Raw genomic sequence first — 121896 nt, 5'->3', positions numbered from 1 at the left:
TTGTCACAGTCATGACCCAGCTCACAACCCTGGGGTGCCCCGGTTGTCCCCACAGCCCTGAGGTGTCCTGACAATATGTCCCATAGACACTGCAGGGACACCAGCACAGCCCAGGGACATCCCAGCAGCAGTGATGTGGCCTGGGACAGTGCAGTGGCACCGACCTGGTCCAGGGATGCTCTGGCAACACCAGCACAGCACAGGCACACCCCATCAGCACCCACAGCCCAGGGACACCCCATCAGCACCGGCCTGGGGACACCCCATCAGCACCCACAGCCCAGGGACACCCTGTGGGCACCCATTGCCAAGGTGGGTGTGCTGGAGGACACCGCAGCCGCAGCTCAGCCCAGCTCCACCTTCAGCCTCTCAGCCCCTCCTGACACACTTGTTCACTGCCAGAGGCCAAATAATATTTTCTCAGCTTAAAGCAGTAACTAAATTGCATTTTACCCTGGAAAATTATTTGTAATGCAATTTGCCTCCATTTGTTGTCAAAATTAGCCGTGCTGCGGCAAGAAAAATGGGTGTTTTGGGCACCAGCATGCGGACTTTCTCCTGCTTCTGCTCAGCTCATGTATAGGAGCTGAGCTGATGAAGAGGGGGGTGAAGGGCACTGGGGATGAGATGTCTCCTCTGCACCCGCCATGGCAAAGCTCCCGGGCCCTCTGCTCACCCAGGCTGGGCAGGACGCGGGCTGGGGGACGTCTGTGAGCGTGGGGGACGTCTGTGAGTGTGGGGGACGTCTATGAGCATGGGGGACGTCTATGAGCGTGGGGGACATGTACAGGGTGCTGCCGCTGCTGTGCACCGCGTGGAGCAGCTCCCCTCAATTAGCAGCAAACTGGAAATTCCAGTTTCTGGCCATGGCAGAGGGTGCGACTGACCGTCCCTGGGCTGCTCCACGTTGCGGCCACTCCTGTCTCCAGCCCTGGATTTGTTACTCCTGCTTTTACAGCAATCACCTGGTGTGTTACAGCAGTTCCATGACTCTCTTTGGTGCCCGGGAGGAGCTTTAATAACAAAAACGGCACCCAAAGGGCTGTGAGCACTGGTCCCAGCCGGGTTGTCGCCCCCAGGGCAGCCGGTGGCGGAGGAGCCGGAGGAGCCTCTGAGCTCCTGGGCTGGCTGACAGCCGCTCTGGTCACCCCCACACACCCCCGGGGCTCTGCTGATGAAGAGGCACTTGCAACTCAGGACCCTTGAGCTCTCTGCTCCCCCGAGAGAGGCTGGACCCCCTCAACACCCTCCTCCGGGGGACCCTGGGCTGGGAGGGCACCCTCAGCCCCCCACCAGCCCCAGATCCTGCAGGGATCTCCCCCCGGGCAGGACAGCCGAGGTTTCCCAGCCCTGGGGAAAGGGATGGACCGCTCTGTCCAGCGCCCTCTGCCTCCCTTGTAGGGAAGAAGAAAGCATTAGGCCTCCAAAACCAACCCCAGCAAACCCTCTCTGCTACCGGCCCTGCGTTTTTGGACTGCAGAGAGATTTAAGTATCGCTAATTTCGGTGATTCTTCATAGATCAGTGTGGGACCTGTCCCAACCTTCCCTGGAAGCGACACGGCCAGGAGCAGGAGGCACCCGCTGAAGGTACCGAAGAGGGAACTGGCAGGAAAACCAACATTTGCTTTGCCCTGTTTGAGGTTTCTGGAATGGTTAGTTCAGCGTTTTTTTCCAGCTGACGTGTGGACAGCTCAGAAAGGGTCGAGAGCTGCTGTGAAGCGCCAGGGACGCACAGGACCCCTGCCCGGCACCCGCGAAAGCACCGAGACACACGGACAAGGTCCCGCCAGACCAGGCACCGCAGCCCTGAGCAGGGAGCCCGCATGGAGCTCGGTGGCCGGGGTGGTTCAGCTCACTGGCCGGAGGGCACCGACAAACCCACCCCACTGGCTTTCCTGAACCTTCCCCGATTGGCCTTTGCAGGACACGGGACCCTCCTGTGCTGCTGCCCAGCTCTTCTCCTCCCCTGAGAGAGAAGTCAAAGCCTTTATCCTCTGCACAGAAACCAGAGCTGTCACTGACACCCGCAGGATCCCGCTGCATTTTAACCGCGCGGCTTCACCGCGGCAGCTCTGTGTCCCGCTGGCAGCTGCACCGCGGGGGGACGCGCAGGACCGAGCTCCCCGAGCACCGCAGAACATCGGCGGCGCAGGAGCGCCAGGTCTCCCTTCAACAGCTGCCCACACACCGAGATGCACCGTGGTTCCCTCACACCTGCACTGGAGCGCGGTCGCAGCTGCAAATCACCGCCCGGCCCTTCCCTGGGAAACACCTCTGCTGGCTGACACCTTCAGCCAAAGGCACCGGAAAACACTGAAAACTGACAACAGCAAAGTTACTAGATAAGAATCTTTAAAATTTATTGGACTAACTGTGTTACATTCAATATTTGATGTGTTTCTCCTGGACAAAGAATTGGCATAAATACAAACAAGCCTTTGTGTGCCTTCCCTAGACAAATAAGAGATAAAGTACTAGAGACAAGGGAACATAGTTCACATCTTCATATTTACATTTTGCCTTTACTTTACAACTTAGCGCCAGGAATATTTACAGAAAAATACAATAAGAACAAGAAGACCATGTCTTGGCAACATACAGAAATTCATACAAATTGTGTATGATTTGAAGCATGTGATATCTGGCATTCTCATTTCCAGTTGCTCCTGCTATAACCCATGTGGAAAAGGTCTGTGTTTGCCTTCAAAGACATCACTCGATCACGCAATCATTAAATCACCTCGAATTCGTCTGCTGGATTGGAATTCAGTTCTCTGGGCTTTCTGGGCATGCAGAACCTCACAGGAAGGAACCGCACCTGCCGTGGGGAGCCTGACCCACAGGGAGCCCGACCCACAGAGAGCCCGACCCACAGAGAGCCCGGCCCATGGGGCAGCAGCGGAGCAGCCAGGGCGGCTCTTCCCCGGCTCCCACACCCAGTGCCGGCCACGCAAACACCCTGCGCCCCACGGCACCGTCCTTCCCAGCTCCTGTTTGCTGTAAGGCTCTAATGCCTTTTAAAAAGTACTTTTAAAGCAAAGCGGTTTTTAAAGGAGAGTCTTTACTAAGGTACTTCTATTAAGTTTCTGTCGTTTCCAGACTGTGTGTAACAAGGTGGCGACGGTCCCCCCTCTTTCTGCACTGTTCAAAGGATGCCGTTGTTACAGCCCAACCAAAAACCTGGACAGGAAGGTCTTAGGAAAAGAAAGTCCCTGTTTACTGATTATGTGACATCTGCGGCGCTGTCACCCGCAGAGTCCAGAGCCACGCGACGCACAGAGCGGCCGATCCTCGTCACCTCGGAGAACAGAACGCAAACCCACGGCAGCTGCCAAGCTGGAAACTCAACGTTCTGTGACGGAAAGAACTCTGGATTCCGGTCTAACCCTTCTCGCCATCACAACTGAAGTCACTCTCTAACGCTTTGGGGAAAATCCTCAAGGCTGTGCCCTGGACTAGTGGAAGCCATCAGTTTGGCCACCGGCTTAGACAGGACAAGGATGTCATTCCCAATTGGTGTTTTACACTTCAGGACCAAGTCAGAGGCCTCTCGGTGCACAGGGAGGGACACGGGGCTGCGCGGACACTCGCTGCTGCCGTGGCATCCGAACCGAGCAGGACGGCAGCACGTTTCTGTAACCACAACTTTTCTATACTAAACCACGGCTTTCTCAAAGGTTCACCTTTCCAGATAGCGAACGCCAGCGCTCACGGCCGGGTCATACACGAGCGTGTAACGCGTTAACCGGCCGGTTTGCAAACCCAACTGCCCCGGGATCAGCAGCACCAACGAGCCCCAAAGTCACCGTCTTTCCAGAGCCCCGAGAAGCCGCGTTGCTCTCAGGTTGTTACTGCTCACGGGGGTGTCACATCCATGTTGACGAACATGGAAATGGACCCCAGCCTCATCTTCAGCCCAGCACAGGCCGCCCCTTGGCCATCTTGGGCTCTGCAGAAAACACCCAGGGTTTCCCCAAGTGCACACCGACTGCACCCGAATGCCTGACAGAAGGATCTTCTGCAGCTCGCTGCTATACAGACCAATGACTTTGCAGATAACACAGGCTTAGCTACGGTACGTGGGTTGCGTTACGTTATTGAAGATGTGCAGACGTTGGGTTGCTCAGGATGTTTATTTTTGCACATGCATCGGTCATGCCTTTTAAATCAGCGGACTCAAGTGCGTTTGGCCATTGATTCGATCCAATAGGTACATACAAAACGTGGGTAAATTGAGTGTTCATGCGTTAAGCTGAGTTGGGCAGAGGAGTTCCGCTGTCCCACGCTCCCTTCGCAGCGCCCGCCGTCTGCTGCCCGGCCCAACGCGCTCACGCTGCCGCCGTCTGCTGTATGTGGGTTTGTTTTCCACTTGTGATTCATCTGGATCAAAACCCAGAGCTCACGAGCTGAGAGGCGAGTGTGCTCGTCCCCTGCAACAAGCACGTGTCACCTAGAACCCCTTTGGGTGACATCCGGGAAGTCCTTTCGCGTGTGTTTTTAGGGGCCTGTGTTGCCATTACCTCTCTGTGAAAAACCACACAACAAGACGGGAGCAGGGGTGTCCCTGGCAGGTCAGCTGCAATGGAACGAGGCTGTTTCAGGTCAGAAATGTTGCAAAAAGTAACTGAACTACCAGAATTAAATGACTGTCAGGTATCACCACAACACATACAGAACCACTTCTGGAATAACACGAGGAGCTCCCCACGTCCCTGCTGACGCTGGTTCCTGCCGATGGGTCAGCATCGCAACGCGAGCGCGGCTGCGCCGCACCTGGCACCCGCCAGCGCCCGCTGCAGCTTTTACACTCCCAGTATTGAACCTGCAGCTCTAAACAGCTTTTCCCTGCACGTCCTTCAGGTCCTGAACACACAAAATCCCCAATGTGAATGTGAAAGGCTCCCGAGCTGGGTGAGCGGGATCCACCGCTGCTGAGCGTCAGAACGCACAGCACCTTCAAAACTGTTCTAACTCACCACTCCAAAGGGGCTTTCACGCAACGGCAAGTTAATGGGGAAAAAGAAGAATCCTTGACTTGGCTTTTTGAGTTGTTTTATTCTGTTTAACAGGAGCTTCTGGAAAGTGTTGTAGAAACTGCAAAAACTGCTTAAGCTATAAATACCAGGCAAGAAGCAGCCCCAGAATCTCAGATTTCAATCCAATGGAAGGAAAGCAAGTGATGTTGATGCTTTTGATGGAAACGGTGAGTAGGTGATACAGACACTTCAAAATAAATTAAACAGTCACATAAGTTTTTCTTTAAATAATCAAGCTACTAAAATCAAATGTGACATTTTGCAACAGACCTGAAACTCCTCACCTTATTTTCATATAACCGAGAGCGCTGATCCAGCACCAACTTGTGTCAGAAAGTCAGGTAATCTCAGGTGTTGTTTGCTGCCAGCGGGACAGATCTCGTACGCAGAGGGACCCACTCCCAGCCACGCGGGAGCTGGAAAACACAGCCTCTTGGCTATGAATTCATGGCCTGATGTTTCCAAGCAATTTCCCTCCTCTTGTTTTTGGTTCCAAGCGGTGAAGGATCTTCTGTTGAGCTCTGAAGGGGGCCTGGAGATGTCCTCTGAGGTCCTGCAGGGATGGTCAGCGCTCTGGAACAGGAGATCCTGCTCCCTCTCCTTCCACACAGCACGATGTCTGAAGGCAGGTTTGTTTGTGTTTGGTTTTCCGTCCTCATACGCAGAGATGGCTTTGTTTTGATTGTTTTCCTCTCACAGAATGAGACACTTACAGTTCCTAATTAGCCTGGAGTAGATGACTGGGTGAAGAGATGATGCCGTTGGCATCCAGGAAGCCTGGAATTCAGTCATCTTGTGCGGGTAGGTGACTTAAGTCAATATCCCAGCTGCAATGTTTTGGATTCGTTCCTCATTCCTCCCACACGGTATCTGCTGACTTGCGCTAGAATGGGATTTCCTGAATTCCGGAGGGCTGAGGAGATTTGTTGTTGTTATTTCACTGTTTTCATTACTGTAGCCACCAAGCTCTGATCTAATTGTCCTGGGGGGATAACGACCTAGGGGTTGCAGTTCTTGAGCCCAACCTCCTGGAAAAGCGAGGTATAAAATTCCGGCTCCAGCTGCCTGTTCCGGTATTTATTGACAATGTCTGCTATTTTCTGTTTTCGGCGGACATGCGGGGGGTTGTATGAATCACTTTCCAGCCTCTTTCTGCGACAGATGTTTATTACCGTCTGCCTCACTAAAAAACCTGAAAGAGAAATCACATTTGAATCACGTTTCAATAAACGCAGGTTTGCAGCCCTTTGCTGGCTTCGCAGCTACAGACAATTTTGGGTTCTGTCCCATCCAGAAACCCGGGGTGATGGGCTTTATCCCATCCATTCCAAAATGAAACGCATGTGCCTCTAATGAAGTGCCCGTTAACCCTTTGCTGTTTCACAAGCACTTTCTCACAGGAACAGCATCTTCCTCATTTACAGGACTTGATTCCTGCCTGCACGTAAACCACATCTGCTGAACTTAGAGACTGAGATTCATTATATGAATAGTCCTGATGCAGCTGAAAACCGAGCCTAACTCTAGGAAAACACACCTGATCCATTTTCTCTACAAGCCGTTGCCATCAGCTAAATTCACAAATGTTACCTAAAGGCCCAGTCCAGCTTCAGTTTCCCCACCACCGAATTACATGTGCAAAACCCAGGACTGGAAAGCCACCCCCAACAGACCCCTACGATGTTGGTTTTATGGTTATGTACAAGATCCAAAGCGAACAAATGAACATCAGCTCTGTCCTGTGAATCGCTCGCACTGGAGTGAGATTTCCAGTTCCCGAGGCGCTGGCAGCACAGACACCGACAGGCCCAGGAACCCATCCAGGAGCACAGGCACAGAGCACACCGGACCCTGTCAGCACACGCCTGCATGGCAGGTTCAGTATTTTCATTGAACACAGCAGAAAATCCTCAATTGCTGTGGCTTTTAATTGCTCTCCAAAACACAAGGAACAAGCGTAGCGTGCCAGCACAGTCCAAAAATTCAGCAGTACCCTCTGGCAGGCACCCAGCACCAGCACCTTGGCTCCCAGAGCTAAATGTTAGGGTCACATTTCTGATTTATCTTATGTAAATTAATGGGCATTTACCTTTTTCTTCCACCATTACAAGTTCCAACCCTTCCTACACCTATTGCAATGGACCCTGCCGTGCGGTGCTCAGTGCTGACCACCTGCTCCCTCTGCTGTTCCTGCTACCACTGGAGCTGCAAAAGGCATCTTTTTATTATATTTGTTCTGCCATGCCCAATAGTTTTCCCAGTGAAAGATCCCAGACCGCGTATTTGGCAGATACATTATTGTTATCACTAAAAAAATCAAAGCATGAGTGTTCCTAAAAATCTTCAGCTTACCAAGAGCTCTCCTACTGACTATCATCCCATCCACCAGCGGGATGACCATGTTGAATTTCCCAGTTGCTCCCTGTAGTTTTATTCTGAATAAGCCAGTGTTTAAAGGATGGATGAAGATCACAGGAACTTCCTTCTCAGGAGTGGTGGATCTTAAGAGAAAAAACACAACTGTTAGATCAGTTTTATAGCACTGTTTTAATTAATATATAGGTGAAAAATGACCGCTCTGAGTGTTAAAAGCACATTAAAAAACGTCTTGTGGCTGAACCAGCGGGGCTCCTGTGCGCACCCTCTGGCCGTGTGCAGGGCTATGCCACCTGCTGTTTCTGTGATCTGCCACCTCCCAACGCACGCGGCATCACCCACCTCACAGGGAGCAAACGGGGGGGCGGCCAATCACAGACCGCAGAGAAAAATCACATCCTCTGTGCTTTAATTCATCTTTAAACTGCGGTGATGTGAAAAACCCTTCATTTTTTCAACTAAAAATAGATCTACTGAGGGAGCTCATCTGTCTTTAACAAGACTGCCTGGAGTTTCCAGGGTTGCCTTGAGAGCTGAAGAATGCAAATAATCCCAGTCCTGACCCCTGAAGTGCAGCATAAACTGCTGTCCCCGAGAGCCAAGGGAAGGAACTAAAATAAGAGCGGCCTTACCTTAGGGAAGCGCTGCTATTGGCTGTGGTTTCCACACCAGTGCTCGTCTCAGACACCAGGTCAGGGAGGGGAAAGTTTTCTGTAAGAAGAGGATGCACTGAATAAAGTTGATGTAACCAGGTTTCTGGGGCTCCTTTGTTTGTTTGGTTTGGCACAAAGAAAGGTTATTTATCAGTCAAAACCAAGCGGTCCTCAGGCACTTACACCATGGATGTTCTGGCAGTGCTAGTGATACACAGTGTTTGGTTTTAAGCTTAAGCACTCATGGGGTGCACAGACACCTCAGCCATCCTGCTCTCTACACATGAGGTAACACACCCCAGACCCCAATTCTCTCAATCCCAAAGGTCAAAATCTCCAGAGGAACAGGGAAAGCAGGAAGGAGGTGAAGCACTTCAATCACAAAAAGAGCTTTCAAGTTATTATTTCACAAGCATCCTGGCTATCCACCTGTAACCAGCCCAAGAGCAGTGCTGGGAATGTCAGCTGACACCAGCGCTCACATGGATGGTGCTGAGCCCTGCTCCACCAAACGTGGCACCATTCCTCACATCCAGGCTGGGGAGATCCTCACCATGAACTACAACTCTGCTGCCACGTGCTTGGTAACCAGTGACTGGATCATGAGGGTGCAGGAAGAGAAGAACTCAGCCCCCTGGAGGGGATGTGGCACTTCCCACGACCTTGTCTAGGGGCAGGAACCGAGATGTTGAGGGTCATTCACAAAGTGCAGTTCAGACAGGAGGACGGTGCCAACACCTCTTCCAACAGAAAGAGTATAAGGCCCATAAACACCTTTTGCCGTTGGAGCTGGGATGCCAAGAGCACACAAAAGCTGGAGCTGGCAGAGAGCACGGAGCAGCAGGGGAGTCCCTGGAGATGGAGCGTGGGCAGCTGGACAGGGCGAGAGCCCGGACTGCAGTGACAGCTTTTCCACTGTCCGGATTCACAGATGTTCCAGAAGCATGAGGCAAAAGCCAAGAACATAAAGAGCATAAGGCAAAGCCTCTGGCCTAGGAGCCACTTGCAAGAGCCACCCACCCCCAAACTCAGCTGCTGTGCTTACTGAGGCTCACAAACACATCTCTTTAGCTGCAGGCCCAGAGCTCCGGGAGGTTCCTCTGGCTGCTGAAAGAAGCAGCCAAGCAGAAACACGCATGTGTAGCACAGGTGCTGGCTCCGCAGTGAGCTGCCTTAGCTACCACCCATGAACGAAACGGGTCAGGGACACCAGTTTGGTAGCTGAAGTGGCCGAGGGGCTCCTGGAGCTCAGGAACACCCTCTGGGCCAATGTCAGATACAGAAATGATGCTGCGAAGTCAACATCCACCTCCTGATCCCAGTGAAGCTCTGAGGCATGTGCTTTGGACAAGGTGGTCTTCCTGAGAATTTACACTTCACGGGAGGCTTCCTCTTGATTGCTCCCACTCTGGCGGTTGCTTTCCTCTGGGAAGAGCTAAGGGCTTAATTAAGGTCCACTCTTACTGCCAGACTGGCAACCAGGATGAGAAATCAAAGGTAGAATGAAGTATCGGTTCCTGGTCAGTGTTAGAGACTCTGCTGGGCTTCGGCCATGGCTTGGAACCAGCACATGAGCAGCTCTTGGGGACACAGGGCTCCCCAAGCCCAGCAGGCAGCTGCCGCCACTGTCCATGCCACGGCCGGCAAAGCTGGGTCTCTCAGCTCAGCCAGGACCCAGCGACAGAGGGGAAACACCAAACTACGACACATGAAGCAGCATGAGGAGCAGGACCCAGCCTGGGCAAAGGCGCAGAAGGGAACCTGGACCGCAGAGCACGAAACGGGCACCCCGAGCACAGGATGAACCAGCCCTCCCGCAAGAGAGAACACAAAGAGTTTCAAAGGCTCCATCAAATCCAGTAGGATGACGGGCCCTTCAGCAGAGAAGCAGCAGGTGTCAGAAGTCATTTATTTTAAAGAACAGATCCACTCTGAGGAGACGGCAGCTCAAAACCAGGGGTGCACACCTGGCCTTGTGTGTTAAGCTTAAGGAGGTGAGACATGCTGGCATTTCACATGTACTGCCAGAGCTAAAACAATCCACAGACCTACATGTACACCCCAGGGACCACCCCTCCAACATCAAAGAACTGGTTTAGACCCTTCAAAGCATCGGTTACAGACATCAATAGGATCTCCATTTTACAGAGGAATGGAGCAGAGTTCTTCCTCTGGTTCCTGCCCGGTCGTTACTTTAGCGAACAATGAAAACTTCTACGCACCTATATCATCATAACGTTCCACCCAGACCACATACACTTTGGTTTCAGGTCCCATCGGTGGAATGGTCCGGCCCTGAGGCACCCTCTTGGATCTGGATGTAGGGCTGAGCTGTTTGAACACAAGAGCAGCATTTGCAAACGTCATGAGTGCAGTAACGCAGCCAACGAGCACTTCCACAGCTGCTCCTCAGTCTTTCCGATCTCAGACAGGTACAAGCTCTGCCAGCTCTTGAGACGGGGCAGCTACAGCGGAACTACCCCCTGAGAAACAGGAATCTGGGTCTCCACAATATTTATATTCCACAGAAATTAACATATCCAGTCTTTAAAAGGATAGTTTAAGTTTTTCTTAATGTTCTCAAAGATCTTAAATCAGTATCTAAATACACATTTGGAAGTGAACTCTACACAAGAAATAAGCAGCTGTAAAGCCTTTGCTAACGGTGACGGCAGTTCATGGTTTTCTGCTTTGCTGCCACACAAAAGCAGCTCCACATCGGATACTTCAGGCACAGCTGACATGCACTATTTTCAACTGGGTAGGTATGAAAAGCGGAACCAGTGTCTACCCGTCCTAAATTTCCAAGCACAGATCTGAGTCTGAATTACTTTGTAAACACTGCATATACGTTTTCCTGCATGCACTTCAAGATTCCAGTAGGCAGACTATCACTACTTAGCATTTTTAAGTTTTTTGTTTAATTAAGGTAACCTCGCCAACTCCTGCTGCAGGTGCAAATTCTGGCAGGACCAAAGCAGATGGTAAAGAGATGAATGGTGAGGAACAAGGAGCTCCAAATAGTAGGAAACCAAATCATATACCATCAAGGCCGTTTTTCAGTGCAAGTTTTGCCTTACCCGCTGGGAGGGATTGAGATTGTCTGCGTGACTGGGGAAGAGCTCGAGCGTCAGAGACTGCTGCTTCAGTATTCCTGGCAGGAGATCCATGTTGGAGTCGCTTTCTTGGTCAGAGACATTGCTTTCCAGTGAATCAGCTGTAAGCCAGAAGCACAAAGGTGGGTTTTGTCTTCTGCCAAAATCTTAAGCTGTCACCATATGCAAGGTTTGGAAAGTAAAAAAGGTTGTAAGGGCTTTGAAACCGAACACAGAGATTTATGGCCAAGTCCATACAGCACTCCAAAGCAGGAAGGGGATTCAGCAGCAGAACTGCCAGTTATCCCCGAAACAGACTGCGAGAAAGGGCTGCCTATGGGTTCAGAGCGCCCCATCCATGCCCTACGGAACGCAGTCTCCTCCTTCCTATGGCCATCATTTCCTCACAGCCCTTTTATTCCAGGGAACATCTGCACACTGGTTTGAGTGTGCAAAAGATGTCGTGAAGGATGCTGCTCAGCACACAGCAGCTGTGCACGTGCTGCTCCGTGTGCAAGGCGGGACAGGATGAGCAATGGTGATCCACACGGCCACCCTGACACACTCAGGGTAACGGCAACACCGCTGTGCAAACCCACACAGACACTGCCACTGAGACTGAGAGAAAGGGGCACAGGACAGATCCCACCTTAGGAAGGAGCCTAAGGATCAGCATGTTGTAATTTAAACACCAGTAGCTTTCTGACAAGGGTCTTGCTAAACACATAACTGGTTAGCTTGTTTAGGTTCTGCTGCTGAAAAAGCTCTCCAACACAAAAAATAAAGTTACTTTGGTTTTTGTAAACAGCTTGTACAAAGTGATCTTACTGAGGGACTCCACTGGTGACGGGACAACGAAAGCTATTTCCGTCAGGGCATCCGCATAATACAACACCTTCTTCTGCCCGTTGAAGATGCTGGCCCCGACATCTTCTGAAATAATTAGATCATCTGCAATGAACATAAAAGGAGAGTTTAGTCAAAAGGAAGCTCTACCCCTTTCCACACTGCCTCGGGGGAAGACTTCCATAGACAAGGTGCAATCAATCACACAAATCTCATTGTAAAATCAGAAGATTCACAGTCAAACCTCCTGGTTAACAACCATTCTCAGATAAACTTTGTTATCTGCAAGGAAACAGCATTGTGGCTTGGGAGAAGATTTATGTTGAACATATATCCATTGTGCTGCACACCCTATTTCCCTCGGACTGAGCAGCCTAGTACGCACGTCTGCCGCAAGAATTCATCCAGGAGCTATTTCTAACCATTCCCTCCAGCGGACTTCATTCAGTGAGTCATCGATACCCAGAGGATTCTAACATTTCAGTCGATTCCAGCATCCGAGCCAGTTTCTGCAGACTCTCCTCTATGAATTTACTTCTGCCAAGGACAGTTAGAAAAAGGCTTTTTGAATCCAACCCAAAGTGCCTTGTTCTCACCCTATTCATTCCCTCGGCACAGCTGGTCAGTGCATCAGGCCTTCGCAGTACAGAGGAAAAACAATTATCTGGTGCAGCAATGCTGCAAATAAAGTACAAACACCCCCTCCCCACACACACACACTGTCCTTCCCCAAACCACCGCCGGAAACACGAGCAAGGGCTGTAAGCCAAATGATTTCTCTGATCCAGTTTACAGAAGGGATCCTGGGATGGCTGCCTCAGCAAAGCCAGCGGAGCAGTGAAATCCAGCTCACAGGAGCCCCTGAGCCGTGCGCCACCCCCGGGAGCGCTCTGCACCCAGCCCACGGCTCTCGGGGAGCAGCGCCACGGCCCAACCCGGCTGTTCAAGAACTTCTGTGCTTTTGGAGGCGTGCAGGTGAACAAAACCAAAGTACGTGCCTGTGAATTTATCTTCATCATGTCACACTGAAAGCTACTCTAGAATCATAGAGTTATTCGGGTTGGAAAAGACCTTCAAGATCATTGAGTTCAACCATTAACCCAACAGTGCCAAGTGCACCTCTAATCCCTGTCCCCGAGAACCTCATGTCCGTCTGTCCAGCCCTCCGGGGATGGTGACTCCAGCACTGCCCTGGGGAGCCTGTTCCGATGCCCCACAGCCCTTTGGGGAAGAAATTGTTCCCCACATCCAACCTCAACCTCCCCTGATGCAACTTGAGGCCGTTTCCTCTGCTCCTGGCGCTTGTTCCTGGGGAGCAGAGCCCGACCCCCCTGGCTCCAAGCTCCTTTCAGGCAGTTCAGAGATCAGAAGGTCTCCCCTCAGCTCCTGTTCTCCAGCTGAACCCCCCAGGTCCCTCAGCCGCTCCCATCACACTTGTGCTCCAGCCCCTCACCAGCTCCGTTCCCTTCTCTCCACTCTCTCCAGCACCTCAAGCTCTTTCTTGGCGTGAGGGGCCCACAACTGCCCCCAGGATTCACGGTTTGGCCTCCCCAGGTCCCAGCACAGGGACGGTCACTGCCCTGGGCCCGCTGGCCACACCAGTGCTGGTACCAGCCAGGACACCAGGCTCATGAATAGGTTTTAAATCATCAGAGCCGTCCACAAGGAGAAAACGCATTTAACAAAATAAATAGCTCTAGTCATAGCGAAGATTGGAGGAGAAAACAAAGCCAGCAATCTCCACCAGTTGGTCCAAGCCCACTTCAAATCTACAATTTCAGGTTTTTAGCCATTGCTTGCTAAAGGTACAACCCCACTCATGGATTTTTCCACCAGCAGAACCAGATTAGAAGTAGCCCCCCCATCCCTGAATGCTTCTGTTCTTTCTTCCCCAAACTTGCTGAATTAATTCAACTATTTGGTGGATACAATCTAATCCAAATGGCTAACAAAAAGCCCACATTTAAACAAGTTGCTTCACTAATTCAGAGCACGGCCTTGCACACCGCCGCACGGACACGGCCCGGGAAGGGGAGGGCTCTGCTCCCAGTCTGACCCCGTTCTCACAGGAGAACCAAACCGAGACCTGGCCCGTTCCTAACCTGCCCTGACGTGTTCAGAGAAAGCCCTGGCTCTGTTCTCTTCACCTCCTGCCAGCATTTCCAGTTTTATTCTACACATGAACACAGAAGCCTTCAGCTGGCCACACTGAAGAGCGTTTCTGAAGCACAGGGAAGGGCAAGAGCGAGATCGCTGCTCCAGCAACTGCAGCACGAACGGTGCTGCGCCTGATGCCAGCACCACACCACAGACAATGGAGAAGCTGGACCGGCCTTGTCCAACGCCTCCGTGTGCCCACAGCAGGGGCTCTGAAGCTCACCAAGAAAGGCCTGACCCTTGCAGCAGTGACCACGCACCGCACTGAACCCTCATCTCAGGTAATCCCATTAAGTTGTTCAAGGCAGAAACGCAGCCGAGCTCCAGCTCAGCGCCCTGGGGCAGCGTTCCCTGCCCTGAGGATCATTTTGGTTGACAGAATGGGGAGAGCGCGGGGTACGACAAGCCCGGAGGAGGAGTTGCTCTAGTGGAAAAAAGCAGAGTAAATTAAGCAGGACAGAAGAGTGTGTGTGGGCTCCAAGCACCGTGACCTACAAACAGCAGCTTGTTTTCATTCCTTCCCACCAAGCACGAGCACAAGGTTCACTTATTAGCCAACATCTCATTTCATCTACTTACAGGACACTAAAAATCACACAGTATTTTAAGTCTATTTGCCAATATGCAGCACAATCTGTACCCATTTTCACCTGAATGCTGGTTTTGGATAATATATTAAAGACTCACCAAGTCTGCTAAAAACGTAGCACAGGGGTTTCTTGCTGAGGCTCCTTCCAATAACACACAGACATTAGATTTGCTCGCTTTGACTTGAAGCTTAATATTTACACATTCCTTTCTAGTAAACACTGGCGTTTATCAAAAAAAACCCAAGCAAATGCTTAGAAAGGTAACCAGGAGCAAGAAATTTCAAATTGTCTCCTAAAGGAGCTAAACATTTGAATTTAATATTACACCAGTTACTGTGCCTCACCTTGTTCAGGTCCCCCCTCGTCACCGCAGCTGTTGATGGACCAGCTGGTCGAGACGTGGCCAGTCCAGCCCGGGTGCTTCCCCACGTCAACCGACCAGCCCAGGGACAGCAGGAACTCCAGGAAGTGCGGCTGCACAATTCTGGAAGACTCCATGTTCTTCAGGATCTGAAACAACCAGCAGCACCCCGGTGGGTACAGGAGACTCCAGGAAGCAGCTCTCTTCCTCCCCCACTTTTTTAAATCCAAATTTTGTGGTTTTGCCCAAATACAGCTCATCAACAAGCCTGGAACCCCAGACTTTCTATACGGACGCTCCTCCCTGCCTCCCTGCATCCTCCCATTCTGCCTGGCAATGTCCTATTCGATCACCTTGTCGTTGCCAAAGCCTGTAAAATAGTTATCAAACTGCTAGAAATTAGAAACTAGATTTATCTACTCATCAGGGATAAACCACAGAACCGTTCGGTGCAGCATCTGCATTAGCACCAAACGTAACGTGAGAATTTTATAGGCAATTTTCACTACTAAACTGGGGTGAAATTTTAGGAGAAAGGTATTTTATCACTACTCACCTGTACACGACACGCAGTGATTTAAAGTCAGGTCTCACCACACGTTAAATTACAAAACAGATTTTGCAAAACCACGTCCAGCAGGATTGAGCACGCACTTTAATCAGATGTCACACTGCGCTGTTCACTTTGAACCTTAATCCTACTTCTTATAAAGATCTGGGATGTTTCCACATCCAAAGACGACTTTTATCCCATCGTGGCCAACCTGAGACCTTCACCAAATGGCACGAAGGTGACAGGGATGGTTTGTGATTTGGCCCAGCAGAACCACCGGGACTCGTGGAACAGTCAGTGCTGTGCAACACATCCCTCCTTTCTGGACCACGAGGGAATTTGTTCTGTGGCAGGGGCGTCTTTGCTCTCGGTTTGTGGGGAGCAGGACGCGGGGACGCGGGCTCCAGCGGGGCAGAAACTGCAGCAACACGTGCTGGGAGGAAAAGCTGCCAGACAGGAGGCTCCTCATATCCACGTGGCCCCAGCACCCCGTCCTAATGCCTCGTGCAATATTCAGCAGTGACCAGACATGCTACACTGAAATATTACTATTATCCTCATTACTGAGCACGCAGAAGTCACAGCTGTGCTTCCGAATGGATCGAGTGCAGTTTGGAAGGCAATTTCAGAAAATAGGCAAGCTCAGGCTTTATTCAACTATCTGGTTTTATACCTGAGACCATTCAAAATAAGAATTTATGGTAAAACAAGGACGAGGGGATATTCTCAAAGGACAGTTAATGACGTGAAGTATAATGATGCAAAAAGCGTTTGGGCGGTTTCATTACCCTGTATAAATAAATGCCATGAGACCCTTCTCAAAAGGCGGCCTAACGCAATCCCCAGCAGGCCAGACGCCACTACCATGGGCTGTGCAGCAGCAGATACAGCAGCTGTCACCTCTGCCCGGGACAGGAGCGCGGGGTCACCTCTGCGAGCTGATGTGGCGCGAACCGGCACACGCGGGCACGGCCCTGCCCAGAGCAGAGCCCGTCACAGCTGCGCTTCCATCTCCTCTCCCGTCAATACTGAAGACCAAACAGGACAGAAATGAGCCACCAGTCCTTCCACGGGCGGGAGCACTATCAGTATCTCCCTCAGCTCAGGTCCATGGAGACACGAGCTGAAAGGCTAAAAGATTTTATTAAATCTACACGGCAAAGCCCATGCTAATCGGGTTTCCAAAGGCAAGCAAGTTCTGCAGGACTAAGTAATCTCAGCTGTCTAAATCCATAAGAACATATGAGCATCAGATGGGAAAAAAGCATCCTGCTGGCTCAGCGAGGGCACAGCCCAGCTGGAGGGCAAACTGGTGGATCTTGTTGTGCAGCGACTTTGGAGATGGACGGACCGTGCACCGGCTGCTCTGAACGGCAGCTTGAAGAGTCCAACGGAACGATCCTGGTGTCAAGAACCAGCGAATTCCACGCAGAAGCAGAAGGCGCTGCGGTGTTCTGTCGACTGCACGTTCACAGTGACACCAGGAGATGGGACAATAATTTATTATGGAAGCTACACTTGTGGACTTCGCTATGAGAGTTGTGAATGGAATGAGGAGAAGGTACCATAGAAACAACCTTTGCTAACGAGCCCGCAAGCTGTCTTAGTGAGTTTCTCTCTAGGTCACAGTCTAAAGAAGTCATGATTTAGATTTGCACAAATTAACCTGATTAACCTAACTGCGTTTGAATGTAAGCAGTATCATGTAAAGACTTACAGTGCGATAATACTTTCTTACTTGCTTTCTGCAAGCTCCTTTAACACGTGTTTAATATTAGAATCAAACCAAACGACCTGGAACCAACTGCAACCTTCCCTGCAAGCTCAGTCAACAAAGCTGAACGGCATTTCTGATATGAATCTTTGAGCTCTACAAATAAGAACAATAAGGACAGAACAGATATCTTTAATACATACTCTCTCTCTAAAAATATATATTAAAAAGATGTGATAAAAATCCTAAATGTGGGTAATGTACTTCAACCTACAGAAAAGAGTTTGCGGTGACGTGTTACAGCTCACACTGTGAATGAACACAAAGCCCGGGCCCCCCGGTTCTGACGCTCCACTCATGAGCAACGGTGCTTTATTCACGTGAGGATCACTGAACACAAGACAATACAGGCTGCTTGGCACCCTCCACTCGCACTCACCTCCTGGCTCGTTTTCTGGCCCGCCTTCATGTAGAAAATGAACACGGTATCAAAAGGACGGCACGGCAGTAAATCCAAGTAGCCAAGGTCATCAAAAAACCCAGGAAGAGCAGAGTCAAGTGCAATCAGGTGAGGAGGTAGACGACTGTTAGCAGGTTCCTACGCAATACACAGAGTTCAACAGCTTAAACATCTTTCCTAACTGAAAAGGTCGCTGTAGCTTCAACAATAAGCCATTACAATATAAACAATCTCCCTTTTCTCCTAAGAGCAAAATCACACACAAATTCCTGATGCAATGTAACCCTGTTACTGCAAATGAGTAACAGTGAGCGCAACCGTTTGACAATTTGTTGCATTCTCCTCTCCTCATTAAATAAAAATGGTATTTTGCCAGCAAAACAGACATGACATTTTGCTTAAAAGCAGAGCCAGCTGCCACAACAAAAGCAGCAGCCACTTTCCAAATATCACAGCTATACACAGCCACATGCGTAGTTTCATATTAACTTATATACCAATATTAAGTACTTTTTAGACATCGTTTTTGCAAAAGCTCCATTGTCTTTGTTGATGGTTTTCTGGGAGGAAATGCAACAAATACAAGGAAGAACCCACAGGCAAGACGTCATATTTCAAATTAAGAATATGGATCACCTCTATAAACTGTTGTTATTTTAACTTTAAAAAGTACAACCAATGGCTACTCCTGAGTGTTTATATGTGATTAAACCACTTCAGCACAATCACAGCTGGAGCAAAACTTTTCAGGCAGCCGTGTTTCAGAAACAAAATACCACCCAAAACCTAATTGAAGTTGGGGGAATGATTTCAAGTGTGAACATGTGAATGCGACAGCTCACGTACCCACTGCAAAAATAAAGATACAGCCACCTATTCAGAGCGTGTTCAGCTCCAGGCATGGCCTCTCACAGCCCTGGAAGAGGGGAATCCAGCCCTTCACTTGATTAGACTGCAGCTTAACGGTAGCTGGAATTACACAGGAGATTCGCACAACACTAAGAAGTATCAGGTCACCTTCAATGCCTCTAGTGAGAGAAACCCGAAGTGAGAGAGGAACAGGCGCGCTGTCTGGAACTCCTGTGCCGGCGGCGGGGGCTTGCACTCCGTGACCGGGTCGGGAAAGCTCTTCTTCCGCCACTCCTCTTCACTCTTCTGATCGATGGAGGCCTCGAAAAGGATCTGCTGGGCCATGCCATTCCTCAGCATCTCGTGTCGCTCTTCGAGCTGAAAAACATAGCGTGACGTGCTGATTCCATCGAGATACGCTAAGAGAACAGCTTTGGTGTTTAGGGAAGCTGTAAGTCACATGTGCAGCAGCAGCTGCACCTTCACCATGTCCCCATGGTTTGCTAAAGCACCGGCAACAAGGCCTTGCAACGTTACAGAGCGAACGTCTGAACACCCCGTCTGCACGGGAGAGCTGTTGCCAACTTGTGTATGCAGTATCAGCTGCAGCTTCTCCCTTTAAGTGAACAGAAACTAAACCACACTTGGCACTGTGAAACTTTAAAATATGTTTGAGACACGAACCCCCCTCCTCCCCAGAAGGTCTCAAAAAACCCTTCCCTTCCATTTCCCCAGAAGCAGCAACAAAACGCAAGTCGTTGCTTCCTAGCAACACCAAGATCCCTGACAAAACACGCTGAGCAGCACCTCCCATCAAACACATCCAAGGCATCGTCCTCTTCCAGGAGGAGTGCACAGCTTGCATTAGTCTGCAGAGGTTATTATTGCATTAATATGAAACTAGTAAAGCTGAAGAGTAAAATTATTTACATTAGTGTATGATTCATGGACTGACAAAGACCCCCAGAACAAAATTCAGTCAGAGACTGATAGCTACTTACTTCCTCGTTCACAATTTCATGTAAATCGGGAATGCTCAAGTCAGCTTTCACAAATGGGATCTTGTCCACTTCTTCAGGGAAAGGGCGATGCTTCACACTGTATTTCAGCCCAACGTCATTTTTAGGGGCCGGTCGAGGTTCTGGCACGAAAGTCTGACGAAAAAGAGGGATAGCTTTTAAATTCAAGGCATCACGGCACTAGACAATGACAGACTGAACACACTCCCTCCCCCTTCACCACCAGAAGTACACCAATCCATCATTAAAAAACATTCACTAAGGACTTTAAACTAATAGACTTGTATTAAAAACGTGCCCGTAAATTTTGAGAGAGACACAGTTCTGCCCATTTTGGTGGCTGCACTCCTGAATATATGAACCCTGCTTACCATCGAGGCAGCTGCAAATTGCAATACAATGGCAAGCTAACACGGCTACATCTTATTTTCTGCTCATTCTAATGGTACTGAGCAAAAGCTCCAAGTGCTCGAGAAGCCTCGGTTTTAACCCTGCTGACTACGATGACCACAAGAAGCCAAGGTGAGAAGCCCTGGAACAGAACAGCAGCGATGCCGCGGGTCAGGAGCGAGATGAACCCAGGGAATACAGAAAGGGCTCATGTAATGTATTGTAATGTAATTTGGATGTTGTTACTACATTATGGTCTAAATTGTTAGTCTGTAATTCAACACTTGAAGTTACCAATGAAAGCCACAAAAGATCTAGGTGCATGTTTGCAGGTGCAGAAGGTCCAACCAAGCAAGACCTTTAATGACATCTTGAGTGCTGCTTTATAAATGTCTTTACTAACAATCATGCTTCAAAAGGGCAAATCTGTTAAAGGTATAGAATGCTTTTAAATCGGAGAAGTCCCCATAAAGCTGGTCAGCACGGCTCCCGGGCTGCCCAGAGACCACTTCACCCAGCGGGAGCAGCACAGCTGAGGCTCACGGGCCCTCACTGCAGACACAGGATTATTCCCTTTATTGTACCGAGGGGCACGGGAAGAGTTCAAAGATTTGCAGAAGTTCACAAACAGACAGAAATGTTGATAACACAAGGACATGCTCCACTAGTCAACTGCAATAAGAGATTTCACTATAAAATAGATCGGGATATTTCTCCTCCACTGTTCCTCTCCAGAGCTCACTTAGATAACCATTTTTTCACAGCAGGTTTGCAGCCTTCTTTGCAACGTTGGGCTTTCCAGCTTGAATCGCTGTTCCCTCTGCAGCATCTCACTCTGCACCTCCAGACTGCGCTCCCTCTGCTGCAAGGGCTTTGTCTGACGTCCCAAAATCAGCGTCACCACTCGTGCCTACTCACCAAATGCACCATTCGTGGTCCCTGCACCTCAGAAGATGCTTTCAGAAAAAAAGGAGAATGCCCCCTCCCCTTAAACAAGTCTAGGAGAGAACAGCACTTTCACAGCCTGTATTTCATATTAATCACAAGTTGTAAAGAGTCACCAGAGATGTGTCACATTACCTACAGCTAACGGCCCCGTGGCTCAGCCTTAATGTAAAATCACCAGCTCTGTGGGGCTGTCTCACATGAGTGGAATTTCTGCTGAACATCTCTAAGTTAAAGATTTCTTTACGGGCTTTGATAGAGACCTTTTGATTTGCTTTAGCTCCTCTTGGTAAAAGACAGAGTTGCTGGGCCCATGCAAATCTTCCAGATGTCCCACGGATCAAAACAGTGACCGAGGGGAAAGAGTCATCTGCAAAGCACATGGGTGAAGAGAATAACACATCGTCATAAATTGCAAACAGTTCACTGTGCAATAATTTAACCAGAAAGAACGCAGGCATGATGGCAGAGGTGTTGTTCTCAAGGTTAATTCCTCCCTGACCCCAAAGACAACTCCTGGTGTGGAGCAAGTAGCGCTGCTCTCTGCAGCAGGAGCTGCTGCTCTGGGCTCTGTTCGCTAACCGCCAACTTAGTTTCACCATTAAACGTAACTTTCATCTAAATTCATGCAGTTTCTCTCCAATTTATCTCCAGGAAATAAAAAAAGATCGTCTGGCCACTGCGTGTTCTGGTAAGACCCCATGGGGACACACTTTGCATGATCCTTCCACGACCTTCTGTAAAGGTCCCACACAATAACAGACACAACAGCGGAAGGACAAGAGATAATGGCCAAGCTAAGACAGGGGAAGGTTCTGACTTCATATCGTGGCAAGTTTTTCCCTGCAAGGAGCAGGGACACAGCAGCTGCCCTCACAGGTTTTTGAGGCCTCCTCAGACAATGTCAGGCTGTGCTGTCCTGGTCTGAATTCCGTGCTGACCTTGTTCACACCAGGAGGGTCAGCTGCAGGCTCCTGAGCTGCTTTAACCTGCACAATGAGGGTTTTAACACTGCAGTCTTGAGACTGAAAAGGCCACTGATATCAGCCACCTCAGAAGAGGGATCATCACACCTCTACAGTTCTTCTTTTCAAATCATTTATATTTATCTTTCTAACCAGAGGAAGAAGGAATTGAGAAGTATGAACTTACTCTGCTCATTCCCTAGAGGCTGCTCCAACATCGCCAGGATGACGCTGTTATCCAAAACGAAGTAACGGAAGCTATGCTTGTTTATGGTAGGTAGACGAGAGTATTTAATTAACGTGGTTTCGTTCACCAAGCTGCAAGGAGACGCGGGGCCACTGGGAGAGGGAAATGCTCCAAGCAACTGCATAATACTGCAAGTGAGAAAAACGTTGGAGTTAGGACAGGTTAAGAAGACAAACTGTTCCACCCTAGCACAGACCTTCACTCATGCTCTTCATTTCTGTCTTGATGTAGCAGTTACCCTACCAGCAGTTTGTGTTAAAACCAGTAACTCCAGAATAACAGACATGAAAACCTACAAAGAAGAGCACTCTGTCTACAGAATGATACATAAAGATATATAGATGCTTTAAAGCATGAAAATCTGTACCCTTCCACAGCTTTTTTAATGTTCATTCTTGTAAGATTATGGATGACTGGAGATAATCACCCATAGTTTTAGCCCACTCTTCTATCAGCAAGCAAAGCAGACACGGCAGATGCGCTGGTTATGATTGTCCTTATGTTCTCCAAGCACAGATTACGGTAACTTAAAACCATTTAAGACAGACCCAGGGTCAGAGCAGCGTGACCACCATGGATGGGAACTGGGAGAACTCCAGGGGTGGCCCAACAGCACCAACCTGCTCGGAGCCACGGCCTCGGGGGGCTCCTGCACGTACCGATTTAGATCATCCCACATTGTACGGGATCCACCCAATACTATTAGAAACTGAACTTTTCTATGGCAGGAAACAATGAGACTTGTCCTGTGTCAGAGTGAAGATCACACAATCTAACTCGGGACTTCACCCTAAACACCACCATCCAGATCACAAATAAGGGTTGAAGTCCTCCTCACACACTTTTCCGCTTTACCCTGAGAACAGATAATTTCATCTCTCTAAATGAAAACAGGCACTTTTAGGCAACAAAAAAGGTTTGTCCAAAAGTTCCAACAAGTAGTTGTTTTCACCCTGGAAATCACACAGTTGTTTTTACTAACGGTAAAGATTATAACGATTTTATTGTAAAGCAGAGCAAAAAAGAAAGCAGCTACTGCCTTTTGCAAAACATATTTATCCTGCCCATCCTCAATCTGTCCTGTCTACCACCATGCTGTTCATCTATAAACAGTGCTCTGCAGCTTCTCTGGAGCAAATCTCCATTTTCCTCCCTGTTTCCCCTCCCAACCCACACATTATCTGTTACTGCATTTCCTGCAGAACCTCTCCAATATGTTAAGCAAACCCAACGCTGTGGGCAGAACAACACCCCATCCTGCAGCAGCTTCTCCCTGCTGCACCACACGGGAGACGGCGACTATCGGTCCCCCCAGCAAGGCGGGGATGGGACAACCTGTGGGGCTGAGGATCGGGGGAATGAAGAGACAGGATGAGCAGGTCAAGGGGCAGCGGGAGGGAGCTGCTGTGTGCAGGGGGCTCAGAGCAGAGCAGCGGGGCTGCAGAGCGCTGGGCTGTGCTCCCCAGGGAAGATGCTGGTGGGGGGACAATGCAATCACAGTGGAGCATCTCCCGTGTGAGGAAAGGCTGAGGGAGCTGGGGCTCTGGAGCTGGAGAAGAGGAGACTGAGGGGGGACTCATTCCTGGGGATCAATATGGAAAGGGGCAGTGTCAGGAGGATGGAGCCAGGCTCTTCTGGGTGACAACAGTGACAGGACAAGGGGCAATGGGTGCAAACTGGAACACAGGAGGTTCCACTCAAATTTGAGAAGAACCTTCTTCCTGGTGAGGGTGGCAGAGCCTGGCCCAGGCTGCCCAGGGAGGTTGTGGAGTCTCCTTCTCTGCAGACGTTCAAACCCGCCTGGACCCCTTCCTGTGGAACCTCAGCTGGGTGTTCCTGCTCCATGGGGGGATTGCACTGGATGAGCTTTCCAGGTCCCTTCCAACCCCTGGCACCCTGTGATCTGTGAACACCTGGGACAGCAGGGGGAGGCAGCTCAGGCAGAGCACACAGCAACCCTGCCCAACGGGCACAACGCAGGGAGCCTCTGGCTGACTTTTCAAATGCTCTTGCTACAGCACAGAGATCTCACCAGCTGGGAACCCCTAATTAAAACGCTCAGACAAGGCAATGCCAAGCAGTTAACGCACTCTGACAAATCCCATACCATGTTAGGGTAGCTTCAGCAGCATCCTTCACTCTCATGGATGCAGGGTTGGGCTCCTTATCTCCTTTGTACTTCACCTCCTGTTCGCTGTTCTTGGATTTACTTCCCGAAATGCCCAGCTCCACAATCTCCAGCACCTCTTTCAAACAATCCTAAAACACAAGAGGAACCACCTTAAAGCAGAAGCACTTTGATAAATGTCTTCAAGACCTCAGCTGGAGAGTGATACACCATGGATTGAAACAAAGGACTGCTGGTAATATGAGCTCGGAAATAAATGCAGAAGATCATTCTAATAGACAGTGTTAGAACAAGATCACGTTTGCTGTAGGAGCAATATTTTCTTCATCTACAGATGTCTACTTATGTTTGTATTCTAATGGTCCAAAGTGCTCTGAATAAATACATACAGACTGCATATTCCATTACATATGATTACATATGTACAAAATTGCCAAGAGGACTGAGAATGCAACTGAAAACCAAACATATTTAAAGAGATGGTAAATGCAATTCTGAGACTCTCTGCAGAACTTTTAATTAAGCGCATTAAGAATGAACTCATCTGGAAAATCTCAAGGAATCCTTTTCCAAATCTTTTGCTTGCCAACAGCTGCCAGAAGTAAAATATATCATGGTATCTACTTCATCAAGAGAAACAATAATGGTAATTCTAAAAGCACACAGCAACAGCAGATCTGTTCCAGGAGAGGCCAGCGCTCAGCACAGCTGCAGCTGTGACTCACAAGTGTTGCTCCTCACTAAACCATTTGCTGAAAATATCTGGATTGCAATAGCAAAGGTTCAAATCTTACGCTTGAGCTATAGAAGAACAAGGAAAGCGTTCTCATGAATAAATAACTGGCTAAAATTGGAGCACAAGGGGTTGGTTTTTACCACCAGACACCAGGCAGGGTTCTACACCTTGGCCTGTGTCCTTCCTTATATTCAGAACTGACGCAGAAAATTGGTGAAGAGGAAGATTAAAGTTGAGATGCAAACACCAACTGTGAAGAATTACAGGAGTTCACAGCACTGGCTACTGAAACAGCAGCTGAAATTCAAAGCAAATATAAGGTGACACCCCTGGAAAATTGCAATTCTCATACCTGTGAATGCACTGAAAGGTTCCCAGCTGGCTATCACAACTTGGAATGAGCTACTAAGTGTCCAGTATGCACTACACACAGCGTGCAACACTATCTCGACATGCAGTGATAGTCAAAATAAAAGAAACTAACGGAAGGAAATAAAGCATTATGGAACTGAGTAAAGCCATGCGGTGCCACATCCAGGGAAAGCACCTTGTCCTGGTCACCTGCTGCCACGCCCGCGCCCCAAAGTGCACGCAGAAAGCACCTTTACTGAAAGTCCACACTGAGGGTTTGCAATTTGCGTTTTAAAAAATACACATATTTTTATCTACGCCATCGAAAAGACATAAACAAAATATACAGATATTGAAAACATGTTCTATATAAAACTATGTTAAAATATTCTATAATATATATTAATATGCATTGTATATCAAAATAGGGAAAGATCTCTGAGCTGTCTCCAGGAGGCCAACAATGAAGAGAAGCACTGTGTTCGGGTGTTGAACAGAGCACAGAAGGCTGTTGGAAACACGCATCTCTCACTTCCTGCGCTGTTCAAGCTTCCCGGCAAACTCCATCTTGGGCTCAGCTACTGAACTGAGCCTTGCTCGGTTTCTAGAGCTCTGGTTTCTTGGTGAAACGCTGCGATTATAAAGATATTTGCATCAAAGGAATTCTGTTACGTCTAGGAAATGTTTTAGTCAGGTAAGAGCTGAGGAATAAGAAGAGACATTACTTTTGGCTAACTATAATATACATAGGCCATTAGTTCCCATATTTCTCTTTTCAATTTCTTGGGTTTTTTTTCTGGTTTTCTCCTTTTTCCAGTTTCACAAAGCAAAAAGAAAGATTGAGACATTCTTAGCAGCATGAAAGGCCATTTTAAAGCCAAAAGTGTTCTTGGCGAATAAAGAGTAGAAATCAAAATTCAAAACTACTTTGCATGGAGCCCGGTTTTGAACTTCCTATAAACTTTTGAGAACTAACCAACTGCATCAAGGACAGGTTGGGCACAAAAAGCACCACAATCTATCGGGCAGACGCCGACCTTCTCGTCCAGCATGTCGGGGTGCTCGGTGAGCCAGACGCAGAGGCACTGGAAGGCGGCAACGATCATGGAGTGCAGGTCGCGGGAGTGCAGCGGGGCCGGGCGGCTGCACTGGTACACGATGTAGCTGCACACGGAGCTGATGGCTCTCTTGCGATCCGAGGAGTCCACCACCACCTTCACCTGCGCACAGCAAACAAGAGAGCTCCACAGGAATCTTCCAGAGAAGAAACAGTTTGAAAAAGCATTTTTCAACGCAGTTTTAAGAAATAGGAATAAATGGCTGAGTGCTTTTAGGATTACAGCTTCAAAGCTGTGGGTAAAAGTATTTAACAGTGATGGGTATTGAAACTTTAAGGGAAGAATCACCGCATTGAGGTGCCACTACGTTGCATGGTTTGGTTTCCAAGAGCAAGAGTGGTACCAATATAGTTGGGTAAGAAACTAAGTGCTGAATAAATCAGTATTTGAAACTTATTTTGAGTAAATACCTCTCTCCTTCAGCCCTACCAACCCATTCTGTACCTCTGAGAATCCCTCACTGCTGAGTCTCCATTCCACGGGGCTTCATTCTGCTCACATAACTTTCCACTATGCATATTTCACAGAATCCCAGAATGTCAGGAGTTGGAAGGGACCTGGAAAGCTCATCCGGTGCAATCCCCCCATGGAGCAGGAACACCCAGCTGAGGTTCCACAGGAAGGGGTCCAGGCGGGTTTGAATGTCTGCAGAGAAGGAGACTCCACAACCTCCCTGGGCAGCCTGGGCCAGGCTCTGCCACCCTCACCATCAAGAAGTTTCTTCTCCTCTTTCAGTGGAACCTCCTGTGTTCCAGTTTGCACCCATTGCCCCTTGCCCAGGAATGAGTCCCCCCTCAGTCTCCTCTTCTCCAGCTCCAGAGCCCCAGCTCCCTCAGCCTTTCCTCACACGGGAGATGCTCCACTCCCTTCAGCATCTTTGTTGCCCTATATTTCATCAGCACAGGAACTTTCACCAGTGAAAAAGGGACAGAAAACTCATCCTCAAACAAAAACCAGCAAAAACCCCCATAACCCCCGCCAGGACTCATTGCAAAACCGCCTCAGCTTCTCTCCCAACTCAGGGCTTCAGGGCACCAGGCTCAGAGCAGAGGCCGAGTGAAGAGCCTGGTACAGAGACATGAGGACCTACATTATAAAACTAAAGAACTGAATTTCTCTTCTGTTTTCTTCCCAGCCTGTGACTTTGCACAGGAACAGTCAGTTTTCCTCCTCTGCCCATGCCATATAAAGCTTTACTCATGAGGGTGCACCCTTATCCCAGTATGACAGTGGTTGGTCTTGCTGGTGCCACCAGCAGCTGTTCTCCAAAAAGGGGGGTGAAGGTAGCGTTACCTTCAGAAGCGTAAGATCTACAGCAGAGTCCCCTCCAGATGAGCCTACGAAAAGCAGGTTGGTGAACCAGCACTCTTGCAGGAAACAGGATTTTCCAGTTTACCAAGTCCCACTGGTAAACGGGACTTGGTAAATGCTGGTGCTGAAGCAGGGCAGCCCCTGAGCTGGGAAGGGCTTTGGGACCTGTCACCTCCAAAGGTGAAAGCAGAATCGGTTCTCCACTCACCGCTCTGCAGCAAGAGGTGATCTCTTCCTACCCTCTTTGTTAGGAAGGAAAAAGATATCCAAGATACCCCAGAGGAAGAATTACTTCAGTTGCATGAGAATATACTAAGATGATGATATTTAATATTAACCTAGGTAGGCATTTGAAAAGATAATATATTTTCTCCTTCCTGTCTCATTGCAAGTCAAGAGCAAAAAAACCAACCAACCAAACACAAAAAAGCCACAAAACCCCAACCAACCCACCAACCCCTGGCTTAACCACATAAGCTGCAGGAACCCCTGGTTCCGTACGACATTCTGTAAGATGCAATAACCATACGTTAACTCATCACACAACACTTTCAAACGCCTCCTCCAGTTCATGCTGCTGCAGTAATAAATAAATAAGCGCCCAGCTCAACACGGCTCTGTGCTGACTCAACGCCCTAAAAAATGCCTGAGACACACACGTTTCAGAGAGATCTGTCAAGGTCCTGGGGGAATGTGACGGGAAATGCTCAACGGTCATTCCAGGTCATGGTGGCTGCTGTAAATACACGGGACTTTTGCTTAAGAAAATCATGAAATGCAGCTTGGGGACAAGAGGCCTTAAGCAGAAAAGGGCATTTTATTTCTCAACAAAAAAAGCCCTTCCCCATCTAGTAGCTTTGAGTTCAGCTGCTGAATCAAGATAAGCTCTGAAGAAGTAACGCCTTCATATTAGAAATACACTATGATTTTCTAAGCTCAAAAAGCTATTTCCAATATGAGATGGAAGGGGAAAATCAAGCACAACCCTTGGAAAAAGGGCAATTAAGTAGTTTAATACCCTGGCGTATTTGCAATCTGCCAACTAAGAGCAGGAAAATCTCTTGGTTTTAAGCCTTATTCCACACCAAACAAACCAGCACAGCAAAGCTCTGAGAAATGGTTCACATGGGCTTGAAATCCAACGGCCCAGGCCCCTGCGCTGCCACTGGAAGCTTAGTGCCAAGTTTCTCCTCAACTCTGCAACCTCACATGGCAGATGGATCGCCTGCAGTGCAAAACCAGAAGCCCAGAACAGATGGGAATCCATGAGAAAAGGCAGGAGCCACCTGCCTAGTGCAACAAGAGCAGAGAGAGTTCAGTGCAGCCACCAAGATGCTGAAGGGAGTGGAGCATCTCCCGTGTGAGGAAAGGCTGAGGGAGCTGGGGCTCTGGAGCTGGAGAAGAGGAGACTGAGGGGGGACTCATTCATGGGGATCAATATGGAAAGGGGGAGTGTCAGGAGGATGGAGCCAGGCTCTTCTCAGTGACAACCAGTGACAGGACAAGGGGCAATGGATGCAAACTGGAACACAGGAGGTTCCACTCAAATTTGAGAAGAACCTTCTTCCTGGTGAGGGTGGCAGAGCCTGGCCCAGGCTGCCCAGGGAGGTTGTGGAGTCTCCTTCTCTGCAGACATTCAAACCCGCCTGGACCCCTTCCTGTGGAACCTCAGCTGGGTGTTCCTGCTCCACGGGGGGATTGCACTGGATGAGCTTTCCAGGTCCCTTCCAACCCCTGACATTCTGGGATCCTGTAACAGAGCCACGTGTCTCTGAACAAACCACCCTGAGCTTTATGTGGAGCCAACAGCCAGTGACAGGGCCCATGTCACAGGAGCCACAGAGCATTTACACGAGGATGCTGGAGTATAAAAGTACAAACCCAGATACAGCCACCTGCTCGCTGGCATGACTTTCACCCAACCAGGACTATGACCACCCTTGAAGAAAAGGCCAGAGCACACAAACTGTCACCTCTCACCTTGGCCAGTCCGGACAGAAGCTCCAGCGCGGCCAGAGAGATGCTCATGTCCTGTCTCCACTGCGAGTTGAGTCTCTGGGTGACCAGGTGGATGCTGCGGATCAGCAGCCCGGCAGCTGTATCTGTATGAAGAGCTAGAATATAACCCCACACCGCACCGCAGGGAGGGAAAACAACCACGCGTTAGTGACAAGAGGCAAAGCACAGGCACAAGGCAAAGCAGCCACAATACACACGTTAAATCAAACCATAGACAACCCCGAATCTACAGATTGGGCTGGCTAACTCCCTTATAGACACCACCAGACATCTCACAAATACATTCAGGCTAGCTTATCTTTTTAAAAGACATTTTGGACAATCCCAGCTCTTGCTATTGTACTTCAATTGCTGTTAAGTCTTGTACGCTCAGAAAAACTTCGGCATTGAAAATGTATATTAAACATTAGTACTTGTATATTTAGGCATCAGTAACGAACTAATAGAGCTTGTGTAACTTCAGATATCCATGCCAGAAGTTACTCATCCTTTCTAAATCCACTGTTTATCACAAGTTGTACTAGTTAGGTAAATGTAGATAATTAAAGAATCAGGTCTGGAGAAAAAAAAAGACGCAATTATTTCCAGACCTTTAATTTCTCTGAGCCTCTAGCTCAAAATTACAAACAGAAAGTGTTTTAGTATCAGTTGTTCTCATTTCAAAACACTAGGAACACAAATACTATTCACACTTGTTAAGTAGGCAAATTAATTCCAAAAATGAAAACTGCTAAATGACTGGTTATAGAGCCACGAGAACCATGACAGCTCAGGTATATCCTTCCAAAACTTCAATCTTCATGTTTAACACTCGAGAACTAAGGTCAGTGTTACACTAGTAGCATTCAACTGTCTGCTGCAGTTAAAGAGTAAAAACAGCCCATCTTTTTCCAATTCTTTCTTGTTTGAAGCATCCAGCAGAAACACATGAATTCTTTTCATAAATTTCTTCCAGCCTTACCTTCTGTGCATAGGAAATTTAAAGAATCCAATAAAATTAATACATCACAAAAATACCTTTCAAGTCATGCCATGGTTCAAAGACTCAATACGTCAAATATTTAAAAGATGATTTTTTTAACCTTACAAATGAATATTTTTGCAAGCACTTGTCAATGAAAACTCATATGAATTAAAACAATTCAGATGGTGTGCTTCAACCTAATATTTTAATATTTTCAAACAAACCCTGTAGGGTAACCAACAACATGCTTATGTGAGTCACTAGAATACACTAAAATCTTCCCTGATAATCTCCAGCCTCTCCTTAGTTAAAGAAGTAGAGAAAAAGTCCCCACAGTTTTGGTTGGCGAGAACAGAGTTGTCAACCCAGGCTACAACATGACAAAGGTGACGTGTTCTCATATTCACCTGGCCAAGATCAGTTAAACTGATGAAGGCCAAAGGAGTCAGTAAATTCCAGGATCTCGACATCTGGCTGGTTTCCCACACACAGATTTAGAAGAACACGGATTTTATTACAAAGACACAGTACAAGACATAGCAAACTAAAGTTAATTACTAAATTATCTTGTAGTAACAAATGCCACATCACAAGCATTCTGCTTACTTGCTCTGCAAAACCAGGAATCCCTCAAACGCTCTTTAAATATAGTTTAGGAAAAGGTGCTGCAGAAGTCACGTAAGCATTTGGAATGCTACCAAAATGAATGAAGCAATTAATCCCCACTTAGTGCACATTTATCCCGCTATTGTTCATGAAAACCAAGTGTCTTGAAGACATAAGCTAAAGTAAAGAAGTTTGCAAACACCTTTTACATTCTTATTTTTAAAATGTTAACAGAGTCCTTTAGTAGGATTAAAAACCAACCAATCACCTACAGGGCGTGCGTGAGCACAAAGGCAATGAACAAAGGGGCTACGCACCCCGGGTTCAGACCTCCACACACATTAATTAGCGTGTTAGCCAGAACTGAACAGAAGAAACGCGCAAGACGTCACCCTGGCACATCGTGGGGGTTTTTTCAGAAGCACTGTCCTTACCATAGTCCCTCAGAAGCGCTTGTGCCGGCCTCTCGCTGTCGGGCGTTGTGGGCTCCGTGCTGCCCCCACTCGCGGTGCTGATGCCACTGTTAGTGCGGCTGTGGCTTTTGAACAGGTTATTTTCACCACCGTTCTGCAAATTCAAAGTCAGTTTTGAGCGATGAGACTGTTTTTGTGAGACCTGGACAGGCTGGAGAGTTGGGCAGGGAAAAATTTAATGAAATATAACAAGGGATATAGATACAACCTGGGGTTGTATCTGGGCAGGAACAACCCCAGGTTCCAGTGTAAGTTGGGGAATGACCTATTAGAGAGCAGTGTAGGGGAAAGGGACCTGGGGGTCCTGGGGACAGCAGGGTGACCATGAGCCAGCACTGGGCCCTTGTGGCCAGGAAGGCCAATGGTACCTGGGGTGGGTTAGAAGGGGGTGGTCAGTAGGTCAGAGAGGTTCTCCTGCCCCTCTGCTCTGCCCTGGGGAGACCACACCTGGAATATTGTGTCCAGTTGTGGCCCCTCAGCTCCAAAAGGACAGGGAACTGCTGGAGAGAGTCCAGCGCAGCCACCAAGATGCTGAAGGGAGTGGAGCATCTCCCGTGTGAGGAAAGGCTGAGGGAGCTGGGGCTCTGGAGCTGGAGAAGAGGAGACTGAGGGGGGACTCATTCCTGGGGATCAATATGGAAAGGGGCAGTGTCAGGAGGACGGAGCCAGGCTCTTCTGGGTGACAACCAGTGACAGGACAAGGGGTAATGGGTGCAAACTGGAACACAGGAGGTTCCACTGAAAGAGGAGAAGAAACTTCTTGATGGTGAGGGTGGCAGAGCCTGGCCCAGGCTGCCCAGGGAGGTTGTGGAGTCTCCTTCTGTGCAGACATTCAAACCCGCCTGGACACCTTCCTGTGGAACCTCAGCTGGGTGTTCCTGCTCCATGGGGGGATTGCACTGGATGAGCTTTCCAGGTCCCTTCAACCCCTGACATTCTGGGATTCTGTGAGTTCCCTATACCAGAGGATCTTCTCGGGTACAACGATCAAAGGTCAAGATGCTGACTGAGCACCTCTCTACAGTAGATAATATTAGTAGAGTATTCTTTCTGAAGTGGGAACTTCAGAAACAAAAAACACTTACTGTTTCCATCTGACAGCCGATGGCTTCTAACAGTGCTGAATCTTGAACAATATTTAACATTGCACCTGAAGAATCAGATATAAGAAGGTAACTAAGGACCGTGGTAGAATATTCACCGCTAAAATTTGCAAAGAAGCACTGAAGGTCTAACAGACAGGATCACCATCCTGTTCTACAAAAGCTCTTATAAAATGTGTTATAAAACAGGATTTGCTTCGGGTTTAGCCATGTGAAGCAGATGAGAGCCGAGAGAGTGCGTTTTCAGCTATTTTCAAAATGCTTTGAACATAGTTTTTTAATATTCCCCAGTTCATAAGGATTTTGGTTTCACAGAAGGCCTGGAATCGTTCCTTGTCTCCCATCAGACTGTGCTCATTTACAAAGTCAGGCTACATTTTTGATATCTACTGATTCTGCGTATAAAATAACGGTATTTGTTAGACAGCTGCGTAGTCCAGATCCATCTCAAGGGTTACACAGTGCTGGCCTTGGCCCCTTCTCCACTTTGGCCATTAGAAGCCAAAAGGCAGCTGGTGACTAGAAACAAAACCATATTTTCAAGTCTTAATGAACTATCAGTACATAGAACAACCCGGTGGAAGATCAAGTGAATAACGTCTGGTCCATTCAGCCCTTAAGACACCAGCGCAAGGGACCGCGCTTGCTCTCATACTGACGTGGCCAGTGAAAAGAACACCCAAACCATGGTAACATGAGGAGTTTTACTTTTATAAAGATATTTCTGCCTGCCCCTGCCCCACAAAAAAAAAAAAAAAAAAGGGCTAATTTTTGTATAATAATCTGTAGGTTTACAGAGCAAATTAAAAATTGTTTTCATTTTAATGCGGCTAAAACATAAAACCAATTTTCTAAGAGAGGAGGCCAAATCCTAACGTGAGGTGAAATTGTTTCCCCCTGGAAGTCACCCCCAGCCTCTCGCCGTCTGTGCTTTGTTTTCCAGCAGCGCCCAAAACACTGTAAAGAAAAAGCTGAGGCTCCAAGGGCAGGAGGAGCCAACCCTATGGCCCCAGCCCAGGCAGCACGCAGGGAACTCTTCTGTCTCAGGAGAGACAACGACACCCAAGTGTAAGACACCGTTAATTAAAATTGCAGGTTCATTCTGGGTGCTGCAGTGAACCAGTGTCACCCCAGGAAAGTAGCAGCAAGGACACAGTGCCAGGAATTCAAACTTTCAGCTGCCCTCCCTTGCCCAGCAAGGAATGTTTGGGAAAACACCACTTGCTATATGAAGGCAAACGCACCTCTCGCTGCCAAACATTTAGCGAACAGCTAGGAACCGGGATTTGGTTGAGAAGCTGGTGGCACGTGTGAGAATCTCTGGTTAACTGGAGACTTGTGAATCCTCTCCAGCCAAAACGTCACATATGGAAAAGGGGTTTAGCAACAGGAATATGGGGAGATGGTCTGGTACGGACCATCATGGAAACAGGAATGGGAAACAGCATCTTCCCAGCTCGCCGAGGAGGGTGCAGGATGCTTGGGTGGGATTAACCGCCTGTCACCCTGCGGCCACACTTGGAAACCTGGATATCCGCACCCCTTCACCAGCACTGCCTGCAAATAATCCTTCCTTCACATCATCCTCTAGTCTTCCACTGGTCAGGGAATTATTTCAGCCCCTGCAAGGAAACTCCCCGAATTCTGCAGCCTGGATTGGTTTCCCTGCACGTTCTCCCAGCGCCAGCGTGTCTGTGTCCTCTTAAACACACACAAGGCCAGTGCTATTGTAATTACTGAAGGACAAGAACACCATAATGTGGAAAAAGGCACTTCTAAAGACAGAAAAATAAGGGAGAATAAAAGCCAAGCACATTTTTTACTTGTCTAAAAAGATATTTTACTTGACAGATTATGCACTATTCAGGTTATTGGCTTCCACTTACTGAGTATTCAGAATAATCTTAACACACTCATCACCTCAAAGAACAGCTTGTTACCGAAGTACGAGGCATCTCCAGACTCTATTCCGAAGCCTTTGTCTGAGGATTTACACAGTGCTAAACAAATGTCAGCCGTATTTAGCCCGTGCTGGACCACTGGTCAGCCAGTATCTGTCTCTAGGCTATGCCAGAAACTAAAATGCTGCCTGAACCTCATTACTCAAAAATCCTTCCTAATATTAAATCTCTTTTTTTTCCTGTTTCCATCCCTACTTACAACTGACCTTTCCTGCTACAATGTACTTTACTTTCCTAGTACTACTCCACATTCATAAAAAGAGAGATTACTTTAACAAAAAAGTGAGATTTTCAAGATGCTTTTGTAACATGATTATACAAATGATAACCTGCCAGGAACTTGCAATCAACACTTTCCTAATAACTCATATTATTCCAGGACAGATTAAGACAGACAATTCTATAACACAGTTCATAAATTAAAAAGTTGAACTAACCTAGTATCATTTGAGTGTTGTTGGGATCTGTTTCCGTCTGCAGAGCTCCTATAAGTATATTCACAAGCCTCAGCTTCAAGGAGAGGAAGGTTACTGGTTTATCATACGTTGAGCTGTCATCATTGCTGAATTTCCCTTCCAGGACAACCTGAAGGAAAATCACATTTACTTCAGTATCAGAGAGCACAGCAGCGCGGTTTCAGAGCCGATAGCCACAGCACACATTGCTCCCACAGGCTTTGCTATGAGAGACAAACACAACGCCAAAGCCAAACCACAGGTCACCAAATCCCACTCCCAACCAACCAGGAACACAAAAACGGAAACCCGAAACAAGCGGTGAGTTTACTACCTCAGACTTTATGGTTCCAAAATGATGAGGGAGAGGTAACAAGGACAGTAAGATGTGAATCGAAGCTCTTCTTAGCTCTGTGGGGTTTACATAGATTTTAAACTTTGAGAGTTCTCTGCAAATCAAAGCGTCATACAGTTAATCAACTTTTCACGGGAATTTGGAGTCAAATTTAGTTAAATATACAGCTACCCAGAGGTCTTAAACAATTTGTGGTATACAATGTAGCTGTTCTTCTGGGCTCAGGAATCTTCTTCTTTTCTTTCCTTTTTAACAGCAGCAATAACACAACGACTTAGGGCACAAACCATCACTTGCTAAGGATTCTGTACCCCATACAAAAGCAATGAGCTGATGAAAGCATTATTAATATACTGCACCTTCAAAGCAGGAAGTTTCGGTCTCAAACCCACCCAGGATTATCAGAGATCCCCAGAACACGCTCGTGCACGCGTTACACACAACACCAGCTGCTTAGCTAACAGATCCAACTGTTTTTCTGTAGCCACCAGCAAATTCTGCTTACAAGATCTATCCAAAAGAAGCAGCGGCTCAGACCAAAGCCCAGAAGATAAACACCTTATGCATAACTTTAAAATTAAATGGAGCACCAAGGCATAAAACATATGTTGAAGGCAGCAGTAGTGTTAAGTTCATTAACAAAATGTCCAGAAATCTATAAAGCTCTGACAAGTGAGGTCACATCCTCTGGTTTAAGAACTAAAGTATTGATTTTTCTATTTAACGACGTGTAAGATTACTCTCTTAATGAAGTCATTAATGGCTGTTGCTGTGGTGAATATCCTGTGAAATTTTACTTAAAAATCAGTAGGTGTTCAACATATTTGAGCTAAATCACTCCTTCTCCCTATTCTTATAAATACTGCTTTCCATCAGTGAATATGTAGATAAGACAACTCACATATTTAATTTAAAATAAAAGCACCATTGCTTTAAAAAAATGGCATTAAATTAAATTGAAAATTAGAGCTTCTGAGGTGCCGCTGTTATCACCATCAAATACATACACACTATGGGGTCCACACCGCAGATTTTCTTCAGCGAAATTACTCAGGAATGACAGAAACCCCACAAGATAAACACCTCCCCACACTTCTGACAATGTTTATATGGAAATAGCAATTTACCTGTCCGGTAAAATGGTTTCAAGAGCCGAAATGAAATAAGGAACCACGACATCAATCCCTTTCAGGTCACAGCAGAACAACGGGGGGGAGTTGAGAATAACGCTGGCAAGAACGGGGTGGCAAACGAAATCCGCTATCTGCAAACCCTGAATTAAAAGCATGTAAAATCTGACAAAGAAAGATGAGGTTAAATTATTTGCACACAAAAAGCATCAGCATCCCACATGAATAAGAATGTGCAGACACTATTTGACCTTTCCTATATAACACAGAGGAAGTTTCAAAATCGGAGCTAGGGTATGTTTAAGGAACATCCTCTTGCCAATTACTTTAGCACCCAAGCAGCTGAACAAAGCCCCTCACAAACCACGGGTATTGCACGTGAGAAGCCGGTGCAGCAGTTCTGGACGGCTCCGGTGGGCCCAGCAGGGCCTGCACCACAGGGCTCCCAGCGAGACTGGGCCCAGACTTCGATTTGAACTCCCCAACACCAGGCTTGCAAACACAGGAATCTCACTGCCTGGGTAAGGGAAACACAAACTATCCACAGAGAAAACACCGCAACATGCAAGAAATTAAAATAGTTCTGTCTTCTGGAAGTTTTGATGCCACCTGAGACAAATGGACCTGGGCAGTTTGAGAGGGTCAGGGCCTCAAGCTGGGTCTCTGCCTCTGGCCTTTGCTATTTCACTTTTTAACACTAATTTGATGATAGGCAAGACTGCCTTTTCATTAGAAACAAAACTGAAACCAGAGGTCATTCAGAACACAACTGTTTTAAATAAAACAGTTCCATTTGTGGATTTCTAAATTTAAAGGGGGGGAAAAGAACCCCACACCACAAACACAATCCATCCCAGTGTTGTGGTGTATGACAATGTAAGACCCTTCATGGTCTAATAAAGTGTACATAGTCTTACGTCTGCACACTTATTTTTTTCATCTGAACAATATTCAGTGACAAATAAAATAAAACAAACCAACCAGCACGCAAGAGGCAAGGAAGCACCAACAAGACACCTTTCCTTCCAGCCGGGAGGCACTTTAAGTGATTTCCCCTCAGCTGGAACGTGAAGAACACCCGATGAAAACCAGCGCTGCGAGGGGACACAAGGAAACCCCGCTCGGTTTAGCGGGAACCCCACCTGCAGGCCAACGCGGTTGTTCTGAACCGGCAGCACAACGCAACAGCACCCAGCTGCCGCCTGAACCCCGCACCGCCGCTGCAAAACCGAGAATCAACGCGCACCACACAGTCACACCAATAAAGCAACTGGAAGATGGGTCAGTACCGGGATAGGTAAGCTGGTAATATTTCCTCCCCAGTCTTCTTGCTACAAAATATCCTACACAGTGTCCCGCACGCCTCTGCCCTTCCCGCTTCATAGTTGTCCGGGAATTCGCTGGCATCGAAGGTGGGGTTGGAAGCCATGGTGTCCGTGGACATTTGCGATCCCTTCCGGCGGAACTCCACACTGGCTTGAGTTGCTATAGCTGGGAAGAGAACAGAAAAACAGCGTTTCACGGTGTTTGTTAACGTACGTCATAGGCTCATGGGATCCTGGACACAAAGATCAAGTCAAATTTAGTAGTCATCATAAAGCTGTTAGTTCACTATATTTAAGTCAGTGCCTCTGTTTAGAAAGTCTTTGTGGGTGTAACTAACTTTTTTCTTTGTAAGGACAACAAATGACCTTCACATTCTCGAGCCTGCCCCAATTGTCTGCTGGGAGGAGTTCACTTATATCCAATATTAGAATCATTTAATAGAATCATTTCAGTTGGCAGAGACCTTCAGGATCATCGAGTCCAACCATAACCTAACCTAACTCTGGCACTAACCCATGTCCCAAGAACCTCATCTAAACGCCTTTTAAACCCCTCCAGGGATGGTGACTCCACCACTGCCCTGGGCAGCCTGTTCAATGCCCCACAGCCCTTTGGGGAAGAAATTGTTCCCCACATCCAACCTCAACCTCCCCTGGCGCAACTTGAGGCCGTTTCCTCTGCTCCTGGTGCTTGTTCCTGGGGAGCAGAGCCCGACGCCCCTGGCTCCAAGCTCCTTTCAGGCAGTTCAGAGATCAGAAGGTCTCCCCTCAGCTCCTGTTCTCCAGCTGAACCCCCCAGATCCCTCAGCCGCTCCCATCACACTTGTGCTCCAGCCTCTCCTCACTCCATTCCCTCTCTGGAGGACAAGGATCTCCCCTCATCTAGTTCTCATCTCCAGAAAAACAAAGTACCACCTTGCCTTGCTGCCTTAAAATACCAAAATAACATTTAGACAGTGCCACTACTGTGACTTCCAAGCAAGTCCTTCATTTTCAGCTGGTCAACTAACCTGTGACGCTGCTCTGAACACCAAACCACTTTGATCCAATTTTGTTGTATAAACGTACTTATTAAAAAAATAATCGTAAAAGTCTAAGACCTCATTTCAGAAAGAGAAGTCTGCTGAAACCCACTCTCCTGATCTGGTCCCTCTCTCCTCCTGCGACACTGAAATTGCCCAATAAATGCAAGGCCAGGCCGGCCTGTCCTGCCCGCCCGCAGGAGGCTCCAGGGCGCCCGGTGTCACCTGAAGAGGACGGGACCCTGCCCAGCTTTGTGCTCCTGGCCCATGCAGCTGAATTCACGTCTTTCTAGAGAGTTTCTGGTCCCCCTTTTGCACATCAGTGTGATGTGCACACGACGCGGGAGGCCGCTCGCTTTGCTGGCTTCGGCCTTCCTTCCGCGATGGCACCAAAAAAAGGATACATTGCTCTCAATGTGATTTGGTTGGTTGGTTTTTTTCCTTGGGCAACCTCACTCTTGGATAAGTAACAGCAGAAAGATCAGGTTCCCTCTTATTTTTAGCTAAGACTTACAAAACCAAAGAGCAGATAACGTGTGCTCCTAACAGAATCATACCAGAGAACCTCCGCTACCTCAAGGCTGGGACGCTGGGGAACATCAGGTTCACAGTCTTGCAAACAAAAGCCCATTAATGCTTCAATAGTTAACGCTTGTTAATTTATGGATAGGGTTTTTTTTTGTTTGTTTCATTTTTTTAAACAAATCTTCAAATATCTACTCTTAATTTTTTGTCTTTGAATTTGTAGTTTAACCCACTGTTACCTTGCAAATTTTCATGACATAAGTAGCAAATAAGCACAAATCTTTATGCATCTTCCCATGAGCCCTTTTTTTGGCCTAAATAAGCTAGCCAGCAATATATTGTAGTTGGAAAAAAACACTACATGCACAATGCATACAAATCAAACACTAGGTCTGTAAAATAAGCTTTAAGTAAAAAAAACATGGTTAGTGCAAAGTCCTGAAACTCATGACATGATCACAGACTAAAGTACAGAAAAGATGGGACTGATTCAGGCAGATTAATTTGCTTTTGCCAACAATCCTCCCCATTCAAAAACACACACAAAAAAAATCACTTGTCTTTTTCAAGGAAAAGTGCAAAAGCTACAAAAGACAATGAGAATGAGTTTACAAATAAAAGATGGGATTATGGAAAAAGAAAAGCATGACCGCAATTAAGGAAAAGCTACTGGTTCCTACTTACAAGACTTATAAGAAAGAAGAATTTGGATAAAAGATGCTGCAAGATAATAGAAATAAAATGGAAACAAATCAAAGGACAGCAGTAATTATAAAATACTTTTAAGATGGTGAAATCGTAATATAAGTTAAGAAGCTTTTAGCTTTTTTAAAAATAGATTAAAAGCTTTATGATACAGCAAGCTCATTAAACACACAGGAAATTGGCATTCAGGTCCAAAATTATGGTTCTGAAAATACCATGCAAAACAACGAACAAAAAGTTACAAAATACTATTAAGATTTAGAGCTGGTCATATCAATGCACGTCATTTCTTTCAATAGATGTATTAACCCTTCCCAGCTCAAGTACCTGCCCCACGCTGCACTGTGCTGGATGGTGACTGGGGTGTCTCAAAGGGGACGGTCACTGACCCGTGGGGCTGTCCCAGCCGTGACCGGGATGTCTCACAGAGGATGGTCACTCACCCATGGTCTTCCCACAGCAAAGCCAAACCCCCAGCTCCTGAGGGTACCGCAGCTCTATCATCCCTGCCCCACAGTGCTCCCGCCTGCAACCCCGGGCACAGCCCTGACCGCCAGCTCCACCAACAGCCTCCCAAAGCAGAAATGAAAGGCAGAACACTCCCCAAAACACCAACATCTGAAAAACAGTCTCCAGAGAGCAGAGGGGAGACTCCAGCAGGCAGGTTCCAGGCGGGAACACCACCACCCGCAGAGCTGCTGAACGTGCAGGGCCTGTGACCGAGCTGCTCACCATGTCCCAGTTTGCATTCACAGAAACTTTATTTGGGACCTCAAGTTGCCAACGGGAAAAGCTCCGCGGCAGATCTTGGCACATGGGGGTTTTCCTGAGGCAAGGAAAGGCCAGGACAGAGCTGGGCTGCAGGGGAGGGGGCTGCTGAGGAGAAGCTGGATCCAGGTGAAGTCTGCAGAGGACCCAGAGCCAAACAGCCAAAAACTCCCCCACCTGCATTCACAGAGGTGAAGGGGGGCAATGCAGAATGGAACCTCACAAGGAGAAGGACCAGCAGGACGAGGAGACTTTCCCCCAAAGCTCTTTCCCCAGGCTCTTTAGGAAGGACAGGATGGGCTGTCACCCTCTATGACCAGCTGGAGCGTGCAGAGCTCCCCGTGGGGACGGGTGGGGAACCTTCCATACCCAAAGGGGACCTACAAGAAAGCTGGAGAGGGACTTTTTACAAGGGTGTGTAGCAATAGGACATAGGGTAAGGGCTTTAAACTGAAGAAGTTCTTCCTCATGAGGTGTGAGCCCTGGCACAGGGTGCCCAGAGCAGCTCTGGATCCCCAGTCCTGAGTGTCCAGGGCAGGGCTGGACAGGCTCTGAGCAACCTGGGCTGCTGGAAGGTGTCCCTGCCCAAACCATTCTATAATGATTCTATGATTAATATCAATGACAGTAGAGCCAGAAGAGATTGGGTAAAACTAAGTCCCAAGACCCTCCCACTGCCAAGAGCACGTGGGTGACACCAGTCACACTCCTCAGCTCTACAGCACAGACGGCTGGCGGGCTTGCATCAGCTTAGATTCAGTTGCTGAAATGCTGGCCCAAGGTATGAATGAGTTTCTCCCAAGTCTCCCAAGCAGCAGCAGCACGCACCAGCGGCCAGGCTTGTCTAACGGAAACACGTCCTGTCGAGGAAATTAGCACATGAGCACACCCCCCAGAGCTCTCATATTCAGAGCTAACTTCATCAAAGCTTCATAACAAAGCTCTTATGAAGGTGTTTTCTCAAGTACCAATCACAAGGAGCTATTTATGCCACACTAACAGCTGAATAAATACCATGCAGCCATCTAATTCTAAAGACTGCATGAGCAGGATCCAGCTCCTTTCAAGCCAACTATGCGATTATGAACAGATAATTTTTCCTCTCTCACCACAATACAGAGTAAATGTTCATTAGCTGCCTGCTATAAAGCCATAAAAGCTTCATCATTCAGGTCTCAGTGCAGAAACTAAAACCTGATACAGGACACTCGAGGCAAAAAAGCATTACACCAATGATGGTAAGATCGCTGTTTTGCTTCAGAATCCAAACAACACAAGACAGTCTCGAAGGATGGGGCTCAAGGGGCAAACAGGAACACTCTTTCCAGGTGACAAACCCCAGCAGTACCTGGCCGTACACAGATGACCTCCAGCTAGTCTTGTGGGAGAGAACAATTGTCTCTTTCCAAAGAGAGATGGATGCAACCAGAGCAACCACAACTGCTGAAATACCACTACCCTGAATCGCCCAAGGGCTGGTACAAGAAGTTTACCAAAAATAAGAGAAAATTTAACAACAGTGGGGCAGCAGTTGTAGTGAGAGAACCAGAGAAGAGCTGAGACTGGATGGGACCTCCGGAGATTACACAGTCAGCGCCAGTGCCACCAAAGCAGGGTCCACCCACCCAGATGTTTCATCTCAGAACCTACAAAGACCTGCACATCTTTTCCAACAGTCATTTTTCTTGACTTCCTTCTTGAAGGTTCAAGAGTTCAAGACGACATGTGGGGCTCCAAGACAAGAAGAAAAGCAAGGGTAGATAGACACTCATCCACATCAGCCTTGATCAACTGCACTTCACTTCCGCAAGCTCAGGGGAGAAGGACAATGCACTCGTCCATGTGAATCCACAGCGTTCAAGAACTGAACTAAATTCTCAACTAGAACTTGAGACCACAGGGTTTACCTGTTAGGCACTTGCATTTAGCACATGATACCTCTTTAGAAATCATGTCATATGGGTTTTCATGGAGAACGTGTCACGTGGCAGAAGAGGAATAAGAAACACGTGCTAGAAAACGCGGTGGTCTGGAAAGGTGCTGCAGGGCAGCAGATCTCTCTGCAGGACCAAGGAGCATTCTTTATCAAGATATTTCACCTCTTTCTTTTGAAAAGCAGTCCTCAGGCCTCCCGCCAGCAACAAAACAGATATATCACACAACTAAGGGAGAAGAAATTCTTAACTGCACGGCACTGAAACAAACCCGAAAGAATAACAGTGTGTGGGGGCCACTGGAAGACAATACTACATAGCAAAGGTGTTTTAAGTGCAGACGGTTCCCAATCATGAAATATTTAAAGCATCCATGACAATAACAGTGTTTCCTGAAGCTAATGCAAAGGTTATCAACAGCAGTGTCAAACCTGGTAAGAAAACTCAAGCTAGTGGCAAAAGCGTTACTGCACCAGGCTGCAGAGGAATGAGACGGACTGTGATATACAGGCACAGCCAAGCTGCAGCCAAAAAGAAGCGGATTTACTGTCTTTGCGATGGGCAGGGATCGTGGCAGTTCACTGCCCCTGCTCCGCTGCCCTCTTTCTTTAAGCCCCATCTATAGTGGCCGTGTGAGCAGAGGCAGGTGGATGGGCACAACGTGCAGATCTGATTATAACTGATGGGCCCTGCTTGTGTGATGGAGGGGACCGCGGCGCACAACCCTCCTGGCCCACCTCACCAGCACCGCACCTCTCGCATGGTCTGAGGCAGAAAATCCTTCACCTGGAGGCATCAAGCTTCACAGATTAGACTCCAAGAACAGGCACTTTTCAATGTGGACTTAAACCCGATTTAAAAGACAGCAATGCTTCGAATCGGAGACCACAGGACCTGGCCTTTTACTACTTACTACATCCTCCCACCCAAAGCGGAGGCTGAGAAAAAGGACTTATGCAAAAGGATAAATCAGGCAATGAGGTTTTGGTGCCTCTCTGCAGAGTTCCAGCAGCACGGGCCCGTCTTCAGCTCGCTCTCCTTGCGACACCTGCCACGGCTTCGCTGTGACCGGTACTTCACACAGCGGTGACGCTCACAGCATCCTGGAAGGGCAGCAAACGCTTGACTACATTCCCTAAGTTAATTTTGTCTTCCAAATCGCTAGAAAAGCAGGACATAACACAGCCAGTTTCCTGGGTCTCCACCACCATCAGATCCACTGCTGCTATTAAACAGCAGAGTGTGTGACATGCAAAGACCGGTCTCACCACGGGCAGCTCTGAGGAGCACAGAGAAGGAACAGAATCAAGCGATTTCCAAATAGTTGTATCTGGTTTTTGGGAGCTAGGAAGTCCCTCTGTAAGGCTCACACTATGACCATCTTCTGACTGCTGTTATGTGACTCCAGACATTGCAGATACGAATAGAAGGCCCTGGAACCCCTTCAAGTCAATAATTTTGACTTTGGATGTGTGTACTGTGCTGGAATCACAACAGCTCTGTTTGCAGCTGACACTGTTGCATAAGCAGCATCTCAGCTGACACCCTTTTCAGGCTAAACGCTTCATTAAAATTGTTCAAGATATAGGTTATGTCAAAACTAAAACAATCCCATCAATCTAACAAGCATTAAATACAGAAACACGTTAGGTGCATACACAGCTGAACACACCCTCAAATTACACCTTACTCCTTCCCAAGCTCAGCCCTTCCTCTAGCAAGGTGCTGGGCCTCTTACAGAGGACTTGAACCTCCTACCACAGAAATCCCAATGCTTTCAAAAGCCACGTGCTGCACACCTAAAAATACCTTTGACAGACTCCAAATGCCAAAGCCACCACCTCCACACAGGGATTTGTGACACAACAAACAAGGAAGATCCTCAGTTCAACTGCTGCTGCCACAACTCACTGCAACAAACCTCTTCCTCCTGTTTCTCTTACTTAGGCCAGTGAGCTCCCGATCTCTTGGAAGATTTCATCAGACACTCAAAATACTACATGAAGAACAAGAAAAATGCAAGGAGGGAGAAAATTTATTATTTTCTGAATATTATCACCAAAAGGAAGAAAAGCGCTAAAAAGCCTCTCTGAGCAGAGCACTAATACTGCTCTCGTGTCTCAAAACAGCAAACCTTTAACGCTGAACAAACTGGAGGAAACAAAATAAATCCAGCAGTTATGGACTGATGGTCAGTCCAGGGTACCAGCCAAACATGGAAACACGTAGCTACCACCACTGAAAGGCAGTAACTTCTAAGCACTTCTGTTTTCATAACACTCTCCAAAAGCACGGAGAAGCCCCACTTTGTGCAGTATCTGGAATGACGTCTGATGATTTTTCAAATATTAAAAAGTCACTATAAAAAGTCGCTATTACTCAGAGATACTCAAGCAGATTTCAAACTAGGAAGCGGACTCTATCACATTATTTCTTTCACTGAGTAACATTTTCCCCAGTAGCATAATTGGGACTGTGATGCTTGTCAGAGTAAGGCAGTGCTTATTAGTAAAAAGTGATCTTTTTAATTTTGGAGCCCCCAAACACCTGCTTGGATAATAACAGGTGCTGGCTCAGCTGGGAGGGGTTAACCACAACACAGCACTCCAGAATTTATTTTTCTGATTATGCATATGTTAATCTTGCAGGTAGGAAACATCAATAAAACAAGGAAAAAAGTGTACGTGTATTTTTCAGTAATATTTACCAGTCATGCTGCTGTCTCTGTTTATCCCGTTATGAAGTTTACAGTGAACAAATGCTGCGTCAAATAACCACGATCCAAAGAGGTTCAAGATGCTGTTAACCTTTGGCCTGCGAGGGGCTGGTAGTGGCCGTGGCTCGGAGCTTGTCTGGTTTGGGCTAGAGAGCGGGGAAGTGGAGGAGGGTTGGTGCTGCACCTTTGATGCGTGCGCAGTCGCTACCTGTTGGAACAGAAGAACAGATAACAGATCAGCTCCTGTGTCCTGGGTTTGTTAGAAACAAGTTTCTCTTTTAGTGAATTTGCCTGTCAGAGAAGCTTCATATCACCTGCATTTTCCTGGAGAACCAGATCCATGTTTTGGTAAACATAGCAATGGAATGCGAAGTTATTGATGACAAATTGATGCACCTCTAGCGAGAGGGGCAACGAGAAACAGGTAACCAAAAACTGACCAACTGACTATAACATCCCATTCATGTGAATACTTCATATAAAAGTGGGAGATCATGAGGATCTTGTTCCTTTTGCTTATGGCTGACATTAGGAGAGGACCTTGTGAGTCGTCCTTGCGAACTGAGGACAGTGAGAGACTGAATCCAGCTCCGGTTGGCTGCAGAGTCCAGTCCAGGACTTTGGGTGCTGGCTCTGCAGTTGCTGAGACTTTCAAGATTGGTTTTGTATATTTTGTATTATTTTTTCTATTCTTATCAGTAGCATCAGTAAAACATTTTTAATTTTTCCAACTCTCTTCTCTCTGTCCTTCTTTCCCTCCCGATCGCCTGTGCTGAGTGGGAAGGGGGGACAGGGAGGGGCTGAAGGGGGAAGGAGGGGGAGAGCAGGTTAACAATACATCTGCCAGGGTTTATTGTCACCCTGCAATCGAAACCCTCGACATCCTAGAAGCAAGGAAATTGCATCCTCTAACCAAGGAAACTCCCCAACTGGCTGACTGCTCAACTGCGGAATATGGAACCTTACAGTGCTGGTTTTCATGGTTGCTTTATTCACAGTCACTGCCCGATGCCGTCGGTTGTGGGGCGGGGTGGTGTTGATCACGGTGTTCTGGGGCATGCTGAGCCGGTTGACCGGCGTGGGCGGCGCGCTGTCCGAGCGGGGCCGGGAAATGCCTGCAGGTGAACAGCGAGAACTCAGCGTGAAATCCACGGGCTCGGACCCAGCAGTCCTGTCACTGAGAGCCTTCTGTACACGGCCCGGCCTTCCCCCCCACCCCCAAAACAGCAGCAGTAACACAAATATCTCTGAGTAGAAATAAACGTACAAACAAAAGAAAACTCCGCTTATATTAGCTAAGCAAATATGAAAACCCACCAAAGAACCCCACACCTTAAGAATGTGGGTCACTGCACCACGTGCAGGGGCAGGCAGAGGGAAAGGGTCAAGGCTCATTTGCCAAAGCCAATTAACAGCTCACTCTTGCTAAAACTCGGATGCCTCTCACCTTTGCCTTTCCCGACCATACCTCCTGGCCCTGCTCCGAAACATCTCAGATGCCTGACCCTTCAAAGCCAACTTAGCTCACTCACTGAATTCAGATGAAACTCAAACGCCACACAGTTTTTTGCTGGTTTTGTGATCTGAATTGTGTCCTGAACAGTCAAATACTAAGTCAGTACAGGAGATGGGGTAAGAAAGCAGAGCAAGCTACAATTTTCCTGGCAGCAGCAGGACGTTAGTTCAGTCTTCACTCAGCTTCAGGGAAATACTCGTGGTGTACAAAGCTACTTTTCCCAGTCAGAATCAGAAGTAACGAGCCACCTGCAAAGCTTGAAGTGACAAACACCACTTCTTCCCATCCCAATGAATTCCACCAGCCTTGCACCCCGTTGGAAAAATTAAGAGAGGAATTGCAGTGTGGTTGAGGATGTGCGGGTAGGACCAGAGGAAACGGCCCCAAGTTGCGCCAGGGGAGGTTGAGGTTGGATCTGGGAACAATTTCTTCCCCAAAGGGCTGTGGGGCATTGGAACAGGCTGCCCAGGGCAGTGCTGGAGTCACCATCCCTGGAGGGCTGGACAGACGGACATGAGGTTCTCAGGACATGGTTTGGTGGACTTGGCACTGTTGGGTCAATCGTTAGACTTGATCTTAAAGGTCTTTTCCAACCAAGCGATTCTACGATTTGACACAGAACCTTTTTTTAACCACTGTAATTAAAGCACACAAGCACTTTCTGTAACACACCACAAAACCAACTCCAGCTACAGCGTTAGTGCTGCACCCCGTGCGAAGGGCAGAGTGTGTACCATGAAATGTACTGGTTTGGTGCACTGTTTTGGCAAAGAGGATGTGGCATTTTGCCAAATGCACACATAAAGCAGGTGCGTATCAGGGAGGTCAAGATAAAATCCACGGGCTTTGGCACTTGGGGTAGAAGACAATGAGATTTCCTGTTAGCCTCAGCTGAGCGGGTCCGGCTACAGTCACAGCCCAACCCCGGCTACAGTCACAGCCCAACCCCGGCTACAGTCACAGCCCAACCAGAGGCACCATCACAGCCCAGTCGCACCCAGGGAAGGGGCACGGGGATGCCTGCTGCCTATGTGGTCTCAAAAAACAGACACAGAGCACAGAAAGGTCCAGCACACCACTACTGGGTTGAAAGTCCCCGATAAATCCCCAGAGCACCCGTGGGGCCCAGGACTCGCTCCTTCCCCCCGCTCAGCGTCTCCTCTGCAACACGTCCCCTCGCAAATCGGACATCGCAAACTACCTGCTTCACCGGAAATTAACTACTACCTACACTTTCACAAAAACCTGGCATATAGTACGTTTTGCTTCAATACATACAATATTTAATATTTGGTGGTTTTCAATGTTTGTTTGGGGTTTTTTGTTTGTTGGTTGTTTTTTTTTTTAAATTAATTCAGCTTAGACAGTCATTAAAAGGCACTTCAGAGAACACCTACCAATGACCAGCTAGATTTAATTATTGTTGCAGTGCAGACTGCCATATCCTGTTATCATCAGTAGGAAGAGAGAGTTTGACAGAGTAACACAAGGAGATTGGTTTTGTAAGGTTAGGCCATACATTGCCTACATACAATCCTCCTTTAACAAATTATGATCTTATTTGACAGCCTACTGAATATTTTAAATCTCACATCTGGCATGAGTAAAACACAATCATCAAAGTTCCTTAAAATCAGTAGCAAGACACTTGGAAGAACACGGTGGACACAACAGGTTTCAAGGTTCAATATCACAGCTTAAGAAAAATGACCATTTGGTCTTTTGTATCACTTCCTAACTTTTTAAACAAAGCTATTTCTACAAAAGTGAAATCTATAGTAACAAAAGCTTGTTTGCGGGGGGGATACAGTACCAACAAACCTTCTCCTTGAAGTATTTTTTACAGAAACACAGAACGTATTTCTAGTAAAAATGACAAGTCAGAAAAATGGGAGGATCTTAAGGTGCTTAAAGGGACTAAGCCGTTCAGGTTATTCCAAAAAACAACATGTAAAAGCTGACGGTCTCTATCCACATGTGTTTCTGAACACGCTTTATGGATCGTCCTGGTTTTGTTAAAAACAAGTTTCTCTTTTAGTGAATTCGCCTGTCAGCTAAAGCTTCATATCAGCTGCATTTTCCTGGAGAACCAGACACATGTTTTGGTAAACATAGCAATGGAATGCAAAGTTATTGATAAGCACGGACGGACATCTCGCAAGAGGGGGAACGAGAAACAGGGGACCAAGGAACTGACCAACTGAGTGTAACATCCCATTCACGTGAATACTTCATATAAAAGTGGGAGATTACAAGGTTCTCGTCACTTTTTCCTTATGGCGACATTAGGAGAGGACCTTGCACGTCATCCCCGTGAACTGAGGCCAGTGACAGACTGAATCCAGCTCCGGTTGGCTGCAGAGTCCAGTCCGGGACTTTGGGTGCCAGCTCTGCAGTTGCTGGGACTTTCAAGATTGGTTTTGTATATTTTGTATTATTTTCTCTATTTTATCAGTAGCATTAGTAAAACATTTTTAATTTTTCCAACTCTCTTCTCTCTGTCCTTCTTTCCCTCCTGATCGCCCGTGCTGAGTGGGAAGGGGGAGAGCAGGTTAACAATACATCTGCCAGGGTTTGATTGTCACCCCACAATCGAAATCCTCAACATGCATGTGCTCATGTCTCCTGCAGTCTCATATCAGCTCACACTTCTGGCCCATGACAACGTTTGTTTGCAAACACCTAAGCAAAAAAGCAGTAGGAGACCCGCAGCTCTAGGAGTTCACAACAGCACATTCTCCCTGAAGCATAACTGATAATAGTGCTTTAGATTTCAGGTGCTGGTACTTGAAACGAGCCAGTGCTCCCATCTACTGAACCTCAGCCAAATTTGAGCCACTGGGTTCCCAGCAGACCCTAAGAAACGCAGCTTTTCTCCTCCGCAGCACCATCACCCACCTACTACACAACAAGTGAAACCGGTGCTCATGGCGAGAGCTGACGACAGTCAAACTCAGACCCCTACCAAAACAGGCACTGCAGGCGGGTGCTGCCACAAACTCACAGCCAGAGCGGGCCCTGCTCACAACACACTGAAGCGAAACACCCGCGGTGTCCATCGGACACAGAGAAGGAAGCTTTGTTTGGGGAAGAGATGGCTGGGTTTATTTTAGACTTCAGATTGATTTATTTGCTTTGCATTTGAAACTGAGGCCATCTGCAACCTTGGGCATTTAAAACCTTTGTGTTTAAAATGTGGAGAAAAAGACTGTGCAGCAGAGAGACTTTAGCTGGGGGTAACCGTGTTGGAGGCCAAAGGGAATGGAATTGAGAAGCAGGGCTATTCAGGACTAAAGTGCTTACATGGAACATGAAAAACCAGGTTATTGATGTGTCATAACATTCCTGTGTGACCTTAGCAATACACAAGCCCAGTTTTGTAAAGAATGTGAGGCAGATAACTCCTAATTTTCATATATAATTAGTTATAAAACTAATATAGTGTGTGGCTACTGCTATATGCTTAATTATCTTCATTCATGACTGCTTTTCAAGTATGAGTTTCAAGTGTTAGCATTAAATACACCTTAAGTCCCAATCCTGCAAAGATTCATTAGCTCTTGCTGTCACGAATAAGTCATTGCCTAGAAGAAAACATTAACTTCAGTGGAGTTACTAATGGTACTGAGTGCTATCCTAGAAGGAAATGTTTTTGGAGTTTTTACTTTAGTTCTTATTGTGTATGCAGATGGTCATTTAAAACCAACCCAAGGTCCCTTTCCTATCCATTCCAGGATATACTTGCAAGTGATAAATTGTTATCGCTGTATTTCTTGAGGGGACAGATTTAAGAGAATAAAATAATGATTAAGTTACTATTCCCAGCTACCCACAGGTTAGACAAAAGCATTACCTAGGAATGCATCCACTAAACAGCTGATCCCACGCATGGCACGGAAGAATATCTGAGGCAGATGTTTAAGGCAGGGATACTGATTCAGTTCTTGAGTCATCCCACTCACATTCAGAAACTGCTCCTGAAATTTGGGGGTAGAGCTAATAATGGCTGGGTTACTCAAATCCACAGGATTACTGCACACAAAAAGAGCAAAATCGGGTTTAGTCAGTGCAAGAACAGCCGTTCGGATTTTCAAAATACTCACAGACACAACGGTTTAAAGCATTTCAATAACACCACAAAACAGCATTCGATCTCAATATAATTTTAGCTGTTACTCCATCACAAGAAGTCAATTGTCACTTCCTGAGTTGGCAGTACTTAATTGTCTTCATTTCAAACATCACCCACATACAACCAATAATTTTATTAAGATCCTATGAACTAGAGCATACGTTTAATAATCTTACCATCGCAGTAATATCAATTTCTAACTAGGTCTTCTGAACTAAGTTTAAGGGGTCCTTACATTGTTAAAATTATCCCCCAAAGGTAAGAAATTAATTAAAAACTGCCAGCAAACAGTGAAAGGGAGTGCAGGACAACATTTTAAGTAATTTTTCCCCACTGATACAAAGCCTGTGACAGCAATCCTGGGTTTGAAGAGCACAGTAACCTGTGACATTACTTGTGACATTTTGGAAGAGTACCATGGACATTAAAATTAACTGTACAGCTTTGTCCATAACAACAAGAACATACACCCATTTTAAAAATAATCTTCTGTAGACACCCTGGAGAATAAATGGAAGCCACATACATCTCTCAGAGCTATTGTTCTGCCCTTCCTGTTTGCTGTCTCAGAGAAAGAAAATTACATTGAAGTCTTGTTTTTCAGATCCTCCAAAATGCCAAACAGCTAAAAGCTTTGTAATTAAATGAACTGGTTTGTGGTCTGAAAGAGTCAGAGAGTTCAAAGTTGAACAGCCCCTGAACTGCTGCCGGCACTGCTACAATGAGACTCTGCGTTTGCATCTATTCAGGTGCTGAATTTGAGCAATCTCCACTGAAATTGTACATTTGTCATGCAAATTTATAGAAATGATGCAAGGATACGAGCAATGCATGGTTGTAATTACAATACCTCAGCATATGTAAAAAGCGAAACCAAGTTTGTGCAACGCACTCATTATCCATTTCAGGAGGAATCAGACCAGCGTCTTCATCGGGGATTTTAAATGGAGGAAATGAAGGTCCATATGTAAAACGCAGCAATCTAGAAAGCAAGCCAGACAGATCTGTCATTCAGTTAATACTCCTCAGAGATCTAACAGCGCTTTAGAGCCTCAGCAGACCACAGGCAAACACACCGGCAACGTGTTTTCCCAGACATCTCCATTTCGGACAGTCGTCGAGCCCTCTGAAAGCTTCGAAGGGCCCAACAGGCCTTGGAGCCCACCCAGAGCTCCCACCACAGCCCAGAGCTGCTGAGGCTCAACACCCCCCAGCAGCTCCAGCTGTTCAGCGGCAGGGGTGGGGGGAGCACCAATTAACACCAGCACACACCTGACACAGGATCATAGACTCATAGAATCATTTCAGTTGGAAAATACCCTCAGGATCAATGTCCAACCATAACCTAACTCTAATACTAACCCATGTCCCCAAGAACCTCATCTAAACCTTTTAAACTGCTCCAGGGATGGTGACTCCACCACTGCCCTGGGCAGCCTGTTCCAATGCCCCATAGCCCTTTCTGGGAAGAACTTTTTCCTAATATCCAATCTAGACCTTCTTTGGCACAACTTGAGGCCGTTTCCTCTGCTCCTGGTGCTTGTTCCTGGGGAGCAGAGCCCGACCCCCCTGGCTCCAAGCTCCTTTCAGGCAGTTCAGAGATCAGAAGGTCTCCCCTCAGCTCCTGTTCTCCAGCTGAACCCCCCAGGTCCCTCAGCCGCTCCCATCACACTTGTGCTCCAGCCCCTCACCACCCATCTCCCGTGTGAGGAAAGGCTGAGGGAGTTGGGGCTCTGGAGCTGGAGAAGAGGAGACTGAGGGGGGACTCATTCATGGGGATCAATACAGAAAGGGGGAGTGTCAGGAGGATGGAGCCAGGCTCTTCTGGGTGACAACCAGTGACAGGACAAGGGGCAATGGGTGCAAACTGGAACACAGGAGGTTCCACTTAAATATGAGAAGAAACTTCTTGATGGTGAGGGTGGCAGAGCCTGGCCCAGGCTGCCCAGGGAGGTTGTGGAGTCTCCTTCTCTGCAGACATTCAAACCCGCCTGGACACCTTCCTGTGGAACCTCAGCTGGGTGTTCCTGCTCCATGGGGGGATTGCACTGGATGAGCTTTCCAGGTCCCTTCCAGTCCCTGACATTCTGGGATTCTGTGATTCCGTGATCCCTGCTCCGCAGCAGACTGCACCGCGGCACAGCTCTGCCGTTATGGGCTGCAAGAAATGAGAATTGCAAGGAACGTGGCTCAATCTGGACTGAAATCTGGGACATTTTCAAGAACAACTGAAAAACAGAAAGAAATTGTAATCCACACATCCGAGGCAGTTCAAATCGACTTCAAGCACCTCAGATGGGTAGAAGCAGTATGTATTGGTGGGGCAACCCTTCTTTCAACCTGCTATGGAGTCATAGCCATGGATACAGATTAACACTGCATTTGTGTACAGATTTCCAAACATAACTCTCTCCATACACTTTTAAGTTGAGATGTCCACTTTCAGCTTATTGCTAATAACCCAGTTGAGAAAACTGTTGACTAAAACAACACTAAGTGTTAAGCTGGAGCTTCAATGAAGTGCAGCTTAAAATACCACTGAACTTAAAGCCAGCCCCAGAGGACTCCAGCTTTCTACGTATTAGGCATCAACCAACGTTATTGAACATTGACTACAACATTACAGAAGACCTGTAGATCACTACACATCACCACAACTGTTAGTCAACAGTGGAAGGTGAAGCGTGGGCATTGTGCATGGAGCACAACACCAACGTGCATTTTGAGGCAGAGCTGTTCTTTTCAGATCAGTGAATCATAAAATCTTTTCCGTTATGCAATGCTGCATCTACTGAACTAAAAATAGCTAAAGAAATAGCGTGGGAAATAGGCAGAACTTGTATTGCAGCTTTACTTCCCACAGGTTTAACAAGTAGCTGCGTAACCTGCAAAAATCTATCCCGCTTGGAATTTCGACAGGTAATTCAAAAGCAGAAGTTTTCCAAGTGAAAACAAACCCTTGCAGAACAGCCTACTCTTGAATTTTCCACAGTGCAGCAATTTGAATATGGCTTTGAACTGTCATCAAAACAGTTACTGACGTCTCAGGAGAGCCAGACCCCTGCTCCTCACCAATTAACTGACTTATTTCCTCCGAGAGGCTGAGATCTGTCCTGAAAGACTTCACAGAGCCCACAGAATCACAGAAGCCCAGAATGTCAGGGACTGGAAGGGACCTGGAAAGCTCATCCAGTGCAATCCCCCCATGGAGCAGGAACACCCAGCTGAGGTTCCACAGGAAGGTGTCCAGGCGGGTTTGAATGTCTGCAGAGAAGGAGACTCCACAACCTCCCTGGGCAGCCTGGGCCAGGCTCTGACACCCTCACCCCCAACAAGTTTCTTCTTCTCTTTCAGTGGAACCTCCTGTGTTCCAGTTTGCACCCATTACCCCTTGTCGTGTCACTGGTTGTCACCGAGAAGAGCCTGGCTCCATCCTCCTGACACTCCCCCTTTCCATATTGGTCCCCATGAATGAGTCAGCCCTCAGTGTCCTCTTCTCCAGCTCCCTCAGCCTTTCCTCACACAGGAGATGCTCCACTCCCTTCAGCATCTTGGTGGCTGCGCTGGACTCTCTCCAGCAGTTCCCTGTCCTTCTGGAACTGAGGGGCCACAACTGGACACAATATTCCAGGTGTGGTCTCACCAGGGCAGAGCAGAGGGGCAGGAGAACCTCTCTGACCTACTGACCACCCCCTTCTAACCCACCCCAGGTCCCATTGGCTTCCTGGCCACAAGGGCCCAGTGCTGGCTCATGCTCACCCTGCTGTCCCCAGGACCCCCAGCTCCCTTTCCCCTACACTGCTCTCTAATAGGTCATTCCCCAACTTACACTGGAACCTGGGGTTGTTCCTGCCCAGATTCAAGAATCTACACTTGCTCTTGTTCTATTTCATTAAATTTCTCCCCACCCAGCTCTCCAGCCTGTCCAGGTCTCTGGATGGCAGCACAGCTTCCAGTGTCACCACTGCTCCCAGCTTGGTGTCAGCAGCAAACTTGCTGACAGTCACTCTATTCCCTCGTCCAAATAATTAACGAATATATTGAAGAATATATGCCCCAGTACTGACCCCTGAAGCACTGCACTGGATCCAGGCCTCAACTGGACTCCGCCCCATTGACCACGACTCTCTCCCCCAGCGCTGGGGGATCGAGACTCCCTGCACTGCACACAGCAGCACGACAGCAACAAGCACCTGGGAATTGCGGCGGCGACTGTCATTAAGTGCACAGAATATAACGCCACATTAAGACGTGTGACTCGTTCCTAACGGGACATGAAGAGTCACAGTGCTGGAGATCAATACACACGCACTGCAAAGTGCTGAATATCAGAGAGGTGCTGAGGTGACACCACAGCAGAGACGATCCCATTCAGATCTTCGCTTGCACACACAAACAGTAAAAGCCAAGGACAGAGCAAGGTCTCTGGCTTTGCTTTGCTTTTCACTTTTAGATTACTGTGCATTCCATACATAAGCAACTCCAGAGAAAAACACACAGAACCACGATCACCCCCACACACGTGTGTTTATCTCCGCGGGATTTCTCCTACCTGGAGGTAAGGGCGCAGATGACCTTGCTCCACTGCTCCACCACCGCGGGGTGATGTCGCCAGTTGGCCACCATCTCTTTGGCAGTTTTCCAGTACGGTGGTGTTGGGAAGCACCGCGTGCAAGCCAGTAACCACACCTCAAACAGCACGCCGATCAGTTTTTCAGCCAGATTCTCTGCAATGCCACCTGACAACGGAAACAAAGCATGACTTCGGTGAGCGTTTTATCTAAATAACTTCAAATATCTCCACAAAGAGTATCCAGTTTAAGCATGTAAAGATATGTAAGTTCATTTTTTTCATTTGAATGATTCCTGAGTGCTTCCTACGACCAATTAGCCTTTTTACAAGACCAAACATAATACATAAAGCCCAGCCACATAAGTGTGCTGCTAAGGGATACTGAAAATTCACTCATCTTTGGCAACCTTCTATTGCACTCTATCCATCTATTGATGCCTTTTCTTTCAATAGGTATAAACTGACACCACTATTTTCCAGCAGGAGGCCAAACAGTGAGACACGGAGGGGTTTCGGTGAAACAAATAAGGAACAACACTGTCTGAAACGGTTCACCTGTTCCTGTACAGTCAGTGTTCTGCAGAAACACAGTTTGGAAAACTCGGCTCCAAATCATTCTGTCTTTTGGGACAACGCTTTATTCCAGAGCACTGCAGCAGAATCAGGAGTGAGCTCTCGTGCTCTGGTGGCCATTAAGAGCTTTTAAGCGGCCTCCCTCCCGCCCCCCTCGCAGCTCAACATCGCGCAGAGCCAAAGTCTTTCCAGTAATTGCACCAAATGGAAGCTGAACACGAACCTTGCACAGTGGGAGCTGCCAGAAGAGTGTCATTGATCTGGAGAAGAAATAATAACAGAACTTCCCAGGTTTCTCTTGCCATAGTCGTTGATTCGCGAGCCAGTTTCTGGACAGCTTTCAAAACCTGCAAGCACAACCTAATCTGACTAGATCCTGGGTCTGGCCTGCAAGGGAAGACAACAGAACTTGAGTCTCTAGAAAAGAACTATAAAGTGATGAGTACAATAATCTGAACTCCGAGCAATTACCAGAGGAAACATCAGTATTATTGAACGAGAGCCAAGAACACAAGCTAATATGCTTCTCTGCACCCTCACTCCGTCTCTAAGCATCCCAACTCTGCCCTAGTGAGGACAAGACGTCCCGTAACACTCTTCTCTACATAACACAGAACACACTGCCACAGAGCAAGCACAGGCCATTATCCCAGTGGAACATATCTTAGACAAAACAATGAGAACGTAGTTGAGACATCACTAATTGCTACGTAAGTCATCCAGAAGGAAAGTGGCAAAATTGGGAGAAAATATTGATGGCAAACTAATTTAAACTCTTCCTACTTCTCCTCTTGCTTCCAAATGTAGAACCAACTCTTACCCCCAATTAATTAGATTTAGAAAAAACAAATAAAACACCACAACCTAGAAAAGTGTCATTAAATAGGAAAATTGGACTAAAGGAAGAGGATAAGTAGGGAAGGGAACAAGTTGATATCATCAGGATTTTCCGTGTACCAATAAGCAGTTCCATGCTCACTGCTGAGTCCCTCAACAGGAGGTGCTGCAGAAGCAGCACAAAGCAGCGTGTTCTCCTCCCATCAGCCAGTTTGGATGGGGCAGAACAGCTACAAAATAGTACTGGGAAATGTTCTGGACAGGATCTGAGGACACCAGTCCGCAGAAGTTTAAAGGGTGAAAGAGGAGATCACCTAGTAGAGCACACAACACATGCAGACCGTATTTCAACTTGTACGTTGTTTCCTCATCCCTCCTACCACTTACTGAAGGAATGCCAAAAAACAAACCTACCTTCCACAGGACTACTAAATAGTATTACCAGGTTCCTACCGAACACTTTCAATGTGGTATAACCCACAAGTCACGTTGCACGGGAAGCATCTCAGGAACACGCTGATAAACTTTTTGTAGAGATCACTTATTGAGAGACATGCTTTAAAAATACTATCAACTCTTATCCTGCTAGAATAAATGTTATGTTACAGTACTGGAAACAACACTACAAAGAGACAAGATAATATCTAATGCACAATTGCAGCCTCCTAGTTACAGTTCCAGAGGTCAGCGCCCAGCCCTGGCTATAGCGCTGTTCTTTCCCTGAGCCACAGCAGAGCAGATATTTTAATCAAAAGATATTCTTAATCCTGTCAGGTTTGAAGTCTCAAAGCCTGTTTCAAGGTTTGTTTCCCTAATCCTTTAGGGAACCCACAAAAAGGGGGCTGACATGCAGGAGCACCACGTGCAAGGTGACTAACAGGACGTTGCTGAGCTCATCCTGTAACAGCAACTCCAAAGTCCCCGTCCATCCGTCGGTTCCTCTTGTCCACAGAGTCAACTGAGTGGCACACGATGGCTGCAGCATCTTGCAGACTCATGTTGTGATTTCTACAAACATGGCCTTTTGCTTCCCACGCTCATTTGCAACAAGAATTGTTCTCGTGATTTCACACAAGACTGGACAGCCACATGTTCCACGGTCTCAAGCAATTCCAGACATGTGAGTTGCACAGAAGACCCCAGTACGTACACCTTAGTATGTACACCTCAGTCTCCTGGGCAGCGGAGGTAGGGGGAGAGAGTTCTCATATTTTCTTTCTGTGCTTCCAACAAGGGTTTGCGGCACTGAAACTTTATCCGACAGCAGTAACTACTGCTACTGCTTGGGTAATCTGCAAAGCTTCCTGAATACCGTGGGGGTGCTAGAGATGGAAAGCCTGGGGGCTGCTCCAATACATCGGGAAGTGTTCATTTCATCGGGGTGGACAGGAGGTGAGTGCTGGGGGGAAGGATGCGAGCACCCCCCGTCAGCCCAGCACACAGAGGAACGGGAACTCGCCTCACTCAGCTTCCCCTGCTCTTAGTTTTCAGCACCGGACTATTTCAAGGATTGTGCATGCAAACATTTGATTAAGCTGAGCACTCCAACTGGAATGATCTATACACACCTGCTTGGAATTTGGTGTACACGTGTTCCTGAGATGCTATTTAAGTTGAACTGCTCACTTAAGGCTGCTCCACTCCACACCTCCACGATACGTCCTCCTCAGGGTCTGAAAGCCTCACCACAACTCCGGGCCACCACTGAGTAGCCAAACCAACAGCTGCACCATTTCCAGGAAACCAGGATGAGGAAGAACGCTCTTTTAATCACAGCGCTCCATGGGACACGGGCTTATAATAAAGGCTTAGGATTTACAACACAAGAACTGCAGATTTCTCCAGGAGATGGTTCAGTGCAGGTTGCGGCAAGAGCTGCTGGGTAAGCCTTCGACTGGACCCCAGCAGCACCAGTAACCTGCATCATCCAGGTAAAACCAGAAATTATCCTCCTCTTCCCCCGCACAGGCACATAAGAACGTGACCCTTTGCTTCCACTCAAGCAAGGTGTGCACAGCTCAGCTCTGCACTGAGTTTCCATCACAGAATGCCTTCCTGTTGCTGGAGTGAATTCTGAACGCAGCTCCCCGGAGGATAAACCTTGAACTTTAAGTTCTTTTTCCTGACAACAGAGCAGAGATTCCAACAGCAAGTGTTGACAGCAGCAGCCATGAAATTACAGTGTTTCAGATACATCTCTGAGGCTTTTGAAAGGAAAACAATAGAATCGTTATACTGGTGGGGAGGGGGAGAGAGAAATGTTTAAAATGATGATTTTCGAGCCCTCCCACTCTCTGGATGTTAATTATTTTGTTCGCCAGCCATCAGGTGCAGTCTCTCACCCTGCATCGAGCATCGATGGACAATGAAGCTGGGAGACAAAGGTGGAGCGGCAGCTTGTGCCAACAGCGCGCAGGAACCGGGACGGCTGGAGCAGGCGAGGAAGCAGAGCAACAACTGTTTAATGCACTACTGAAGAATTCAGCCTCTACTGTGCCAATGGAGCACAGGTCGCCTGACAGCAGACTCTGTTCTGCGTGTAGTAAAGCTTACAGACAACCTTCTACAGAAGTCTAATCCAGAAGCGTGCTTTCCTCAGATTTGTGCCATTGGCCCGACCATCCTTTAATGGGAATTAAAATGCCTTTTTCACTACAAGTTACGAGCAAGGACAATTACGGTTAGATGGTAGATGTTGAAGTAATCAATTAATACCAATGAACTTCCTGTCTGAATTTGTATGAGTTTCTATTCAAAGCTCTTTATTAACAAAGCCATCAGGTAACGTTAAGGGATCCAAGCACAGCAGAGCACTTTGAGGGTCACGTGCCTCGATACATGACGAATACTGATAGAAGCAGATGATCTGGTACTTACATACTAAGCATTGCTTTGAAGTGATTGCAGGCAGCTAATATTTAAGTGCTGTTGCACAGGGCACCATTAAATAATCTCCTCTGACTCATCCAACACGTGTGTTCAACAGCAGCAGGTAAACTTGTCATGAATGACAAACAAAGGATGATGTTTGAGCACTCTGACAATATAACTTTGGCCATGATGCGCTCTTAGTTCTCTCAGTTCTACACAATACCAAGCACGCGGTCACGCTCTGATGCTTTTTAACCTGCCCCCCCGCCCGCCAGTCCAACAGAGACGGTTCTTGAAGTTCTTAGAACAGTAACCGTTCAAGTCTAGAAATGACCTGTAATTCTAATTATCTAAAGACAGTAGCAACAACTCAGTTTGCTACTGGAAATTACAAAACCAGGTTTGGAGCAGCACCTTCTTCCCAAGGTTGGAACGACAGCGGTCGTGTTTTAATCACGAGCCCCCATGGCTCAGCAGGTCCCTTTGACAGGTCACCTGTGGGCTGTGGTTTCAAACAATGGAGCCTCCCGAGCACCCAAGTCCTGACACTCACCTTGGTACAAAGAGGTTTTGGAGATGTTTGAGAATGCTTTGAACGTAAAGGTTTGGTTCCTTAATCACTGGTAAAGGAATGGAGTCCTTAGGTAACACAAGAGCCATAATCCAATCTGTGTACACATCGACACAGTATTTCACAGTATCGCCATCCAGAGGGAGGGTCAGTCCATAGCAAACCACCTCCATAGTCCATTTTACCTGACCGAACACAAGGCAGGAGTTATTCAAAACAAATATGAGCAAGTAAGCAGTCGTCAGAACACAGCAGTTCTAACTCAGTGAGATAACTGGAGCTATATGGTACAGGCTGTTCTACTTAACACGTACTACAAGAAAACACCACGTCATGCATTTGTATATCATGACATCACGAAGATTATGAATAAATGGCAAAACACTCTAAATCCTGAATCTCTAGTCCAACCCGTACAGAGAACTCTTTAGAACACACAAGAGCCATAATAGGGTAATGGAAGATCTTCAAACGCTAGTAAATACTTGCACTATAGAAAGCCTTTTTTAAAAAGTGACATACTGTTGCTTCAATAACGGGGGTAATTAGAAAGGTTTTCTCTGTTAACTGCTAAATAGCCTTTTTTTTTCCTTTTGCCTGAACTTCCTGGTACAGTAGCTCAAATAAACACCTACTAGGTCGTGAAGCACACTGTTCTATGAGCTAGCTGTTAATAGAAGCCTTATGTAGATTATTAACATAAAAATACAGCACACTTCATAAAGCTTGGACTATTAAAGAGAGAAAAATAAAAGAGACTGCAGAAAATCTTTGTCACTCTAGCAAGAGGGAAACTATGATCTCTAAGGAAATGCACTTACTTCTTTGTCTGTTTTTAATAAACTCTCACTTCCAACGGATGATGCGATTAAAGCTTGTCCAAGAGGACGCACCACTGCGTTCGCCACTTCTCTCCCCACATTCTCAGGATAGCTGTGAAGCACACTGGTGTTACCCTGATCATTCTGAATGACGAGATGCAAGGACCTCCACTCCGAGTACATAGTGCCTCTATGCTACAGTCCATACAACACCTGGGGGCAAGGAAGAACAAATGAAAGACACATCATTAGTACAAATGTCCATGACAAGTCTGAGGCTGCGTCTGTGTCGTACATTTGAGGACCTAAAAACAGCCCAACATCTGGTTGGTTTTTGTTTTGGTTTGTCGTTTTGAGACACTTCAACTTGAGAAGTGACTCCACCTCACACTTGTGCTTGCACCACGTCGTAGGAAAGACGCTCTTCCTTACACGACACCTTTGGCTAAAAAGATGAACAAAATCCTCATAGAGATGTTCTATTTGAAACCGCAATGCACCCCATTCCTCCCCGTCTGATGCCAGTGCCAGCAGAGGCGCAGGGCCCGCAGCAGGACCCGGGTCGGCAGGAGCAGCACAAAGCAATTCCAGCCACTCCAGCCAGCGCCTCCGCTGCTTCGGGGCCCAGCATCAGTGCCTCTGTGCAAACACACATAGCACGGGGAACAAAGCAGAGGAGCTGGAGATGTGCACACACCTGCGGGGCTCTGACCTTCCTGGCATGGTGGAGACACGGTGGGATGGCTCCGGTGCCTGGAGGGTCGGAATGGAAGGATTCCAGCTCTTTAGGAAGGACAGGTAGGGGAGACAAGAAGGGGGTGTCACCCTCTATGACCAGCTGGAGCACACAGAGCTCCCCATAGGGACAGGTGAGGAACCTTCCAGTACCCAAAGAGGACCTACAAGAAAGCTGGAGAGGGGCTTTTTACAAGGGTGTGTAGCAACAGGACAAAGGGAAGGGCTTTAAGCTGAAAGAGGGGAGATTTTGGTCAGACATTAGGAAGAAGTTCTTCCCCATGAGGTGTGAGCCCTGGCACAGGCTACCCAGAGCAGTTCTGGATCCCCAGCCCTGAGTGTCCAGGGTCGGGCTGGACAGGCTCTGAGCAACCTGGCTGCTGGAAGGTGTCCGTGCACATGGAGGACGGTGGAACTAGATGGGCTTTGAGGTCCTCTCCAACCCAAACCATTCAGTGATTCTAGGATATAAGCAATGGCTCCAATTCACACCTTGTTCCCTAATGCATTTCAAACCCTTGTAAAGTCAACACACACACATCACTCCCCAATCTTGATTTGTCCCAAAGATTCAGGATCGAAAAGCCACCAGAAAGTTTCTCGGGCAGCTCCCTCAGAACAAGGCAGGGGAAAGAGCTCTCCCTTCAACAGCACTCCCAGCACCACTGCAGGTGTGCGTTTTCCCTGTCTGCACACTGAGCCGGCTCAGGGAGCCAAGCGGACAGTGAACTGACCAGAGTTTTGCAGTGGCGGTTTTTTGCTTGTTCATGTTGTAGTTGGTTTGGGGGGTTTTGTTTGTTTGGGGTTTTGTTTGGGTTTTTGTCTGGTGGTGGCGGTTCTGTCTGGCTGGCAATTTTGGGGAGTGTTTTTGTTTTGCTGGTTGGCCTTTTTTTGGCATTTTTGTGAAAGCACAACCAAAAAAGGTAGATTAGAAGCAACAAAAGTTAAGCCGTGCTTCACAGTCACTCTCAGACAGCCCTCGGCCAGCAGCACGCAGAGATGCCCCTCTGCACAGAGACCAGCAGCTCGTGCTGCCCCGTCAGCACACGCACCACAGCGACCTGTGGGGCAGAGCCGAGGCCGGGGAACGGCAGGGCCAGGAGCCACGGGCAGCGTGGAGCCCAGCTGGGGACGGATGGACAGCCAGCCTCAGACGGACAGCCTCAGGCATCCAGCCTCGCCAGCAGCACAGGGCAGCTGATCTGCCCCGCGTGGCCAGTTTGGACCTCCACATCAAACCACTTGGAAAGGCAGCACAAACCACAGAATCCCAGAATGTCAGGGACTGGAAGGGATCTGGAAAGCTCATCCAGTGCAATCCCCCCATGGAGCAGGAACACCCAGCTGAGGTTCCACAGGAAGGGGTCCAGGCGGGTTTGAATGTCTGCAGAGAAGGAGACTCCACAACCTCCCTGGGCAGCCTGGGCCAGGCTCTGCCACCCTCACCAGGAACAAGTTTCTTCTCAAATTTAAGTGGAACCTCCTGTGTTCCAGTTTGCACCCATTGCCCCTTGTCCTGTCACTGGTTGTCACCGAGAAGAGCCTGGCTCCATCCTCCTGACACTGCCCCTTTCCATATTGATCCCCATGAATGAGTCTCCCCTCAGTCTCCTCTTCTCCAGCTCCAGAGCCCCAGCTCCCTCAGCCTTTCCTCACACGGGAGATGCTCCACTCCCTTCAGCATCTTGGTGGCTGCGCTGGACTCTCTCCAGCAGTTCCCTGTCCTTCTGGAACTGAGGGGCCACAACTGGACACAATATTCCAGGTGTGGTCTCCCCAGGGCAGAGCAGAGGGGCAGGAGACAAAGGTTTGTCTGCTGAGATGGTTTTGAGCTGGATCAAGATCTGATCTGCCTCAGGTGAGGTGAACACCTGTGCCAACACAAAGGAGCAGCAAGGATGTGTGGCCAGAGCATCGCTCTGGCAGCAATGGGTTGATACCCACTCACCGCCACATCGCAACTGCTGCCTCAGCAGGTGGCACCGCAGCAGCCTCAGCCGGCAGCACTGGGGCTGCACGGTCTCCCTCTTTCTCCCTATTTAGCTGACTCCGCAAGTGTTTATTTACACTCAAAATCCACGTAAAAAGCCTGAGGATTCCCTTCAAGAGAGAAGGGAAGGTGAGGCAGCAAGCTCTTGCTTTTCCAAACTACAACCTTCCTGGTGTGAGGCAGCAATCACGTGTGTTGATCTGAGAGCCAATTAATCTGAGCACCACAGCCTGCGGGAAGCACGTCCTCTCCATCCTCCTGGCCTCCGGTGTCCTCTGGGGACCGTGCCGCCAACGCGTGTGCCACTGCGGGCAAAACCCTCCAGCTTCAAGGAAAACAACAGTATCTCGGCACACTGAGAAGTCACAACGCTACCAAAGAAAACCACACATGCCAACAAAATGAACATGACCCACTGCCCTTGGTGATGGCTTCAGTCACTGCTTAACTTTATTACCTGGTTTTCCCTATTGCTGTCTTTTCCTTTGATATCCCACAGCCATGGGGCCTCTTTATCTTCCCCTTTCGGTCCCGCCTGAACGCTGCCTTAGTCTCCAGCTCGTGTTTGGAGTGGAAGGAGGAGGGAGAGAAGTGAAATATCACCCACCTGGCAAGACCTCCCCTTCCTGCCGCAGGCCCCAGCACTGGCTGTACCCAGAGCAGCGTGTCCCTTTCCCTGCCGCTGACGTTGCTGCTCACCACGAGGGAAGGGCAAAGGCGCTCTCTATCCCTCCTGTTTGACGCTCAGTTCATCACAGCAGCACAGAACACCATTTGAGGAGCGCCTGTTTAAAGAAACTGATTATAACTGATAAAGCAGTGTGTACTTTCCATCGCTGCACTCCAGCCCGGCAGGAACAGCTCCCGGCCGCTGGCTGCAGCACAGCGACTGCAGCTGCCCCGCCACACACACGCTTCCAGGAGCGCCAAAGTGCTGCACAGCACCAGCAGATTGGAGGCAGTGCCTGTGCAGGAGCTTCCTTGTCGACAAGACAAAAGCCACCAGAGAGGACAGGGATTCCCAAGTTCCGCTGCATTGTGGACAACCCTCATTGCGCGAGGGCAAGGCAATGGGAGGACGCAGCCACCCGCCGTGCCACAGCTCCCTGACGAGCTGAAGCAGAGATGCAAAGCTTTTTTGGGTGACTCTTCCACACTTGTGAGGGGAGCAGCATCCCCAAAGGTACCGGACAGATAGAACATGCCATGTTTAAGAGAGCTTCAGCAGCAAGGCAGGGGAACCACAGCCTCTGGTGCCACATACACCCAGCCTGCTGCCTGACCTTCCTACATAAATTTATCTTAATTTAATGTATCTTATTAATATTCAAGGTCTCCTTTGGTCTTGCCACAACAGAAATCTTCTGTTAATCTTACCTATAGACAAGGAATACTGACATGAGTAATTGCTTCAGATGTAAACCCCTTTTGGGGTGGGATTTCCTATGGTATTGATTTATTCACCCCCTACATTTAGCAGTAAGAAGGTTTTATTGGCAAGGCCTGTAAGTTACTTTTCATTCAAGACTCTGCTTCAGCTGCCATTTGAATTGGAAATTGCTGCCATCTGTTAGGACGGGGTAGAGTTAAACTCATCTACTATGCAGCTTCTTATACCTGGATACAAGCTAAAAAAGGATGGTACGTCTCCGCACACAACTGTGTCTTACCACGTTCTGTTTCCACAGATCCAACACACTGACAGTTCTGTAACTTGCTTTAGACAAAAGGCACCTAATGCTTCACAGAAGCAGAACTCCCTCCCTCAGAAGATGCTGTATTTATCACAATACTTCAACAGCAACAGCAAATTGGAGGAAAAAAGATGCGACTGTCACACCACGCAAACAGCATACCCTGAGTTTTACTTCTCTTTTTGCAATGTTTCTGCATTTCGGCTTCAGAAAAGCACTCTCGCTGTCCCAAATAACATCTCCCAAGTTTCGTGCAGCTCAATATTCTTATTTCACATAAACATACGTCTTATTGAGGTTCAAATCACTACGGACTCTCAAAATGTCAGGCAGCCTAATCAAGGGGAGGGGTAGGAAAGGAATTAACAAACCCCTGAAGTTCACCAAGCAGTCTGACACACTCTCTGGTTTGGAAAGGGGTGGTGTGTGTGTTCCTGGAGGCTGCACTAAAGAAAACATCCCCAGATTCTCACATATAGCTCTGGAGAGAAACGGACAGCATTAACACTGACAGAACAACTAAGAGATGTGAAGTTAAAATATTTAACATCTACTATGAAACTGAGCATAATTCCAATATTCCTTAGGATGGTAAATAATTTGGGTTTCAATATATTCCCTCCAGATTCCTTTCATCTTAGGAACTTTAGTCACGATCACCATTTAAACCACTGAAAATGGATGTTTCAGCATTTCAGACTAAAGAGCCTCAGCTCATGAACACTGTCCATAAAACTCCAAAAATAAAGATATTTAAGTTCTATTTCCAGTCCCTGAAGACTTAATATGAAGGGCTGCAGCCAAAGTATTTAAACTCCTGGATCCATAAAGTTAGACAGCGAGAATTACTCAACTAAATAACAGACCCACATTCTGCAACTACTTTGAAGGAATATGCAGGAGCTCAGAGGCTGAAGCAGAGGGAGGTTCTGGGGTGCGTGGTCAGGGAACCAGCCCTGGGGCACGAGGCAGCTCTGCTGAAAGCGTGTGCTGAGCCAGGGGCTGTCGGGAGCAAACAGGAGCCTTCAGCCCTTCATATGCAAAATGAAATGTTTGCCTACAATGGAAAAGCATTTCAAGCACAAAAACAAGCTGTCCCAAAAATGGATGCTACTTGGGTTTTACCAGAGGCAAAAAAGCAGAGCAGAAGCAATTGTTATTAATATTTCAGTGAAATATAGTAGATGCAAAGCCCAGCAGCAGGGAGATGCCCAAGGAAGGCTGAAGACCTAAGAGAGCCTAAACCAGAGAAGCATCAGCATAAAAGGTCGACACCAACAAATTCTGGGATATTAGTCACGCTTTGTATTTCACAGAAAACAGGTAACCCCTCTCTAACACAACCCCTCCTACACCAAGAGAACCGAGCTCTGCTCTCTAGAGGCGACGGTTACTGCCAGAAAGCCATCTTGCCACAACCAGCCTTCCCTGGATCACGTACCAAAGAGGTTTTGTGAGCAATATTTCCAGCCAGTTGAGGCCTAACGCTGTCCTGAGCATGAGCAACTGACCCAGCTTGACACTGGTGCCCCTCTGCCCTCCAAGTTCATGCTGGACAGAGCAACTTTGGTCTTGCCAAGACTAGCTCAGCACCTCCCATATTAAGCCCACCGGGGCTGAGGCACAGACCCCTCTCCACCACGTTATTTGTAAAGGAGTCTGCAGGGAAACAGGGACAACTTCACCGTCCCTGAGGAGCTGGCACACGGGGGAAGGGCTCACCGAGCAGGGTGACACTTCACACTCGTTTCGGGGACTCGAAACGCAGCTCAAAACCGGCCCCGGGGCCAGGGCCAGGGCACAGGCCGACAAGGACCGCAGGGCCGCGGGGCGGTGCGAGAGGGCTCCCCAGCCCAGCTCCCGCCCGCCCTGCGGCGGCTCCGCGGCACCGGCCGGGCCCCAGCAGCTGCCCGAGGCGACCGCGGAAACCGCCGGGGTAAACGCGGCCCCGCCCGGTGCAGCTCGGCCCACAGGCCCGGCCCGGGCGCAGCGCTCACCGCGGCAGAGTCCCGGGCGGCGCCCGCCACCACAGGCCCCGCCGGCGGCAGGAGCGGGCCGAGCGCGGGCAGGGCCGCGGCAGGAAAGCCCGGGCCGTCTTACCTGCGCCGAAGGGCCCGGCGGGCATGTCGGGGCAGGGCCGGCCGCTCCGCCCTCAGGCCACCAGCTCCACGGTGCCCGCGGCGGCCCAAGCGACACAGGGGAGACGCCGCTCCGCTCAGCCCCGCTCCCCGCCGCCACTTCCGGCAGCGCCACAAAGCGCACAGCGAGCGGCCCGGCCCGGCCCGGCGGCGCTGTGCGCATGCGCGCGGGCGCGCTGTAGGCCAACTCCGACCCAAAGCCACGGCCGCTCCGCCGGCGGCGCCGAATAAGTCGCGGAAAAAGGCTGCGCGCATGCGCGGGTGCGTCGCAGCCCCACCCGCCGCCGCCGCCGTGCCCTTCGGCTTAAGGGGCCGCGCACAGCCCGCCTTCACCGCGCGGCCGTTCCCCGCAGTCGCTCCGGGGCTCCTGGCTTCGCCTTCTCCCCTCTTTTCTCTGGCGCTGCGCCCCTTGGCTCCGAGCGGGGCCCGCGGGGCTCACCGGCACCCCGCACCGGGCCCGGGGCAGACAGCCGCGCACAGCAGAGCCGCTACCGAGCCCCGTCTGGTTTGAGCCCTCGAGCAGGGCTGGGCTCTGTGCCCTTCCCGCCATCCCCGCTGCCGCTGCTGGGGGCTCCGGGAAGCCGAGAGATCTGTGGGGTGCGCGGGGTCCCGTCTGCCCTGCACCCCGTCCCTGGGCACCGCTGACACCCGCGGCAGCCGAGGCCAGAGCCGGGGGGAAACAACATCAGCGTTTTCTGTGGGCCGTGCCTCCCTCCTGCTCTCGTTTGCTGTCCCTTGCAGAGCTCTGCAGGCTCTGGGAGGGCCGAGCCGCGGCGTTACGAGTGGGCTGTGCTCAAATACAGTCGGTACGGAAGGCAGCACAGGTACCTGCGGGGAGCAGCGCTGGGGCCCCACAGAATCCCGGATAAGGTTACACAGGAGGGGTCCAGGTGGGTTTGAATGTCTGCAGAGAAGGGGACTCCACAACCTCCCTGGGCAGCCTGGGCCAGGCTCTGCCACCCTCACCAGGAACAAGTTTCTTCTCAAATTTAAGTGGAACCTCCTGTGTTCCAGTTTGCACCCATTGCCCCTTGTCCTGTCACTGGTTGTCACCCAGAAGAGCCTGGCTCCATCCTCCTGACACTGCCCCTTTCCATATTGATCCCCATGAATGAGTCCCCCCTCAGTCTCCTCTTCTCCAGCTCCAGAGCCCCAGCTCCCTCAGCCTTTCCTCACACGGGAGATGCTCCACTCCCTTCAGCATCTTGGTGGCTGCGCTGGACTCTCTCCAGCAGTTCCCTGTCCTTCTGGAACTGAGGGGCCACAACTGGACACAATATTCCAGGTGTGGTCTCCCCAGGGCAGAGCAGAGGGGCAGGAGAACCTCTCTGACCTACTGACCACCCCCTTCTAACCCACCCCAGGCACCATTGGCCTTCCTGGCCACAAGGGCCCAGTGCTGGCTCATGCTCACCCTGCTGTCCCCTGGACCCCCAGCTCCCTTTCCCCTACACTGCTCTCTAATAGGTCATTCCCCAACTTATACTGGAACCTGGGGTTGTTCCTGCCCACATTCAAGACTCTACACTTGCCCACAGCCCGACGTTGCCTGGCACTGGGTCGTGGCTGAGGGTCCATGGGTGCAGAGCCCAGGCAGCCCTGGGCCGGCAGAGCAGAACAACTCCTGCAGCGCCGGCCGGAGCCCCATGCAGCTCCGCATCCCCGCAGGGTCACACTGCCGCCGCCTCTCCTGCAGCGTTCCCTGACCTCCGCAAAGCGCTTCGGTGCCTGCGCTGCTGGGGAGGTCGGCCCAGGTCACAGATCCCTGACCCTCTGCTTGGCGGGGCCGGATCTGCAGACCCCTTCTGTAGTGTTCACCTGGGCTGCTCCTTGTTCAGTGCAGCAGGAAAGTGTCAGCCCAAACAAACAGCAGCCTGCAAAGAGGCTTTTAACCCCTTCTATTGCCATCTGTTGAAGAAACACCAGGTATGACAACAGAAGCTGTACCCTGATCTGCAGGGACACCTCTGTCCTGTGTGTGCCATGCACAGGAGGCTGGTGACAGCATGGGGCCAGAGTTTTACAGTAAAGGTTTGCTTAGCGCTTTTATTGTAAATCTATTCTGCTTGTTCTGCTCTCGAAGGGAGAGGGCAGCCCCTGCAGGACACAACCCTTCATAGTACCATGAATCTCTGGTGCCTAATAAAAACAATAAATGTTCTGGAGAGGTGTTAGTGAGGATGCTGGGATGGTGTGTGCAGCAGGGACTGAGAAGGCTGAGCGGAAAGGGGCCAAACGGGCATCCAGACGGGCCTCCAGCACGGGCCGGTGGGCAGCAGCAGGGCACTGTCATGGAAACCAGTGATGTGACAATGCGGCAACGCCGTGATGCCACAATGGCGAGTGCTCTATAAAGCCGCTCGCCGGGAGAGCGGCCGTGGCATCTACTGTCGGGTGCCTCTGGAGCGACAGGAGCCAGCGCAGGACGCAGCTCTAGGAGAGCTCTTGGAAGGAGCCGTGGAGCGGAGTCTGACTGCTGGAGTCCTAAAGGCAGACACAGTGCTGAGTGCAGGAGCTGTGCAGCGCAGTCTCACCGCTGCTGTCCCAAAGGCAGACGCGGTGCTGAGTGCAGGAGCTGTGCAGCGCAGTCTCACCGCTGCTGTCCCAAAGGCAGACGCGGTGCTCAGTGCACTGTCAAACAGGCAGAGGTGAGCAGTGGGGCGATGGAGAGGGCTCAGCCGGGGAGCCTGGGACACGGCGGGGCTGCTCGGGGGCATTGGGACGGGCCCTTTCTTGCAGCCGCTGGGCAGGAGGCTCATTGAGCTGTGCCTGAGGGTCTCTGTCTTCCTAGCTCGGACACAGGAGACAACACCTGGGAGAAGTAGCTACTGGCCCAATGGACCCTGAGCTGCTGGACCTCACCCTCGGTGTCAAGATCCCCGTGACACCCGGCTCCAAGCCTGTGTTCAGCAGGGGAAAGCTGGGGGAAAAGGTAAAGGCAGAAGAAAGGGGTGGGAGGGCCAGGAATCAGTCTGGACCTCGCAGGTTTGGAAATGCCGGCCTGCGTGCCTGAGGAGCTGGGAGGTGCGTTCGTCCCTGCTGCTCCTTCCTGCCCCGTTCACACTCTGGAACATCTCTCACAGCTTCACCGGCCCTCGGGCTCGTTTGACCTTGGGGATCCCCTGGGCCGCCGCATGAGCAACGAGTACAACAGCCTGCATGACCCGCATCTGAAGGCCTACCACCAACGCAAGGTCAACGTGCAGTGGCTGAAGAGACAGGGTTTCGTCACCAGCGATGGCAACGTAGGTTTGGATGAGATGGGGCTGATCAAAACGGTTCCCTCCCAGCGGGGTTCCCGAGCGCAGAGCAGGGTGTGCAGGGAGCAGCTCCCCTCCCGCCGGGGCGGCTGTTTCGGGAAGGCAGTCTGCGCAGCCGGCTTCACAGCGCTTGGGGGATTTCTGCCCCCGGCTCTCCACAGGTGGTTTGCTCGCTGAAGGAGTTCAACCAGTACAGGCAGTACCGGACCATGCTCAAGCTGGAGGCCCAGAAAGCGTTCATCCGAGAGCAGGTCAGCAAAGCGGGGTGTTCCCAGACACGCAGAGTCCCGAGGGAAGCCCTTCCCTTCCGCCCTCGTCGCGGGGCTGGAGCAGAGCCCTGTCCTGGGCCCGCGGGACGCCTCAGCACGCAGGGCCGGGAGCGCTTTTCCAGCCCACAGCCAGACACAACCTGCTGTCACCTTGCAGGAGAAGCTTCGGGAACACCTGCCCAAGTTAGAGCATGCTCCCAAACTGCGGGGGAACATCAACACTTCTTCTCTGGGACAGCGGCTCCTGCTGCCTCAGATACCATCTGGTCTGGGACAACAGCTGCTGCTGCCTCACAAACCATCGTGCCCACCTCCACCCAAAGGAGCAAGCAACTCCCTGAAATGGGGGCGACGCTTAAGAGTGGATGCAGCTTTGGGCAAGGGCCAAAGCCCCTCCCAACCCGAGCCGGGACACGAAGGTGCAGCCGGTGCGCTCAGAGCTGCAGAGCCTCCGGAGATCTCTTCTCTGCGCCATCGGCAGCAAATCGGACTGGCGGCCGAGCAGCTTACAGCGACCGTGTCGGAGAGCCTGGGGAAGCACTTTGCATCCGGCACACCTGAGCCAGGGCCTGTTGCCGGAGGAACCACCGAAGCGGGCAAATCCAAGGAAGAGAAATCGGGGCAAGCGGAAAGAGCAGCTTCCGACAGAGCAACTTCAGGGACTTCGCTTGACCGTCTGGCCACAGAAGTTGTCAACGTTGTCTGCAGCACCTTGGAAGCCATCGGAGCCTCTCAGGCTGAAGGAGGCTGTAGCTGCCCATGCTCTGGACTGCTGGAGCTTTTCAGGGGAGCTGTCTCCAACAGACGGCCGCAGCCACCCCGGGCGCCTTTCTCAAGCCCAGGCGTGGAGGAAGGACAAGGATTCCCCGGCGCACCTCAAGAGCAGAGCCTGGAAGCCGGCGAGGGAGCAAAGTCGCCCGGACCTCCAGGCGGAGAGGAGAGCCGTCCCGCTGAGGACACCCGCCCCTCCACGGGCCCACAGCTCTGCAGACAGCCCGTCCCTCCGGCAGCTCCGAGGGCCCCTGCCCAGACAGCAGCACGACGCAGAGCAGCGCGCGGCCAGCTGGTGGGAGGCGAGCCCCAGCAGCCGCGGCAGCCGCGAGGCCGTTAGCTGGGAGGCTTGCGGGCCATGTCCTGGGCAGGGCTGCGGCAAGAGACGCGTAGAGCCCTGGGCAGCTCCGCCAAGTACAGCCCCGTGCTTCCAATAAAGAGTTTGTTGCCAAGTGCTGGCTTGTGCCTGCCTTCCTTCCAGCCAGGCCAGACTGTGTCTGGCATTTGCCTTGCAGTCATCCGTCCCCGTCCCTCCTGCAGTCTCTGTCATGCTATGACCCCATTTTACAGGGAATCTCATGTAGGGAGGTGAGAAGCAACCAGCATTTTCATCACACCTGTGCTCCAGCCCCTCACCAGCTCTGTTCCCTTCTCTGAACTCACTCCAGCACCTCAAGGACTCCTGTTGTGAGGGGCCCTAAACTGACCCAAGGATTCAAGGTTTGGCCTCCCCAGTGCCCAGGACAGTGGCACAATCACTTCTCTAGTCCTGCTGGCCACACTATTCCTGATACCAGCCAGGATGCTGGAGGCCTTTTTGGCCACCTGGGCACACTCTGGCTCATGTTCAGCCGCTGTCACCAACAGCCCCAGCTCCTTTTCCAGCCGCTCTTCCCCAGCCTGCAGCGTTCATGGGGTTGTTGTGACCCAAGTGCAGGACCCGGCCCTTGCCCTTGTTGAACCTCAGGCAATTGCCCTCGGCCCATCGATCCAGCATGAAGAGACATACGTCGCTATTCCTCCAGTCGTTCTCCAGCACTTTCTATGCTAGAGTTCTCTGAGACAGCAACTCATTAAGCTTCGGGAACACCTGGCCAAATTAGAGGATGCTCCCAAACTGCAGGGGATGATCGACACTTCTCGCCTGCGAGAGTGGCTGCTGCAGGAGCAGAGCAAGAGTTTGCCAGGCGGAGAGAGGAAGAGGAGGCAGAAGTAAGAAAAGGCCAAGTGGCGCTTGCTCTAGAAGGGGCCTGTGCTCCAGGAGAGAAGTGCTGGAGCCGCATGTTCCGGGAAACAAACCAGGACCAGTGGTGGAAGGAGCTGGAGCCACCGCTGCAGAACACTGCGGATGTCACTGGTGTGTCGTGCGCTTGCTAAGAAGAGCAGCCAAACGGCCACAGATGTTGTTCCCAAGGCCTTGCTCGTGCCTGCAGCGATTCACGCCAGGCCCTGCTGTGTCTGGGCATTTGCCTGCAATGTTTTCCTGCCTCTTCCTCCCTCCTACAGCCTCGCTCAGGCTAAGACCCAGTTCTACAGGGAATCTTAAGTGGGGAAGAGAAAAGCAGCCCAGGCTTTTGCCTTGTTTGGAAAGCCTTGCGGCCGGGCTGTTGGAGGGGCAGGTCCAGCTCTGTAAAGCCGTGCTCGTGCCCTAGGACAGTCCCACATGGCGGTGCTGTTGAAGGCTGCGCCTTGTTCTGGCCATTGATTCTCTCGGCCCCTCAAGGCTCCTGATGGCCCTTTGGGTTCCCACCCAGGGCCCTCGCTGGGCCTTGCGCTGTCCCACCAAGGGACCGGCCTTCGGCTTGTCATCTTTCCCAGGGACTCCTCCTCTCGTCTCCTCAAGCCGTCTCTGTTTGCCTTTCCATGTCCCCAGGGATGGGCTTTTTGGGGCAACCAAGGGGCCACCAAACAGCCTTTTGGTGCCTCCCAAGGGCCTCCGTTTCTCTTCCTGTGCTTCCTGGGGCCCTCCGTTTGCCCTTTGGTGTGGCCCAGAGCCCTGCGTGTGCCCCTGGGTGTCCAGCCTGAGCCCTTTGCTGCCTCTGGGTACCCCCATGGCCCTGCGTGTGCCCGCGGGTGCCACCCTTGTGAAGCACGGATTAAGCGTGAGGGGTTCTAAGTCAGGAAAGCTCCCGACCCGAGGGGTGAATAAGTGAATTCGTGCAACAGACCAGTCTGGCCAAGGGGACTGAGCCCCGTGTGTCATCTTTGGTTCCTGTATTTCTTCATGAGGTGATGAAGTGAAGTGTAGTTCAGAGAGCACGTGGTGCTGTGACTTGTCCGTTTTCTCTGGCACCCAGGCTCTTCTCTACCTGCTTGCAGTCTGTCCCGTTCATGCTGCAAAACAGGGAGGAAAAGGTTCCCAAGTGCCACCCGTGTGCGTTTGGTTTGCGCCCCAGCCTGGAACTCCTGCGCCAGGGCCAGTCCCGGGCTCAAGTGTGAGCTTTAGCAGAAAGCTCCGGCTGCTCCGTCGGCTCCCCTGGCCCACGGAGCTTTTGCGCTGTCCCTGCGCTGCCCCCTCCCTGCCCCAGTGTCCCCACACCCCACGCTCTGCTCTCGGGACCGTTTCCTCGCTCCTTCTCTCCCGGGCTCCCGCGGCAGCGCGTGCTGCCCGCACCGTTCTCCGGGGCCGTTACCGGTCCCTGCGCAGGGCTCGGTGGAGCAAAGCGCTGCCCAGAGCAGCACCGCAGCCCGGCGGGCCCGGCCAAGAGCGAGCAGAGAGAACCGAGAGCCGAGGAGAGAGGAGACAGAAGCGAGAAGAGCAGCGGGGAGCGAAGCGCTGCCCCAGAGCGGCCCCGAGCCAGCCCGGCTCTCCCGCCCCGCGGCTCCCGGTCGCGCCCGGCGGGCAGGGGGAGCCGCTCCGCCCGCCCCGGAGGCGCCAGCCCGCGGCCCGGGGCCGCCTGAGCGCGGTCCGCCGGGCAGGGCGCGGAGCAGCCCCCGCCGCGGGGCCCGGCAGGGAGCGGGGCCATGGCGGCGCCGAGCCAGGGCTCCCTGCGGCGCCGGCTGCAGAGCTCGCAGGAGGCGCAGCACCGGCAAGCGCTGGTGGTGCGGAAGCTGCAGGCGAAGGTGAGGAGCGGGGGCGCCTGCCCGGGGGGAGCTGCCCGGGGCCGGGCCGCGGTGCTGGGGCCGGGGTGTCCGGGCCGCCCAGAGAGGGCGCTGGGCCGCGGCGATGCCGGGGGCGAACGCGCGGCCCCAGCGGGTTCCTTCCCGGAGCTGCCGCGGGCGGGACGGTGCCCAGCGCGGAGCTCGGGGGAGGCGCCGGGAGCCGCCCCGCTCCGCCCGGCCCGCCCAGGCGTGCTGGGCGCTGCTTCCCCCGCCGGCAGCCCCGAGCCGCTCGGCAGCCCTTGGCCGCCTTCGCTGCCGCTGCCCGGCCGGCGAACGGGCCCGGGCGGCTCTTGTGCAGCTGCACAGAAACCGCGTTGTGCAGCGGCTGAGCGGGGCTGGGGCAGAGCTGACCTGCTCGGCGGGGCTTGAAAAGCGACGTGGAAACTCCCTCCTTGCCCTCCCTTCAGGGCCCGGGGGACCTTTCCCCCGTGGGAATCTCGAGTTGGGGTCCGGGTGCCCATGGGGCAGGTGCTGCTGGCCAGCGCTGCCTTAGCATGAGCAGACAGTGCTGTGTGCGACAGAAACCCTGGCTGGCTGGCCTGAAGATCAGAGGAGGTGAAGCTTCCCCGTATGGTCACGACTTCTCGTTGCTGTATCAGCAGCGCCGTGAAATGTTCCGTGCTTGGGTTGCAAAGACTGAGAGAAAAGGGGATGCAGGAGGAGCCGCGTCTGGGAGAAGCTGCATTCGCTCATCTTCCTTCTCTGTATCCTCCCAGGTCCTGCAGTACCGGACTCGGTGCCGAGAGCTGGAGCAGCAAGTGGAGGCAGCAGGGGTGAGTGTGCAGGCTGCTGACTACAGACAGTGCACACAGCATTCGTTAACACCGGCAAAAAACACCTCTCCAGAGTGACAGTGACAGGAAAACAGGCTTTTGCTACCGGAGGGTTTCGGGAAGCGCTGTAATTCTGCCCGTCAGTGTGTGTGCAGTTGCCGTTCTTGGAGCAGCCAGTAGTCCCAGAAATGCCAGTCCAGAAATCCCCACCGAGAAGGATTTTAGTTTTGTGAGAGAGCGCTTTCCTGCTGGGGTAACGCGCTGTCCTCGGTCTCAGGAGAGGGCCGTACTGCCTGTTACGTTGTGGGGCCGTCTCTGAAAGAGAACCGGCTGGAACACGGCATTTCGGCAGGCGGGAATGCTGGCGTTCAGCACACAGAGCTGGCTCTTCTGTGCTTTTCTTTCTGCTTCGCGGCTAAAGTAAACCCGGGAGAGGAAGAGTAGGAGAGCAGGAGAGCATTCCTGGGCTTCAAGTGCAAGTGAGCGCTTGTGGTGCTGAGCGGAGGATCCCGGGCTGTGAGAGTGCAACAGTGGGAGACTGAGCAGAGCTGTCCCCTGCAGTGACACCCTTCCCCTTCCTCTCTGCTGTCACGACACTGTTATGCCTGGAAGAAGCCACGAGCTGCAGAGATACCAGCAAATGGAGGGGAGAGCGATGGATGCTGACAGTAGTGAAGGGAACACAAGAATTTGACTAATCTTTTCCTTTCTGCCTTAGGGATCCCTCCCCGGCAGGCGGGAAGCCACAGAAGACCAGAGCCTGGAGAAAGCACTGCTGCGGCTGGAAGAGGAGCAGCAAAGGTACAAGGAAGAAGCGTTCCCTCATAGCCGGTACCCTGGATGCTCATGGAGGGGAGGGAAAACCTGCCAGTGCCGCCTGCTCTCCCCAAGGGAAGCGGCTGGACGAGCCGCTGTGACAGGAGAAAGGTCCACGATGTGTTTTCTGTGGTGCAGTGACAGTGTTGTGTGCCGAATGGCTCTGTTCTGAGCGGGGGGTTGTTCCGGGTGAGCTGCAAAGGTCCCTTTCCAGCCTCAGGTGCTCCAGGGTTCAGTAGGTGAGGGCTCAGGACAGTGGTAGAGAAAGGTGATGGATGATGCAGTGATCAGACAGCACGGCGGGGAGGCAAGACGTTCACTGTGGGCATCATCAGAGTTGAGAGGAAGGGAGAACCGAACCTGTGGATGGCAATGGAAGGCTTAAAGCCAGGAGAAGCAGCTGAGCTGGCCATCCCAGAGAGATCTTAGTTAATGCCAGGAAGCGCTTTTGCTGCCTCTGAGTCTGACAACAAAGCCAGTGTTGAGGGAGCTGGGAAATCCCGGGGCTGCTGCTTGTGGGCAGCAGTTGTTGAGCGACCTCTCTGCTGTTTCTCCCTCTCCCAGGTGTGAGAATCTGGCAGAAGTGAACGCTCTCCTGCGGGAGCAGCTCGATGAAGCCGGTGAGGTTAATTCAGCCCTCAAAGAAGATGTTGCAAAACTGACGGCGGATTGGATGAGGGCCCGGGAGGAGCTGGGGTTGAAGGAGAGTGAACGGCGCCGTGAGCGCGAGGTAAGGAAAGGCTACGGGCTCGTCAGCCGTGATGCCAGAGCGGCGTGAGAATGGATTTGATTTCTGGCCGAGAGGTCTTGCTGTGTGGCAGCGGTGGCTCTGCTGAGCTGTGCTGGTGCTGAGGAGCAGGAGACAGGGCTGGGAGATGGAAGAGACCTGGTGCTGGGGGTTGCGCTCTCTCCTCTCTGAAAGACTCGAGCAGTGTTGGCGAAGGCTGGACTGGCATTTCTTTTTGTCTTGGCACGTTTAGGTGTATGACAGCTACGTCAGGGGTGAACACCAGCGTCTCCTCAGCCTGTGGTGCCAGGTGGTGACCTTCCGCCGTCAGTTCCTGGAGATGAAGGCTGCCACTGACCGGTGAGTACGAGGGAAGGCCAGAGCTCTTGCAGGAAAGCTGTAGCTTCCTTCACACCTGCTGGGTGAGCCTCCGTGTTACAGTAATTGTGGCTCAAGCCGTGATTTCTCCTTTGAGAGTCTGAAGCAATGAAGCCATGAAGCTGTTTAGCTGTCTTTGGAATGATTTGGTTTGATGCAGGTTTTCAAACCAGACTGAGGGGCTCGGGCTGTGGGCAATGCCGAGGCCCTGAGCGATGAACTTGCCTGTGGTGATGTTTGGGCACATTAACTCGGGCACGGGCACACATGGACATGCTGGAAGAGACTCCCCACAGCTGTGCGTGCAGCAAGTAGAGCAGTCCGTTTAATAGAACGGTGGAAATCTGCCGTACATCTCACTGAATGAGAGTATGTTAATAAGCTAGAGCAGCAGCAACAGTCAGTAAGAGTCACTGGAGGTCCTTGAGGCCTTCTGGCCGTCCCACACATTTCTTCTCATCTCTGAGGAGAAAACAGACTCATCCTCGACGATCACGCAGACTCATTGCTCAACTGTCCAGATGCGTCCTGGTCCCAAAGTGCCAGATGAGCGGCTCGTCCCAGCCAAGGCGTCACCTTTCCTGCCAGCTGGGACTGGTGCACAATGATGCGCTTCAGAAGCGAGTGAGCTGATAGAGATGGTGCTGTGAACACGGTCTCTTTCTTGATTCCTCTTCAGAGATTTGTCTGAGCTGAAGGCAGAGCACATGAGGCTTTCTGGAGCTGTGCTTGTGAGCTGCTCCCGTCCAACCTCTGGCGACCTGGAGAAGAAGGAGCTTCAGGACAGGTGAAGCTGTTTTAAACTTTGCAGTTACCAACATGATCTTTTGTGGCTGCTGCTGTGATTCGTAGATGAGCTGTGTTCACGTTTTAAACACACCCATTCTGCACAGCCCTGTTTCTGTGCCTGGTCAGACTGTTGCCTTCAACGGGATGGACAGAAAAACCGTCAGACTGACAGAAGCTGTTCTGAGTAAGACCAGACTGGCAAAGAGATTGCATAGCACAGTGTTTTTGCTGTTAGCTGACTCTTGGTGAGAAATGGAGAGCAGCATAAAGAGAACTCTGTCTCTGTACAGCCCTTTTCCTCCCCAGGGCTGCATTAAAGCAGTTGGGAGGAATGTGAACAGGAGCATCATAAGCAGTGTAGCTCCTCTGTGCTGACGGTTCCTTGCAAGACTGAGTGCAGAAGACCTTTGGGGCAAGAAGGGCCATTTGGCACCCTCAAGCTCATTACCCCTTAGAGCTGGATGCTGCCTTTGCTGTATTTTCTGGCTTGAACTTTCTCTGCTGTGCCTCTGGGAGCTGCTCAGCTCTTTCCCAGGCGATGGTGTGCTGTGCTTTTGGAGTGGCACGTGGACCTTCTCTTCTCAGGGTGCTGGAGCTCTCGGCCTTGCTTGTACCCTCCCAGAAGAAGAATGAGGAGAAGGAGAAGCCCATGGAAACACCTGACAACACCGTGGAGATTCTGGTGTGTTTTCCCTTGATCTGGGGGACAGCCCAGTGTTTGCTCCCCAGCCGTAGCACACAGAGGTGCGGTTTCCTCAGCAGAAGGAGGGGTAGAGATGCCACCTGCAGGGGAACATCAGGGACATTGCCAGAATGTTCCTTGTGTGTTTGGCACAGGTGCAGTCAGTCCGGGTGCAGCAGCGGCAGGGGAGCTGCAGACAGCTCCGGTGTCTTCCTCAGGGGTTGCACCAAGGCTGTTGTGCCTGGGGTCAAAGTTCCTTGGCACTGGCAGCTTCCTGGCAGTCTATGGAAACGAGCTGTCGGTCTTTCCCTTCTTAGTTTTAGCGAGGATGAAGTGGAATAGATGTGGGAAGGAATGCACTGGAATGCCGAGGGCTGAGGCTTCTGGGCATGGCAGTGCCGCTGAGGATGGGAACGCTGCAGAGGGAGCAGCTCTGCCCTGCCCACCCTTTCCTCCTTCTGTTCTCAGGAAGCCGGTCGGTTAGAGAAAGAACGTGAAGTTCTGTGGAGTAAAAGTGCCAAAGAGGAGAACCTGTCCCTGCAAAAGCTGATAAAAGATATAACTGAGGTGTGTGCAGAGCTGGGACCTTGATCTCCAACCCCCTCCCAGCTTTTGCCTCCAGCGGAGCCGTCTCTCTGCTCACTGCTTCTCCCGGCTGTCTGGAGCCGCCTTGGCCGCTCCTCACTGCTTCTTTGTGCTCTTTCCCTGCCCGTTGCTTGCAGGCCCTACAAGAAGAGCTTTCTGCCAGGCAGGACTCCATCGATTCCCTGCTGCAGCAGCACAGGCAGCAGGAAGAGAAGTGCAGGACGCTGCAGCAGAGGCTTGAGCAGCTGCAGGAGGAATGCGCCACGTCCAGCAGCCAGCGGCAGCACCTCCAGTCTCTGGTGGAAGCGCTCAGAAGGTGAGCGTTTCCTCCTTCTCCTGCGCTCCAGAGGCAATCTGCTTCCAGTTCGGGAGCCCAGAGCTGTTCTGGGCAGAGAACTTGCCTGCCCTGCCTCGCGTGTCCCTCTGTTTGGCACCACAGCATCCTCCTGTCGCTGCTTTTCCTGCTCGGCTGTGCCTCCCAAGGCTGTCTGGGCGATTCAGAGCGATGCTGGCATACAAGGCGCCTCTCCCTCGACATGCTGCGTCTGCTTCTGCTCTTTGGGTGCCCTTTCCCGGGCACCGCTTCTCGCTGGCTGAAGGCAGCAGCCTGCCCGCCTTTCTGCTTCCCTCTTCAGTTACCCTGGGAGGGGAAGAGCAAGTTCTTCCTCCCCGTGCTCCCCACAGCTCCATCCTGGGATGAGGAAAACGGGATCTGTGACTCTCCCGGCCTCTTCATTCTTGTAACGGAGCCTTGTCTCTGCAGTGACTGTGCCAACCTGGAGAGAACCAGGGACGAGCTACAGCAGCAGCTGGAAGTAACGGAGCAAGAAGCCTCGCGTCTGCGTCAAAGGAACACGGAGCTGCAGCTGAAGGAAGACTCAGCCCAGGGGGACAAGGTGGAGCAGCAAGAGGCGATGGAGAGAGCGCGTCGTGAGCAGGAGCTGCTGTGAGCGTTCGAGCTTTCTCGGGGCAGGGGTGGGCATGGCTGGACCTTAGGGGCCCAGCGCACAAGGCTGAGTTGTGCCTGCTCGTCATTTGCAGCACAGAAGGGCGAAGGGAGCCCGCGGGCAGGGCTGGCTGCCATATCTGGACATATTAGGTACTCTTGGTTTGGAGATGACAATGCTTTTAGGTTAAGAACTTGTTTGTCTTTCCCCGTTTCCCAGGCTGAAGGACTTTGCTGCGCTCGAAGGAAAACATTCGTTATTGCAGAGTGAGCTGGTAGTGGCGAGAGAGACGCTGGAGGAGTCGCAGCTTCAGAGGGATCTGCTGGAGCGAGAGAAACACGAGCTGACCATGGCCCTGGAGAAGGTACGGTCACCTTATTCCTAGGGAGCACCTGTGGGAGAGGGAGCTGTGACAGCAGGACCAGCACCGGTGCTGTTTCTGGCAGGAGAAGACAGGGAAACCGTTGCTGTCCTTCTTGGGAAATGGGGATCGGAGCACACAGGCTCTTTGGGTGTTCAGTCCCCACGTGCTCATTGGGAGCGTGAACTGGGAGCATGTCGGAGACACCCAGGGGATGGGAGTTGCTGCTGGGAGTCAGGCATTTTCCTGCCCTTGTTGTCACGTTGTTCTTTTGTCTCTGCAGGCCGAGCAGTCGGTGGCAGAGTTGAGCAGGACTCAGAAGCAGCTGAGTGTAGAAATAGCTGATCTCCGTGCTGCAGCAGCCAACATGAGCAGTATCAATGAAGCTCTTGCAGTGGAGAAAGTGCAGCTGAACCACCTTGTGCTGCAGGTGAGCAGAGTTGCCACAGCTCTTGCCAGCTGTTTGTCTCCAGCTGCTGCTGCTTCTCAGCCTTCTTGCCCTCCAGCAGTAGGACTGGCTGGCTGTGCAAATGTTGTTCCTTGTCCTGTCCAAGCCAAAGCTCCTTCCTAGGAAATGTTCCTGTCTTTGATGTGCTCTCTGCTTCTGTGATTGTAGCTGGAGCAAGAGAATGAGGTTGTGTCAGAGAAAGTGGCCGGGCTGGAGAGAGCAAGAGTCTGTGAGCAGGAGCGGCTGAGCTGGTGTGAAAGAACCAAGGCAGAGCTCTGTGCAGAGAAAGCCCAGCTGGAGCAGCTGCTGCAGGAAGCAGAGGAGCAGCAGGAGGGGCTGCGGGTGCAGCTGAGGAGACTGGCAGAGGAGAAGGAAGAAACCCGAGAGCAGCTCAGTGAGGTGAGACCAAAAAGCTGGTGCTTGTGGGTGGGCGTTTGGCTGCTTGGCTGAGTGAAGCTGTGTCTGCTGGCTGCTGCAGGCTTTGTGTCAAGGAGACACTCGGTAGCCCTGCAGGGCAGGGGGTTTGTTCCCTTCTTTTTGGCACCACGTTGATGGCTTGCGGAGCAGCTCTGCAGTTCTCTGCGCTGTCCTCTGCTTCTCTGGGTTCTTCTAATCCACCGGTCCGTGTTGGCCTCTTCCGTGGCTTTTGCTGAGCTGCAAAGCGGTGATCGTGTTGTCCATGGATCAGAGCGGGGCGACTCCTGTCACCTGTGGCAAAAGAAACAAACTGTGTAGCTCTGAATCCTTTTTCTGAGGCAGAATCCGGTCGGCAGCGGCTGAACATGAGCCGGCGTGTGCCCAGGTGTCCCAGAAGGCCAAGAGCAGCCTGGCTTGTCCCAGCACTGGTGTAGCCAGCAGGAGCAGGGCAGTGACCGTCCCCTGCACTGGGCACTGGGGAGGCCACAGCTGGTCCCAGGCAGCCCAGGCTGGCCTTGCACATCACTTGCCGGTGAGCGGGGCCAGCGCCTTTTGGCAGCCCAGGCTCTCGGTGCGGGACCAGCAGCTGCTCTCACACTTGGAGCCCCCGGGACAGGAGCTCTTTCTCCTCCCGCCCCCTGGCCAGCGGCGCTGGCTGCTCTGCACACAGCTGCACAGAAAGGGCTCCAGCTGCGGTTTGTCCCGTTCCAGGTGTCCCGGCAGCAAGAGTCGGCCAGCACTGGTCTGGAGCAGTTGCGCCAGGAGTCCTCTCGCCAAGGGCTCGCCCTGGCCAAGGTGTCCGAAGAGAAGGAGGTGCTGGTGCAGGAGAAGGCTGCCCTGGAGCTGCGCCTGGCAGCCGTGGAGCGGGACAGACAAGGCCTTTCCGAGCAGCTGGCAGAGGCCAGGTAAAGGGCGAGGAACCCTGGGCAGGACATGACTCGCTGTCGGGAATTACAGAGCTGGTCAGCATTGCACGGGGCTTTCTTGCGTCCCCTGTGCTTTGCGGATGTTCTCACCTTCCAGGGACAGAACAGGGAAGAATCTTGAGGGGAGAAATCCCCTCTTATTGTGTCCCCCTGCAGAGCAATTGGAAGTGCTGATGGGATGCACCTGTGAGCAGAGGTTGGGCTTTTGCTGGCTGGCACAGACGTTGTCAGGAAAACTGCTACCTGTGTGCCATCCACCAGGCAGCAGCCATTTCAGATTTGGCTGTCGAGATGAAATTCGGCTGGGCTTGCTGTGTTACGCTGGGTCCTAAGGAAAGCCTGGGCGTTCCCTCAGAGGGGCCTGCGTTGCTAATTTAAATGGTAGAAATATGTTTGCTGTACACGGGTGTCCATGCAGCCCCTTTTCCGTTCTCAGGGGCAGGGATCTTGAAGCACTTGTCACTGGGATCCCTCCCTGTGGGTGTCAGGAGCAAGAAGCTCATTTCTCTCCGTGTCCACAACCCGCAGGCCGGTGAAGGAGACCCTGGCGCGCAGCCTGTTTGAGGCTCAGCAGCGCGTATCTCAGCTGGAGATCGCCCGGAGTCACCTGGAGATGCGGCTTCACACCGTCACGCAGGCCAAGGACGTGATACAAGGTGAGGCCCCATGTGCTTTGTTTCTGGTGATGCCCTGCCTAGACAAGATGGTATAAAACCAGCTCTCTGTCCGCAGTGCTTGTGAGGAGTGAAGGAGCTGGAACAGACCCCTCCAGCACTGAAACTCCAAGGGCTGAAGGTCAGTAAGGCCAGAAGCAGGGTCTGGGTAGACTCTGACTCTTGCCACTTGTGGGGTTTGCAGGGGAAGTGAAGTGTCTTCAACGTGAGCTGGAAGCAGAGAGATCTCTCCTGAGGCAGGAGCGGGAGAACGCGGCACAACAGCTCTTGCGGAGAGAACGGCAGCATGACGATGCCCTCAGACTTCGGCAGAGCGACCACGAAGCAGAAACACAGAGGCTCCTGCAAGACCTGGTAGGAAACAAGAGGTGTTGAATTCCTCAAGCACGCTCGGTGGGCTGGCTTTAGCAGAGGAACGGCCCGGGGTGTGAAATGGCAGCAACCGCGTGTCGCAGGCCGCACGTTGCCGGGCCAGCAGCAGAGCCGATGGCTCGTACTCGAAGGCACGTGGAGCCCACAGGACTGTGCTGGGACAGGAAATGCAGCCGCAGATGGAGCGTGGGCGTGAGATGAGTTCAAGGGCAGGTTGGGGGCCCCACCCAGAGCGTGGCAGCACAGGGGGGCTCTTACCAGCCTCCCGTCTCCCATGGGGCAGAGTCCTGACCCTCCTGCCAGCTGCAGTCACGGGAGCTTTGTTCCTTTCTTGCTGCCCTTTCTCGGTGGACAGAGGGGTTTTCTTTGGGCCTGAACCCCAAAGGAGGGTGAAGCTTCCCATGTTCTGAGGAGCTTGGCTGGGGCTCCATCCTGAAGCGTTTTCCTCCCGTCCTCAGGCACGCGCGCGGGAAGGGCACCAGTCAGAGCTGCAGGAGCTGCTGGAGCGATGGCAACAGGAGAAGGCAGAGACAGAGAGGGAGCACGAGAAGCAGCTGGTGGACATGGAGCAGAAAGTTGCTGCCGTGCAAGCTCAACGACAAGAGGAACAAACCAGACGTGAAAATGCCGAGCGAGAGGTAAAGGCTGCGAAGGGAGAATGGGTGTGTTTTTGCGAGGCTGGAGCTGTGGGAGATGGCTGGGGCTGGGGCCGTGTGGAGCATCCCTGCATGTTTCCTGCACTGAATCTGGGCAGGTGAAAGGCGTGCAGGGCCAGCGCTGGGACTGGGGACGAGTCCTCTCATGGGAAGCCAGACAGAAATGTGACCTTTGGTTTTAGATTGTCGTGCTGCTCGTGGGTTCTGGTTTTGTAAGAGTTACCTCAGAATATCTTCACTGCTCTCTTAACCGTCCTCTTTTGATGTTTACTGGTAGGTGTTCATAGCCTCATGTCCATTACAGACCAAAGGGAGTTTGTAGGACTGAATCCCCACGAGGATGGGGTTTGTGTTTGGGGGGACGGGGAGGGGCGCAGCAGGATTGTTGACAAACGAAAAACCTTTTTAAAGAGTCCAGTGAAAGATTTTGGAGCGGTAGGACAGAGGTGTGTTCTGGGCTGTTTTCAGTCCCTGGCTGGTGAGCTGTTTTGTGCCCAGCTCTGCTGTGCCGGAGCAACCCCGTCCTCCCCTGGCAGCGCTTGTGTCCTGCCCAAGGTCCTGCGTGCAGAGTGAGCCACATGTGTCCTGTGAGCTGACTAAGAGTTTGTTGCGGATTCAGTCCCGGAGGGACCCTGTTTATCCTGCCAGTGTCCCTTAGGAAGCTGCGTCTCCCCGTGGGCAGAGAATGACCCAGGAGAGCAGCAGCACAGCGCCTGGAGAACGTGTGAGCCCGTCGGCCTTGGAGTCTTGGCACAGACCTTTTGTGAGGGAAGTTTAAACCCGTCTGCTCTTTATTTCTGTGCAGGCCGTGCTGGAAAAGGAGCGTGAGAAGAATTCTTTACTGGAGCTGCTTCGCCAGACTCAGGGAGAGCTCACAGACGCCTGCCAGCGGGTAGAGCAGCTCAGGCAGCAGATGGAAGAGCAGCGAGAGAAGGGGCAGGTGAGTCCGCCTGGTCAGGGGCTTGAAGGAACGGGCCCTTGGCAACTGGGCGTGAGCTGAGAGGGGCTGAGAGGCATTGGAACAGGCTCCACACAGTAGAGGGCCAAACAAACTTCCCCAAAATGGGAAATGAAATGTTGGGTTTTTTCTTTCTTTTCTTTCTTCCCCTCCTCCCTTCATTGGTTCTCTCCTGTCTGGCCAAGCTTGGCCCGCGTGTCCTGGGGAGGATTTGCCACGGCAAGGAAAGGGCACGGTTGACCACACTAATGTAGGGAACTCGGTAGAGTTTTATACCGATGGCTGAACAGCAGCGACACCGATGGTGCTTAGAGGATGCTTTCAGAGATGGAGATCCCTGGGCAACAGCTTTTCCGCTGTTTTAAAATAATGGAATTGGTACTGTTGCGTGATCCGGTTAAAGGCTTCATTGCCATTCCGCATGTACTTGTGCCACAGCCCCAAAAGCAGGAAGGCAAATGAGTGTGGATTTCTCCCAGGTGATCTGCAGGGGGCCCCTGGGAAGAGAGTTTGGGGCTGTTTTGGGCTGTGGCCCAGGGGGAGAAGAAGGCACTTGGCCCTGTCCAGTCCTGAGCGCGCTCACTCTCCCCGGCTTGTTCATTCTGGCCCTTGTAACCTGCGTGTGGCACCAGCTCCACCATCTCCTCTCTGAATCCCCAGCAGGCTGCTGCAGAAGGGGAGCAGCTCTCCTGGCTCTCAGAGAAGAGACGCCTGTCGCAGCGGCTGGAATGTCTGCAGGGAGCAGTTGCAAGGCTGGAACTGGAGAAGACGGAGCTGAAGCAGTACAACGCTGAGCTCAGGAGGACCCTGGAGCAGGTGAAACAGGCTTTCCCTGCCTCTGCAAAGCCTCCCGGTGCCCGTTGCCTTCCCAAATGCACATTCACTGGGGTACCACCCTTCCTGCCCCAGTGTCCCCATCCACACACACTGGACTCTCTCTTGCCCTTTCTCCTCCATATTCTGCTTCGAGTGCGTTTTGCCCCAACGTTCTCAGGTGCAAGTGACAGTCTCTGAGCAGAAATCTCCTTGCCCTGATGTGCAGGGGTCCTTCTGCTCCTCGTTTGGTGGCCCGAGTCTGTGACCCTTTCTCCTTCCCAACGTGCAGGTGGAACGTGAACGGAGGAGGCTGAAGAGATGTTGCCGTGGTCGGTCGCTGCCAGATGCGTGCGCATTGTCTCTCTCTGACCAGCGGAAGGTGCCGGCTTCCAGACAGGTGAGAACAGGATCGCACTGGGTGGCAGGAGGGTCTGGCCATAGGGAGGAACGATGGCAAATCCCAGTGGTCTTTTGCCTCTTTCAGGTGGCCCTCCTGGAGACACAGCTGGTGCAAGAACCAAAATAGAAGCAAGGACTCCAGGGGCAGTCACACCCTTGGAGATGAAGGAAGGGAATTTTAACCACCAGCTACTGGGGGGGTTTGAGGGGGGTGGGTGGGGAGATGGGGAGCAGGCGGATCGGAAAGGTTGTACCCTCCGAGTACCTCAGCCCATGGGGAAAGGAGGAGGGATCATTGCGGCCGGGAGCTAGGGCTGGGGAACTGGGGTCAATGGGGGCTGCGTCCCCCGCGTTTTGGAAGAGACCCCACAGGGAGATGCCCGGTGGACTCTTCCCTTTAGTTGAATAAAGTTTTTCTTTTGGTTTGACTCCTCTGTCTCTTTTTCTGAACACGGAGCTCTAGCGAAGTGAATTTCTGTGCAGCTGCCTCTGAGTACCCAGCACGGCGCTCCCTGTGCCCTGGGTGCCGGGCTCTGCGTTTCTCTGCCCCGGGAGCTCCTTTTCTCCTCTTTTCTGTCTCAGGGTGTCGAGGGTTAAGATTGCGGGGTGACAATCAAACCCTGGCAGATGTGTTGTTCACCTCCTCTCCCCCACACTTCCCCCTTTTGCCCCTCCCTCTCCCCCCTTCCCACCAAGGACAGGCGATCGGGAGGGAAAGAAGGACAGAGAGAAGAGAGTTGGAAAAGTTAAAGATGTTTTACTAATGCTACTGATAAGAATAGAGAAAATAATACAAAATATACAAAACCAATCTTGAAAGTCTCAGCAACTGCAGAGCCAGCACCCAAAGTCCTGGATTGGACTCTGCAGCCAACCGGAGCTGGACTCAGTCTCTCACTAGGCCTCCGTTCACAGGGACGAGCAGCAAGGTCCTCTCCTAATGTCAGCCATGAGGAAAAAGGGAAGGAAAAAGGGATGAGATCCTCGTGATCTCCCACTTTTATATGAAGTATTCACGTGAATGGAATGTTATTCACCGTTGCTCAGTCTCTCGGTCACCAGTTTCTCGTTGCCCCTCTCGCGAGATGTCCATCCGTGCTTATCAATAAGTTTGCATTCCATTGCGAGGTTTGCCAAAACATGTGTCTGGTTCTCCAGGAAAATGCAGCTGATATGAAGCTTTAGCTGACAGGCAAAATTCACTAAAAGAGAAACTTGTTTTTTAACAAAACCAGGACACAGGGCAAGGGGTGATGGTTTTAAACCAAAGAGGGGAGATCTAGACTAGATACAAGGGAGGAATTTTTTTACAATGAGAGTGGTAAAATGCTGGCACGTGTTGCCCAGAGAGGTGGTAGATGCCTCATCCCTGGTAACATTCAAGGTGAGATTTCATGGTGCTGGAGGCAATCTGACCAATATAGAATAGAGTAGATTAGCAGAATAGACTTTTTGGTATCAAGGGGTGTGCCCTGCCGGTGGGCAGCAGCAGGGCAGCGTCATGGAAACCAGTGATGTGACAATGCGACAACGCCGTGATGCCACAATGGCGAGTGCTCTATAAAGCCGCTCGCCGGGAGAGCGGCCGTGGCATCTGCTGCCGGGTGCCTCTGGAGCGACAGGAGCCAGCGCAGGACGCAGCTCTAGGAGAGCTCTTGGAAGGAGCCGTGGAGCGGAGTCTGACTGCTGGAGTCCTAAAGGCAGACACAGTGCTGAGTGCAGGAGCTGTGCAGCGCAGTCTCACCGCTGCTGTCCCAAAGGCAGACGCGGTGCTGAGTGCAGGAGCTGTGCAGCGCAGTCTCACCGCTGCTGTCCCAAAGGCAGACGCGGTGCTCAGTGCACTGTCAAACAGGCAGAGGTGAGCAGCGGGGAGATGGAGAGGGCTGAGCCGGGGAGCCTGGGACACGGCGGGGCTGCTCGGGGGCATTGGGACGGGCCCTTTCTTGCAGCCGCTGGGCAGGAGGCTCATTGAGCTGTGCCTGAGGGTCTCTGTCTTCCTAGCTCGGACACAGGAGACAACACCTGGGAGAAGTAGCTACTGGCCCAATGGACCCTGAGCTGCTGGACCTCACCCTCGGTGTCAAGATCCCCGTGACACCCGGCTCCAAGCCTGTGTTCAGCAGGGGAAAGCTGGGGGAAAAGGTAAAGGCAGAAGAAAGGGGTGGGAGGGCCAGGAATCAGTCTGGACCTCGCAGGTTTGGAAATGCCGGCCTGCGTGCCTGAGGAGCTGGGAGGTGCGTTCGTCCCTGCTGCTCCTTCCTGCCCCGTTCACACTCTGGAACATCTCTCACAGCTTCACCGGCCCTCGGGCTCGTTTGACCTTGGGGATCCCCTGGGCCGCCGCATGAGCAACGAGTACAACAGCCTGCATGACCCGCATCTGAAGGCCTACCACCAACGCAAGGTCAACGTGCAGTGGCTGAAGAGACAGGGTTTCGTCACCAGCGATGGCAACGTAGGTTTGGATGAGATGGGGCTGATCAAAACGGTTCCCTCCCAGCGGGGTTCCCGAGCGCAGAGCAGGGTGTGCAGGGAGCAGCTCCCCTCCCGCCGGGGCGGCTGTTTCGGGAAGGCAGTCTGCGCAGCCGGCTTCACAGCGCTTGGGGGATTTCTGCCCCCGGCTCTCCACAGGTGGTTTGCTCGCTGAAGGAGTTCAACCAGTACAGGCAGTACCGGACCATGCTCAAGCTGGAGGCCCAGAAAGCGTTCATCCGAGAGCAGGTCAGCAAAGCGGGGTGTTCCCAGACACGCAGAGTCCCGAGGGAAGCCCTTCCCTTCCGCCCTCGTCGCGGGGCTGGAGCAGAGCCCTGTCCTGGGCCCGCGGGACGCCTCAGCACGCAGGGCCGGGAGCGCTTGTCCAGCCCACAGCCAGACACAACCTGCTGTCACCTTGCAGGAGAAGCTTCGGGAACACCTGCCCAAGTTAGAGCATGCTCCCAAACTGTGGGGGAACATCAACACTTCTTCTCTGGGACAGCGGCTCCTGCTGCCTCAGATACCATCTGGTCTGGGACAACAGCTGCTGCAGCCTCACAAACCATCGTGCCCACCTCCACCCAAAGGAGCAAGCAACTCCCTGAAATGGGGGCGACGCTTAAGAGCGGATGCAGCTTTGGGCAAGGGCCAAAGCCCCTCCCAACCTGAGCCGGGACTCGAAGGTGCAGCCGGTGCGCTCAGAGCTGCAGAGCCTCCGGAGGTCTCTTCTCTGCGCCATCGGCAGCAAATCGGACTGGCGGCCGAGCAGCTTACAGCGACCGTGTCGGAGAGCCTGGGGAAGCACTTTGCATCCGGCACACCTGAGCCAGGGCCTGTTGCCGGAGGAACCACCGAAGCGGGCAAATTTGAGGAAGAGAAATCAGGGCAAGCGGAAAGAGCAGCTTCCGACAGAGCAACTTCAGGGGCTTCGCTTGACCGTCTGGCCACAGAAGTTGTCAACGTTGTCTGCAGCACCTTGGAAGCCATCGGAGCCTCTCAGGCTGAAGGAGGCTGTAGCTGCCCATGCTCTGGACTGCTGGAGCTTTTCAGGGGAGCTGTCTCCAACAGACGGCCGCAGCCACCCCGGGCGCCTTTCTCAAGCCCAGGCGTGGAGGAAGGACAAGGATTCCCCGGCGCACCTCAAGAGCAGAGCCTGGAAGCCGGCGAGGGAGCAAAGTCGCCCGGACCTCCAGGCGGAGAGGAGAGCCGTCCCGCTGAGGACACCCGCCCCTCCACGGGCCCACAGCTCTGCAGACAGCCCGTCCCTCCGGCAGCTCCGAGGGCCCCTGCCCAGACAGCAGCACGACGCAGAGCAGCGCGCGGCCAGCTGGTGGGAGGCGAGCCCCAGCAGCCGCGGCAGCCGCGAGGCCGTTAGCTGGGAGGCTTGCGGGCCATGTCCTGGGCAGGGCTGCGGCAAGAGACGCGTAGAGCCCTGGGCAGCTCCGCCAAGTACAGCCCCGTGCTTCCAATAAAGAGTTTGTTGCCAAGTGCTGGCTTGTGCCTGCCTTCCTTCCAGCCAGGCCAGACTGTGTCTGGCATTTGCCTTGCAGTCATCCATCCCCGTCCCTCCTGCAGTCTCTGTCATGCTATGACCCCATTTTACAGGGAATCTCATGTAGGGAGGTGAGAAGCAACCAGCATTTTCATCACACCTGTGCTCCAGCCCCTCACCAGCTCTGTTCCCTTCTCTGAACTCACTCCAGCACCTCAAGGACTCCTGTTGTGAGGGGCCCTAAACTGACCCAAGGATTCAAGGTTTGGCCTCCCCAGTGCCCAGGACAGTGGCACAATCACTTCTCTAGTCCTGCTGGCCACACTATTCCTGGTACAAGCCAGGATGCTGGAGGCCTTTTTGGCCACCTGGGCACACTCTGGCTCATGTTCAGCCGCTGTCACCAACAGCCCCAGCTCCTTTTCCAGCCGCTCTTCCCCAGCCTGCAGCGTTCATGGGGTTGTTGTGACCCAAGTGCAGGACCCGGCCCTTGCCCTTGTTGAACCTCAGGCAATTGCCCTCGGCCCATCGATCCAGCATGAAGAGACATACGTCGCTATTCCTCCAGTCGTTCTCCAGCACTTTCTATGCTAGAGTTCTCTGAGACAGCAACTCATTAAGCTTCGGGAACACCTGGCCAAATTAGAGGATGCTCCCAAACTGCAGGGGATGATCGACACTTCTCGCCTGCGAGAGTGGCTGCTGCAGGAGCAGAGCAAGAGTTTGCCAGGCGGAGAGAGGAAGAGGAGGCAGAAGTAAGAAAAGGCCAAGTGGCGCTTGCTCTAGAAGGGGCCTGTGCTCCAGGAGAGAAGTGCTGGAGCCGCACGTTCTGGGAAACAAACCAGGACCAGTGGTGGAAGGAGCTGGAGCCACCGCTGCAGAACACTGCGGATGTCACTGGTGTGTCGTGCGCTTGCTAAGAAGAGCAGCCAAACGGCCACAGATGTTGTTCCCAAGGCCTTGCTCGTGCCTGCAGCGATTCACGCCAGGCCCTGCTGTGTCTGGGCATTTCCCTGCAATGTTTTCCTGCCTCTTCCTCCCTCCTACAGCCTCGCTCAGGCTAAGACCCAGTTCTACAGGGAATCTTAAGTGGGGAAGAGAAAAGCAGCCCAGGCTTTTGCCTTGTTTGGAAAGCCTTGCGGCCGGGCTGTTGGAGGGGCAGGTCCAGCTCTGTAAAGCCGTGCTCGTGCCCTAGGACAGTCCCACATGGCGGTGCTGTTGAAGGCTGCGCCTTGTTCTGGCCATTGATTCTCTCGGCCCCTCAAGGCTCCTGATGGCCCTTTGGGTTCCCACCCAGGGCCCTCGCTGGGCCTTGCGCTGTCCCACCAAGGGACCGGCCTTCGGCTTGTCATCTTTCCCAGGGACTCCTCCTCTCGTCTCCTCAAGCCGTCTCTGTTTGCCTTTCCATGTCCCCAGGGATGGGCTTTTTGGGGCAACCAAGGGGCCACCAAACAGCCTTTTGGTGCCTCCCAAGGGCCTCCGTTTCTCTTCCTGTGCTTCCTGGGGCCCTCCGTTTGCCCTTTGGTGTGGCCCAGAGCCCTGCGTGTGCCCCTGGGTGTCCAGCCTGAGCCCTTTGCTGCCTCTGGGTACCCCCATGGCCCTGCGCGTGCCCACGGGTGCCACCCTTGTGAAGCACGGATTAAGCGTGAGGGGTTCTAAGTCAGGAAAGCTCCCGACCCGAGGGGTGAATAAGTGAATTCGTGCAACAGACCAGTCTGGCCAAGGGGACTGAGCCCCGTGTGTCATCTTTGGTTCTTGTATTTCTTCATGAGGTGTAGAAGTGAAGTGTAGTTCAGAGAGCACGTGGTGCTGTGACTTGTCCGTTTTCTCTGGCACCCAGGCTCTTCTCTACCTGCTTGCAGTCTGTCCCGTTCATGCTGCAAAACAGGGAGGAAAAGGTTCCCAAGTGCCACCCGTGTGCGTTTGGTTTGCGCCCCAGCCTGGAACTCCTGCGCCAGGGCCAGTCCCGGGCTCAAGTGTGAGCTTTAGCAGAAAGCTCCGGCTGCTCCGTCGGCTCCCCTGGCCCACGGAGCTTTTGCGCTGTCCCTGCGCTGCCCCCTCCCTGCCCCAGTGTCCCCACACCCCACGCTCTGCTCTCGGGACCGTTTCCTCGCTCCTTCTCTCCCGGGCTCCCGCGGCAGCGCGTGCTGCCCGCACCGTTCTCCGGGGCCGTTACCGGTCCCTGCGCAGGGCTCGGTGGAGCAAAGCGCTGCCCAGAGCAGCACCGCAGCCCGGCGGGCCCGGCCAAGAGCGAGCAGAGAGAACCGAGAGCCGAGGAGAGAGGAGACAGAAGCGAGAAGAGCAGCGGGGAGCGAAGCGCTGCCCCAGAGCGGCCCCGAGCCAGCCCGGCTCTCCCGCCCCGCGGCTCCCGGTCGCGCCCGGCGGGCAGGGGGAGCCGCTCCGCCCGCCCCGGAGGCGCCAGCCCGCGGCCGGGGCCGCCTGAGCGCGGTCCGCCGGGCAGGGCGCGGAGCAGCCCCCGCCGCGGGGCCCGGCAGGGAGCGGGGCCATGGCGGCGCCGAGCCAGGGCTCCCTGCGGCGCCGGCTGCAGAGCTCGCAGGAGGCGCAGCACCGGCAAGCGCTGGTGGTGCGGAAGCTGCAGGCGAAGGTGAGGAGCGGGGGCGCCTGCCCGGGGGGAGCTGCCCGGGGCCGGGCCGCGGTGCTGGGGCCGGGGTGTCCGGGCCGCCCAGAGAGGGCGCTGGGCCGCGGCGATGCCGGGGGCGAACGCGCGGCCCCAGCGGGTTCCTTCCCGGAGCTGCCGCGGGCGGGACGGTGCCCAGCGCGGAGCTCGGGGGAGGCGCCGGGAGCCGCCCCGCTCCGCCCGGCCCGCCCAGGCGTGCTGGGCGCTGCTTCCCCCGCCGGCAGCCCCGAGCCGCTCGGCAGCCCTTGGCCGCCTTCGCTGCCGCTGCCCGGCCGGCGAACGGGCCCGGGCGGCTCTTGTGCAGCTGCACAGAAACCGCGTTGTGCAGCGGCTGAGCGGGGCTGGGGCAGAGCTGACCTGCTCGGCGGAGCTTGAGAAGCGACGTGGAAACTCCCTCCTTGCCCTCCCTTCAGGGCCCGGGGGACCTTTCCCCCGTGGGAATCTCGAGTTGGGGTCCGGGTGCCCATGGGGCAGGTGCTGCTGGCCAGCGCTGCCTTAGCATGAGCAGACAGTGCTGTGCGCGACAGAAACCCTGGCTGGCTGGCCTGAAGATCAGAGGAGGTGAAGCTTCCCCGTATGGTCACGACTTCTCGTTGCTGTATCAGCAGCGCCGTGAAATGTTCCGTGCTTGGGCTGCAAAGACTGAGAGAAAAGGGGATGCGGGAGGAGCCGCGTCTGGGAGAAGCTGCATTCGCTCATCTTCCTTCTCTGTATCCTCCCAGGTCCTGCAGTACCGGACTCGGTGCCGAGAGCTGGAGCAGCAAGTGGAGGCAGCAGGGGTGAGTGTGCAGGCTGCTGACTACAGACAGTGCACACAGCATTCGTTAACACCGGCAAAAAACACCTCTCCAGAGTGACAGTGACAGGAAAACAGGCTTTTGCTACCGGAGGGTTTCGGGAAGCGCTGTAATTCTGCCCGTCAGTGTGTGTGCAGTTGCCGTTCTTGGAGCAGCCAGTAGTCCCAGAAATGCCAGTCCAGAAATCCCCACCAAGAAGGATTTTAGTTTTGTGAGAGAGCGCTTTCCTGCTGGGGTAACGCGCTGTCCTCGGTCTCAGGAGAGGGCCGTACTGCCTGTTACGTTGTGGGGCCGTCTCTGAAAGAGAACCGGCTGGAACACGGCATTTCGGCAGGCGGGAATGCTGGCGTTCAGCACACAGAGCTGGCTCTTCTGTGCTTTCCTTTCTGCTTCGCGGCTAAAGTAAACCCGGGAGAGGAAGAGTAGGAGAGCAGGAGAGCATTCCTGGGCTTCAAGTGCAAGTGAGCGCTTGTGGTGCTGAGCGGAGGATCCCGGGCTGTGAGAGTGCAACAGTGGGAGACTGAGCAGAGCTGTCCCCTGCAGTGACACCCTTCCCCTTCCTCTCTGCTGTCACGACACTGTTATGCCTGGAAGAAGCCACGAGCTGCAGAGATACCAGCAAATGGAGGGGAGAGCGATGGATGCTGACAGTAGTGAAGGGAACACAAGAATTTGACTAATCTTTTCCTTTCTGCCTTAGGGATCCCTCCCCGGCAGGTGGGAAGCCACAGAAGACCAGAGCCTGGAGAAAGCACTGCTGCGGCTGGAAGAGGAGCAGCAAAGGTACAAGGAAGAAGCGTTCCCTCATAGCCGGTACCCTGGATGCTCACGGAGGGGAGGGAAAACCTGCCAGTGCCGCCTGCTCTCCCCAAGGGAAGCGGCTGGACGAGCCGCTGTGACAGGAGAAAGGTCCACGATGTGTTTTCTGTGGTGCAGTGACAGTGTTGTGTGCCGAATGGCTCTGTTCTGAGCGGGGGGTTGTTCCGGGTGAGCTGCAAAGGTCCCTTTCCAGCCTCAGGTGCTCCAGGGTTCAGTAGGTGAGGGCTCAGGACAGTGGTAGAGAAAGGTGATGGATGATGCAGTGATCAGACAGCACGGCGGGGAGGCAAGACGTTCACTGTGGGCATCATCAGAGTTGAGAGGAAGGGAGAACCGAACCTGTGGATGGCAATGGAAGGCTTAAAGCCAGGAGAAGCAGCTGAGCTGGCCATCCCAGAGAGATCTTGGTTAATGCCAGGAAGCGCTTTTGCTGCCTCTGAGTCTGACAACAAAGCCAGTGTTGAGGGAGCTGGGAAATCCCGGGGCTGCTGCTTGTGGGCAGCAGTTGTTGAGCGACCTCTCTGCTGTTTCTCCCTCTCCCAGGTGTGAGAATCTGGCAGAAGTGAACGCTCTCCTGCGGGAGCAGCTCGATGAAGCCGGTGAGGTTAATTCAGCCCTCAAAGAAGATGTTGCAAAACTGACGGCGGATTGGATGAGGGCCCGGGAGGAGCTGGGGTTGAAGGAGAGTGAACGGCGCCGTGAGCGCGAGGTAAGGAAAGGCTACGGGCTCGTCAGCCGTGATGCCAGAGCGGCGTGAGAATGGATTTGATTTCTGGCCGAGAGGTCTTGCTGTGTGGCAGCGGTGGCTCTGCTGAGCTGTGCTGGTGCTGAGGAGCAGGAGACAGGGCTGGGAGATGGAAGAGACCTGGTGCTGGGGGTTGCGCTCTCTCCTCTCTGAAAGACTCGAGCAGTGTTGGCGAAGGCTGGACTGGCATTTCTTTTTGTCTTGGCACGTTTAGGTGTATGACAGCTACGTCAGGGGTGAACACCAGCGTCTCCTCAGCCTGTGGTGCCAGGTGGTGACCTTCCGCCGTCAGTTCCTGGAGATGAAGGCTGCCACTGACCGGTGAGTACGAGGGAAGGCCAGAGCTCTTGCAGGAAAGCTGTAGCTTCCTTCACACCTGCTGGGTGAGCCTCCGTGTTACAGTAATTGTGGCTCAAGCCGTGATTTCTCCTTTGAGAGTCTGAAGCAATGAAGCCATGAAGCTGTTTAGCTGTCTTTGGAATGATTTGGTTTGATGCAGGTTTTCAAACCAGACTGAGGGGCTCGGGCTGTGGGCAATGCCGAGGCCCTGAGCGATGAACTTGCCTGTGGTGATGTTTGGGCACATTAACTCGGGCACGGGCACACATGGACATGCTGGAAGAGACTCCCCACAGCTGTGCGTGCAGCACGTAGAGCAGTCCGTTTAATAGAACGGTGGAAATCTGCCGTACATCTCACTGAATGAGAGTATGTTAATAAGCTAGAGCAGCAGCAACAGTCAGTAAGAGTCAGTGGAGGTCCTTGAGGCCTCTGGCCATCCCACACATTTCTTCTCATCTCTGAGGAGAAAACAGACTCATCCTCGACGATCACGCAGACTCATTGCTCAACTGTCCAGATGCGTCCTGGTCCCAAAGTGCCAGATGAGCGGCTCGTCCCAGCCAAGGCGTCACCTTTCCTGCCAGCTGGGACTGGTGCACAATGATGCGCTTCAGAAGCGAGTGAGCTGATAGAGATGGGGCTGTGAACACGGTCTCTTTCTTGATTCCTCTTCAGAGATTTGTCTGAGCTGAAGGCAGAGCACATGAGGCTTTCTGGAGCTGTGCTTGTGAGCTGCTCCCGTCCAACCTCTGGCGACCTGGAGAAGAAGGAGCTTCAGGACAGGTGAAGCTGTTTTAAACTTTGCTGTTACCAACATGATCTTTTGTGGCTGCTGCTGTGATTCGTAGATGAGCTGTGTCCACGTTTTAAACACACCCATTCTGCACAGCCCTGTTTCTGTGCCTGGTCAGACTGTTGCCTTCAACAGGAGGGACAGAAAAACCGTCAGACTGACAGAAGCTGTTCTGAGTAAGACCAGACTGGCAAAGAGATTGCATAGCACAGTGTTTTTGCTGTTAGCTGACTCTTGGTGAGAAATAGAGAGCAGCATAAAGAGAGCTCTGTATCTGTACAGCCCTTTTCCTCCCCAGGGCTGCATTAAAGCAGTTGGGAGGAATGTGAACAGGAGCATCATAAGCAGTGTAGCTCCTCTGTGCTGACGGTTCCTTGCAAGACTGAGTACAGAAGACCTTTGTGGCAAGAAGGGCCATTTGGCACCCTCAAGCTCATTACCCCGTAGAGCTGGATGCTGCCTTTGCTGTATTTTCTGGCTTGAACTTTCTCTGCTGTGCCTCTGGGAGCTGCTCAGCTCTTTCCCAGGCGATGGTGTGCTGTGCTTTTGGAGTGGCACGTGGACCTTCTCTTCTCAGGGTGCTGGAGCTCTCGGCCTTGCTTGTACCCTCCCAGAAGAAGAATGAGGAGAAGGAGAAGCCCATGGAAACACCTGACGACACCGTGGAGATTCTGGTGTGTTTTCCCTTGATCTGGGGGACAGCCCAGTGTTTGCTCCCCAGCCGTAGCACACAGAGGTGCGGTTTCCTCAGCAGAAGGAGGGGTAGAGATGCCACCTGCAGGGGAACATCAGGGACATTGCCAGAATGTTCCTTGTGTGTTTGGCACAGGTGCAGTCAGTCCGGGTGCAGCAGCGGCAGGGGAGCTGCAGACAGCTCCGGTGTCTTCCTCAGGGGTTGCACCAAGGCTGTTGTGCCTGGGGTCAAAGTTCCTTGGCACTGGCAGCTTCCTGGCAGTCTATGGAAACGAGCTGTCGGTCTTTCCCTTCTTAGTTTTAGCGAGGAAGAAGTGGAATAGATGTGGGAAGGAATGCACTGGAATGCCGAGGGCTGAGGCTTCTGGGCATGGCAGTGCCGCTGAGGATGGGAACGCTGCAGAGGGAGCAGCTCTGCCCTGCCCACCCTTTCCTCCTTCTGTTCTCAGGAAGCCGGTCGGTTAGAGAAAGAACGTGAAGTTCTGTGGAGTAAAAGTGCCAAAGAGGAGAACCTGTCCCTGCAAAAGCTGATAAAAGATATAACTGAGGTGTGTGCAGAGCTGGGACCTTGATCTCCAACCCCCTCCCAGCTTTTGCCTCCAGCGGAGCCGTCTCTCTGCTCACTGCTTCTCCCGGCTGTCTGGAGCCGCCTTGGCCGCTCCTCACTGCTTCTTTGTGCTCTTTCCCTGCCCGTTGCTTGCAGGCCCTACAAGAAGAGCTTTCTGCCAGGCAGGACTCCATCGATTCCCTGCTGCAGCAGCACAGGCAGCAGGAAGAGAAGTGCAGGACGCTGCAGCAGAGGCTTGAGCAGCTGCAGGAGGAATGCGCCACGTCCAGCAGGCAGCGGCAGCACCTCCAGTCTCTGGTGGAAGCGCTCAGAAGGTGAGCGTTTCCTCCTTCTCCTGCGGTCCAGAGGCAATCTGCTTCCAGTTCGGGAGCCCAGAGCTGTTGTGGGCAGAGAACTTGCCTGCCCTGCCTCGCGCGTGCCTCTGTTTGGCACCACAGCATCCTCCTGTCGCTGCTTTTCCTGCTCGGCTGTGCCTCCCAAGGCTGTCTGGGCGATTCAGAGCGATGCTGGCATACAAGGCGCCTCTCCCTCGACATGCTGCGTCTGCTTCTGCTCTTTGGGTGCCCTTTCCCGGGCATCGCTTCTCGCTGGCTGAAGGCAGCAGCCTGCCCGCCTTTCTGCTTCCCTCTTCAGTTACCCTGGGAGGGGAAGAGCAAGTTCTTCCTCCCCGTGCTCCCCACAGCTCCATCCTGGGATGAGGAAAACAGGATCTGTGACTCTCCCGGCCTCTTCATTCTTGTAACGGAGCCTTGTCTCTGCAGTGACTGTGCCAACCTGGAGAGAACCAGGGACGAGCTACAGCAGCAGCTGGAAGTAACGGAGCAAGAAGCCTCGCGTCTGCGTCAAAGGAACACAGAGCTGCAGCTGAAGGAAGACTCAGCCCAGGGGGACAAGGTGGAGCAGCAAGAGGCGATGGAGAGAGCGCGTCGTGAGCAGGAGCTGCTGTGAGCGTTCGAGCTTTCTCGGGGCAGGGGTGGGCATGGCTGGACCTTAGGGGCCCAGCGCACAAGGCTGAGTTGTGCCTGCTCGTCATTTGCAGCACAGAAGGGCGAAGGGAGCCCGCGGGCAGGGCTGGCTGCCATATCTGGACATATTAGGTACTCTTGGTTTGGAGATGACAATGCTTTTAGGTTAAGAACTTGTTTGTCTTTCCCCGTCTCCCAGGCTGAAGGACTTTGCTGCGCTCGAAGGAAAGCATTCATTATTGCAGAGTGAGCTGGTAGTGGCGAGAGAGACGCTGGAGGAGTCGCAGCTTCAGAGGGATCTGCTGGAGCGAGAGAAACACGAGCTGACCATGGCCCTGGAGAAGGTACGGTCACCTTATTCCTAGGGAGCACCTGTGGGAGAGGGAGCTGTGACAGCAGGACCAGCACCGGTGCTGTTCCTGGCAGGAGAAGACAGGGAAACCGTTGCTGTCCTTCTTGGGAAATGGGGATCGGAGCACACGGGCTCTTTGGGTGTTCAGTCCCCACGTGCTCATTGGGAGCGTGAACTGGGAGCGTGTCGGAGACACCCAGGGGATGGGAGTTGCTGCTGGGAGTCAGGCATTTTCCTGCCCTTGTTGTCACGTTGTTCTTTTGTCTCTGCAGGCCGAGCAGTCGGTGGCAGAGTTGAGCAGGACTCAGAAGCAGCTGAGTGTAGAAATAGCTGATCTCCGTGCTGCAGCAGCCAACATGAGCAGTATCAATGAAGCTCTTGCAGTGGAGAAAGTGCAGCTGAACCACCTTGTGCTGCAGGTGAGCAGAGTTGCCAAAGCTCTTGCCAGCTGTTTGTCTCCAGCTGCTGCTGCTTCTCAGCCTTCTTGCCTTCCAGCAGTAGGACTGGCTGGCTGTGCAAATGTTGTTCCTTGTCCTGTCCAAGCCAAAGCTCCTTCCTAGGAAATGTTCCTGTCTTTGATGTGCTCTCTGCTTCTGTGATTGTAGCTGGAGCGAGAGAATGAGGTTGTGTCAGAGAAAGTGGCCGGGCTGGAGAGAGCAAGAGTCTGTGAGCAGGAGCGGCTGAGCTGGTGTGAAAGAACCAAGGCAGAGCTCTGTGCGGAGAAAGCCCAGCTGGAGCAGCTGCTGCAGGAAGCAGAGGAGCAGCAGGAGGGGCTGCGGGTGCAGCTGAGGAGACTGGCAGAGGAGAAGGAAGAAACCCGAGAGCAGCTCAGTGAGGTGAGACCAAAAAGCTGGTGCTTGTGGGTGGGCGTTTGGCTGCTTGGCTGAGTGAAGCTGTGTCTGCTGGCTGCTGCAGGCTTTGTGTCAAGGAGACACTCGGTAGCCCTGCAGGGCAGGGGGTTTGTTCCCTTCTTTTTGGCACCACGTTGATGGCTTGCGGAGCAGCTCTGCAGTTCTCTGCGCTGTCCTCTGCTTCTCTGGGTTCTTCTAATCCACCGGTCCGTGTTGGGCTCTTCCGTGGCTTTTGCTGAGCTGCAAAGCGGTGATCGTGTTGTCCATGGATCAGAGCGGGGCGACTCCTGTCACCTGTGGCAAAAGAAACAAACTGTGTAGCTCTGAATCCTTTTTCTGAGGCAGAATCCGGTCGGCAGCGGCTGAACATGAGCCGGCGTGTGCCCAGGTGTCCCAGAAGGCCAAGAGCAGCCTGGCTTGTCCCAGCACTGGTGTGGCCAGCAGGAGCAGGGCAGTGACCGTCCCCTGCACTGGGCACTGGGGAGGCCACAGCTGGTCCCAGGCAGCCCAGGCTGGCCTTGCACATCACTTGCCGGTGAGCGGGGCCAGCGCCTTTTGGCAGCCCAGGCTCTCGGTGCGGGACCAGCAGCTGCTCTCACACTTGGAGCCCCCGGGACAGGAGCTCTTTCTCCTCCCGCCCCCTGGCCAGCGGCGCTGGCTGCTCTGCACACAGCTGCACAGAAGGGGCTCCAGCTGCGGTTTGTCCCGTTCCAGGTGTCCCGGCAGCAAGAGTCGGCCAGCACTGGTCTGGAGCAGTTGCGCCAGGAGTCCTCTCGCCAAGGGCTCGCCCTGGCCAAGGTGTCCGAAGAGAAGGAGGTGCTGGTGCAGGAGAAGGCTGCCCTGGAGCTGCGCCTGGCAGCCGTGGAGCGGGACAGACAAGGCCTTTCCGAGCAGCTGGCAGAGGCCAGGTAAAGGGCGAGGAACCCTGGGCAGGACATGACTCGCTGTCGGGAATTACAGAGCTGGTCAGCATTGCACGGGGCTTTCTTGCGTCCCCTGTGCTTTGCGGATGTTCTCACCTTCCAGGGACAGAACAGGGAAGAATCTTGAGGGGAGAAATCCCCTCTTATTGTGTCCCCCTGCAGAGCAATTGGAAGTGCTGATGGGATGCACCTGTGAGCAGAGGTTGGGCTTTTGCTGGCTGGCACAGACGTTGTCAGGAAAACTGCTACCTGTGTGCCATCCACCAGGCAGCAGCCATTTCAGATTTGGCTGTCGAGATGAAATTCGGCTGGGCTTGCTGTGTTACGCTGGGTCCTAAGGAAAGCCTGGGCGTTCCCTCAGAGGGGCCTGCGTTGCTAATTTAAATGGTAGAAATATGTTTGCTGTACACGGGTGTCCATGCAGCCCCTTTTCTGTTCTCAGGGGCAGGGATCTTGAAGCACTTGTCACTGGGATCCCTCCCTGTGGGTGTCAGGAGCAAGAAGCTCATTTCTCTCCGTGTCCACAACCCGCAGGCCGGTGAAGGAGACCCTGGCGCGCAGCCTGTTTGAGGCTCAGCAGCGCGTATCTCAGCTGGAGATCGCCCGGAGTCACCTGGAGATGCGGCTTCACACCGTCACGCAGGCCAAGGACGTGATACAAGGTGAGGCCGCATGTGCTTTGTTTCTGGTGATGCCCTGCCTAGACAAGATGGTATAAAACCAGCTCTCTGTCCGCAGTGCTTGTGAGGAGTGAAGGAGCTGGAACAGACCCCTCCAGCACTGAAACTCCAAGGGCTGAAGGTCAGTAAGGCCAGAAGCAGGGTCTGGGTAGACTCTGACTCTTGCCACTTGTGGGGTTTGCAGGGGAAGTGAAGTGTCTTCAACGTGAGCTGGAAGCAGAGAGATCTCTCCTGAGGCAGGAGCGGGAGAACGCGGCACAACAGCTCTTGCGGAGAGAACGGCAGCATGACGATGCCCTCAGACTTCGGCAGAGCGACCACGAAGCAGAAACACAGAGGCTCCTGCAAGACCTGGTAGGAAACAAGAGGTGTTGAATTCCTCAAGCACGCTCGGTGGGCTGGCTTTAGCAGAGGAACGGCCCGGGGTGTGAAATGGCAGCAACCGCGTGTCGCAGGCCGCACGTTGCCGGTCCAGCAGCAGAGCCGATGGCTCGTACTCGAAGGCACGTGGAGCCCACAGGACTGTGCTGGGACAGGAAATGCAGCCACAGATGGAGCGTGGGCGTGAGATGAGTCCAACGGCAGGTTGGGGGCCCCACCCGGAGCGTGGCAGCACAGGGGGGCTCTTACCAGCCTCCCGTCTCCCATGGGGCAGAGTCCTGACCCTCGTGCCAGCTGCAGTCACGGGAGCTTTGTTCCTTTCTTGCTGCCCTTTCTCGGTGGACAGAGGGGTTTTCTTTGGGCCTGAACCCCAAAGGAGGGTGAAGCTTCCCATGTTCTGAGGAGCTTGGCTGGGGCTCCATCCTGAAGCGTTTTCCTCCCGTCCTCAGGCACGCGCGCGGGAAGGGCACCAGTCAGAGCTGCAGGAGCTGCTGGAGCGATGGCAACAGGAGAAGGCAGAGACAGAGAGGGAGCACGAGAAGCAGCTGGTGGACATGGAGCAGAAAGTTGCTGCCGTGCAAGCTCAACGACAAGAGGAACAAACCAGACGTGAAAATGCCGAGCGAGAGGTAAAGGCTGCGAAGGGAGAATGGGTGTGTTTTTGCGAGGCTGGAGCTGTGGGAGATGGCTGGGGCTGGGGCCGTGTGGAGCATCCCTGCATGTTTCCTGCACTGAATCTGGGCAGGTGAAAGGCGTGCAGGGCCAGCGCTGGGACTGGGGACGAGTCCTCTCATGGGAAGCCAGACAGAAATGTGACCTTTGGTTTTAGATTGTCGTGCTGCTCGTGGGTTCTGGTTTTGTAAGAGTTACCTCAGAATATCTTCACTGCTCTCTTAACCGTCCTCTTTTGATGTTTACTGGTAGGTGTTCATAGCCTTCATGTCCATTACAGACCAAAGGGAGTTTGTAGGACTGAATCCCCACGAGGATGGGGTTTGTGTTTGGGGGGACGGGGAGGGGCGCAGCAGGATTGTTGACAAACGGAAAAGTTTTTAAAGAGTCCAGTGAAAGATTTTGGAGCGGTAGGACAGAGGTGTGTTCTGGGCTGTTTTCAGTCCCTGGCTGGTGAGCTGTTTTGTGCCCAGCTCTGCTGTGCCGGAGCAACCCCGTCCTCCCCTGGCAGCGCTTGTGTCCTGCCCAAGGTCCTGCGCGCAGAGTGAGCCACATGTGTCCTGTGAGCTGACTAAGAGTTTGTTGCGGATTCAGTCCCGGAGGGACCCTGTTTATCCTGCCAGTGTCCCTTAGGAAGCTGCGTCTCCCCGTGGGCAGAGAATGACCCAGGAGAGCAGCAGCGCAGCGCCTGGAGAACGTGTGAGCCCGTCGGCCTTGGAGTCTTGGCACAGACCTTTTGTGAGGGAAGTTTAAACCCGTCTGCTCTTTATTTCTGTGCAGGCCGTGCTGGAAAAGGAGCGTGAGAAGAATTCTTTACTGGAGCTGCTTCGCCAGACTCAGGGAGAGCTCACAGACGCCTGCCAGCGGGTAGAGCAGCTCAGGCAGCAGATGGAAGAGCAGCGAGAGAAGGGGCAGGTGAGTCCGCCTGGTCAGGGGCTTGAAGGAACAGGCCCTTGGCAACTGGGCGTGAGCTGAGAGGGGCTGAGAGGCATTGGAACAGGCTCCACACAGTAGAGGGCCAAACAAACCTCCCCAAAATGGGAAATGAAATGTTGGGTTTTTTCTTTCTTTTCTTTCTTCCCTTCCTCCCTTCATTGGTTCTCTCCTGTCTGGCCAAGCTTGGCCCGCGTGTCCTGGGGAGGATTTGCCACGGCAAGGAAAGGGCACGGTTGACCACACTAATGTAGGGAACTCAGTAGAGTTTTATACTGATGGCTGAACAGCAGCGACACCGATGGTGCTTAGAGGATGCTTTCAGAGATGGAGATCCCTGGGCAACAGCTTTTCCGCTGTATTAAAATAATGGAATTGGTACTGTTGCGTGATCCGGTTAAAGGCTTCATTGCCATTCCGCATGTACTTGTGCCACAGCCCCAAAAGCAGGAAGGCAAATGAGTGTGGATTTCTCCCAGGTGATCTGCAGGGGGCCCCTGGGAAGAGAGTTTGGGGCTGTTTTGGGCTGTGGCCCAGGGGGAGAAGAAGGCACTTGGCCCTGTCCAGTCCTGAGCCCGCTCACTCTCCCCGGCTTGTTCATTCTGGCCCTTGTAACCTGCGTGTGGCACCAGCTCCACCATCTCCTCTCTGAATCCCCAGCAGGCTGCTGCAGAAGGGGAGCAGCTCTCCTGGCTCTCAGAGAAGAGACGCCTGTCGCAGCGGCTGGAATGTCTGCAGGCAGCAGTTGCAAGGCTGGAACTGGAGAAGACGGAGCTGAAGCAGTACAACGCTGAGCTCAGGAGGACCCTGGAGCAGGTGAAACAGGCTTTCCCTGCCTCTGCAAAGCCTCCCGGTGCTCTGGAACACCACACGTTTCCCAGGCAGCACTTTGGAGCCCTCTGCTGCTTTCCTGCCCTCTCCCCGTCCCCCTGTGCACACTCGCTGTCTATTTTCTCTCCCTCCTGGCACCCGTTGCCTTCCCAAATGCACATTCACTGGGGTACCACCCTTCCTGCCCCAGTGTCCCCATCCACACACACTGGACTCTCTCTTGCCCTTTCTCCTCCATATTCTGCTTCGAGTGCGTTTTGCCCCAACGTTCTCAGGTGCAAGTGACAGTCTCTGAGCAGAAATCTCCTTGCCCTGATGTGCAGGGGTCCTTCTGCAACTCGTTTGGTGGCCCGAGCCTGTGACCCTTTCTCCTTCCCAACGTGCAGGTGGAACGTGAACGGAGGAGGCTGAAGAGATGTTGCCGTGGTCGGTCGCTGCCAGATGCGTGCGCACTGTCTCTCTCTGACCAGCGGAAGGTGCCGGCTTCCAGACAGGTGAGAACAGGATCGCACTGGGTGGCAGGAGGGTCTGGCCATAGGGAGGAACGATGGCAAATCCCAGTGGTCTTTTGCCTCTTTCAGGTGGCCCTCCTGGAGACACAGCTGGTGCAAGAACCAAAATAGAAGCAAGGACTCCAGGGGGCAGATGAAGGAAGGGAATTTTAACCACCAGCTACTGGGGGGGTTTGAGGGGGGTGGGTGGGGAGATGGGGAGCAGGCGGATCGGAAAGGTTGTACCCTCCGAGTACCTCAGCCCATGGGGAAAGGAGGAGGGATCATTGCGGCCGGGAGCTAGGGCTGGGGAACTGGGGTCAATGGGGGCTGCGTTCCCCGCGTTTTGGAAGAGACCCCACAGGGAGATGCCCGGTGGACTCTTCCCTTTAGTTGAATAAAGTTTTTCTTTTGGTTTGACTCCTCTGTCTCTTTTTCTGAACACGGAGCTCTAGCGAAGTGAATTTCTGTGCAGCTGCCTCTGGGTACCCAGCACGGCGCTCCCTGTGCCCTGGGTGCCGGGCTCTGCGTTTCTCTGCCCCGGGAGCTCCTTTTCTCCTCTTTTCTGTCTCAGGGTGTCGAGGGTTAAGATTGCGGGGTGACAATCAAACCCTGGCAGATGTGTTGTTCACCTCCTCTCCCCCACACTTCCCCCTTTTGCCCCTCCCTCTCCCCCCTTCCCACCCAGGACAGGCGATCGGGAGGGAAAGAAGGACAGAGAGAAGAGAGTTGGAAAAGTTAAAGATGTTTTACTAATGCTACTGATAAGAATAGAGAAATGTTGGAACGATAAAGGACTCAGCACTCCGATTCAATGTGAATCATGCAAAAGCCATTTATTACAGAAGCATGTCTCCTTATATACGCAACTATTCTCTAATCACGAATCCACGCTCCAAGCATGGATTCGCTAAATGAGTATCATGGGCAGTCCACACGCTGGAGCCCCACCGATGATAGGTCCGACGACTCACGCCATGCTGAGGCCCTGTTAACGAAGAAACGCCCCTCTTTCTCACAGCAGATTCTGTTCTCAGCTTCTCGAAGTGGCCTTGAGATTCCTTTGGGCCTGACTAATTCAACAACATATCTCCTTCTAACGAAACCCCTTCACAATTCCCCCTTTTTGTTCTTGAACTAGTCAGGCCCCTTAAACAGCATGCTGAATCGTCTTTGAAATACACTGCAACATAGGACACGTGATTAACAACATAATTACAATTACATATAATGTAGCTAAACCTTACTTAATAAGATTAAACAACTATCTGCTTATACTCAAACCTTCATATCATATATAAAACCTTAATTCTACTTATGACAACCTTACCAACGCACTATTTTAGAATAGTCAGACAACTTAATACAATATATTCTCTTAAATTCTTAAAAGATCTATAACTGCGCAGTTTATAGAGTAACGTACTTAATACCATCAGCATATGCTAATTATTGACTTAATATCTTAAAACTTATATTAACCTATTCATATGCTAATTATTGAATTAATATCTTAAAACTTATATTAACCTATTTAAAAGATCTATAGCTTAATCTTAATATCTCTTTTAAAACCTTACCAGTTGCTAAATTAGGTTACCATGGTAGAAATATCTTATACTTTTACCTTATCTATGCATAGATTATCTAATTGTAATATCACCCTTTTGGAACTCTTACCATCTGTTCAAATTAGCATTCTCTATGGAAGGTACCTTATCTGTTTACTAATAAGCTTTTAGACCACTGGGTCTAAGAGCATCTATAACACTGAATAAGAATTCATGGTTTACATTTGAGACAATTCTCACAACTTATCTCCCTCCTGTCCTTCTGCATCTGTCGAATCTTTGTTGTCTTTATTCAGCCATGGCTTGATCCATTTCTCAGGAATCCATTTTGATCCTTGGTCTGTAATGACACAAGCATAACCCTTTCCCCAAGTTATTAATTGGAAAGGACCCTCCCATTCACCAGTAACTCCATTGCGTATTTTGACCTGACATTGATTTTCTCTAAGGTCTGTCAAGTGTCCTTTTAAGCTTGTTCCATGACGAATCATAGGTGGAATGTCGAACCCTTGCGGAAGGCGTAAAAAGTTCAAGACATATAATGCTTTGCTTAGTCTGTCACGTGGAGTAGTACAGTCAGTTCCCCCTTTTTGTTTGTCAAGCTGATGCTTGAGAGTTCGATTCATCCTTTCTACCAAGGCCTGACCAGTAGGAGAATTTGGTATCCCTGTAATGTGCTTAACACCCCACAACTGAAAAAAGGTGGCAGTAGCTTTGGCGATATAACCAGGTGCGTTGTCTTTCTTGACCTGTGCAGGAACTCCCAAAGCTGCAAAAGCAGAACGTAAATGTCGTTGCACATGTGAACTAGTTTCACCAGTCTGAGCAGTGGCCCATATGGCGAAAGAATATGTATCAATAGACATATGCACATACTTCAGCCTGCCGAATTCAGGGACATGTGTAACATCCATTTGCCACAATTCCAAGGCTCCTAATCCTCTTGGATTGACTCCTGCACCCAGCCCTACTGAGATGCGCTGACAATCTGCACAACTTTTAACAATACCTCAGGCTTCACTTTCGGACAATGAAAATTGCCGCTGTAAGACCGGAGCAGACTGATGGAGGAAACTATGAGAGCGTACTGCTTGCCCAAACCTATCTACTGGAGGTGGAACTCAGGCAGGAGATACAAGAAAATCAGCTCGGCGGTTTCCTTCAGCTAAATCGCCTTGAATTGTCAGATGACTACGGATATGTGTTATGAAGTATCGGTGTTGTCTCCCTTCGACCAACAACCATAGTTGCTTGAACAAAGACATCAGTTGTGCATCCTGAACCTCTTTGAGCAATGATCTTTCAATGCGAGCTACCACACCTACCACATACAAAGAATCACAAACAATATTCACTGGGCTATGAGCAAATCTGATAAACACTTCTATTACAGCCCTGAGTTCCAAATGCTGAGTTGATCCTTTCAGGTCAGTTAGTATCACATTGTGCCATTTTCCATCTGTTTTCCATGTAATTGCTGCTTTCTGCATTTTACCCCCTGCGTCAGTGAACACTGTGGGTCCTTTAACAGGAAATTCTGAGAGAAGAGGGGGACCCTCCTCCATTGATCCCATATTCAAAGCTGACATTAACTTGTGTGGAGGGGAAAATGTCTTAATTAAAGCTTGAGAATCTAATAACGCAATCTGAAAAGGTAAGGAGTTCTGCAAAGCCCACTGTAAATATTCTGAAACGAGGGGAACAATGATATATGCAGGCTCAGCCCCTGAAATTTCGACTATTCTCTGCCTACCTTTCATTATAAGCTGAGCAAAGACCTCAACCCTGGTTGTAATGGTTCGTTTGAGTCGAAAACGCAAAAACTCCCACTCTAAGATCTTTAACGGCTCCTTACCAGTTGTCCATTGCATTATGAGAGCACAAGGATAGTTAGTATTGTTTACAATTAGTAGTCCGATTACATAATCTGGGTTCCACCTATGGCTGAAAGCTTTTACAAGTTTGGACATAATCTTTTTCAGAGCAGCATCCGCCTCAGCAGTAAGCGTTCTAGGAGAGCTAATGTCACTATCCCATTTTAGCAGTTTTACAATTGGAGCTAAATCCTCATTAGTGATCCCACAAATGGTCCGGACCCGATTCAGATCACCCACTAGTTTCACAAAATGCACATTTTGAGTCAACAGAATCTCATGATTTAACAGACTGTGAACTTATGGTATCATATAACAAAGACCTATCAAAATTGCAACATGATTAAACAGATACCCACAAAGAAAACAGGTTAATAAGGAAAGCATCTTGCAGACTTTAACAAGTTTTCTGACCTGTGTGTTATCAGTTAAGTCTCTCTCAGCTTGTTGAAGTTCAAATCGCCCCGCCTGTAAAACTGTCTGAAAAGATTTAATGATTTCTTGTTGGAGTGCTTTCCTATGTTTTAAAACACCTCCCAATACCGATTTTTTAGGAACACAACTGAAAACAATCATTCCTGACCCCATCTTGCAAGTAAAAACCTTGGGGGGGGGGGGGGGGGGAGGCGGGAGGGAAGCACAGGGCTGCTTGCAGCCTGAGTGGGAAGAGCAGGCAGAAGGTTTTATGGCGCACTTAAAAACAACTAGTGAAACAATTAACTCACATTCCTGACAAGCTGCTTGATTTTCAGAGAGACAGTACACAGGAACACATAATATGTACTGTAAAACTCGCAAATAACATGCTGATAGCAAACATTAGCATTCTCTACTGCTAATTTCAACACCAGTGCTTCCTTAACTTCTAAGTTTTCAACCTGCTTATTGATGGTCTCTTGAAGGTGGTCAATAAATTGCATGTAATTCTCATTGGGACCCTGATTAATAGTTGCAAATGATTTGGCTGCTTTGTTGGTTTCAGGCACCTCTCTCGTAGCTTGATACTGCTGACTGTTGGATTCACTCGCTAATAGCTGATCTGATCTTTCACACAGTTCTTTTGCCCAGTTCTTATCCGGCGACTCCTTCTGTTCTCTTGTAGGAGTTAGAAGGGTAGAAGGCGGTAAAGGCGGACACAAATCAGTAAAAGAATTGATATTACACTTATTTACGACTTTAGTATTCTCAACTTTCACCAGTCCTTTTGACAAATTATCTGACTCCAGTTCTTTGGACTTCTTGGTCTCTCCAGGTCGTGTGATGGTACAGGAGGCCATCCACTCAGTAATTTTCCTCCCTCCGCCCCAGACCGTTGTATCATCGGGGGCGCCGAAGGCACAACAGGGCATGGAGCAGGAAGGGTATCGAAAACACGAACTGGATAAGCTTCACAGTTATTTTTAGAGTTCTTATCAGGCTGTAGAGCTGCAAAAATTCCAGTAACCGCAGCCCGCTCAGCCTTAAATTCTTTTAAGGTGGAAATTATAAGCTTCCATGTAGTCGCTAATGATTTAGCTTCTTTATCTCCGTCGCTAACCTTATCCCATAATTTCTGCCCTGTATCATCCCAAAGTTCAATTTTAAAAGCTTTCTCAGCTTCTGTCGGGTAGCCGTTAGTTCTACACCAAACCAACAGTCTACGTATGCTACTTTCTTCATATTTAAGTCCTCTCATAGAGAGAATATGCAGGAGGATTTTAACTATAGCTTCTTCCTCAGAGGATATATTCTGCCCCATAACTTCACTCTTCCCTCCTCCTGCTCCCAGCCGCTCACCTTTCCCGGGGCCTTCTTCAAGAAAATTTATCCGCGGAACGTCCGTACGTCTCCGCCCGGCTCTCAGTCCAGCTGAGCCGCCTCTGGCTGGGCCGCTCCAGGCTTTTCCCCGACCGTAGTGAGACGCCGTTCGGAGTATCACGTCGGGGTCACCATTTGTTGGAACGATAAAGGACTCAGCACTCCGATTCAATGTGAATCACGCAAAAGCCATTTATTACAGAAACATGTCTCCTTATATACGCAACTATTCTCTAATCATGAATCCACGCTCCAAGCATGGATTCGCTAAATGAGTATCATGGGCAGTCCACACGCTGGAGCCCCACCGATGATAGGTCCGACGACTCACGCCATGCTGAGGCCCTGTTAATGAAGAAACGCCCCTCTTTCTCACAGCAGATTCTGTTCTCAGCTTCTCGAAGTGGCCTTGAGATTCCTTTGGGCCTGACTAATTCAACAACATATCTCCTTCTAACGAAACCCCTTCACAGAGAAAATAATACAAAATATACAAAACCAATCTTGAAAGTCTCAGCAACTGCAGAGCCAGCACCCAAAGTCCTGGATTGGACTCTGCAGCCAACCGGAGCTGGATTCAGTCTCTCACTAGGCCTCCGTTCACAGGGACGACCAGCAAGGTCCTCTCCTAATGTCAGCCATGAGGAAAAAGGGAAGGAAAAAGGGATGAGATCCTCGTGATCTCCCACTTTTATATGAAGTATTCACGTGAATGGAATGTTATTCACCGTTGCTCAGTCTCTCGGTCACCAGTTTCTCGTTGCCCCTCTCGCGAGATGTCCATCCGTGCTTATCAATAAGTTTGCATTCCATTGCGAGGTTTGCCAAAACATGTGTCTGGTTCTCCAGGAAAATGCAGCTGATATGAAGCTTTAGCTGACAGGCAAAATTCACTAAAAGAGAAACTTGTTTTTTAACAAAACCAGGACACAGGGCAAGGGGTGATGGTTTTAAACCAAAGAGGGGAGATCTAGACTAGATACAAGGGAGCAATTTTTTTACAATGAGAGTGGTAAAATGCTGGCACATGTTGCCCAGAGAGGTGGTAGATGCCTCATCCCTGGTAACATTCAAGGTGAGATTTCATGGTGCTGGAGGCAATCTGACCAATATAGAATAGAGTAGATTAGCAGAATAGACTTTTTGGTATCAAGGGGTGTGCCCTGTCTTTCTTCCCGGTTGCTGAGGATGCTGCTTTGCTTCACAGCATCACAGGAGAGTTGAGGTGAGAAGGGGGCTGTGGAGATGACCCCTCCAAGCCAGGCCAGGAAGGGCGGGGGCCACAGGCCGGTCCAAATGGGCCTCCAGACGGGCCCCCAGCACGGGCCGGTGGGCAGCAGCAGGGCAGCGTCATGGAAACCAGTGATGTGACAATGCGACAACGCCATGATGCCACAATGGCGAGTGCTCTATAAAGCTGCTCGCCGGGAGAGCGGCCGTGGCATCTGCTGCCGGGTGCCTCTGGAGCGACAGGAGCCAGTGCAGGACGCAGCTCTAGGAGAGCTCTTGGAAGGAGCCGTGGAGCGGAGTCTGACTGCTGGAGTCCTAAAGGCAGACACAGTGCTGAGTGCAGGAGCTGTGCAGCGCAGTCTCACCGCTGCTGTCCCAAAGGCAGACGCGGTGCTGAGTGCAGGAGCTGTGCAGCGCAGTCTCACCGCTGCTGTCCCAAAGGCAGACGCGGTGCTGAGTGCAGGAGCTGTGCAGCGCAGTCTCACCGCTGCTGTCCCAAAGGCAGACGCGGTGCTGAGAGCAGGAGCTGTGCAGCGCAGTCTCACCGCTGCTGTCCCAAAGGCAGACGCGGTGCTCAGTGCACTGTCAAACAGGCAGAGGTGAGCAGCGGGGCGATGGAGAGGGCTGAGCCGGGGAGCCTGGGACACGGCGGGGCTGCTCGGGGGCATTGGGACGGGCCCTTTCTTGCAGCCGCCGGGCAGGAGGCTCATTGAGCTGTGCCTGAGGGTCTCTGTCTTCCTAGCTCGGACACAGGAGACAACACCTGGGAGAAGTAGCTACTGGCCCAATGGACCCTGAGCTGCTGGACCTCACCCTCGGTGTCAAGATCCCCGTGACACCCGGCTCCAAGCCTGTGTTCAGCAGGGGAAAGCTGGGGGAAAAGGTAAAGGCAGAAGAAAGGGGTGGGAGGGCCAGGAATCAGTCTGGACCTCGCAGGTTTGGAAATGCCGGCCTGCGTGCCTGAGGAGCTGGGAGGTGCGTTCGTCCCTGCTGCTCCTTCCTGCCCCGTTCACACTCTGGAACATCTCTCACAGCTTCACCGGCCCTCGGGCTCGTTTGACCTTGGGGATCCCCTGGGCCGCCGGATGAGCAACGAGTACAACAGCCTGCATGACCCGCATCTGAAGGCCTACCACCAACGCAAGGTCAACGTGCAGTGGCTGAAGAGACAGGGTTTCGTCACCAGCGATGGCAACGTAGGTTTGGATGAGATGGGGCTGATCAAAACGGTTCCCTCCCAGCGGGGTTCCCGAGCGCAGAGCAGGGTGTGCAGGGAGCAGCTCCCCTCCCGCCGGGGCGGCTGTTTCGGGAAGGCAGTCTGCGCAGCCGGCTTCACAGCGCTTGGGGGATTTCTGCCCCCGGCTCTCCACAGGTGGTTTGCTCGCTGAAGGAGTTCAACCAGTACAGGCAGTACCGGACCATGCTCAAGCTGGAGGCCCAGAAAGCGTTCATCCGAGAGCAGGTCAGCAAAGCGGGGTGTTCCCAGACACGCAGAGTCCCGAGGGAAGCCCTTCCCTTCCGCCCTCGTCGCGGGGCTGGAGCAGAGCCCTGTCCTGGGCCCGCGGGACGCCTCAGCACGCAGGGCCGGGAGCGCTTGTCCAGCCCACAGCCAGACACAACCTGCTGTCACCTTGCAGGAGAAGCTTCGGGAACACCTGCCCAAGTTAGAGCATGCTCCCAAACTGCGGGGGAACATCAACACTTCTTCTCTGGGACAGCGGCTCCTGCTGCCTCAGATACCATCTGGTCTGGGACAACAGCTGCTGCTGCCTCACAAACCATCGTGCCCACCTCCACCCAAAGGAGCAAGCAGCTCCCTGAAATGGGGGCGACGCTTAAGAGCGGATGCAGCTTTGGGCAAGGGCCAAAGCCCCTCCCAACCCGAGCCCGGACACGAAGGTGCAGCCGGTGCGCTCAGAGCTGCAGAGCCTCCGGAGGTCTCTTCTCTGCGCCATCGGCAGCAAATCGGACTGGCGGCCGAGCAGCTTACAGCGACCGTGTCGGAGAGCCTGGGGAAGCACTTTGCATCCGGCACACCTGAGCCAGGGCCTGTTGCCGGAGGAACCACCGAAGCGGGCAAATTTGAGGAAGAGAAATCGGGGCAAGCGGAAAGAGCAGCTTCCGACAGAGCAACTTCAGGGGCTTCGCTTGACCGTCTGGCCACAGAAGTTGTCAACGTTGTCTGCAGCACCTTGGAAGCCATCGGAGCCTCTCAGGCTGAAGGAGGCTGTAGCTGCCCATGCTCTGGACTGCTGGAGCTTTTCAGGGGAGCTGTCTCCAACAGACGGCCGCAGCCACCCCGGGCGCCTTTCTCAAGTCCAGGCGTAGAGGAAGGACAAGGATTCCCCGGCGCACCTCAAGAGCAGAGCCTGGAAGCCGGCGAGGGAGCAAAGTCGCCCGGACCTCCAGGCGGAGAGGAGAGCCGTCCCGCTGAGGACACCCGCCCCTCCACGGGCCCACAGCTCTGCAGACAGCCCGTCCCTCCGGCAGCTCCGAGGGCCCCTGCCCAGACAGCAGCACGACGCAGAGCAGCGCGCGGCCAGCTGGTGGGAGGCGAGCCCCAGCAGCCGCGGCAGCAGCGAGGCCGTTAGCTGGGAGGCTTGCGGGCCATGTCCTGGGCAGGGCTGCGGCAAGAGACGCGTAGAGCCCTGGGCAGCTCCGCCAAGTACAGCCCCGTGCTTCCAATAAAGAGTTTGTTGCCAAGTGCTGGCTTGTGCCTGCCTTCCTTCCAGCCAGGCCAGACTGTGTCTGGCATTTGCCTTGCAGTCATCCGTCCCCGTCCCTCCTGCAGTCTCTGTCATGCTATGACCCCATTTTACAGGGAATCTCATGTAGGGAGGTGAGAAGCAACCAGCATTTTCATCACACCTGTGCTCCAGCCCCTCACCAGCTCTGTTCCCTTCTCTGAACTCACTCCAGCACCTCAAGGACTCCTGTTGTGAGGGGCCCTAAACTGACCCAAGGATTCAAGGTTTGGCCTCCCCAGTGCCCAGGACAGTGGCACAATCACTTCTCTAGTCCTGCTGGCCACACTATTCCTGGTACAAGCCAGGATGCTGGAGGCCTTTTTGGCCACCTGGGCACACTCTGGCTCATGTTCAGCCGCTGTCACCAACAGCCCCAGCTCCTTTTCCAGCCGCTCTTCCCCAGCCTGCAGCGTTCATGGGGTTGTTGTGACCCAAGTGCAGGACCCGGCCCTTGCCCTTGTTGAACCTCAGGCAATTGCCCTTGGCCCATGGATCCAGCATGATGAGACATACGTCGCTATTCCTCCAGTAGTTCTCCAGCACTTTCTATGCTAGAGTTCTCTGAGACAGCAACTCATTAAGCTTCGGGAACACCTGGCCAAATTAGAGGATGCTCCCAAACTGCAGGGGATGATCGACACTTCTCGCCTGCGAGAGTGGCTGCTGCAGGAGCAGAGCAAGAGTTTGCCAGGCGGAGAGAGGAAGAGGAGGCAGAAGTAAGAAAAGGCCAAGTGGCGCTTGCTCTAGAAGGGGCCTGTGCTCCAGGAGAGAAGTGCTGGAGCCGCACGTTCTGGGAAACAAACCAGGACCAGTGGTGGAAGGAGCTGGAGCCACCGCTGCAGAACACCGCGGATGTCACTGGTGTGTCGTGCGCTTGCTAAGAAGAGCAGCCAAACGGCCACAGATGTTGTTCCCAAGGCCTTGCTCGTGCCTGCAGCGATTCACGCCAGGCCCTGCTGTGTCTGGGCATTTGCCTGCAATGTTTTCCTGCCTCTTCCTCCCTCCTACAGCCTCGCTCAGGCTAAGACCCAGTTCTACAGGGAATCTTAAGTGGGGAAGAGAAAAGCAGCCCAGGCTTTTGCCTTGTTTGGAAAGCCTTGCGGCCGGGCTGTTGGAGGGGCAGGTCCAGCTCTGTAAAGCCGTGCTCGTGCCCTAGGACAGTCCCACATGGCGGTGCTGTTGAAGGCTGCGCCTTGTTCTGGCCATTGATTCTCTCGGCCCCTCAAGGCTCCTGATGGCCCTTTGGGTTCCCACCCAGGGCCCTCGCTGGGCCTTTCGCTGTCCCACCAAGGGACCGGCCTTCGGCTTGTCATCTTTCCCAGGGACTCCTCCTCTCGTCTCCTCAAGCCGTCTCTGTTTGCCTTTCCATGTCCCCAGGGATGGGCTTTTTGGGGCAACCAAGGGGCCACCAAACAGCCTTTTGGTGCCTCCCAAGGGCCTCCGTTTCTCTTCTTGTGCTTCCTGGGGCCCTCCGTTTGCCCTTTGGTGTGGCCCAGAGCCCTGCGTGTGCCCCTGGGTGTCCGGCCTGAGCCCTTTGCTGCCTCTGGGTACCCCCATGGCCCTGCGCGTGCCCGCGGGTGCCACCCTTGTGAAGCACGGATTAAGCGTGAGGGGTTCTAAGTCAGGAAAGCTCCCGACCCGAGGGGTGAATAAGTGAATTCGTGCAACAGACCAGTCTGGCCAAGGGGACTGAGCCCCGTGTGTCATCTTTGGTTCTTGTATTTCTTCATGAGGTGATGAAGTGAAGTGTAGTTCAGAGAGCACGTGGTGCTGTGACTTGTCCGTTTTCTCTGCCACCCAGGCTCTTCTCTACCTGCTTGCAGTCTGTCCCGTTCATGCTGCAAAACAGGGAGGAAAAGGTTCCCAAGTGCCACCCGTGTGCGTTTGGTTTGCGCCCCAGCCTGGAACTCCTGCGCCAGGGCCAGTCCCGGGCTCAAGTGTGAGCTTTAGCAGAAAGCTCCGGCTGCTCCGTCGGCTCCCCTGGCCCACGGAGCTTTTGCGCTGTCCCTGCGCTGCCCCCTCCCTGCCCCAGTGTCCCCACACCCCACGCTCTGCTCTCGGGACCGTTTCCTCGCTCCTTCTCTCCCGGGCTCCCGCGGCAGCGCGTGCTGCCCGCACCGTTCTCCGGGGCCGTTACCGGTCCCTGCGCAGGGCTCGGTGGAGCAAAGCGCTGCCCAGAGCAGCACCGCAGCCCGGCGGGCCCGGCCAGGAGCGAGCAGAGAGAACCGAGAGCCGAGGAGAGAGGAGACAGAAGCGAGAAGAGCAGCGGGGAGCGAAGCGCTGCCCCAGAGCGGCCCCGAGCCAGCCCGGCTCTCCCGCCCCGCGGCTCCCGGTCGCGCCCGGCGGGCAGGGGGAGCCGCTCCGCCCGCCCCGGAGGCGCCAGCCCGCGGCCCGGGGCCGCCTGAGCGCGGTCCGCCGGGCAGGGCGCGGAGCAGCCCCCGCCGCGGGGCCCGGCAGGGAGCGGGGCCATGGCGGCGCCGAGCCAGGGCTCCCTGCGGCGCCGGCTGCAGAGCTCGCAGGAGGCGCAGCACCGGCAAGCGCTGGTGGTGCGGAAGCTGCAGGCGAAGGTGAGGAGCGGGGGCGCCTGCCCGGGGGGAGCTGCCCGGGGCCGGGCCGCGGTGCTGGGGCCGGGGTGTCCGGGCCGCCCAGAGAGGGCGCTGGGCCGCGGCGATGCCGGGGGCGAACGCGCGGCCCCAGCGGGTTCCTTCCCGGAGCTGCCGCGGGCGGGACGGTGCCCAGCGCGGAGCTCGGGGGAGGCGCCGGGAGCCGCCCCGCTCCGCCCGGCCCGCCCAGGCGTGCTGGGCGCTGCTTCCCCCGCCGGCAGCCCCGAGCCGCTCGGCAGCCCTTGGCCGCCTTCGCTGCCGCTGCCCGGCCGGCGAACGGGCCCGGGCGGCTCTTGTGCAGCTGCACAGAAACCGCGTTGTGCAGCGGCTGAGCGGGGCTGGGGCAGAGCTGACCTGCTCGGCGGAGCTTGAGAAGCGACGTGGAAACTCCCTCCTTGCCCTCCCTTCAGGGCCCGGGGGACCTTTCCCCCGTGGGAATCTCGAGTTGGGGTCCGGGTGCCCATGGGGCAGGTGCTGCTGGCCAGCGCTGCCTTAGCATGAGCAGACAGTGCTGTGTGCGACAGAAACCCTGGCTGGCTGGCCTGAAGATCAGAGGAGGTGAAGCTTCCCCGTATGGTCACGACTTCTCGTTGCTGTATCAGCAGCGCCGTGAAATGTTCCGTGCTTGGGCTGCAAAGACTGAGAGAAAAGGGGATGCGGGAGGAGCCGCGTCTGGGAGAAGCTGCATTCGCTCATCTTCCTTCTCTGTATCCACCCAGGTCCTGCAGTACCGGACTCGGTGCCGAGAGCTGGAGCAGCAAGTGGAGGCAGCAGGGGTGAGTGTGCAGGCTGCTGACTACAGACAGTGCACATAGCATTCGTTAACACCGGCAAAAAACACCTCTCCAGAGTGACAGTGACAGGAAAACAGGCTTTTGCTACCGGAGGGTTTCGGGAAGCGCTGTAATTCTGCCCGTCAGTGTGTGTGCAGTTGCCGTTCTTGGAGCAGCCAGTAGTCCCAGAAATGCCAGTCCAGAAATCCCCACCGAGAAGGATTTTAGTTTTGTGAGAGAGCGCTTTCCTGCTGGGGTAACGCGCTGTCCTCGGTCTCAGGAGAGGGCCGTACTGCCTGTTACGTTGTGGGGCCGTCTCTGAAAGAGAACCGGCTGGAACACGGCATTTCGGCAGGCGGGAATGCTGGCGTTCAGCACACAGAGCTGGCTCTTCTGTGCTTTTCTTTCTGCTTCGCGGCTAAAGTAAACCTGGGAGAGGAAGAGTAGGAGAGCAGGAGAGCATTCCTGGGCTTCAAGTGCAAGTGAGCGCTTGTGGTGCTGAGCGGAGGATCCCGGGCTGTGAGAGTGCAACAGTGGGAGACTGAGCAGAGCTGTCCCCTGCAGTGACACCCTTCCCCTTCCTCTCTGCTGTCACGACACTGTTATGCCTGGAAGAAGCCACGAGCTGCAGAGATACCAGCAAATGGAGGGGAGAGCGATGGATGCTGACAGTAGTGAAGGGAACACAAGAATTTGACTAATCTTTTCCTTTCTGCCTTAGGGATCCCTCCCCGGCAGGCGGGAAGCCACAGAAGACCAGAGCCTGGAGAAAGCACTGCTGCGGCTGGAAGAGGAGCAGCAAAGGTACAAGGAAGAAGCGTTCCCTCATAGCCGGTACCCTGGATGCTCATGGAGGGGAGGGAAAACCTGCCAGTGCCGCCTGCTCTCCCCAAGGGAAGCGGCTGGACGAGCCGCTGTGACAGGAGAAAGGTCCACGATGTGTTTTCTGTGGTGCAGTGACAGTGTTGTGTGCCGAATGGCTCTGTTCTGAGCGGGGGGTTGTTCCGGGTGAGCTGCAAAGGTCCCTTTCCAGCCTCAGGTGCTCCAGGGTTCAGTAGGTGAGGGCTCAGGACAGTGGTAGAGAAAGGTGATGGATGATGCAGTGATCAGACAGCACGGCGGGGAGGCAAGACGTTCACTGTGGGCATCATCAGAGTTGAGAGGAAGGGAGAACCGAACCTGTGGATGGCAATGGAAGGCTTAAAGCCAGGAGAAGCAGCTGAGCTGGCCATCCCAGAGAGATCTTGGTTAATGCCAGGAAGCGCTTTTGCTGCCTCTGAGTCTGACAACAAAGCCAGTGTTGAGGGAGCTGGGAAATCCCGGGGCTGCTGCTTGTGGGCAGCAGTTGTTGAGCGACCTCTCTGCTGTTTCTCCCTCTCCCAGGTGTGAGAATCTGGCAGAAGTGAACGCTCTCCTGCGGGAGCAGCTCGATGAAGCCGGTGAGGTTAATTCAGCCCTCAAAGAAGATGTTGCAAAACTGACGGCGGATTGGATGAGGGCCCGGGAGGAGCTGGGGTTGAAGGAGAGTGAACGGCGCCGTGAGCGCGAGGTAAGGAAAGGCTACGGGCTCGTCAGCCGTGATGCCAGAGCGGCGTGAGAATGGATTTGATTTCTGGCCGAGAGGTCTTGCTGTGTGGCAGCGGTGGCTCTGCTGAGCTGTGCTGGTGCTGAGGAGCAGGAGACAGGGCTGGGAGATGGAAGAGACCTGGTGCTGGGGGTTGCGCTCTCTCCTCTCTGAAAGACTCGAGCAGTGTTGGCGAAGGCTGGACTGGCATTTCTTTTTGTCTTGGCACGTTTAGGTGTATGACAGCTACGTCAGGGGTGAGCACCAGCGTCTCCTCAGCCTGTGGTGCCAGGTGGTGACCTTCCGCCGTCAGTTCCTGGAGATGAAGACTGCCACTGACCGGTGAGTACGAGGGAAGGCCAGAGCTCTTGCAGGAAAGCTGTAGCTTCCTTCACACCTGCTGGGTGAGCCTCCGTGTTACAGTAATTGTGGCTCAAGCCATGATTTCTCCTTTGAGAGTCTGAAGCAATGAAGCCATGAAGCTGTTTAGCTGTCTTTGGAATGATTTGGTTTGATGCAGGTTTTCAAACCAGACTGAGGGGCTCGGGCTGTGGGCAATGCCGAGGCCCTGAGCGATGAACTTGCCTGTGGTGATGTTTGGGCACATTAACTCGGGCACGGGCACACATGGACATGCTGGAAGAGACTCCCCACATCTGTGCGTGCAGCACGTAGAGCAGTCCGTTTAATAGAACGGTGGAAATCTGCCGTACATCTCACTGAATGAGAGTATGTTAATAAGCTAGAGCAGCAGCAACAGTCAGTAAGAGTCACTGGAGGTCCTTGAGGCCTCTGGCCGTCCCACACATTTCTTCTCATCTCTGAGGAGAAAACAGACTCATCCTCGACGATCACGCAGACTCATTGCTCAACTGTCCAGATGCGTCCTGGTCCCAAAGTGCCAGATGAGCGGCTCGTCCCAGCCAAGGCGTCACCTTTCCTGCCAGCTGGGACTGGTGCACAATGATGCGCTTCAGAAGCGAGTGAGCTGATAGAGATGGTGCTGTGAACACGGTCTCTTTCTTGATTCCTCTTCAGAGATTTGTCTGAGCTGAAGGCAGAGCACATGAGGCTTTCTGGAGCTGTGCTTGTGAGCTGCTCCCGTCCAACCTCTGGCGACCTGGAGAAGAAGGAGCTTCAGGACAGGTGAAGCTGTTTTAAACTTTGCTGTTACCAACATGATCTTTTGTGGCTGCTGCTGTGATTCGTAGATGAGCTGTGTTCACGTTTTAAACACACCCATTCTGCACAGCCCTGTTTCTGTGCCTGGTCAGACTGTTGCCTTCAACGGGATGGACAGAAAAACCGTCAGACTGACAGAAGCTGTTCTGAGTAAGACCAGACTGGCAAAGAGATTGCATAGCACAGTGTTTTTGCTGTTAGCTGACTCTTGGTGAGAAATGGAGAGCAGCATAAAGAGAACTCTGTCTCTGTACAGCCCTTTTCCTCCCCAGGGCTGCATTAAAGCAGTTGGGAGGAATGTGAACAGGAGCATCATAAGCAGTGTAGCTCCTCTGTGCTGATGGTTCCTTGCAAGACTGAGTGCAGAAGACCTTTGTGGCAAGAAGGGCCATTTGGCACCCTCAAGCTCATTACCCCTTAGAGCTGGATGCTGCCTTTGCTGTATTTTCTGGCTTGAACTTTCTCTGCTGTGCCTCTGGGAGCTGCTCAGCTCTTTCCCAGGCGATGGTGTGCTGTGCTTTTGGAGTGGCACGTGGACCTTCTCTTCTCAGGGTGCTGGAGCTCTCGGCCTTGCT

General features: G+C 52.2%; 5 protein-coding genes across 10 annotated transcripts in view; 4 read left to right on the top strand and 1 right to left on the bottom strand.

Annotated features, from left to right (window-relative positions):
• Window positions 1–2336: 2336 nt before the first annotated feature.
• On the bottom strand, window positions 2337–68535 carry RALGAPB (Ral GTPase activating protein non-catalytic subunit beta). 2 transcript variants are annotated; one of them, XM_065849597.2, is made up of 30 exons: window positions 68376–68535; window positions 61857–62069; window positions 61018–61220; window positions 56980–57143; window positions 56163–56349; window positions 52461–52592; window positions 51332–51510; window positions 46929–47077; window positions 45954–46170; window positions 38257–38458; window positions 36965–37132; window positions 35817–35931; window positions 35465–35612; window positions 33049–33113; window positions 31925–32057; window positions 29882–30015; window positions 26510–26692; window positions 24365–24516; window positions 22198–22385; window positions 21309–21415; window positions 19693–19845; window positions 18860–19069; window positions 17822–17980; window positions 15099–15264; window positions 11990–12112; window positions 11147–11283; window positions 10289–10397; window positions 8046–8124; window positions 7390–7538; window positions 2337–6229 (listed from the first exon to the last, which is right to left on the bottom strand). In XM_065849597.2, the coding sequence occupies exons 2-30, from the start codon at window positions 62037–62039 to the stop codon at window positions 6036–6038; spliced, it is 4488 nt and encodes a 1495-aa protein (XP_065705669.2). In that variant the 5' UTR covers window positions 62040–62069; window positions 68376–68535; the 3' UTR covers window positions 2337–6035. The 2 variants fall into 2 exon arrangements, with proteins under 2 accessions (XP_065705669.2, XP_065705671.2); XM_065849599.2 differs by having other exon boundaries at window positions 29882–30003.
• Window positions 68536–75423: 6888 nt separating this feature from the next.
• Window positions 75424–81484, top strand: LOC139829194 (centrosome-associated protein CEP250-like). The gene is made up of 9 exons (XM_071815543.1): window positions 75424–75776; window positions 76532–76588; window positions 77307–77389; window positions 77969–78134; window positions 78385–78491; window positions 79189–79296; window positions 79884–80547; window positions 80703–80881; window positions 81329–81484. Exons 1-7 carry the CDS (start codon window positions 75678–75680, stop codon window positions 80320–80322), a joined length of 1059 nt encoding a protein of 352 aa, XP_071671644.1. The 5' UTR covers window positions 75424–75677; the 3' UTR covers window positions 80323–80547; window positions 80703–80881; window positions 81329–81484.
• On the top strand, window positions 80822–87967 carry LOC139829191 (uncharacterized). Its single transcript, XM_071815538.1, has 14 exons — window positions 80822–80881; window positions 81201–81495; window positions 81607–81664; window positions 81732–81876; window positions 82157–82303; window positions 82490–82546; window positions 83162–83643; window positions 84193–84320; window positions 84523–84692; window positions 85169–85348; window positions 86172–86306; window positions 86985–87140; window positions 87430–87537; window positions 87625–87967. The coding sequence occupies exons 1-14, from the start codon at window positions 80822–80824 to the stop codon at window positions 87664–87666; spliced, it is 2163 nt and encodes a 720-aa protein (XP_071671639.1). The 3' UTR covers window positions 87667–87967.
• Window positions 87968–93966: 5999 nt separating this feature from the next.
• Window positions 93967–106167, top strand: LOC136108134 (uncharacterized). The gene is made up of 21 exons (XM_071815537.1): window positions 93967–94111; window positions 94867–94923; window positions 95642–95724; window positions 96304–96469; window positions 96720–96826; window positions 97523–97630; window positions 98218–98314; window positions 98783–98881; window positions 99037–99215; window positions 99663–99845; window positions 100066–100210; window positions 100491–100754; window positions 100824–101054; window positions 101784–101977; window positions 102527–102654; window positions 102857–103026; window positions 103503–103682; window positions 104506–104640; window positions 105319–105474; window positions 105876–105983; window positions 106071–106167. The coding sequence occupies exons 1-21, from the start codon at window positions 94013–94015 to the stop codon at window positions 106110–106112; spliced, it is 2931 nt and encodes a 976-aa protein (XP_071671638.1). The 5' UTR covers window positions 93967–94012; the 3' UTR covers window positions 106113–106167.
• A 10987-nt stretch (window positions 106168–117154) lies between these two features.
• The window catches only part of LOC136108080 (centrosome-associated protein CEP250-like), a 12687-nt gene continuing 7945 nt past the window's right edge, over window positions 117155–121896 (top strand). For 2 of the 5 annotated variants that reach the window (XM_071815484.1, XM_071815483.1), the window contains exons 1-7: window positions 117155–117766; window positions 118522–118578; window positions 119297–119379; window positions 119959–120124; window positions 120375–120481; window positions 121178–121285; window positions 121873–121896. The exon at window positions 121873–121896 is cut by the window's right edge and continues 73 nt beyond it. In XM_071815484.1, the coding sequence (XP_071671585.1) occupies window positions 117668–117766; window positions 118522–118578; window positions 119297–119379; window positions 119959–120124; window positions 120375–120481; window positions 121178–121285; window positions 121873–121896 (644 nt within the window). In that variant the 5' untranslated portion in view covers window positions 117155–117667. Of the gene's footprint in view, window positions 117767–117978; window positions 118361–118521; window positions 118579–119296; window positions 119380–119958; window positions 120125–120374; window positions 120482–121177; window positions 121286–121872 lie in introns of those variants that run through there. The other 3 variants (XM_071815485.1, XM_071815487.1, XM_071815488.1) reach the window with 3 other exon arrangements.

Source organism: Patagioenas fasciata, chromosome 16, assembly GCF_037038585.1.
Source record: "Patagioenas fasciata isolate bPatFas1 chromosome 16, bPatFas1.hap1, whole genome shotgun sequence".
Taxonomy (NCBI): Eukaryota; Metazoa; Chordata; class Aves; order Columbiformes; family Columbidae; genus Patagioenas; species Patagioenas fasciata.
Note: the sequence above shows the minus strand (reverse complement) of the source record. Positions and strands in the feature narration are given on the sequence as shown.

Coding starts and splice junctions, on each gene's coding strand:
- RALGAPB (XM_065849597.2), bottom strand. CDS start 62,039: ATGTACTCGGAGTGGAGGTCCTTGCATCTCGTCATTCAGAATGATCAG. Junction 56,350..56,979: donor GGCAGCTCCCACTGTGCAAG/GTTCGTGTTCAG, acceptor TTCCGTTGTCAG/GTGGCATTGCAGAGAATCTG. Junction 32,058..33,048: donor TCGGCTGTCAGATGGAAACA/GTAAGTGTTTTT, acceptor TTGAATTTGCAG/AACGGTGGTGAAAATAACCT.
- LOC139829194 (XM_071815543.1), top strand. CDS start 75,678: ATGGCGGCGCCGAGCCAGGGCTCCCTGCGGCGCCGGCTGCAGAGCTCG. Junction 77,390..77,968: donor CTGGAAGAGGAGCAGCAAAG/GTACAAGGAAGA, acceptor TCCCTCTCCCAG/GTGTGAGAATCTGGCAGAAG. Junction 78,492..79,188: donor ATGAAGGCTGCCACTGACCG/GTGAGTACGAGG, acceptor ATTCCTCTTCAG/AGATTTGTCTGAGCTGAAGG.
- LOC139829191 (XM_071815538.1), top strand. CDS start 80,822: ATGCGCCACGTCCAGCAGCCAGCGGCAGCACCTCCAGTCTCTGGTGGA. Junction 81,665..81,731: donor GCCATATCTGGACATATTAG/GTACTCTTGGTT, acceptor CCCGTTTCCCAG/GCTGAAGGACTTTGCTGCGC. Junction 86,307..86,984: donor AGCAGCGAGAGAAGGGGCAG/GTGAGTCCGCCT, acceptor CTGAATCCCCAG/CAGGCTGCTGCAGAAGGGGA.
- LOC136108134 (XM_071815537.1), top strand. CDS start 94,013: ATGGCGGCGCCGAGCCAGGGCTCCCTGCGGCGCCGGCTGCAGAGCTCG. Junction 101,978..102,526: donor GAGCAGCTGGCAGAGGCCAG/GTAAAGGGCGAG, acceptor CACAACCCGCAG/GCCGGTGAAGGAGACCCTGG. Junction 104,641..105,318: donor AGCAGCGAGAGAAGGGGCAG/GTGAGTCCGCCT, acceptor CTGAATCCCCAG/CAGGCTGCTGCAGAAGGGGA.